The sequence below is a fragment of the Callithrix jacchus genome, chromosome 7, assembly GCF_049354715.1.
Source record: "Callithrix jacchus isolate 240 chromosome 7, calJac240_pri, whole genome shotgun sequence".
In the NCBI taxonomy this organism is placed as follows: Eukaryota; Metazoa; Chordata; class Mammalia; order Primates; family Cebidae; genus Callithrix; species Callithrix jacchus.
The window spans coordinates 62,542,677-62,668,862 of NC_133508.1; the positions used below are offsets into that span (position 1 = coordinate 62,542,677).

The 126,186-nt window shown below is 46.2% G+C and overlaps 3 protein-coding genes and 2 non-coding genes across 30 annotated transcripts; 3 read left to right on the forward strand and 2 right to left on the reverse strand.

Annotated features, from left to right (window-relative positions):
- Positions 1 to 10,167: 10,167 nt before the first annotated feature.
- Positions 10,168 to 18,612, reverse strand: STMN1 (stathmin 1). 9 transcript variants are annotated; one of them, XM_078330780.1, is made up of 6 exons: positions 16,681 to 16,711; positions 15,439 to 15,703; positions 14,970 to 15,032; positions 13,877 to 14,049; positions 11,536 to 11,727; positions 10,168 to 11,133 (listed from the first exon to the last, which is right to left on the reverse strand). In XM_078330780.1, exons 3-6 carry the CDS (start codon positions 14,980 to 14,982, stop codon positions 11,062 to 11,064), a joined length of 450 nt encoding a protein of 149 aa, XP_078186906.1. In that variant the 5' UTR covers positions 14,983 to 15,032; positions 15,439 to 15,703; positions 16,681 to 16,711; the 3' UTR covers positions 10,168 to 11,061. The 9 variants fall into 9 exon arrangements, with proteins under 9 accessions (XP_078186906.1, XP_078186907.1, XP_054114931.1 ...); XM_078330781.1 differs by having other exon boundaries at positions 15,569 to 15,703; positions 16,152 to 16,711; XM_054258956.2 differs by lacking the exons at positions 15,439 to 15,703; positions 16,681 to 16,711 and adding an exon at positions 18,375 to 18,612.
- Positions 15,914 to 32,907, forward strand: LOC144576954 (uncharacterized). 3 transcript variants are annotated; one of them, XM_078330784.1, is made up of 3 exons: positions 15,914 to 16,238; positions 32,038 to 32,228; positions 32,511 to 32,907. In XM_078330784.1, exons 1-3 carry the CDS (start codon positions 16,003 to 16,005, stop codon positions 32,567 to 32,569), a joined length of 486 nt encoding a protein of 161 aa, XP_078186910.1. In that variant the 5' UTR covers positions 15,914 to 16,002; the 3' UTR covers positions 32,570 to 32,907. The 3 variants fall into 3 exon arrangements, 2 of the variants coding, with proteins under 2 accessions (XP_078186910.1, XP_078186912.1); XM_078330786.1 differs by lacking the exons at positions 32,038 to 32,228; positions 32,511 to 32,907 and adding an exon at positions 17,370 to 17,534; XR_013519878.1 differs by lacking the exons at positions 32,038 to 32,228; positions 32,511 to 32,907 and adding an exon at positions 17,379 to 17,742 and having other exon boundaries at positions 16,051 to 16,238.
- A 13,831-nt stretch (positions 32,908 to 46,738) lies between these two features.
- PAFAH2 (platelet activating factor acetylhydrolase 2) lies at positions 46,739 to 109,598 on the reverse strand. Of its 16 annotated transcripts, none has more exons than XR_013519875.1 (12): positions 109,525 to 109,598; positions 99,906 to 100,042; positions 98,501 to 98,654; positions 97,343 to 97,439; positions 93,740 to 93,808; positions 93,226 to 93,367; positions 91,643 to 91,756; positions 86,153 to 86,244; positions 83,846 to 84,016; positions 81,942 to 82,096; positions 72,387 to 72,659; positions 68,601 to 70,904 (listed from the first exon to the last, which is right to left on the reverse strand). XR_013519875.1 is itself a non-coding variant. In XM_054258948.2 (12 exons), the coding sequence occupies exons 1-11, from the start codon at positions 109,571 to 109,573 to the stop codon at positions 72,108 to 72,110; spliced, it is 1,293 nt and encodes a 430-aa protein (XP_054114923.1). In that variant the 5' UTR covers positions 109,574 to 109,598; the 3' UTR covers positions 68,601 to 70,904; positions 72,079 to 72,107. The 16 variants fall into 16 exon arrangements, 13 of the variants coding, with proteins under 13 accessions (XP_054114929.1, XP_054114923.1, XP_035164093.1 ...); XR_013519876.1 differs by lacking the exon at positions 109,525 to 109,598 and adding an exon at positions 107,669 to 107,720; XM_054258948.2 differs by lacking the exon at positions 81,942 to 82,096 and adding an exon at positions 72,079 to 72,166 and having other exon boundaries at positions 72,387 to 72,595.
- LOC118143375 (U6 spliceosomal RNA) lies at positions 72,681 to 72,783 on the forward strand. Its single transcript, XR_004727601.1, has one exon. It is a non-coding gene; the product is annotated as a U6 spliceosomal RNA (small nuclear RNA).
- Positions 109,599 to 114,714: 5,116 nt separating the features above from the next.
- LOC118143471 (small Cajal body-specific RNA 18) lies at positions 114,715 to 114,797 on the forward strand. The gene has a single exon (XR_004727683.1).
- Positions 114,798 to 126,186: the final 11,389 nt, after the last annotated feature.

Sequence of the window (126,186 nt, forward strand, 5' to 3'; positions counted from 1 at the left end):
AAAAGAAAGAAAAGAGAGACAGGAGGGAGTGAGAAATGATGAAGCCAGGTAACATAGAAGCAGATGTCCCAGTCCCCTGGGGGCAGCCCACTCAGATGTGCTGGGAGTTTGGACCTCCTAGAAAAGACACAGAAATGCAAGGCATCTGGACTTTAGCTTCCCCTTCTCGAAATGGACTTTTGAGTTCTGGTCCAACCCCTTCAATTTTACAAATGTTCTGCATCTTGGAAAGAAAGGCCAAAGATCCAGAGAGTAAGCAGAGTCAAGTACAGAAAGAAGGCCAGTGGGGACAGTGTTGCTGAGGTGGGTGGGTGCAGCGGGCTGTGAGCCCCCCGCTCTCATTCTGGGGGAAAGAGTCTGCCTTCCTCTGCCCCCACCACCCACAATGAGGGGAAATGGCAGGCTGGGAAGACCCATGAAGCTGGCAGGAGGAATACTGGCAGGGAGGAACCAGTGTTTCATTAAACTCAGCACTGGGCTCAATACTCATGCAGCCTTCAAGGTAATTTCTGCAGTTTACAGATGAGGGTGTGGGTGCCCAAGGCCCCTGTAGAGCTCTTGGAGCCAGAACCAGAATGCCATTCTGTGTTACTCTAAAAATCTGTGCCCCTTCTTATGCTCACTGAAGTCTGAAAAAAATTTTTAAATTAAAATTAAAAATAAATTAGGCCGGGCACTGTGACTGACGCCTGTAATCCCAGCACTTTGGGAGGCCAAGGAGGAAGAATCACCTGAGGTCAGGAGTTCGAGATCAGCTTGGCCAACATGGCAAAGCCTTGTCACTACTAAAAACACAAAAATTAGCTGGGCATCATGGTGGGGTGCCTGCAATCCCAGCTACTCAGGAGGCTGAGGCAGGAGAGGTTGCCTGCAATCCCAGCTACTCAGGAGGCTGAGGCAGGAGAGGTTGCCTGCAATCCCAGCTACCCAAGAGGCTGAGGCAGCAGAGCCGAGATGGTGCCACTGCATTCTAGCCTGGGTGACAGAGCAAGGTTCCATCTCAAAAAAATAAATAAAATAAAATAAAATCTCTGCCCTGCTTCTGCCTAGGAACTACAAGGCCTGTATTTGAGACCATCACTAACTGGTTGCAACCTTGAATCAGTCCTTTCTCTCTGGCCCCAGATTCCTTCTTTAAACAAGAAGGGTAGATTCCACCACAGTGGAGCCGCTGATGGTCCTTCCAGCTGGAGCTGAGATTCCTGGGATTCTAAACAACGCTGAGTCAGAAGGAAAGCCTGCTGGGCCTCTAAACAAAACAGCCCCGGGGCCTCTCATCCAGCCTTCCTGTCCCAGGCACACAGGACAGCACTGCCCCAGGCTGTGCAGTGCCTGGCTAGCTGCCCTTCAAGGGTGGTGTCTGTCTGCCCGGTTTTCTAGCCTGGGAGGGAGCCTGGCCTCAGCCCACACCATTCTCTGGGGCCTAACTCCACTCCGTGATTTGGGGAAAAAAAGCCAAGCACTGGACTCAAGCGCCTCAATTAGGGGCCCAATTCTTCCCCACAGGTTACCATTTAGGCCAGTGCTTCTCAAATCAACTTTTAAAAAAGTTTAATCTGCTGCAAACTTATACTTCAGTAAAATTTTAAAAGTATATACTACATAATACTAGTGGTTACAAAATATTGTGAAAGCCCTTACTGCTACTAAATTGTACACTTAAAAATGGCTAAGATAGGCTGGGCACAGTGGCTCACACCTGTAATCCTTGCACTTTGGGAGACCAAGGCGGGTGGATCACCTGAGGTCGGGAGTTCAAGACCAGCCTGACCAACATACAGAAATCCCATCTCTACTAAAAATACAAAATTAGCCAGGTGTGGTGACTCATGCCGGTAATCCCAGCTACTCGGGAGGTGGAGGCAGGAGAATTGCTTGAACCTGAGAGGTGGAGGTTGCAGTGAGCCAAGATTATACCATTGCACTCCAGCCTGGGCAACAAGAGCAGAACTCTGTCACACACACACAAAAAAGGCTAAAATAGTACATTTATATTATCTATATTTTACCACAATAATTTAAATAGAAAAAAAGAAATGGAAAATGAGGCAAAATTCTACCCTTAGCTTCATTTTAATAGCATTCAACAAGACCTTGTAAAATTGTTATAAAAGTTTCTAAATGCTTACTTTCAACTTTTGTACTTATCTCGCTGCAGACTAGTAAAAGTTTGTGTACTGGCAGCAATCGAACTGCTAGTACACTTTGATAGCACCAATTTGAGCTGCTAAGAGGGACTCTGGGTTTGCAGGGCCTCTCAGGAGACCTTCCAAGGCCACAAGTTCCCTGCACTGCGACTCCCTCCTGCAGGCACTTCTGAACACCAAACCAGTTACTCTCAAACAGCCCAGGCCAGGTGAGACCTGTCATGTCAGGGTCACCACCTGAGACGTTGATCATCACCTATGGAGGTCTGTCCTGAAGACCCTGACTCAACGATGGATGAATAAAATGCACTCACATACACCAGAATACAGTGAATCTGAGTGGGCTAGGGATGGTCATCAGCTGCTCTCACAGGGCGATTGCAGCTAACCAACCAGATTCCCTGTCCTCCTCACATTTATTCAGTATAGATTTAATAAGAGAGGTTGTAAGTCAACACGCTTGTGGATAACTAACATGGTTAAAAGAGTTGTTTTATGAATGATAAAAGGTCCTGATACTGGGGCCCAGAAAAAACACCATTAATAGGAAATTCACCTTTGACCTCCCCTGAGAAGACCATTCGGCACAAAGTTTACATGAGTAAACAGAGTAGGGACAAAGGAATGTGAGGTAAACAGACTTAACTGGACAAGTTTTTATTATTCTAATCTTCACCCTATGACTTAAAGTTCTAACGTAATGAACTGGCTGCCTTCAGTTCATTCCATTAAAATCTGTCAGCTTTCCAAAAGGTTTGAGACTATAATCTTCTAACTTTCCCTAATATTTCCCTAGTATTTTGCAGCCACCCCAAGTGAATCCCAGCAGCCAGACACACTGGTCTGATGTATGGCTGATGCCTCCTTATGCCCCAGTCTGTCCCTGAGGGTCTTCTTGATGTGCACTGTTATTTTTTATTTATTTTTTTGAGACACATTCTTGCTCTTATTGTCCAGGCTGTAGTGCAATGGCATGATCTCGGCTCACTGCAATCTCTGCCTCCTGGGTTCAAGTGATTCTCCTTCCTCAGCCTCCCAAGTAGCTGGGATTACAGACAGGCACCCACCACCATGCCCAGCGTTTTGTATTTTTAGTAGAGATGGGTTTCACCATTGTTGGCCAGGCTGGTCTCAAAATTCTGACTTCCAGTGATCTGCCCACCTCAACCTCCCAAAGTGCTAGGATGACAGGTGTGAACCACTGTGCCTGGCCAATGTGCACTGTTATTAAAGTGTCCCTATCAGTGGCCAGGAGAATGGTGGTGCCCCTGATAACCACAGGGAGTCATGGGGTGGGACATGGGGTAGGGTGGCCTGCACTGGGGAGGTAAAGGGTAGAGAGGTGCCTTCTTTGCTTCTACTCCCTAAACCAAACTTGGCCCAAGCATTATCTCCTACAGAAAGTCATCCTGGGCCTGCAATCTGAGAAGCCCCTGTGTCCCACAGCAGAGGACAGGTCTCCCTGTATTTGTACTGAATGGGTGACATGGTAAATTAAGAAGTGGTGCCTGCTCCTGAGAAGATGAGGGGATGTGATGTGTGCCTTGGTTCTAGGGTATGAGTGGATTTCAGGCCCCGCAGCTCCTTGGCAAGATCCCCTGTGCAGGGTACGGTCTGCACCCTGTGAGCAGGGGCTGTGATGGGTGCAGCTGCAGGGACTGGAGAGATAGCACTGGTGTTTAGGATGTTGCATCCTGAGTAGAGAGGTCTCTGCCTAGATGAGCAGCAAGAGAAAACATTGTTGGCTTAAAAAAAATCACGGCCAGACGTGGTGACTCATGCCTGTAATCCCAGCACTCTGGGAGGTTGAGAGTGGTGGATTGCTTGAGCTCAGGAGTTCAAGACCAGCCTGGGCATCATGGTGAAACCTCAGCTCTACAAAAAATACAAAAATTAGCTGGCCATGGTGGCACACACCTGTAGTCCAAGCTACTCTGGAAACTGAGGTGGGAGGATTGCTTGAGCCAAGGAGGTTGAGGCTGCAGTGAACTGTCTTCACTGCACTCCAGCTTGGGTGACATAGAGACCCTGTCTGAAAAAATAAATTCTAGTTACTAGGGCTCCAATTTTATTTACTTTTTTTTTATTTTTTAAAGACTGGGTTTCACCATATTGGTCAGGCTAGTCTCAAACTCCTGACCTCAGGTGATCTGCCCACCTCAGTCTCCCAAAGTGCTGGGATTACAGGCGTAAACCACCACACCCGGCTATTTACCTTTTTTTTTTTTAATTATTTATTTATTTAGAGACAGAGTCTCACTATGTCTCTAAATAAATAAGGCTGGTCTCCAGCTCCTGGGCTCAAGTGATCCTCCTGCCTTGGCTTCCCAAAGTTCTGGGATTATAGGTGTGAGCCACCACACCCAGCCACAGGCTGGCTCCAGTTTTAGAAATTCTACCTCCAAAGGTCTGATGAGGGTCCCGAGTCTCATATTTGAAAAAGTACCACGTGATCGTGATCCTGATACCCCACTGGTATCTGGCCCATAGAGGTGCCAGTGAGTGTTTGGTGACTGGGTTTAAAGGTACAGCACATCTCTGGAAGAAGACACAGGCGGCAGCGAGGTGACCTGGTGTAGGGGATTGATCAGAGTGGTGAGGAAAAGCTATAGGGAAAGGATGCAAACCTTCTGAAAGTTTGGAAGGTTTTGCAGAGCCCCGGGGAAGAATAGCTGAAGGCAGCTGTTCTATAACCACGAGACAGAGGGCAAGGAGTGTAGGGGAATTTATCTTAAACAGGCTCACTTACATTGACCACAAATCGACCTTTGATCATCCCATGTGTGTAATGTTCCCTAAAAGGAGATCAGTAAATGTTAATTACCTGCAGGTTGTGTGTTAATTACCTGCAGGCTCCAGGTCTCTGGCATTGTGCCTGCACTGAATAAAAAGCAATCAGTTCCAGCTTCTTAGGGCTGCTTTCTGGCCACTAGAGCCAGGCAGTCCCGTAGCTGCTCTTATGTTGCATACCTGTCTCTGAGTACTCATTTCATCCGTTGGCCAGGGTCTGCGGGACAGATCCGGTAACCTGGGAGAGAGGGAGATTCACTTTTATTATACATCCTTTTGTGCTGATTCGACTTTTGATCTAAAAAAAGGTTTGGCTGACTTGGAGTGATGGAGTTGCTGTTCTCTGTGTCAGGGACTGCAAACGTTGGGCCTCCAGCAGGGGCAGAGCGGATCCAGCGAAAGACAGAGGTGGGTGGGCCCGAGAGGGATGGAGAGCTGCAGAGCACAAGTACTGCCTCGAGGGGGCAGCAGCTGCCGGGAGTCCGCTGAAGGCAGCTGGGTGGGGATTGCGAGCCCAGGGTTGCCAGATCTACTGGCTTTTTTCAAGATAAGCCTGAAATCAGATTTTCACATGGAATTGTCAGCTAATTCAACAATTTAAAACACGGCATGGGCCGAACACAACATGGCTATGGTTCAATGGTGGCTGCAGGCCACCAGTTTGTGTGTTCGGATCCAGGAGGATTCCATTAAGGATTGTGCACCTCAGAGCCATCTGCAAAGCTATTGCAGAGCCATCATTTGCGTCTAGAAAATCGGATTGGCTCCACATGGCGTCCGCACAGGATGAGGACAAAGCCAGTGTCCCGGGATGGACAGGGGGAGTCACCCACCCACTCATCATTATTTAATCCAACATGCATTTATTAACCTCCCACCACGAGCCAGGAGATCCAGTGGTGAATGTGACAGGTGGAGTCCCTGCTCTCCAGGACCCTAAGTTCTAGCTGGGGAGACACTTGAATTAATGAGTAACATTTGTGACACATGAGTTGCAGTACAGCATGGGGGTTAAAAGTCTGGGTTTCAGTCCTGACTCCACTGCTTGCTAGTTGTCATTTTAGGCAAATCCCCTAATCTAGGTCCAGTCGCCTCACTTTTCACCTGTGGCATGGCCATGATAACCTCATAGGGTTGTTGTGGGGATTCATTGAGACAATGCAAATCATAATTAGCTGCTGCTATTAAGTAGAGAGCTGTTAGAACAGGGAATTGGGGAGCCTAGGTTTAGCATGGGGACCCCCCGATCCCAGTGAATACTGGGGCTTTTTGCCAGTAAGGGGAACAGGAGGCTTGGAAGCTCCAGGCCCAGCAGAGGCTCAGTCTTCTTCTGCTGAGATGGCTACAATGAGGCAGCTGGCTCGTTTCCTGTCCGTCTGTTCTTCCTATGGATCCAATTTCAGCAGTCCAGTTGCCTCAGTAGGATTTGGTGCTCAAGGACTGGGAAGGTACTACTCTGCTCTTGGCCATGATGGAGGAAGGCCAGTCCTTTCCAGCTATGAACCAGATCCCCTCCATGAAGCTGCTGCATTTTGGAGCTCATGAAACCCTACAACTAAGTTTTAAAAATCTAAGTGCATGTACAAAACAAGTTAGAAACCCTTTCCTATGCCCTTAAGTACAGAATATCAGCTTCTGTTGGCAGAGGCCTAAGCCACAGGGACATTTTGGACCTTCATTTCACCTGGGCCAAAAAGGAGGCAAATGTGAAGAGACTTGGCTCATCAGCAATGTGTCTGGGGCCTTGGAGTTCAGCTCTGTGTGTATCATCTCTCTCTGATCTCAGGGGGTCCGCAATCCAATCCTGCAGAAAATCACAGTCTTGGATTTGGAAGGAAACTTCTAGGGCATCTAGTCCAACCTCCACCCAAAAGGGGGAGCTTTTCTATAAGAAACTTGGCCTTGCTTGGCACGATGGCTCACGTCTGTAATCCCAGCACTTTGGGAGGCTGAGGTAGGTGGATCACGAGGTTGAGTTTGAAACCAGCCTGGCCAACATGGTGAAACCCCATCTCCACTAATAATACAAAAATTAGCTGGGCGTAGTGGTGCATGCCTGTAATGCCAGCTACTCAGGAGGCTGACGCAGGAGAATCGCTTGAACCCAGGAGGCAGAGGTTGCAGTGACCTAAGATCCTGCCACTGCACTCCAGCCTGAGCAACAGAGCAAGACTGTCTCAAAAGAAAAAAAAAAAACAACTTGGTCTTCATCTTCTGTATTCCTAAATGAACCACATTTAACAGTGATTCAAACAACTGAATTAGCAGTAAGGTAGCCAAACTGTCATCTGGGTGCATAGGTTTAATGGAAGAGCAAAAACATCGCTGGAAATCAGAATTCTCCACTGGGAGAATGATACAGCTCCTTTTATAAAGGAGCACCTTTATAAAAGTGCTGAGGGTGGCGGATGAGACCTCACGCATGCAAGGATAACCAGAGGCCCTGACTTTCTAAGGAGGTAGGACCAGCTGAATGTAGTGCTTTCATTTGCTTGCTGAGTCTGGTGAGCAGGTCTGAGCAGAGGGGAATTGTTCCCAGCAACTAGGGAACGCTGAGCTGCAAGAGCAGCCACTCTCCCTGTGTAGGGCCTACAGCAGGACTGCCTGGGTAAGCTTCTCTTACTAGCTTAGGACGTTGGGCACATTACATTACCTTCCTAAGCCTGTTCACGTCTCTGAATGGTGGAGACAATGAACATCATGCCTGGACATTAAGTGCTTGGTAAGTAGTGGCACCACCGTTTTTCCAAGTGGAGTGGTTTTTTTCTCCTGCAGCTACCCACGTTTAGCAACACATGTCCCAGTTCCTCAGTGCAGCGTCAGTCACATGGATCACTCCAGAGCCCAGCAGCCCCTCCCACCTCATCCCTGCACGGCCTCAACAGCCACCATAAATGTGGGCAGCTATGTCTGTAGGGTAGCCACTCTCCAGTCAATGCACCCGGCCTGAACTTTCTCTTCCTTAAAGTGGCTTTGTTGCTGACCACTGTAGTCTCTACGTTTGAAAGCCTTTAAAGAGCCTCCACTGTTTAAAGAAATGGGGAGGGGGCCTGCCTGGAGAGCCTGCCACAAGCCATTAACTATGGCAGGTTCTCTCTGCATGCCACAATCACAGGCTTACCAAATGTTCAACAATGAAGTGCTTTATTGGGGTCTGGCTTGGAAGGTTCATCTGACTTCCCAAAGGACAAACTCAAGTCCTTTCTCCTCTCAAAGCTTCCCAGACCACAAAGCCCTCTGTGGTCACTCCTTTCATCAAAGTACTAGAGCACCCTGGTGAGTAAAAGTATGTGGTGGAGACACCCTCAGGTGAGCAAGTGTTCCAACAGCTCTCCTCCTCATGTAGTGTGGAGCACATTCTCTCCTCATGTAGTGTGGAGAACATTTGACAAATGAGGCTTGTCAAATGTTCAAACCTCTTTCCATGAGGCCAGTCAACCATAAGGCTCAAGTACAAAAACCGCAGGAAGGGACAAGCCTCATTTTCCATTCAAGATAAAAGGAATGTAGTCTGCTCCTTGGTGACAGCCCTGATTGCTTGTCAAACCACTCCGACCTTATGAGGCCAACATATTGGAAGTGCTCCCGGGAGAGGCTGACTCCACTGGGACAGATGCAGACTCCTGCAATGGCAGAAAGAACACCAGGCCTGGGAAATCGTGCCAAGAGACACTCCCCAAAGCTTGTAGGTACCAAAACTCCTCCTCGTCACTTCAAGCCAGACACAATGAATGTTGAAGTGGAAGTTACTTAATTGATCTCCCCTAACTGTCTCATTTTATCCAGGAGAAAATGGGGGCCCAGGACTAAGTGCTTCTCCAAAGGTCAAGGTGAAATAGAAAAGCCAGAGCTTCTGTTTCTGTGTTAAGATGTATCCCCTTCAGTTTCCTGTGACTTAAGCTAATAATACAAACATCACAAGGGAGGGGCTAAGAATTGCCCTCTGATAGAAGTCAAGGCCACCGTGGGATTGGTGGTAACTGACGGGGCATCCTTTTAGGCCTATGTTGATCCTTCCCTTGCTTTCTCCTGAGGTCAGTTTCACTCCCTAAATGTCCTAGATGAACAAAAGCTTACTGCCACTGCTAGGACACCTCATATCATTATGCCAAGTTTCTACCCTCAGGCCCTCTTTATATTCCCATCTACTCAGACCTGATATTTTAAAGATTGCAGGGAACCTACAATGTGCAAGAGATGGGAGCCAAGATGAACAGTGCTGCACCACTGCACACAAGCCTCATCCTGTCTTCTTGGTTTAGACATTGCTCAGAACCTATGTTGTACTCAACTACACATGCACTTGTTTCTATTTGCCCTACATGGCCATAACTCTTTAAACCAAGCTTTGTTCAGAATTCCTGATAGATCATTTAAGTAAATTTAGAACTGCGTAATCATTTCCAACTCAAGAATGTAAACTTAGATCACTCATTAATCTTTGGTTGAAAACATTAATCATGACTTATATGGAGTGCTAAATACATATGTTCTAAGCGTGCCCTCTCACTGCAAACTCATTTAATCCTAACAATCTCAGGAGGTAAATTGAGGTAGGATGTTATTGTTCTCTCAAGTTTGGTAAAACCCCAATCAGGGCCGGGCGCGGTGGCTCAAGCCTGTAATCCCAGCACTTTGGGAGGCCCAGGCGGGTGAATCACAAGGTCAAGAGATGGAGACCATCCTGGTCAACATGGTGAAACCCCGTCTCTACTAAAAATACAAAAAATTAGCTGGGCATGGTGGTGCGTGCCTGTAATCCCAGCTACTCAGGAGGCTGAGGCAGGAGAATTGCCTGAACCCAGGAGGCGGAGGTTGCGGTGAGCCAAGATCGCGCCATTGTACTCCAGCCTGGGTAACAACGACGAAACTCCGTCTCCAAAAAAAAAAAAAAAAAAAACCCCAATCAAAATACAGCCCAGGCTACAGAGGCACATGCATTAGCAACACGTGGACCCTACCGCAGTATTAGCAGTCATCTTTTGCTGTAAGTGCTTGGCTTCCAAGAGTTGTTATACAGACATCTAAGAGGCACAAAATATTTATAATTAGGCTATTTCCCAAATAGCATAGGAAAGCTGCCAAAGGCTTTCCCTGAATTGAGAGGCAATGCACTGACAATGGGGACCATTAGAGCCTCTGGATACAAGATGATGTTATCTGCCAACCTTAACCACCCGACTCAAATGCTACTCTAAAATGTAGCTTCCCTTTAATCATTTCACAGGAGTTACTACAGCAGCACAGAAAATTTTATTAATATTCTGATTTTTGCATCACAGCTGTTAGGGCAGGAAAGGATGAGGATACACACCACCTGTATCGAAGAGCAAGCAAACCACCAACTGGGATCTTGAAATTCTCTCTAAACTGTTCTTTAGAAACATGCTTGTGCCTTTAATCTGCCTTTTAAAAGGGACACAGAACAGAAAATGCTTGTTTGCAAATAAACATCTGAAAGAATATAGTAACAGCTGACCTGGGCTGAGGCATCCAAACAAAGCGGTCATTGTGGAAGGAGACAATGCAAACCACACTGGGGCAAGAAACTGAGGGCAGAGAACGTGCAGTCATTTGTGCGTTGGGTATTTCCACCAGCTCCAAGGCCCCGTTGGAACAAGTATCAACCAGGAGGGTCTCTACAGCTTGATAATTTATTAACCTAACTCAAAAAAAGTCACTGCCACCAACAGCACTGTGCAGTTTTATTAACCATTCAAGTCCAGTAGCATCTGGTAAGATTGGGACAGAATTGGGATTGAAAAGTGAACAGATATTTAGCATCTAACAGTTCAAAAGAAGCCACTACGTACTCTTTTCACAAATATGTTTTCACAGAGCCAATACAGTACTAGCCATTAACCCAGTACACCAAGTGTACTGAAGTAGAAAAGATGCAACAAGAAAAATAGCTACATCAGAAAGACCAACACTTTAGAAAAAAACACTTTCAGTTTCTCCCCTTTAGCCCCTAAAACAACATCTTACAGTTTGGATCTACCTATACAGTCCTACATTAGCTTCTAAAATATTTGTCAGGAGGGAAAAAATAAAATGACACTGGCCAGTACAGTCTTTGGATATTTAGGAAGGGGATGGGGAGAAAGTCAGTTCTCAGAGCAAATTAGTCAGCTTCAGTCTCGTCAGCAGGATCTTTGGATTCTTTGTTCTTCCGCACTTCTTCAATGTGCTTATCCTGTAAAGGAACGGTAAGGTGCCATCAGTCAAAAAAAAAAAAAAGCCTGTCAACTCACAACCCCCAACCCCCACCTCAAAGAGGCCCAACACAACCTTGGTGCATATATTACAGCCTGTGGGAACCACAAAATTTGAGTTCTGAGACATCATCTTCTAATCTCCTGGGTCCCTTGTAGAATTTAACAACCAAGCCGCCTACTGGTCTTCCAAGGACTGTGCAATTATGCTGGGAATTACTGAATATTCCATCTTAAAATACACCTTTCATTTAACATGCTAAGTCCCAAAATGGATGACAAAAAGACACCAAACACGTTTTATCAAGGCACTCAGTTCAATCTAACTCATTGGAGCATCAAACTCCAAGCTCTTAACCCTTTCTTTTGGGCGAGAAACCAACCTTCTCTCGCAAACGCTCCAGTTTGGCAGCCATTTGTGCCTCTCGGTTCTCTTTGTTAGCTTCCATTTTGTGGGTCAGTTTCTCTTCTGCCATTTTACTGAAGTTGTTGTTCTCTTCTATTGCCTTCTGAAGCACTTCTTTCTCATGCTCTCGTTTCTCAGCAAGCTGCTTCAAGACCTCAGCTTCATGGGACTGGAAAAAAAGTTTAACAGGCTAGGCACTCTAAAATGTATTCAGGCTGGGTACAGTGGCTCACACCTGTAATCCCAGCACTTTGGGAGGCTGAGGTAGGTGGATCATTTGAGGTCAGGAGTTCGAGACCAACCTGGCCAAACATGGTGAAACCCCACCTCTACTAAAAATATAAAAATTAGCTGGGCATGGTGGCAGGCACCTGTAGTTCCAGCTACTTGGGAGGTTGAGGCAGGAGAACTCCTTCAGCCGGGAGGTGGAGGCTGCAGTGAGCCAAGATTGCACCACTGCACTCCAGCCTGGGTGACACAGCAAGACTCTATCTCAAAAAATAAAATGTATTCAGCATTAGTTAAAATTACAATACAAATTATTTATTACAGGGACTGAAAGGTAGAAAATAAGGTCCCTTTAAATAATACTGAAGTTAGGACCTGAATTATCCCTATTATAAAATACTATGAAAATGCTATTTTTTTCTAGTATTTACTTTGGAAAACTGCTCTTATTTGTTCAGAAATCTCTTACCCAATTAGTTCTTAAGAAAATCTTTATTAAGATTTACTGTTTAATGGTATCTGGATGACTTGAGGAATATGCACTCGGGAGTGGCACTTTGATTGTAAAGAATTTGACTATTTAAGGGCCAGGCGCTGTGGCTCACGCCTGTAATCCCAGCACTTTGGGAGGCTGAGGCGGGTGGATCACTTGAGGTCAGGAGTTTGAGACCAGCCTGACCAATGTGGTGAAACCCTGTCTCAAAAACAAACAAACAAAAAAAGATTTTGACTATTTAACTTCAAAAGCTACCCAAAGAAAACCAGCTCATTGTGAAAATTTTAACCATAACTGACAAAAAAAAAAAAAAGATAGAAAATTTAAGACTAAGCCTCCACATTACTATTTAAGACAGAAGGATTTGTTTCAAGGAAAAGCCTTATTAGCTTGTCTTAGGAAACTGCATTAATTACCAGACTATACCTTGGTATGCCACCTTTAAAAGAACAGTGTTTTCTCAAAACATTCAAATGTGTTTGGAACCAATGACTTGCAGGATAACCACAGAGCATCTGCCACTGGTTCTATTGATTCTCTTCTGCCAAACCCTAGTCATGATGGGAGTTTCACTATATTTAGCCAGTTACTATGTAAAGCACAGGCCAATGACTACAGGGGCCAGGGTTATTGTCTTAAAAACTTTCCATTGTCCAACCTTTCGTTATATTGCTTCTCCCTACTCCATGAACTCAGACTATTACATAGAAGCGCAGACGACGACTCCTTAGTGTAAACACTGCTGCTCTTCGGGCAGACAGGTGTATGTGTGTGTACCACAAATCACACTATGCTGGTTTGGGGCAGGTTATTACCTTACCTTTTGTGCCTTACTTGCCCCAGCTTTAAAATCAATCCAGTCAGGGTTGTTGGGAAAGGGAGTTACATGAAAACTTATGTACAGTTCTTAAAAGAGTAAAATAATGTTGAATGGAAAGAAATACACCAAAATGGTAACGCTGGTGACTTCTGGTAAGTGGAATAATGAATGCTTTTAATTTCCATTCACAAATTTCTGTATTTTCCAAATTTTCTACAACTAGCATATTAGTATTTGTTGATTCTTCTGATTTGCCTTTAAAGATACTACTTTATAGCGTAGATAAAAGTTGCCATGATACCAGTTGAGCAACACAATCACACTAGCAATTTTCAAAGTTTTTATTGTACAGCTCTCAAAAAACAAAGCCAAAGTGCCAAAGAATCATCTGCCAATAAATCTTTTCAAAGAGGAAGCATGAAAGAAGCATGAGCTTCGGTTTAAGACAGACCAGGGCTTGAAATCTGACCCCAACACTTCCTAGTTGTATGAATTCAGAAAAACGATTTAACATTCCTGAAACTGTTTCTAATTTCCATTATCTGGGTTAACACCAACTCTGTAGGGTCAACATATTAAAGGAGAAAAATACAAGCAAAGGAGCTGGCATGTAACAGGAATTCAATAAATGATGGCTGGTATTTCCTTCCAATAACTGGCATAGGTAATAATCACAGTACAGCTACAATTCTGTTTTCTTGCTGTTATAGAAATAAAATTTATTTGCCCATCATATAAATTAATATCCTGCTTTCTGTGAATTGCTATGTTTACCTTGCGTCTTTCTTCTGCAGCTTCTAATTTCTTCTGAATTTCCTCCAGGGAAAGATCCTTCTTTTTTGGAGGGGAAAGGGGGAATTCCGGAACAGATTCCTTTGACCGAGGGCTGAGAATCAGCTCAAAAGCCTGGCCTGAGGCACGCTTCTCCAGTTCTTTCACCTGGATATCTAGAATTGATTATATTTATAATTCAGAAAACTAGGATTCTCCTATTCTAATACACTGTTCTATAATTTCCTAAAAACCAAATAAATTTTCAGCAGCCCGTGATTCTTGGCTTTAAAAAAAAAATGAACAAAAAAACAAATCAATTTAATGTATAGAACTAGGGCTACTGAGGAAAATTGTGGGTTCTTTCCCCCCTTTTTATTTCTATCAGCCTACTGACACTACAGAAGATGTGTTTGCAGGAAAGATATTATTATCTAAATACCATTTCCCGGGGCCAGGTACCATGGCTCATGCCTGTAATCCCAGCATTCTGGGAGGCCAACATGGGAAGATACTTTGAGTCCCAGCGTTTGAGACCAGTCTGGGCAACAAAGGGAGAGCCCATCTCCACAAAAAAAAAAAAAAAAATTAATTAACTGGGTCTGGTGGCCCCTGCCTATAGTCCCAGATGCTATGGGGCCTGAGGTGGGAGAATTGCTTGAGCCCACTTGAGCTCCAGAGGTCAAGGCTGCAGTGAGCTATGATTGAGCCACTGCACTCCAGCCTGGACAACAGAGTGAGACTCTTGTCTTGAAATAAATAAACAAATAAATAAAACCATCTCCCAGAAAAACAAAGCTCAAGATTTTTGGATTAATAAATACTGTTTTAAGACATCAGTATCTGACAATCGCTTTCACAAACAAAGGACTTGTGCAAACTCCACAATTTTGCTTCTGACCAAGCCAAACTGTCTAATAATGAAACAATTATGAGGTCTTGGCATATTCAAGTGATAATCATTTTTTAAAATTCTCCTATTCATAAAATAGGTTTTTGGTAAGACCAAAATATAAGTGCCAAATCAAAGGTGTAAGACCTTATGCCTAAATCATAGGCCCATCACAATTTCAGCTTTTCCAAATAAATTACCTACCAGAAGAAGCCATGGTGAATAGAAGACAAGCGAGCTGCACAATCAACTGGGATAAGGAAAGTCCTGAAAATGATTTGCAAAAAGCAATCACTTTCTTTGCCTTTCTACATGTCATCAACATAAAAGACATTTCAAATCACATCTACATACGTCGTCAGAAAAATCACTATGTGGAATAAAGACGTCATTAACCACGAAAAAAATTATCAAAATCTACAAAATAAACGTACTGGGAAATATGACCTGAATATGATATTGGTGGCAGAAAATCAACTTAACTGAGCTTGCCCGTTCATAAAACTCTTGGATTTTTAAAATCAAAAGAAGTCACAAGGCTGAAGGATTTTTCTCCCCATAAACTCTTTAAAATTCCCCGAAACTGTAAGAAGATATTCCAGATTCAACTCAACAGTGCCCCCGGAGCCATCTTAATACTGCCTACAACTCATTGTGCAAATGAAATACCCACCCCTGCTTTGTCTGTGTCTGACGTGGTGGATAACAAAACGCCCAAGCTAATATTAACCAATAATGTTGAATTCCTATTGTCCCTCAGGTTTACGCTTCTTTGCCCAACAGCAAGCAAAATGATTATGAACCTCTAGGTTTTAAGTTACAATATTTGGTGCTGTTATGTCATGAAAAATGCTGTATCTCTTGTTGATCTTTTTAAGATTGTGATTTTTGTAGACTCCAGCTAGTACCAAAAACGCAGGATGACAGGTTCCCAAAAACTAGAAATTAAAATCGGAAGCAGCGATAAGATTAAGGCAAAGCAGAGCCTTAGATGCAGCACCCGACCCAGGATGGGCGTGGCCCTGGTCCAGGCGAGGAAAAGCGGACCGGTCGCCCCCGGCCAATAAGAGCACGCCCTGCACTCCGGCCCCTGGCCCCGCCCCTTCCTCCCCGCGCCTTTTCGAATCTCCCAGAACCCTGAACACCCCAGAGCCCGCGCGCGTGGGAAGGGGAGGGGTGGGCGGGGCTAACGGTCCAATCCGGGTAACCGTGCCCCTGCCTGACTCCCCCGGCACGGATGCCCCCCCCCAACTCCCGCCAAAAGCACCTCCAAGCCGCCGCCACCACCCCCGTCACAGATGAGAAGGTGGAGCAGGCCACGGGAATGGGCCCCAGGGTGGCCGGGTCGTGGACTCGCCACCGCCTCCCGCCGTCCCCAACTCCAACCTGCCGTCACCCAAGCTGTCCGCGCGTCCGGCCGCGAAGACAGAAGAGCACCCGCCGGGCCCGGGAACGCCACCTCTCAGTCACCAGGTGCGGTCGCCAGGGGACGGTCGCCGGGAAGGTCGCGGCCCTGGCCGCCCGCAGTTTGGCTCTAAAGCCGCTGGTCCCCGGGGCCGCCGCCCCGTCCCTACAGACAATGGGGACCCCGGCGGGGCCCGCAGGGGAGGGAGAGGCAAACAGGGGCCCACGCCCCCTATTGTCTCCTCGACGGCACCCCGAAGCAGACGCCGGGAGCTCGCCCAGCCCCCTGCCCACGAACAGCCGCGCCCCCAGACAGCGGGGACAAAGGCGAGGCTCCGCCCGAGCCACACACAAAGCGGAGCGACCCCCGCCCACCAGCCCCTCCGGGGCCTGCAGCCCCGCCCGCCACCCTGTAGCAGGGGGTCGCTGCCACTGCCCGGCCCCTCCCGCCGACCGCGTCCCTCTCACCGGCCGCAGCCAGCCGCCGCCTCCTCCCGAGCCCCGCACCCACCTGCTCAGTCCGAGCCGCCTGACCACACTCTGAGCACCAACAGACCCGGGCGCGCACAAAAGCGCCAAACAGTGGCACGTGACCTCCCCGCGGGGCTCCGCATTGGCCGAGAGCAGCGGCACGTGCCGCCCCGCCCCCACAGCTCTCGTGGAGCCCCGCCCCCTGGGACCCCGAAGCACGTCGGGAAGTGTAGTCTCGGCCGGCAGGGTAGAAGGACAATGCTGAGGGTTGCGGGGCGCCTAGGGAGCATCGCCAGGTGTGAGCCTGGGGCTGGGGGGTGGTCTCGCTGTGGAGGAGGGCGTGGCAGTGGACCCCGTACTGGGTCTGAACCAGCTCTCCCATGTCCAGAACAAGGGCGTGGCTGAGCGTGGTAAGAGGGGGGTCCTTCCCTACCTTTCCGACGTTGCCTGCCTTAACTCCGCCTCGTAGAGCCACGTGCCCGCCTCGCCCCAAGGGCAGCACTCGGACAGAGCAGTGTCCCTTCTAGTGCCCCACCCACTTGGGTGCCTAAGAGGCACGAGCCCCTGTGACAGCACAATGCCACTCTACGCTCTGCAGGGCCCCCTGCCTCCCGCGCCCCTCACCGACATCGGTATGTCACCCGTATTGTGACATCATCGTAATTTCTACCCCACTCAGCCCACAGGTCGTGGGCGTGACCCTTCCCTCACTGTGTGCGTTCTTGCCAGCATCCTCAGGTTCCCGAGCCGGTGACCAGTTAACCTGTGCGAGAAAGCGTGAGGCCTTGGAATTTGATCGTCTTTGGTCTAACAAAGCCACTCAGCTTAAATGCAGACTCCATCTGTTCTGCCAAGCCTTTGGATGATAGGGGAGGAAGAGCAATAGCCGTTCTAGACTACACAGATTGCAGTTAAGTGTTGCTTTTGTTCTTAGAGCACGTGCTCCCCGGAGCAGCCCTGGGCTCTTTTTAAAAATCAAAAAAGGAGGCACAAAGTCACTGTTCCCCCTGACCTGGATAGCTCAGAACCTTAGCAAAGGCACAAAGGAAATTGGTCAAACCGTGGCTTAGAATAACTGACCCTTTCTCCCACAAGAAGAGGAAAAAAATAAATGAAATGTAAGGGTGCTTGGGTGGTGGTCAATACATCAAGGCACCTGCTTTGAGATCCCGACTAAGCAGAAGAGACATCTTTATTTTATTAACGGGCTTTGTCTTCCCAAATCAAGAAATAAATGTGCCCAACCTCCCTGAAACAACTGTCCTAATTTAGAAAGACTTCCATGCCTAGTTAGTCACTAGGGATGTGCCAGAGATAAAATACAACTAATAGGTGCCGGAGACAATGAAAACTGGATCATACAAGCAGCAGACACACTACACAAAGCAAACAATTAGCAATGCACTGTTGCCTGAAATATGCTTGTCGTGGCATTTTTTCCAACAATCGCCCTTGTGTGGGGTCAGCCTCCCGCCTCAAGCCAATCTAAGTGGTTTTCACTTAGCCTGTGAGCAGGACCAGGGATAATTCAGATACTGAGCCTTGAAAGGCTTCTCCTTCTCAGACCAAACTTAGCTTCAAAATGGCTAGGTGCTTCCATCTGTCATTTTTCTGAACAAAATCTCAGAAATCATTAGAAAAGTTGGAGAGGGACAGGGAAGAGACCCTGCGGGAAAGCAACAGATAGGCAGGCAACACAAATGAGCAAGGAACCCAAGCCCAAGAGGTCCTTACCTACTGAACAGGCTTTTTATCTTGAAGTCTTTGTATTTGATCTGGAGGTTCACAGAGGAAGGTTCCACTCATTTAATGCATTTTTTTAAATATGAGAAATTGCCACACAAAAATCTCACATTCCTATTAATGTTGTGACAGAAAAAAGAAATACATCTTTCAAAACACTGATTATTTTAAAGCACTTACGCTGTTCCCCCCCACCACCACCTTTTCTTTCTCCCTAGAGCAGATGTCTATTTCCATGGAAACCATAGCAAGGAACATAGATGTTAGAACTCATGTCGATTTTTAATCTTTTTTAGCAATGCCACTTGGCTTCTGGGTTTATTCGGAGATACCTGGTCCTGCCAGTCTGTGACGTTGACCTGAGCTCTTCACAGCTGCTTGAGGACTAAGACGGCTGGGATAAGGTTTTCCCTAGAATGAGCCTGTGAATAAAAAGATGCTTTTGAGGTGGGATGATTCCTGCCATTTTATTATTATTATTTGATTTAAAAACAAATTGAGACAGGGTCTTACTGTGTTGCCCAGGTTGGCTTCAAACTTCTGGGCTCAAGTGATCCTCTTGTCTCAGCCTCCCAAAGTGCTGGGATTACAGGCATGAGCCAACACACCCAGCGTGATCCCTGTTCTTTAGGGTGGGGCTGCCTTCCTGAGAGCCAGATCACAGCTCATTATTGTCAGCTTTTGTGGGTGTCCTATATGAGCCATGGAACAGGAAGGGCTTTCAACTGTAAGGAGAAACAACAGCTTTGCCACTTCACCTTGGAGAGGGGCAGAATCTCCCTTCTCAAAAGCTTCCTGAACAAACTTCAAGATCCACTCTCTTCTGAAGTGGCAATAAGGAGTTAATGTTCACATCTCGGAACTGTCTGTCTTTGCCCATGAGAATTATTTTTGCCTCTGCTCAGATGGTTTGGTTGGATTGTTATGGAGCTGGCTGTGACTATGGATGCACACAACGAAGTGGAGATACGGCAGGCATCCAGCTTATTTGATCTGTGTAGACAGCTAAAGGAGAACACTTCAGTCTTCAAAGCCCAGAAGGAATGTCTATACTGATCAAATGGCCAGCCTGGGTGTTGTCAGATCACCTCTCCTGCCAGAGAGCCCAGCAGCCTTTGTTCATTGTTGGGCTTGAGGCTTCGGGGTTTGTCTCCCACAAGGCGCCTCGAAGTTCCACGGCCGCTTGCAAGACCTGTCCTTGGCCAAAGGGTGTCGTGGGAGAGGTTTGCTTGTTGTCCCCAGTCTCTCTGTTCCCTTTGTCCCCTAATCCTCAAGCACTGTGCTCGAACACTTCCTTCTCTGTTCAAAACCTGTGAGTCTGCCATTTTACACGTCCATCTCCCTCACTAGACCATTAGGTCCTAGAGGGCAGGGTGCTGTCTTTGTTTTGGTATTCCTAGTGCAGTGCCCAGCCTCGGGCCTGGCCCAGGATGGTGGCACCTGATGTTTGCAGAGAACTTCGGGAAAGAACAACCTCTCTCATCCTTCTGTGATCTTCTGTCTCTTCTGTGACATTAGACACCTGCACTCTATGAGAGTGGTAAGGATTAAATGAAATAATGTAAATGAAAACACGTAGCACAATGCCTGGCACATTTAAAGTGTTGAGCACTTGTTCGGTATCATTGCTAGAGTTGTTTCCTGATTGCTACAGATTACTGAATGAATAATTATCAGACTTTCATCCTTTGATGGAAATTGTAGTCACTGGGTTAACTCATCCCATGGGGTTAAATTCAATTCATTTAACACTTTAAATAGGTAACACATTCATATGGTTTAAAAATAAAGTATAAGGGCTGGGCATGGTGGCTCACGCCTGTAATCCTAGCACTTTGGGAGGCCGAGGCAGGTGGATAATGAGGTTGGGAGTTCAAGACCAGCCTGACCAAGACAGTGAACTCCGTCTCTACTAAAAATACAAAAATTAGCTGGGCATGATGGCAGGCACCTATAATGCCAGCTACTTGGGAGGCTGAAGCAGAGAATTGCTTGAACCCGGAAGGCTGAGGTTGCAGTAAGCTGAGATCGGGCCATTGCATTCCAGCCTGGGTGACAGAGTGTGACTCTGTCTTTAAAAAAAAAAAACTAATAAAGTATAAGAAGTCTTCCTCCCTTCTCTATCCCTATCTTCCAAATTCTCTACCAACCACACCCCCACCATAATCTCTGTTAACCAGTTTCCTGTGTATCCAGGAGTTTCTTCATGTGTACACAAGCAAACTTGTAGGTATACATTAATATCCCCATCCTTTTATACAAATGATAGCCTCCTATAACTGTCTGCTTTCCAGTTTTCACTTAACAATACATGTCAGAGTCTGGGTGTGGTAGGTCACACCTGTAATCCCAGCACTTTGGGAGGTCGGGCAGATTGCCTGAGGCCAGTAGTTTGAGACCAGCCTATGCTCCATAGCAAGAACTTGTCTCTACAAATAAATTTTAAAATACAAATAAATAAATAAAATTAGCTGGGCATGGTGGCATGGACCTGTAGTCCTAGCTAAAGTGGGGGACCACCTGCAGTGAGCCATGATCACCCCACAATAATGCAGCCTGGGTGACAGAGTGAGACCTTGTCTCTTTTTTCTGTTTTTTTTTCCAGACAGAGTCTCACTCTGTCATCCAGGCTGGAGTGCAGCAGCACGATCTTAACTCACTATAGCATCGGCCACCTAGGTTCAAGCTATTCTCCTGCCTCAGCCTCATGAGTAATTCGAATTACAGACACATGCTATCGTGCCTGGCTAATGTTTTGTATTTTTAGTGGAGATGGGGTTTCACCATGTTGGCCAGGCTGACTTTGAACTCCTGACCCCAAGTGATCTGCCTTGACCTCCCAAAGTGCTGGGATTATAGATGTAAGCCACCACACCTGGCCAGAGACCCGTTCTCTCTCTCTCTCTCTCTCTCTCTCTCTCTCTCTCTCTTTTTGAGACAGTCTCGCACTGTTGCCCAGGCTGGAGTGCTGTGGCGCAATCTTGGCTCACTGCAACCTCTGCCTCCTGGGTTCAAGTGATTCTCCTGCCTCAGCCTCCTTAGTAGCTGGGATTACAGATGCCTGCCACCACGCCTGGTTAATTTTTTGCATTTTTAGTAGAAATGGTTGAAATGACTATGTTGGTCAGGCTGGTCGTAAACTCCTGACCTTGTGATCCACCCACCTCAGCCTCCCAAAGTGCCGGAATTATAGACGTGAGCCACCCCCTCCAGCCGAGACCCTGTCTTCTAAACAAACAAACAAACAAAACCATGTCAGGGATCTTTTCCCTGTTCATACACCAGGCATTTCTTTGATCTGGTGTCCATGGTATGAATATTCCAAGATGCAGTTAACCATGGCTCTATCCATGGCTCTTAGGTTACTTCCAATTATTTGGAATAGCTCACCATGCTGTAATGAATGACCTAGTTCATAGGACATTTCCCAAGGGTATGAGTATATCTGCAAAACATATTCCTAGAAATGGTATTTCAGGGCTAAAAGGCAAGCACATTTGTAATTTGGATAGCGCCAAATTGCCTTCCACGTTGTATGAATTCAACACTCACCATGTGGCGCTTTAATTCATTATCTCAACTCATTCAAAAATGATTTGAAAGGCTTTGTCCCTAGAAATTTCAGGCATTAGAGAAGAGGGGGAGGAATAGAAATCCTAAGAAAGACATGTCAATTCTCTCTATATTAATAACTTCTACAAATATTTGACAAGAAACAGGCTGATCTCAGAACAGCTCGGTGCCTGCACTGTGGCGACTGTCAGTCTTGTGACTCACATGGCTGCAGTAAGATTGGAAGTGCACTGTGAGATTGGAAGCTTTCTGAAGGTAGGGTCTTTCTCTCTGCCGTATCTCACTCCCCTCCCAATGATACCTGACAGTGCCTGGCATAGAACTTAACTAATTAACTCTAAGATGTATTTTCTCCTCACATTTTTTGATCTTTGAAATCAGTTGGTCCGCTTAGTCAATAAATAGCATGTCATAATTGTTGACACCATTTATCTTTTTTGTTGTTGTTCTTTGCTGTTTTGAGACAGGTTCTCACTCTGACACCCTGGTTGGAGTGCAGTGGTTGGAGTGCATGGCTCACTGAAGCTTCAACCTCTCAGGCTCAAGTGATCCTCCTGCCTCAGCCTTCTGAGTAACTGGGACTACAGGTACATGTCACCAGGCCTGGTTAATTTTTAAAATTTTTAGAGATGGGGGTCTCATCATGTTGCTCAGGCTGGTCTTGAGATCCTGGTCTTTTTTTTTTTTTTTGAGACGGAGTTTCGCTCTTGTTTGTTACCCAGGCTGGAGTGCAATGGCGCGATCTCGGCTCACCGCAACCTCCGCCTCCTGGGTTCAGTCAATTCTCCTGCCTCCACCTCCCGAGTAGCTGGGATTACAGGCCTGCGCCACCATGCCCAGCTAATTTTTTGTATTTTTAGTAGAGACGGGGTTTCACCATGTTGACCAGGATGGTCTTGATCTCTCGACCTCGTGATCCACCCGTCTCAGCCTCCCAAAGTGCTGGGATTACAGGCTTGAGCCACCGCGCCCGGCCGAGATCCTGGTCTTAAGTGATCTTCCTGCCTTGGCCTCCCAAGGTGTTGGGATTACCGGCATGAGCCAGTCCAGGTGCACCTGGCCGAGACTGGAATTTTTTCTTTTTTTTAAGAGAGTCTTGCTTTGTTGCCCAGGCTGGAATGCTGTGGTGCGCTCAGCTCACTGCAACCTCCACTTCCTGAGTTCAAGCAATTCTCCTGCCTCAGCCTCCTGAGTAGCTGGGATTACAGGCACCCGCCACTATGCCCAGCTGATTTTTGTATTTTTAGTAGAGATGGGTTTTCACCATGTTGGCCAGGCTTGAAATCCTGACCTCGTGATCCATCCTCCTTGGCCTCCCTAAGTGTTGGGATCACAGGTGTGAGCCACCTCCCCCGGCCTAGACTGGAATCTTTTAAAGGTCAATAGCTTGCATGAATGCTTACCATATTGTAGGCACTAGCCTAAACACTCCACATGTGCTAACTCAACTCTCCTAACATTCTTTTTTTTTTTGAGACAGAATCTTCCTCTGTTGCCCAGGCTGGAGTGCAGTGGCTCAATCTTGGCTTGCTGCATCCTCTGCCTCCCGGGTTCAAGCAATTCTCCTGCCTCAGCCTCCCAAGCAGCTGGGACTATGGGTGCCTGCCACCACATCCAGCTAATTTTTTGTAGAGATGGGGTTTCACCATATTGGCCAGGCTGGTCTCGAACTCTTGATCTTATGATCCACCGGCCTTGGCCTCCCAAAGTGCTGGGATTACAGGTGTAAGCTACTGTGCCTGGCCTCCTGACAATCTTATGAGATATTATTAGCCTAATTGTAAAGATGAAGCAATGAAGGTGACCAACTGTCCTGGTTTGCCAGGGACTGAAGGGTTTTTCCAGGATTTAAGACTGGAACAGGGAAAGTTCCAGGCAAACCCAGAGGAGTTGTCATTCTAAATAAAGAAACTGATTCAGAATGCCCTTTTTCTTGAAAGAAATAATAATAATAATAATAATAGAATAAAGGAAACTGAGGCATGGAGAGCAGTACCTTTTGTAGACATATTGAATGGGGTCCTTGTCCTAGGCCCTACTCTTTAGAGGGCTGCACCCTAACCCTCATCCAGCTGTGTCCCCCCTCACAGTTCCCTGTGGCCAAAATAGATGTGCCCACCTGGAGCCTGTGCACCCCTTCTAGACCACCCTCCCAATCCCCAGGACTCCAGAATCCCTTGCCAAAATGGCCTAAGTCCACTTTCAGCATCTATGCCTTCCCTGGTTCTATCCTCCCAAAGGCAAACTTCCTGCCAGTGAGTGCACCCCCTACACCCAGAGCTGACTATTTGCAAGGGGTGTGAACAGCCTGAGCATGTGGGCTGGGGAATGCACACAGGAATGAGAAGAGAAAGGAGCTGGCTGTGCCACATTCCCACATGGAACTCCAGGGAATCCACGAATTCTCAACTCAAAACCTGGCTTTCTAGGTTGTTACGGAGGTATATTTGTCAAGGTAGGAGGATAAAACATATATTTAAAAAAAATAGTTTGTTAGCTTGATTTATAACTCTTAAATACGTAGCCATACGGTATGTGGGCTTCCCTTCTATACTCCTGCCCTGGGTCTGGCAAACGTTAGTGCAGGTTTGCAGCAAGATTAGATCACTCGTTCAACTAGGCCACACAGAAGTGGCAGAGCTTTTGTAGTCTGGCTCTGACTCTGTGCTTTCAGCTATTACTCTGTTTTATCAGGCTACCACTATCATTTTATGAATAGGGGAGAAAAGACCAGAGAACTCTAGACATTTGCCCAAGGTCGTGTGGGTAGTTCGTGTCATGTCAGAGGGAATTTGAATCCTGTCCTTTATATGATGCAGCAGGTACTGCTCAGTTACTATTTGTATGAGTGTGGGCACGTGACTTCCCCTTTTGGGGCCTATGTTCCATCATCTGTGAAATGGGAAAAATGCCCCTACCTCATAGAGCTGTCAGGGCTAAATGAAATAATATATGTAAAGTTCCTAGCATTATGTCTATACACAATAAACCCTCAATAAGTGACAGCTAAGGTATTCGCTATCAAGCACAGCTCTGATCATGCCATTTTCTGCTTGAAAACATTTGACAAATTCAACTTTGGGATACATGACATGAGAAAATAAAAAATTTCTGAAACCTAAAAAAAAAAAAGACTCCCATCCTTGGCTTAGAGTCCAAGGATTCTTGGCAAGGCAGCTAAGACTCTCCATGAAGTCACTGCACTCTACCTCCAGGTCAGTCTTCCTCAAGGACCTCCCCCTCCTTTTCCCTGAAATTCTTTGATTCTTGATGCATTTGAAAACCTGTCTTCTCAAAAGGGGATGGTTATAGAGGAGCACAATTAAGATGAATGGAAGAGCTCTATGATCGTTGGACTTAGCCAACAATAGGATGGACCAGGACCGGGACCTCTTCATGAGTGAGATTCTTGCTATGAGACATGTGCAGGCAAAGTCAAACATCAGAAATGTTGAATCAGGATTCCTGGATTAGACGAGAGGTGGACTAAATGGCCTCTCTTCCTGCTTTAAGGTCCTTTATTAATGAGATGGGGAAAGGCTGATGATATTGCCCTAAATAGAACAAACGAAGCCTACCCAATTGCACAATGTGAGTTCAACTAGGAACAAAATATAGTGAAGAAAATGTCCCAGAATATTAGTCCTGGAAGGAAAGTAACAACTGAGTTTGCCTCGCTTCTTTATACTATTCCGGATTTTCCAAACTTCTTAAAATGAACATGTATTACCTTTATTAATGACAAAAATTATATTTAAAAAATAGAAGAGGCTTTTGTCCTCCTTACCCATCTTATGTCCTGTGTCTCTGAAACCTCTACACTCACTCCTCCCAGTCCCCCACCAAATTTCAGCTTTATTGGGCTGCTGCCAGCTTTCTGAAAGCTTACATGCCTATATGTTCCATTGTTTTGTTGACACCAACTGTCTTAATTTAGGCTGCTGTAACAGAACAATATTGACTAGGTGGCTTAACCTACAAACACTTATCTCTGACAGTCCTGGGCACTGGAAGGCTGGGAAGTCCAAGTTCAAGGCACCAGCAGATCTGATATCTGGTGAGGGCTCTTTTCCTGGTTTGCAGATAGCTATCTTATTGTATCCTCACATGGCTGAGTCCACAGAGAGATTCCAGGTCTCCTTTTTTCTTTTGAGATGGAGTCTTGTTCTGTTGTTCAGGCTTGAGTACAGTGGTTTGATCTCGGCTCACTGCAACCTCCACCTCCTGGGTTCAAGCAATTCTCCTGCCTCAGCCTCCTGAGTAGCTGGGATTACAGGTGGGCACCACCTCACCCAGCTAATTTTTATATTTTTAGTAGAGATGGGGTTTCACCATGTTGGCCAGGCTGGTCTCAAACTCCTGACCTCAGGTGATCCACCCACCTCAGCCTCCAAAAGTGCTGGGATTACAGGGATGAGCTACCACGCCCGGTGTCTCCTCTTTTTATACAGGCACTAATCCCATTTATGAAGGATCTAGCCTCATGACCTAACTAATTCCCAAAGGCTCTACCTCCAAATACCATTATAGTGGGGTGTAGGCTTCAACATATGAATGTGAGAGAGACACAACATTCAGTCTATAGCACCAGCCCTCATAAGGCCTTGAGTTCCTTGGCTTCTGCCTGTACTGAAATTCTCCCCACCTTCAAGGTCTTGACTAAACTCTCTGCCCCTCACCACTGTTCTGCTATTGCAGCTATCCATATACATGTCTCTCTCTCAGTAGTGAGTAAAGTCCTTCAGGGCAGGATGCTATGTGATTCTGTCTTGCCATGCCTACAGTGCCACAAACAGACACTCTGTAAGTGTTAAATCATTCGGCTAATGTCTTTTTGGCCATCAAACAACACTTAGGCCTTGGGGTCAGTTGGCAAATCTGAGTGTATATTCTGCAGTCTAGTCCCTTGCAAATTCAAAAAGGACCATTCCAGTGACATTACTTTCTTTTTTTCAAATGTATTTTATTTGTTTTTAAACTTCAATTTTGAAATCAACCATTTTAGATGTCCAGAGAGTTGCAAAGATGGTGCACAGGGTTCCCATATACCCTTCAGCCAGCTTCATTTGACGTTAACATCTTACATAATCAAGGTACATTTACCCAAACTAACAGATTGACATTGGCACAATGTTATTAACTGAATGGCAGACTAATTGGATTCCCCATATTTCCACTGGAGTCCCTTTTTGTGTTCCAGGATCTAATCCAGGATACCACCTTGCACATAGTAGCTTGTCACCTTAGCCAATGGAATTTATTTATTTATTTTTGAGACAGAGTTTCACTCTCGTTGCCCACGCTAGAGTGCAATGGTGCAATCTCAGCTCACCACACCTCTGCCTTCTGGGTTCAAGCTATTCTTCTGCCTCAGCCTCCTGAGTAGCTGGGATTACAGGCATGTGCCACCTGGCTAATTTTGTCTTTTTAGTAGAGATGGGCTTTCTTCATGTTGGTCATGCTGGTCTTGAACTCTCAACCCCAGGTGATCCATCCACCTTGGCCTCCCAAAATGCTGGGATTACAGGCCTGAGCCACTGGGCCAGGCCAGCCAGTGATATTTATTGTAATGAGGAGGCTGGGGTTGGGCTCTTGCCCTCTGCTGGGCTTCTGGGGCTTCTGATGGGTAGAATAACGCTTCCTCCTACATGAGACTAAAATGTTTTTCATTTTAGATCTAGTCTGTTTCTTGAACGGGCTCTCGTGGGCCTAGAAACAGGGGATAATTACTTGTTTAATTCAGTAAATTTCTGGGCCATTCTGTAGCCCATTTTTCCATGACTTGGATTGGAGCTTGCTCCCAGTTACTTAAAAAGCTTCCAAGCAGTTGGTATCTATCAGCAATCTTAGCAATTCAGTGAGAACAGAGGTTACAGCTGTCACAGGAAGTTGAAACAAAGGCTGCTGGTATCACACCCATTCTGAGACAGGTGAAAGTCTACACGTAGAAGTTGAGCTGGGAAGTTGGGGGTGGCTGGGATGTCAGGTGGCAGAGGGTGGGATGCTGTGCAAGAGAAAATACAGGAGGGGAAGAAAAGCGATGTGTCATTCATTGGAACTTTGTTGATTTTTTTTTTTTTTTTTTTGAGATGGAGTCTCACTCTGTCTCCAGGCTGGAGTACAGTGGTTCGATCTAGGTTCTCTGCAACCTCCACCTCCTGGGTTCAAGCGATTTTTCTGCCTCAGTCACATGAGTTTCTGGGATTACAGGCACATGCCATCATACCTGACTCATTTTTTCTATTTTTGGTAGAGACAGGGTTTCACCATGTTGGCTGGGCTGGTCTCAAACTCTTGAGTGTAAGTGATTTGCCTGCCTCAGCCTCCCAAAGTGCTGGGATTACAGGTGTGAATGACCTTGCCTGGCTTGGAACTCCATTGATTTATAGACCTTGGGGACTTATTGCTGTTAGATACCAAGACCTCTTTCAGCTAAACCCTTGCATGAAGGAGAAAGCAGTATTGCCCCAAGGCGGGAGCAGGCCCGGGTCACTCTACTGGATTACTAGGCAGCCTCCTAATTGGTCCTCAATCTGCCCCGCCCAGAAGGCAGCACACTGAAGAGTGCAGGCCCCACCCAAGCAGGAGGAGGAGCATGTTCTGCCAAAACGTTTTAAAAATAGTAATAATAATTTCTGGCTGGGTGTAGTAACTCATGCCTATAATCCCAACACTTTGGGAGGCCAAGACGGGCAGATTACTTAAGCCCAGGAGTTTGAGACCATCCTGGCCAACATGGCAAAACCTTGTCTCTACTAAAAATACAAAAATTAGCTGGCCATGGTGGCACACACCTGTAGTCCCAGCTACTCAGGAGGCTGAGGCAGGAGAATTGCTTGAATCTGGGAGACAGAGGTTGCAGTGAGCCGAGATAATGCTACTGCACTCCAGCCTCTGCAAGATAATGCCACTGACCTCCAGCCAGATCGAGGCTGTGTCTCAAAAAAAAGAAAAGAAAAGAAAAGAAAATCGACCGGGCACAGTGGCTCAAGCCTGTAATCCCAGCACTTTGGGAGGCCAAGGCGGGCAGATCACCAGGTCAAGAGATCGAGACCATCCTGGCCAACATGGTGAAACCCCGTCTCTACTAAAAATACAAAAATTAGCTGGGTGTGGTGGCGTGCACCTGTAGTCCCAGCTACTTGGGAGGCTGAGGCAGGAGAATTGCTTGAACCTGGGAGGTGGAGGTTGCAGTGAGCAACTCTACTGGAGTCCAATCCAGTGGAGTGGACTGTGCTACTGCACTCCAGCCTGGCGCCTGGCAACAAAGCAAGACTGTCTCAAAAAAAAAGAAACTTCTGAATAATCTGCCCTTAATTTGCATGTAAGTAAAAGTGGGTATAAATGAAAGTGCGGAACTATCCTTGAGCTGCTAGACTCCACTCTCTGCTCAGTGGGAACAGTCACAGAGCTGTAACACTGCTGCCTCGGTAGAGCTGTTTTCTTCTATCACTAGGTCACCCTTGAATTCTTTCCTGGTGTAAGCCAAGAACTTTCCATGGTGGAGCGCCAATTTTGAGACTCCCCTGCCCTGCAAAACTCGTAAGCCCTTTAGGGTAGAGTGGGGAGCTAGGACTTTAAGGATGACCATCTAGAATCACAATGTTGCAGGTTCTTTGAGCTGAGGGACTTGATGGGTCACACAGACAGTCTTGAATCCCTTTCCTGCATGTTGAAAAACTAAAAACCAAAAAAGTACAAAGAAGAAAATAACAATTATTCATATTTCCCATCACCTGGAATTAACCACTGTTTACATTCTGACATATTTGTCTCCAGTATTTCGAGAATATGCCACTTAAAATTCCTTAAGTAATATATGAATGTATTGTCGTTTGTTTTTTTTTTCTTGTGACGGAGTCTGGCTCTGTTGCCCAGGCTGGAGTGCAGTGGGGCCATCTCGGCTCACTGCAGTCTCTGCCTCCTGGTTCAAGAAATTCTCCTGCCTCAGCCTCCGGAGTGGCTGGGACTACAGGCGTGCGCCACCATGCCCAGCTAATTGTTTTGTATTTTTAGTAGAGATGGGGTTTCACCACCTTGGCCAGGATAGTCTCGATCTCCTGACCTTGTGATCCGCCCGCCTCGGCCTCCCAAAGTACTGGGATTACAGGCATGAGCCACCATGCCCAGCTATCGGCTGTCATTTTTGAAAATAAAATTAGAATATTACAAAGAAAGCTGAAGTTGCCTCTCACTTCCACTTGCTATCCCAACTCCCCACCCCTCTCCAGAGACAGCCACTTGTATGAATTAGAAGTGAACTGAAAAGAAGTGAACTGAAAAAAACTTTTCAATTAAAAAAAAATGCTTTTATGTATGTTTGAATATAACCACAGAAAATCCACAGTTCTGCTTAACAACAAAAATTGTATTATATTGTATGCATTATTCTGCAACTTTCTGCTTTTACTTAATATATTTTGAGCTCTATCCATTTCTCTGCATATATAGATCTGGCAGTGACCCGTTGTGTAGATGGAGCCCATTGTATTCATTCATTCTCTATCGACAGACAGTCCTTGAGCTCCTTTCAGTGGTTAGTTATTGGAAATGGTCCCACAAGGGACAGCCTTCCTGAGTACATGTGCAAGTATTTTTCTAGGGTAGAGACCAAGACAGAATTATCTGGCACAAGTCATGGTAATCTGGCGCAAGTATTTTTCTAGGGTAGAGACCAAGACAGGATTATGTGGCACAAGTCTTCAGTTTAAAGACAAATCCAGAGAATACATTTCCTCATAACCTAACTAGTACTTGCCATGGTCTAATTTTATTCCTTCCTTGCGTTTTTTTTTTTTTTTTTTTTTTTTTAAATTGAGACGGAGTTTCGCTCTTGTTACCCAGGCTGGAGTGCAATGGCGCAATCTCGGCTCACCGCAACCTCCGCCCCCTGGGTTCAGGCAATTCTCCTGCCTCAGCCTCCTGAGTAGCTGGGATTACAGGCACGCGCCACCGTGCCCAGCTAATTTTTTGTAATTTTTAGTAGAGACGGGGTTTCACCATGCTGACCAGGATGGTCTCGATCTGTTGACCTCGTGATCCACCCGCCTCGGCCTCCCAAAGTGCTGGGATTACAGGCTTGAGCCACCGCGCCCGGCCGGCCCTTGCGTTTTTATAGCTGAAAAGACGGAGGCCTGAGGCTGGGTCATAGAGCAGGTTAGGTTCAGGGTCAAGACTAGACCCCACATCTCTTGGGGAAAGAAAAGGCCACGATGTGAGGGAAGTTGGCGGGGAGGGAATGGCTAAAATTAAACATGGTGATTATCCCACCAGCAGTGGAGATTATCCACCCGTCACGGAAATGACTGCGAATCCTCCCAGAAAATGGCTTCGCCGCGCTCCACATATCTGCTCTCCCATCCCACCTGCGGCTTGCACAGAGACACACAAGCGTTGTGATTGGCTCTTCCTCGGCTGAGAACAGGGTGGGGACCGAAATGGCGTCTTTAGCAGCTGATTTTTCAGGGCAGCAGCTCTGTGCTAGGAGCAGGGGAGGCCCGGGCTTACTGGCGGTGCGGAGGAGCCCACGAGGGCCATCCCGCATCCGGGCGGAGGTGCAAGCCGGACCGCAGCCCTGACACGTGCTGCGATGTCCCCTCCAGTCCGCTCGCGGGGCCCTCGGAACCCGTGGGGTCTCCAGCTGGCCGGGAGCCAGAGCTGCGGGAAACCGCACGAGGTCGCGTTCGCTAGTGGCGGAGAAGCCTTGGGCCCCCCAGGCGCAAGGGGCCGCGCCCACCCAGCCCACGGGGAGGTGCCCGCCCGGAGGCGCCGGCGGCCAGTGCCTGCCTTTAGCTTCAGGAAGAACTGGGATTGAGTAAGAAACGAGTAGGAATGGAAGCACTTGGCACTCCCGGTCTCGGAGCAGGCTGGGGACGCCCGCGGTAGGAACCTGGTCCTCCACTCGGGATGCGGACCAGAGTCTGCACGGGCTTCCCCGAAGTGGATTCCGTGACCTGGGGGAAGGCCCAGTCCCCAGCTCCCAGCTCCCAGCCCCCAGCCCACAGCCCCGGTTAAAGGACCAGTCTTGGTCTGGGTGTTTCTCCCCAGGAGCTGGTGGCAGATTTCCGTTTTCCTCTCCAAGGCAGGAAAGACCAGCGAGAGAATTCGAGGGAAAGAACAAAGCCGCCGGCACCGCCCAGCCCACTTTTTGGAGCCTGAGAGGCTTCCTTCCTCTGACCGCTGGGATGACTCGGAGGACTGGCACTTTTTCCTTCACCAACATTTCTTCCCAGCGACCACCTTTTGAGCCCTCGCTGTGTGCCAAGCACCTCAGTGAGTGTCATATTTCACTTCCTCCCCACGACAGTTGTAAGACATGACAGGCTTGGAGAGGAGAAGTCATTTGCCAAGGTCAAGCGTATACAGTGGAGAAAACGAGGGTTAGGAAATTCAGATCCTTTGTTTTTAATATTTTTTTATTAGAAAGGGTCTAAAAGCTAAATATTTGCAAACCTTTGCTAATATTTCACAGATCCTCTTGAAATAATAACTATTGAGAACAAAACCTGCAGACATCTCCATACTGTTTTTTTTTTTTTTTTTCAAACATGTCAGCTTGGCAGGTCTGCGGGAGAAGGGAGCAGCAGCGCGAGAGTGAGAGTATAAACGGGTAACGAAGCTTTCATGGAGAGCAGTCGTGCCATTTCTACCGAGAGCTTTAAAAACTGTGCGTATCCTCTACTCAGGAAATGGCCACCCTCTGTGGAGATAGCAATAGTTATCTGCATGTAAAATCCCTGGGACTCAGCAATTTCATTTACGGAAATCCACTGTAGAGATGGGTGTGTTTGCACATGTACGAAATGGCATACACATGTAAGTAAGAACGTTCATGACTGCACTGTTTCAGTAGCGAAGGATGAAAAACAACCGAAAAATGCATCAATGGAGTTGATTAATCTTGCACTTCTGTTTAAAGGAATTCTATGCAGTATTTTAAGAAAATGAGGCAGTTCTCTAATATATAGAGCAATCAAGAAATATTAAGCAAAAAGAAGAAAGTGCAAAAGTATCTGATGTGCTACTGTTTCTATATGAAAAAATGAATATATATTTAAATATATATCCCCCATAAGAAATATACACATGAAGAAAACAGGCAATCATATTGCCTTTTTTTTTGAGATGGAGTTTGGCTGTTGTCACCCAGCTGGAGTGCAATGGTCTCCACGATCTTGGCTTACTGCAACCTCCGCCTCCTGGGTTCAAGTGATTCTCCTGTCTCAGCCTCCTAGTAACTGGGATAACTGGTGCCCATCACCACGCCCAGCTAATTTTTGTATTTTTAGTAGAGATGGGGTTTCACCATCTTGGCCAGGCTGATCTCAAATGCCTGACCTCGGCTTCCCAAAGTGCTGGGATTACAGAGGTGAGCCACCACACCCGGCCTACATTGTCTTTAAAAAGAAAAACCTAGGGCCAGGCGTGTGGCTCACGCCTGTAATCCCAGCACTTTGGGAGGCCACGGCGGGTGGATCACAAGGTCAAGAGATCGAGACCATCCTGGTCAATATGGTGAAACCCCGTCTCTACTAAAAATACAAAAAATTAGCTGGGCATAGTGGCGCGTGCCTGTAGTCCCAGCTACTCAGGAGGCTGAGGCAGGAGAATTGCCTGAACCCAGGAGGCGGAGGTTGCGGTGAGCCGAGATTGTGCCATTGCACTCCAGCCTGGGTAACAAGAGTGAAACTCCATCTCAGTAAAGAAAAAAAGAAAAAAAAAGAAAGAAAAATCTTACTATCACACTAGCCTTTAAGTGAAAAAGGAAGGAAGGAGGGAGGAAGGAGGGAAGGAAAGAAGGAAGGAAGGAAGGAAGGAAGGAAGGAAGGAAGGAAGGAAGGAAGGAAGGAAGGGCCATTGCTAAATGACCAAGTAGGAGAAATATTCTTTTTTTTTTTTTTTTTTTTTTGAGACTGAGTTTCACTCTTGTTACCCAGGCTGGAGTGCAATGGCGCAATCTCGGCTCACTGACAACCTCCGCCTCCTGGGTTCAGGCAATTCTCCCGCCTCAGCCTCCCGAGTAGCTGGGACTACAGGCACGCGCCACCATGCCCAGCTAATTTTTTTTGTATTTTTAGTAGAGACGGGGTTTCACCATGTTGACCAGGAAGGTCTCGACCTCTTGAGCTCGTGATCCACCCGCCTCGGCCTCCCAAAGTGCTGGGATTACAGGCTTGAGCCACCGCGCCCGGCCGAGAAATATTCTTATTGTGTAACCTTTGGTGCCTTTGGAATTGTGTGCCATGTGTACATAACGACAATTCAAAATTCAACTTAAAAAAACAAATTCCCTGCCTGTAGACCCAGTACTTCTCCTTTTTGGAATCTAGCTTAAGGAAATTACTGGATTTCAGACAAAGACTTATGCAAAAAGATATTCACTGAAGTGTTATCATACAGGAAAAAGACGTAGACAACTTAAAAGCCTAACAACAGAGGAACAGATAAGAAAGTTATGGTATGTACGTGTACCACCTACCATGAAATCATAAAAAGGATGTTTATAATAAAATTTATTGACATGGGAAAATGCTTATAACATTAAGTAATGAAATCCTAGATAGAAAATTGTTTGTGCAAGCTGGGCATGATGGCTGGAGGATCACTTGAGGTCAGGAGTTTGAGACCAGCCTGGGTGACACAGGGAGACCCGTCTGACCACTGTAACAATAGCAGGCATAAAAAATAATGGAAGAAAATGTGCCAAAAAGTAAACAACTGTGGTTGCTGAATGGAGACACTGAGTGATTTCTCCCCCCCTGTAGCTTTCTACAGTTTTCAATTTTTTTTTTTTTTTTTGTAATGGGCATCTATGGCTAAGACAATTTTTTTAACTTAAAAATAAATTTATGGGACCGGGCGAGGTGGCCTATGCCTATAATCCCAGCACTTCGGGAGGCAGAGGTGGGTGGACTGCCTGAGGTCAGGAGTTGGAGACCAGCCTGGCCAGCATGGTGAAACCCTGTCTCTACTGAAAACTAAAAAATTAGCCGGGCATGGTGGCAGGCGCCTGTAATCCCAGCTACTCAGGAAGCTGAGGCAGGAGAATTGCTTGAACCCAGGAGGTGGAGGTTTCAGTGAGCTGAGATTGTGCCACTGCACTCCAGCCTGGGTGACAGAGCCAAACTCTGTCTCAAAAAAAAGGCTGTACAAATGTTCAAAGTGTTATTATTAACAAAATATTGTAAATAACTTGTGTCTGTTAGAGAGGATTACTTGAATAAGTTACAGACCATCCAAAAAGGAGAATATGAAGCAGCAGTTAGACATAATGGGGTAGGTCTATTACTGTGGAAAAATCTAATTATTATTACGGTAGGAAAAGCAACTTGCAGAGCCATATGGATGTTATGATTGCACTTACTGCTACAGAAAGAAAACCTGAAAGTATGGATTTGTGTTTGTACATAGATGTATGGAGGACATTAAACTGTTAACCATAGCTGTCCAGGCTGGGTGTAGTGACTCATTCCTGTAATCCCAGCACTTTGGGAGGCTGAGGTGGGTGGATCACTTGAGCCAGGAGTTCAAGATCAACCTGGGTAACATGATGAAAACCCTGTCTCTTAAAAAAAAAAATACAAAAATTAGCTGGGCATGCCTGTAGTCCCAGCTACTTGGGAGGCTGAGGTGGGAGAATCACTTGAACCCAGGAGGTCAAGGCTGCAGTGAGCCATGATAGCGCCATTGCACTCCAGCCTGGGTGACGCAGGGAGACCCCGTCTCAAAAACAAAGAAACAAACAAACAAACAAAATAGCTGTCTGGTGAAAGGAATAGACTAAAAGCAGACTTTTACTATTTGCTCTATGTTTATCTGTAGTGTTTGCATCTTTTGTAGAAATGTGTTCATATCATCTGTGTAATTTAAAAGTAATAGTAATATACAGTTGGAAAGTGTAAGAATAGAGTAAGATCTGAAAAGATATACAAAAAAATTATCAGTGGTTTCCACCAGGGAAGAGGGATTGGGGCTTGGAGTGATGGGTAATTTTCTCCATTTCCTTTATATTCCTTGGCATTGACTTTTTTCTTTCATAATGCCCACACATAAACTACCTTCATAATTAAAATAGCAACATCAAAAGCCCAGGCTGGTTGGTAGCAGTCTCTGCTTTTCTCCAGTCCTCTCCTGTCTCTCCACACTAGCTCTCTGTTCTCTTATGTAAGGATACTACTCACATCCAAAGCCCAGAAACTCAAAGCCCTAGATAATACCAGCTTCGTTTCTCCTTACCAAAGAGGATGAAACTGAGATGCTGAGACACAACCTCCGGGCTGCGAAAGTGGACTCAGGTGACCTGGATCCTAGGCCCCTCCTCTCCCACCTTCAATTTCCAGAGATAACCCCTAGGAGGGGGAGTGCCAAGGGCTGTTTCCACCAGGCTAGGGAGGTTAGGACTTGAAGGATGGCCAGCCAGGCAGCATGGCCGTGAAGCCACAAATTAATGTTATCAATGTAGCATCAAATGAGGGAACAATAAACCCCATCATTTGCTGAGTTCCCTCTGGGCTCCACTTCAAGCGCCCTTCCCAGACAATGGCTGGTCACAGACCCACGCAGATGCTGCCAGGTTTTCCAGAGAGACAGCGACAGAGCACTGGGCCAAACTGGCCTCCGGTGGCCAACACACTGGGATTCACCTCTAATGACTTATCCCCTCAAGGAGGCATCTTGGGAACCCTCCCAGGGCCCAGGAGCACAGCGTGCTGGAAGATCTTTGGCTCTGAAGCTGATCAGGGGGCAACTGTGGTGTAGTAGAGGTGGGGCGCTGGCTTGGAAGCAGGAAACTGGGGTTTCAGGATCCAGTACTGCCACCATCTTGTTTTGTGACCCAGGCAACTCACCAGATCCTGTGAGTCTGAGAGTCAGGGGTCAGGGGGATAGGGGGCAGACAGGGACCTCAGTATCTGGGGGAGAAAGAGTGGTGTCAAGCCCCCTCCCCCATCATGGCTCTCTGAATTCAAGATGTTGGTGAAGCTGCTGTTTCCTCTTCCCCAGCAGCTGCTGCCTGCCTGTCTCCATGGCAACCAGGCCAAAAGACTAATTTGCCAGGGTCCAGGCTCTGGAACTCCTACCTTGTAACTGGGTTTTCAACTTGTCTTTCTGGAAGTCAGGCCATTGCCACTCCCTAGAGCCTCTGACTGCATCCCCTAGCCATTGCATGGGAGTAGCAGGTCCTGGGCCAGCCAGAAAGAACACTCCATTTATCCCTTAGAAACCTCATCCACTCAGGAAGAGAACAAACAGCCTCATACCCAGTGCTTTGTCATCACTGGTAATTTGTGTTTCAAAGACCGCTGTCCCTCCTGTAACTGCTCTGGGCTGCTAAGTAGGGATTTGCAAGAGCAGATGGCTTAGGGAACCGGTCATATGCAACAAAGTCTCCAATCTTACCCCCTTTCCATTTCCTTAGGCTTCTCCCTGCTCTCCACTGGCCTATGGCTGAGTCCAGAAGTCCTGCTGTGGCTTGTCTGGTTCTAACCAGACTAAAACAAAAAATCTTAGCTGAGTGCAGAGGCACACGCATGTAGACCCAGTGACTTGGGAAGCTGAGTTGGGAGGATCGCATGAGCCCAGGAGCTGTCATGCATCACGATTGTACCTGTCATGCATCACGATTGTACCTGTGAATAGCCACTGCACTCCAGGCTAGGCAACACAGGCTTAAAAAAAAATCACGAAAATCACCTTTCTTTTCTTTCTCTCTCTTTTTTTTTTTTTTTTTTTTTGAGATGGAGTCTCGCTTTGCTGCCCAGGCTGGAGTTCAGTGGCACAATCTTGGCTTGTCACAACCTCCACCTCCCAGGTTCAAGTGATCCTCCTGCCTCAGCCCCGCTAGTAGCTGGGATTATAGGCACGTGCCACCACGCCTGGCTAACTTTTGTATTTTTAGTAGAGATGGGGTTTCAAAATATTGGCCAGGCTGTTATCGAACTCCTGACCTCAGGTGATTCACCTGCCTTGGCCTCACAAAGTGCTGGAATTACAGGTGTGAGCCACCGCACCTGGCTGAAAATCACCTTTCTTAGAAGGTCATCGAGGGCCTGGCAGGCAGAGTCTCACAGATTTCCCCCTTGGACCTGGTGTAATTTGTCTAACTATATTGGCTTTGCCCAGGGCCACTGCAAATTGAACAGCTATCTTTTTCTTTTCTTTCTTTTGAGACAGAATTGTGCTCTGTTGCCCAGGCTGGAGTGCAGTGGCATGATTTTGGCTCACTGCAGCCTCTGCCTGCAGGGTTCAAGTGATTCTCCTGCCTCAGCCTCCTGGGTAGCTGCGATTACAGACACATACCATCACACCTGGCTAATTTTTGTATTTTCAGTAGAGACAGGGTTTCACCATGTTGACCAGGCTGGTCTTGAACTCCTGACTTCAGGTGATCCGCCCTAGGCCTCCCAAAGTGCTGGGATTATAGGTTTGAGCCACCGTGCTCGGCCACAGCTATCTTTTTCTATGTGTGCTCTCATACCCCCATTATAACCTTCTGGAGGACAGGGATTATGTGGCCTGTCCATTCGCAGGACATAGCCCACCGCCTTGTACACAGTACATGGGTTCATGAACATGTCCGTAGCACAGAAAGCACATTTATGTGCCAATCAAAAAATCTGACTGGAGTTAGGAGACCTGTTCTAGGCCTGGCCCTGCAGTGAATTTGCTGCACAGGTTTGAGCAAGTCTAATGCCTTTTCTGGGCCTTCCTATACCACTCTGTGAAGTGAGTAAATTGGACTGTGATCTCTAAAGGGTTCTCCTCAGCTCCAACTGTCTCTCCAAGAGAGAAACCTACAAAGCTCTCTATAGGATGAACCAAGTCAAAATCCGGAGTTCTCTTCATATAAGGTTGTAATGCATTATGGTTAAAACTAGTCCTGGTTGGACCTGGGACAGTGGCCTGGTATATGCTGGACCCAGTGGAAACCAACTCCTGCCATGGTGGCTAGGCTGGAGCCCTGCCTGATGTGGAGAATTACACCAGTTGGTAGCAAACCAAGGCAACTAGACCCTACTGCTCTCAGGAACCACCAACAACCAGTACCACATGCCACAGAGAAGGTGCGACCTGGAACTCAGGTCATAATCTGGACAGCACTGCACTGAGTTGGAAGCCTAAGGTCCCAGCACACGTCCAGCTAGTAGCCGAGATCATTTCCTAAAAATCTGGCTTCACATGGGGCCTCACAGCAAAGCTCCGGAGCTGAGTTCGTTTACATGGGCTTCTTCCTTGCAGCCCAGAGAGGCAAACCAGTACACATAGATGTACATGCCTAAACATGTCCCAAAAAGAACTTCAGGGTGACCAGCAGGCTCTGTTCCCACAATAAGAAATAGCCATCATGGCAGGGCACAGTGCCTCATGCTATAATCCCAGCACTTTGGGAGGCCAAGGCGGGTGGATCACCTGAGGTCAGGAGTCTGAGACCAGCCTGGCCAAACCTCATCTCTACTAAAAATACAAAAATTAGCCGGGCGTGGTGGCAGGTGTCTGTAGTCCCAGCTGCTTGGAAGGCCGAGGCAGGAGAATCACTTGAATCTGGGAGGCAGAGGTTGCAGTGAGCTGAGACCGCACCACTGCACCCCATTCTGGGCAGCAGAGCAAGACTCTGTCTCAAAAAAAAAAAAAAAAAAAAAGAAATAGTCATCAGACTTCCTTCAAGTAACCCATGCCCCAGTTATAGTAAATGACTCACATACTCTTCAAGGCCTTTGTGCGTGATGTTTCCTCTGCCCTTTCCCTCTTCCCTCCCGCTTCCATCAGCCCCCTTCTCATCCTCCTCTTGGGGGTCTTTTCTGGCTCCAACTGTTGCTCACTGCCATCCAACCTCGCATTCCACAGCATCTGTGGATACCTAAGTGAAGGGCTCCCTGACCGTGGTCATGTCTTTAAAAGGCCTCACATCAGCTGGGTGCAGTGGCTTACGCCTGCAATCCTAGCACTTCGGGAGGCCAAGGTAGGAAGATCCCTGAGGCCAGGAGTTCAGGACAAGCCTGGGCAACATAGTGAGACCCTGTTTCTATAAGATATTTAAAAATTAGCTGGATGCAGTGGTATGGGCCTGCAGTCTTGCCTACTTAGTGGCTGAGGTGGAAGGATTGCTTGAGCTCTGAGCCCAGGAGTTTGAGACCAATCTGGGCAACATAAGGAGACCCCATCTCCACAAAAAGTTAAAAATAAAAAAATAGCCAAGCGTAGTGGTAAGCACCCATGGTCCCAGCTGCTCAGGAGGGTGAGGTGGGAGGATCAGTTAAGCCTGGAAGGTCAAGGCTGCAGTGAGTTATGATTGTGCCGCTGCAATCCAGCCTGGGAGACAGAGGGAGACCTTGTCTCAAAACAAAATAAAACAGAAATAAAAGGCCTCCCATCTATGTGTCATAATTATTTGTTTGAATCTGTCTCTCTTCCTTTTGAATTCCTCAAAGTCTGGAGGTTTTCTTGCATCCCCAGTACCTAACACAGAGTCTGGTGCAGGGAAAGTATCCAACCAACATTTTTCTAGCATTGCTTGAATTAATGAAAGAAGCAACTGAGGGCCACCGGCTCTCATTTCTGTATGAAGATGTTCAGAATCATACCTTGGGTTTGTATTGTACTTTCAACATTCTCAAACTGTTTCTGACGTTGCTTGTTTCATTTGATTCTCATCATGTCCAGAAGGTAGGCAGGGAAGGGAACATGACTCCCTATAGCTAACAAGGACCCCAGACACAAAGAGGTACAGTGACCTGCTGAAGGTCATAGGAGAGATGGCAGCCGTTGGTGGAGCAGTCCTACCTCTTTATTTGAGGCTGGGGCTCATTCCACCCCCTCCATTGCTGATATGGTTTGCTTGTATCCCCACCCAAATCTCATCTGGTATTGCAGTTCCCGTAAATCTTGAATGTTTTGGGAGGGACTGAGCAGGAGGTAATTGGATCACGGGGGGCAGTTCTCCCATACTATTCTCATGATAGTGAATAAGTCTCACAAGATCTAATGGTTTTATAAGGGAGACCCTTTCACTTGGCTCTCATTTTCTCTCTTGTTCTCCACCATGTAAGATGTGTCTTTCACCTTCCACCATGATTGGGAGGCCTCCCAGCCACATGGAACTGTGAGTCCCTTGAACCTTTTACTTTATCAGTTACCCAGTCTTGGGTATGTCTTCATCAGCAGCTTGAGAATGGACTAATATGACTGCCTTCTTGATGTTCCTGTACACTTCCTGTATAAAAGTTGCATCGGGAAAAGGAAAGAAGCTTTGTCTCCAAGGATCCTTTGACCCACTTGAGGAAACCTCTCCTTAGCAAAAATCCAGATCCACAGCCCCAAGGAAGGAAGGAAGCATCTATAACAGTGGATGCACGGGTCTCAGAGCCAGCAAACTGAGCTCTGGCCTTGAGATTTCTACTTTCTCTGAGCCTTGTTTTCCTGAGAAGTGACAAGTGCCTGCATCATAGGGCTGAAAGGACGTTATGCCCTGTAAAGTATCATACACATGTGAGGGGAAAGACAAGACACGTCACACACAAAGCAAGATATCCTATCCAGGCTAGGATGTGCCCTAGATGGAGCTCAGTGTGCAGAGATCACTAGCACAGGCACAGGGCAGGCTGCCTTCTGTCCCACTCTTTCACCGCCCTATTTCCAATTAAGGGAGAGCAGAGTAGACAGTTTCACTTCCACCTAAACCTGCAAGAAGGCATTTTCCTAAATTCTTTGACTTCATAAAGATAACCTGGGTGGGGTGCAGTGTCTCACACCTGTAATGACAACACTTTGGGAGACCAAGGTAGTGGATCACAAGGTCAGGAGTTCGAGACCAGCCTGGTCAACATGGTGAAACCCCATCTCTGCTAAAAATACAAAAATTAGTGGGACATAGTGGTGGACGCCTGAAATCTTAGCTATTTGGGAGGCTGAGGCAGAATTGCTTGGACACAGAAAGTGGAAGCTGGTTGCAGTGAGCTGAGATCATGCCACTGCTCTCCAGCCTGGGCAACAGAGCAAAACTCTGTCTTGGAAAAAAAAATGATCGGCTTACTCGTAGCTTATAGATCCACCAGGCTCTGACCAGCCTCCCCACATTACCCTGTGGCCGTTTTGCTACTTAGTTTCCCCTCTGTGGGATGGGTAGGGGCATATAACACATAGCACTGACTATGATCTTTACCGGGGTAGGGAGTAGAGGCAGGGGTTAGCATGTGCAGGGCCTGAGGGACAATTAATTGTCTGAAGTCCCCAGAAAAAGTCACACTCCCCTCTTCAGTTACTCTTCATCAAATCTTGTAAGGCTTTGAGGAGGATAGAATGAAATCACTGGTTGTGTGACAATTTACACCCTCTCTCTGGAAATGGCCAGTTGCTAGACCACAATTATTTTTTATTATGTTCCCATCATTTCAGGTCATGAGTTCAGTTTCTGTTCTTTTTTTTTTCTTTTTGGAGTCTAATTTTTGTAGTTTTAGTAGAGATGGGTTTTCTGACCATGTTGGCCAGGATGGTCCCGATCTCCTGACCTCACGTGATCCTCCTGCCACCGCCTCCTAACGTGCTGGGATCACAGGCTTGAGCCACTGTGGCCGGCCTAGTCTCTGTTCTTAATGCAGTTAACTTCATCCAGAGGTGGGAAAATCTATTCCAAAACTGTAGACAAACAGCATCACTCCCAAAGTGCTATGTGGTAAATATCTGTTCGCTTGTCCTATTGATAAGCAAATGAACTCCTCCAAGGCGAGGAATCTACCTTACTCATATAACTATTTCCTGTAACTGGCATAATGCTGGCATATTGTAGACATTTAATAATTAGAGCTACTGTGTATTGCATAGTGTGCTAAGTATGTTTTATATATCATCTTTTTTTTTTTTTGAGATGGAGTCTCACTCTGTTGCCCAGGCTGGAGTGCAGTGGCAAGATCTCGGCTTACTGCAACCTCCACCTCCTGGGTTCAAGTGGTTCTCTTGCATCAGCCTCCTGAGTAGCTGGAATTACAGGCGCATGCCACCACATCCGGTTAATTTTTTGTATTTTTAGTAGAGACAGGGTTTCACCATGTTAGTCAGGATGGTCTCGATCTCCTGACCTCATGATCTGCCTGCCTTGGCCTCCCAAAGTGCTGGGATTACAGGTGTGAGCCACTGCGCCCAGCCTATATATCATCTTGTTTAATCCTTACAATAATGCTGCTGAGTAGAAATACTATTATTATTCTTATTTTACAGATGAGGAAACCGAGACTCAGAAAGGCAAAGTAACTTGTCTAGGGTAATACAGCTAACACAGTTCTGAAACTGACTAGACTAGTTTCAGAATCTCTTTTCTTGCCATTTCATGTAGTTGGCTCAATGCCACCCACTTCCACTGCTGGAAACCAAAAATTTTTTGCTTTGGCTGGGTGCAGTCGCTCATGTAATCCCAACATCCTGGCCAACATGGTGGAACTCTGTCTCTACTAAAAATACAAAAATTAACCAGGTGTGGTGGTGGGCACCTGTAATCTCAGCTACTTGGGAGGCTGAGGCAGGAGAATTGCTTGAACTCGGGAGGCAGAGGTTGCAGTGAGCTGAGATCACACCACAGCACTCCAGCCTGGGTGACAGAGTGAGACTTCATCTAGAAAAAAAAAAAAATCCTTTGCTTCACAGTGCCATTTCTGAATGGCTGCACCTGAGAGGCAGAGGCCAGCTCTGATTCTCTATCCTGTATTCCTGACCCTGTCTGAGGCTGCTACCCTTTCTTTTTTCCCAGTTAACCTCAGTTATTCTCCTGTTTTCCTAACAGCAGAATAGAGTATTTATGTTTTTCCCCTGGTGCCTTTCCTTACACTTGATATCTGCAACGGTGGTGGCAAGGATTTCTTATCAGGTGCACAGGGGCTAACTGAAAAGGAAATATTCATATGGATGAAAATAATGAAGCAGTTGAGGGACACCTCAGGCTCCAGCCTGTCCTCCGGGGAGCCTCACATCCTAATCTGGACTGTGCCACTGGCTCCCTCCCCAGCGGGGCTCATTTGACTCTCTGTAAAACGATGATAATAATGTTGACCTTTCTCATGGGAAGGAGAAGGAGAGGAGACACGTGGGAGGAGTTAAGGCTTTGGACAGGAGAAGATTAAAGATGAAAAGCATGAGTTTCAGGCTGGTTTCTGAGCGTGGCATCATTCCTTTCAGGAGTCGAGTCTCTTAATTCATGTTTATGAGGCTGCTTTTTGGAGTTCCTTGAATTCCCTGTTTTGCTAATTTTCCACTTCCTATAATGAGTCAAAGAAGGGGAGACTGAAGTCCAGAGGGTGCTGAGATTCAAGCCTTTCCCAGGAGACATGAGAGACCCAAAGGCTCACAAAGCCTCCCTATGCCTCACCAAGCAACGAAGAGTGGGGAAAACAAAAGCAGGAATTGTGGTGACAGCCTGAAAGGTGGCTTCTGCTAGCTCCTGGGTAGGAGAATGCCCTGTTGGAAGACAAACAGGTCATAGGGAGGGAGGCTCTCTGGAAGCTCAGGAGGGGTCTTTTGTCACCTGACTATCCCTCCAGGTCCAGGGGGAAACTGCTAAAGCAAACACTCTCAACTCAGGATGTGTGGGCTTGGCGAAGATAAAAATGGTATTTAGCAGAAGAGAGAAAAATGTATTCAATTCGCAGTTCAGTTATGATTTAGATGCAGCCGTGGGCAGCATAGCAATGAGCTTCTTATTTTAAGCAAGTGGCGGAGAGATTAAAATAGATCAAGTGTGTTGAATCAAGCCAGGTTTTTGCAATCAGTGAACTAGATTTAAGACCACACCTTCATCAAACTATGTGAGGAGTCTTTCTTAAAAATGAAAACCCTCTGTTTTCAGAGAGGGGTGTTCACAAAGAGATGAAATTGCAGAGTGAATTTCATCTAAATCATCACTAGAGAAGTTCAGATTTCACCTTGGGGCTTGACTCAGGAAGGGAAGGAGAGCTCCAGTCCCTCCAATTGGGCCTCTGGATCCAAGTAAGACCCTCCAAGAATGTGGGAACCCTGGACTGGATGGGCCCTCATGATTATCTAGCAAAAGCTATGTCAGTGGTTCCCATTTATATATTTGACACTAGTGTGTGTGTGTGTGTATAATTTCATTCAAACCTTATAATAACTTTTTTTTTTTTTTTTTTTTTAGACAGAGTCTTGCTCTGTTGCCCAGGCTGGAGTGCAATGGCATAATCTTGGCTCACTGCAACCTCTGCCTCCCGGGTTTAAGCAATTCTCCTGCCTCAGCCTCCCAAGTAGCTGTGATTACAGGCACCCACCATCATGCCCAGCTAATTTTTGTATTTTTGTAGAGACGGGATTTCACCATGTTGGCCAGGCTGGTCTTGAACTCCTGACCTCAGGTGATCTGTCTAACTCAGCTTCCTAAAGTGCTGGGGTTACAGGTGTGAGCCACCGCACCTGGCCTCAGGGTTTTCTTTACTATACCACAGAGGCCTTTGCTCAGTTGCACTTCTCAGTGAGGATTCCCTGGCTTCCTCATTTCACCATGTGATGCCCTATCCCTGGCACTCCTTATGCCCCACTACTGTTTTATTTATCTTAACAGCATCTGAAGGCTGGGAGCAGTGGCTCACACCTGCAATCTCAGAACTTTGGGAGGCCAAGGCAGGCAGATTGCTTGAGCTGAGGCGTTCAAGACCAGTCTGGGCAATATGGCGAGACCCCATCTCTATAAAAAAAAATAAACAAAAAAATTAGCCAGGCATTGTGGCATGTACCTTTAGGCCCAGCTACTCCAGAAGCTGAGGTGGGGGGATCGCTTGAGCCCTGGAGGTCAAGCTGCAGGGAGCCATGTTTGCCCCACTGCACTCCAGCTTAGGAGAGACCCTGTCACACAAAAAAATAAAAACAAAAAAAAAGCATCAGACCTACTGGATTTACTTTTTTACTCTCTCTTTCACGCATCAAACTCTAGAACTTGCATGTTTTCTTTTCTTTCTCTTTTTTTTTGATGGAGTCTTGTACTGTCACCAGGGCTGAAGTATAGTGGTGTGATCTCAGCTCACTGCAACCTCCACCTCCTAGGTTCAAGTGATTCTCCTGCCTCAGCCTCCCAGAAGCTGGGATTACAGGCAGCTGCCACCATGCCCGGCCAATTTTTAAAATATTTAGTAGAGATGAGTTTTCACTATGTTGACCAGGCTGGTCTTAAACTCCTGACCTTGTGATCTGCCCCCGCTTGGCTTCCCAAAGTGCTGGGATTACACGCGTGAGCCACTGTGCCCGGGTAAACTGCAGATTTTCTAAGGGATCATCATGTTACTTTTTGTCAAAGGCCGCATGTATATCTGTCAGCTTTACAACAGAAAATCAGGAAAGAGGTTCTTCATCATTCACTCATTCACTGAATATTCATTTATTTGTTTATTTGTTTATGTCTGTTTTCATCCCCTAGAAGCCAGGCTCCATGAGGGTAAATATTTTTTACTGGCATCCCTGGTACCTAGAAGAATGTCTGGAAAATTAATGAATATTCAGTGAATAAATGAATGTTGAATAAGCTCTCGCCTGATTTTCTGTTGGAAAGCTGATGGAAATGCATGCTGCTTTGGATAAAAAGCAACACAATGCTCTTTCAGAAAGCCTGCAGGTTCTAGGCTCTGATACAGTGAGAGAGAGAATGAACAGGCAGCAGACCTGCTTTTTGGAGAAAAGGGCATTTACAGGTGAAGACGGCATCCAAGCTGCCAAAGTCAGGGAGATGCAGACACGGGGTGCCAGTTCACAGGTTAGTCTGAGTGCATACAAAGACCTGTGAGCAAGAAGAGAAGCAAGTAACTAGAGATGCTGGCACAGGCAGTGGAGTTTAGCCTCTGGGAAGCAGCAACAAAGCCGTTCCACAGCTCCATTTGGCATGGATTGTGTGCTTGCCACCAATAATTCTTTTTCTTCACCTAGGAAAATAAAACGGAAATAAGACTCCCCTTAGTACAAACATCGACCATAACAGAGAACAGATTTCCAAGTCGCTTTATGTATTCATTTATTTTGAGGCAGGGTCTCATTCCATTGCCCAGGCTGGAGTGCAGTGGCATGATCACAGCACACTACAGCCTCAACCTCCCAGGCTCCAGCAATCCTCCCACCTCAGCTTCCCAAGTTGCTGGGACTATAGTCATGTCACCATGCCTGGCTAATTTTTTAGATTTTTTGTAGAGACAGGGTTTTGCCCTGTTGCCCAGGCTTGTCTCAAACTCCTGAGCTCAAGCGATCCTCCTGTCTCAGCCTTTTTTTTTGAGACAAGAGTCTTGCTTTGTTGCCTAGGCTGGTGTACAGTGGTGTGATCACTGCAACCTCCACCTACTGGGGTCAAGTGATTCTCCTGCCTCAGCACCCCAAGCAGCTAAGACTACAGGCATGCGTCACCACACCCAGCTAATTTTTGTATTTTTAGTAGAGACAGGGTTTCGCCATATTGGCCAGGCTGGTCTGGAACTCCTGACCTCGTGATCCACCCACCTTGGCCTCCCAAAGTTCTAAAATTACAGGCATGAGCCACCGTGCCCAGCCTGCCTCAGCCTCTTTAAAGTTCTGGGATTATAAACATGAGCCACTGTGCCAGGCTCAAAGCCACTTAAAAGCAGTATTCTTTAACTTGTCCAAAATGGTAAATTGGGACAAGATTATTGACCTCAGTGGGGATTAAATGAGGTAATTGATGCATGCAAAGCCCCCCTCAGTATAATGCCTGGAACGTGGGCCCACATGATGTTCACTAGTAAACGGAGACTCTTTTCTTTTCTATTTTTTTTCTTTTGAGATGGAGTCTCACTCTGTTGCCCAGACTGGAGTGCAATGGCATGATTTCGGCTCACTGCAGCCTCTACCTCCCGGGTTCAAGCAATTCTCCTGCTTCATACTCCTGAGTAGCTGGGATTACAGGCACGTGCCATCACTCCTGGCTAATTTTTGTATTTTTAGTAAAGACAGGATTTCACTATGTTGGTCAGGCTGATTTCAAACTTCTGACTTCGTGATCCACCTGCCTTGGCCTCCCAAAGTGCTGAGATTACAGGCATGAGCCACTGCGCCCAGCCTGACTCTTTTCTGAAAATATAGTAAACACTATGAACTGTCTCTCCAGAAAATACACATTTGATCACACACTCAAAATTTTACATACAATATAAGAGGAAAAGAGCCCTGCAGAGGTCTGCTGAACTAGGTGTTAAGAATAAGTGCTGAGCTGGGCACAGTGGCTCCCCGCTGTAATCCCAGCACTTGGGGAGGCCAAGGTGTGGTGTGGATCACTTGAGGTCAGGAGTTCGAGACCAGTCTGGCCAATGTGGAGAGACTCCCGTCTCTACAAAAATACAAAAATTAGCCAGGTGTGGTGGCACATGCCTGTAATCCCAGCTACTTGGGAGGCTGAAGCAGGAGAATCACTTGAACCTGGGAGGTGGAGGTTTCAGTGAGCCAAGATTGTGCCACTGCACTCCAGCCTGGGCAACAGAGGGAGACTCCATCTCAAAAAAAGAAGAACAAGTGCCATGAGACAGATCAACTTCCAGGCCAACAAGATTGATCTGGAACTCATTGGAACATCTTCACACACCTAAAGGAACAATGCACTCCAGAACAGGGGTTAGCAAACCTTGGAAGCCCAGAAATAGTGTCACAGAGGCAAATATAGGCTGTCCCCATTCAAGCACTGCTAAGAAAGGGTACCCTGCCCGAGAACCCATGTGCTTGTCTCTGGTGGCAGTGGATAAAGCCCTGCTATGGAGATGTGCACAGCAGGGTTTAGCCTGGGATCATATCACTTAATTTCCCTTGCTTCACATCGCAAGTCAATCTTCCAATTAGAATGTGGCTTTGCCCATGAAGAGCTGTAGGGAGAGGAAACTCAGGCTATGGGCAGTGGTCCTGGATCCTCTGCTCACATTTCTCATTGTAAATTAGTTGGCCGGCACTCCAGGTTTGTGGAAAGCTCTGTGAGTGTGGCCAAGCCCTCTTCCTCAGCAGGCATGATTATCAGTTTTCTATGCCTGCAAAGCTCTTTGGGTGATGGCAGGAAACCCTAATGTGCTGAGATTGAGAGCTCTTACTTCTTGTTGAATTTTCTTATGAGTAATTTCTCTCATAGGAATCTACCCAAAGGAAAAACTAGATGTTCAGAAGTACACATGTATTTACAAAGATATCCAGTGTAGTGGATTTTAAGCACTTATTATTATTTGAGACAGGGTCTCGCTCTGTCACCCAGGCTGGAGTGCAATGGCATGATCTCAGCTCACTGCAACCTCTGCCTCCTGGATTCAAGCAATTCTCTTGCCTCAGCCTCCTGAGTAGTTGGGATTACAGGTGTGCTCCACCATGCCTGGCTAATTTTTGTATTTTTAGTAGAGACGGGGTTTCACCATGTTGTCCAGGCTGGTCTTCAACTCCTGACCCCAAGGGATCTGCGTGTCTCGGCCTCCCAAAGTGCTGGTATTACAAGCATGAGCCACCATGCCAGGCCTATTATTATTTTTGAGACAAAGGGTCTCACTTTGTTGTCCAGGCCAGAGCTCAGTGGCATGATTACAGCTCACTGCAGCCTCAACCTCCTGGGCTCAAGCACTCATCCATTCAGCCCCCTGAGTAGATGGGACCTGGCTGGGACCACAGGCACATGCCACCATGCCCAGCTAATTTTTAAATTTTTTGTAGAGATGGGTCTTACTGTGTTGCCCAGGCTGGTCTCGAACTCCTGGGCTTAAGCAATCCTCCTGCCTTGGTATCACAAAGTGCTCAAATTATAGGTATGAGCCACAGCACATGGCCAACACTTTTTATTTTGAATTAATTTGTAGATTAATGTGCAGTTGTAAGAAATAATATTGGGAGATCCCATATACCCTTCACCCAGTTTTCCCCAAATGTAACATCTTGCATAATAACAATCAGAGAATTAACATTCATATAATCCACCCACCTTTTTCAGATTTCACCACTGTAGAAGTACACATTTGTGTGTGTGTGTTTAGTTCAACCAAATTTTATCACATGTAGATTTGTGGAACCACCCCACCATTGTCATGACACAGAACAGTTCCATTACAAAGAATAATGTTAACTTTTACAGGAAAAAAAAAAAAAAACCTCAGCATCCAACATTGGGAAGTTGGTTACATAAATTATGCTACAGTTATAGCGTAAGGTATTTAGTCATATAAATGGTGAATATATCAACATTAAAATTGTTCATAGGCCAGGTGCGGTGGCTCATGCCTGTAATCCCAGCACTTTGGGAGGCCGAGGCAGGCGGAGCAGAAGTTCAAGAGATTGAGCCCATCCTGGCCAACATGGTGAAACCCCGTCTCTACTAAATATACAAAAATTAGTCGGGTTTTGGGGCATGCGCCTGTAATTCCAGCTACCGGGGAGGCTGAGGCAGGAGAGTCGCTTGAAACCAGGGGGTGGAGGCTGCAGTGAGCCAAGATTGCACCACTGCACTCCAGTCTGGGCAACAGAGCAAGACTCAGTCTCAAAAAAGAAGAGGAAGAAAGACAAGAGCTCACATACACTCTGCTGTATGAAGACATAGGAAGAAGGCAGTCATCTGCAAGCCATTGAGGGCAACTCACCAGAAGCCTCATCAGCTGACACCTTGATTATGAACTTCTCAGTCTCCAGAACTGGGAGAAATAAAAGTCCATTGTTTAAGCCACCCCTTCTACGGCATTATGTTATGGCAGCCCAAACGGACTAAGACAGCCTGTTCCCCAAAGAGCAAGGAAATTGGGAGTGTGAATGTAAACAGAAGTAGGGGAAAGCCCACGATAAATCAAAACAAAAACCAACAATAAAAAGTAAAAATAAAAACCAAATAAAAGTATTGACTCAAGAAAGTGCTAAGTGACAGTGCCCGGGGGGAGGTAATCTCCTTGTTTACATGAAGGGTCCAGGGATCCCGGGCCTGTGGCCTAGCTCTCTTCCCAGCCGCCCTGAACAGCTCCGAGGTCTTCTTATAGGCTCTGCAGCTCCTGAATTTTGAACTGGGTGGGGCAAGAAGGTGAGGGTACCTCTTGGACCTCACCTTTATTTATCAAAGACAAGGAGGCAAGGCAGTGGCAAGGCCTGGGGCTGGGGACTGGGGAAACAGGCAGTCAGGTTACCCTTGCCACTTCCAGCCTCACTTTCCAGATCTGCAATGCAGAAGGGAGAGGAAGCGGTGTGAAGAGTGAGACAAAGGCTGGGTAGGGCATTCTTCCATCTAACAGCTGCTCAGGCAGCCACCCATGGGAGAAAATAAGGCAGAATCTGGACCTGGAATCTGCCTGCCTGTGCCAGGGACCCCTCTGCCAGGAGACTATGTCCTATCTGATAAGAGTAGTGGCCTAGGAATCAGCTATTTGAATCTTAGTCCACCTATGCCTCAAAGAAGCGGAATCTGGCAAACCCAATTTGATAAAAGGAACATTTGATATGGGAAACATTTTGTTAGAATTGAGTCAAAATATAAAATCACTGTTTTTTAAAAAAATTACCAGGCAAGTTGTGAAAGACATACGCAATGCTTACTTTCTCTGATGCTCACCCTACCCCTGAGTTTCCTTCCACTGTTGACTGTGACTCCATTCCTAGTTTAAACCATACCTCGGATTCCCTCTCCACTGCAAATCATTCCTGATGGGGCTTGGAGGGGAAGGGAAAATGTCTGCTTTGCATATACCACTTGATGATTAAAAAACGTTAACAATTTAATAATTTGGCTTTTAGGGCAAATGTCCTTCTGAATAGCGTTCTGTTAATGCATTCATAATTAAATGGTTTCTTTAAAATCTACTAAAAGTGCCGGGCGCAGTGGCTCATGCCTGTAATCTCAGCACTTTGGGAGGCTGAGGAGGGCGGATCACCTGAGGCTGGGAGTTTGAGACCAGCCTGACCAACGTGGAGAAACCCTGTCACTATTAAAAACACAAAATTAGGGCGTGGTGGCACATGCTACTCAGGACGCCAAGGCAGGAGGATCGATTGAACCCAGAAGATGGAGGTTGCAGTGAGCTGAGATCGTGCTATTGCACTCCAGCCTGGGCAACAACAGCAAAAAACTTTGTCAAAAAAAAAAAAAAAAATCTGCTAAAGGTATTCCAAGTGCTTTCTAAACAAGTGAGAGATCTTAGGGAAGGATCCCAGTTTAGAAAAAAGAAAAAAGAGGTCCCAGAGGGGAAAGAAAAAGGCAACTTTATCCCAGAAGAAATACTCTAGAGTTTTTATGAGGCTATGGGTAGTCTGTCTGCCTGGAATTCTGCCCTTTGGGGTACTTCTGCCATCCCCTGTGGTTGTGGTAAACAGTCACAGCACCATGCCTGCCTTGGGTGTAACATGTAGGCCACGGCACAAGCATCTCAGTATCTCTCTCCTGTCCACATGATCCTACAAGCAGACTGACCCCACAAGCAGTTTGGGGCTGTGTTAGTCTGTTTTCTTTTGCTATAACTGAATACCTGAGACTGGGTAATAAGTGTTGGGAAGTCCAACGTTTAGGGGCTGCATCCGGTGAGGACCTTCTTGCTAGTGGGGACCCTCTGCAGAGTCCCAAGGTGTTGCAGGGTATCATATGGTGAGGGGGCTCACTAGAAATGGCCACACTGGCTTTTCTAACTGACCCACTCTTGTGATAACCAGCCCACTCCCTCAAGAATCCGTTAATCCATTAATCCATGAGTGGGTTAATCCATTCATGAGAGCAGAGCCCTTCTGACCCAATCACCTCCTAAAGGTTCCACATGTCAGTACTGCTGCATAGGGGGCAGTTTCCAACACATGAACTTTTGGGAGACACATTCAAACCAGAGCATGGCCTCCTTCCATGGGGTCTAATAATACGGTCCCTGGGAGAGAATGTCTCTGGGTCTTCTTCTGGGACCGTGGACTGCAGGATGTTGGGAGCCTGGAGCTGCTGGTGGCCATCTTGCCACCGTGTTGACAGTCAGCAAGCCCACTTCAAACTTCCTAAGCCAATAAGTTCCCTTTTAACTTAACTTGGATCAAGTCTGTTTTCTGGCAGTCACAACTAACAGACCCCAAACATTGTTTTCACACGCATGGGGATCCCAAGACTGCTTAAAGGGAAGTCTGCTTATTGACAGCCCCTGCCCACTTACCCAGAGCCCACAGTCAGACATTCCACTCAGGAAAGAGATCCTATGTGTAAAGAAAAATTCTCTCACTTCAGAGAAAACCTGTACCAGCTATCCTTTTCTACTAATCAACCAAATCCTCTATTTCTAAAAGTCTCTCGATGAAAAAGAGATGCATATCTAGGCACCCATATTGGTGAAGTATCTGACCCAAAGTTTCCAGAAATAAAGGACTGAGATACAGACTGCATATCAGATCTTTAACCAACAGAACTGCATGCTGGAAGACAAAGGAGTGAGGTCTTCAATATTCTGAGGGGAAAAAAATGAATTTGTACCTAGAATTCTCTACTCAGCCAAATTAGCATGTACAAGCCACATTGATGGAATTGAATTGTCCAGGGAGGTGTGTTCCTCAAGAATTCTTCTATGTTAAGTGGGAACCAGGGTGCACAATGAAGCCTGATAGGTGATGCACAGAAGAGAAGTAAAACTAACAAATCTGAGGAATAGACGTAGCTGCTTCAGGCAGGAGGGAGAGGATGCTGGAGGAGTTCGCACAAGCGTGCAGGGAAGGTTCATTAGAGGAGAGTCAGCAGCAATGCTGGAACAGTGGGGAAGAACAGACTTGGTGGAGAGAAGAGGTGAGAGGGTATTTAAGAGACTGTAGGCAGGGCATGGAGGCTCACACCTGTAATCCCAGCACTTGTGGAGGCTGAGGCTGAAGGATTGCTTGAGGCCAGGAGTTCCAGGCCAGCCTGGGCAGCATAGCCAGACCCCATCTCTAACGAATAAGACAAAGAAAACGCTGGATGTGGTGGTGCATGCCTATAGTCTTAGCTACTTGAGAGGTTGAGGTGGGAAGATCACTTGAGCCCAGAAGTTCAAGGCTTCAGTGAGCTCCAATTGCACCACTGCACTCCAGCCTGGGCGACAGAGCAAAACCCTGTCCCTAAGAAAAAGAAAATAAATAAAAAATAAGCCAGGTGTGGTTGCTCATGCCTGTAATCCCAGCACTTTGGGAGGCTGATGCAGGATCACTTGAGCCCAGGAGTTCGAGACCAGCCTGAGCAACATGGCAAAATCCTGTCTCTACTAACTAACTAACTAAATAAATAAATAAATAAAATTTGGCTGGGCATGAGCAACATGGCAAAATCCTGTCTCTACTAAATAAATAAATAAAAATAAATTTGGCCGGGTGTGGTGGCATGCCCCTATAGTTCCAGCTACTCAGGGGGCTGAGATGGGAGGATCGCTTGAGCCCAAGAGGCTGAGGCTGCAGTGAGCTGTGATCTTGCCACTGCACTGCAGGCTGGGTGACAGACGTGTTTCAAAGAGAGAGAGAAAGAGAGAGACACTATGGCCTATCCCAGAGCTCAAAAGCGGAAGGGAATCCTCAAGCACTGGGAGGAAAAGATGGGTGTGCATGGCAGAAAAGAATGCAAGCTCACGCCTGTAATCCCAGCACTTTGGGAGGTTGAGGCAGGCAAATCACGAGGTCAGGAGTTCAAGACCAGTCTGGCCAACATGGTGAAAGCCTGTTTCTACTAAAAATACAAAAAAATTAGTTGGGCATGGTGGTGGGCACCTGTAATCCCAGCTCAGGAGACTGAGGGAGGAGAATCTCTTGAACCTGGGAGGCGGAGGTTGCAGGGAGCCGAGACCATGCCATTGCACTCCAGCCTGGGCAATACAGCAAGACTCTGACTCAAAAAAAAAAAAAAAAAGTGCAAGCTAGAGGATAATCAGAAAAAAATAGGCTGCTGAAGTGAAACTGACTCATGCCTCAGTATTTTCAATCCTAAAATCAGGATACTGGTAGTACCTACCTCAGAAAACTGTTAGGATAATTACGTGAAATAATATATCTAAGATACTTAGCTTAATGCTGGGAACAAGTAAAATTCAGTAAGTATCAGCTCTTATTACATAAGTTGTCCCAGATCACACAGCTAGTAAGTGGGTAACTAGGATTTGAATAGAATAACTTTTCTGACTCCAAAGCCCAGCTGGCCTCTTTACGACTGTGCTCTAGTGAGTAATAGCTATCGTTTACTGAGCACAGTGCTCCACGCTCTACAATAGTCATCTCATTTAATGCTTATCACCTCCCTGAGCTGAGCAAGACTATCTTACACAACAGGAAATCCAGCATCATTTCGCTCCCTTGCCCAGGTTCACCTGCCCAGCTCCAATGCCCTCTTCCCAACAGCACAGTGGAGTCAGGAGGTTTGGGTCCCAGCCCACATCTGCCACAGATCAATCTGCATTGCTGAGCCTCAGTTTTCTCATTTTTTAAATAACAGGGGCTGGAACAGAGAATGATCTCTGAAGGGTCTTTTTTTTTTTTTTTTTTTTTTTTTTGAGATGGAGTCTCATTCTGTTGCCCAGGCTGTAGTGTAGTGGCATGATCTAGGCTCACTGCAAAGTTTGCCTCCCGAGTTCAAGTGATTCTCCTGCCTCAGCCTCCTCAGTAGCTGGGATTACAGATATGCATCACCACACTTGGCTAATCTTGATATTTTTAGTAGAGAGATGGGGTTTCGCCATGTTGGGCAGACTGGTCTTGAGCTCCTGACCTCAAGTGATCCACCTTGAGGTGGATCCACCTGTGTTGGCTTTCCAAAGTTCTGGGATTACAGGCATAAACCACTGTGCCCAGCCAATCTCTAAGCTCCCTTTCAGCTCTAATGTTCTAGGAGGGTGTATTTGTTTAAATCAGACAGTGCTTCAGGTAGGAGAGAGGGATCCTGAGTCAGACAGGATCCCTATCCCCATCTGACTGCAAAACATCCAACAACAGAGATCCAGAGGCGCCGCGGGTGGAGTCCAGGTCTCTAAAGTGTTAGTCATCGTCTGCTCCCACTCCCCAGGGACCAGCAGGGATATGATCCAATTATACTGAATTGATGAGGGACCTCCAGGGTGATGAAAGGGAGAGGAGATATCAGAGGACACAATGGGAGACCTAAATCATTCAGCCTGGTGAAGAGAAGCCAAGAAGGACCTGCCTTCAAGTCTCCAGTGAGTGTGGTAACTGGTAGGGTGATAACAAGAGGCCAAAGCTCAGGGTACTGGGCCCTGGTTTCTGGGCCTGGCTCTGCCACTAAAAGCAGTATGATCTTTGGTTGACAAGTTATTTCTCACATGAGCACAAGAAGAAGAAGGAGAAGGAGGAGAAGGAGGAAGAAGAAAGAAGAAAGAAGAAAGGAAGAAGAAGAAGAAGGAGAAGAAGAAGGAGGAGAAGAAGAAGGAGAAGAAGGAGAAGGAGAAAGAAGAAGAAGAAAGAAGAAGAGGAAGAAAGAAGAAGAAGAAGAGAAGAAGAAAGAAGAAGAAGCAAGAAGGAAAGAAAGAAAGAAAGAAAGAAAGAAAGAAAGAAAGAAAGAAAGAAAGAAAGAAAGAAAGAAAGAAAGAAACAAGTTATTTCCCTTCTCCAGTCTTGATTTCCACATCTGAAAAATCAGGGAAGGCTGGATGCAGTGGCTCACGTTTGTAATTCCAGCTCTTTGGGAGGCAGAGGTGGCCAGATTACTTGAGGTCAGGAGTTCAAGACCAGCCTGGCCAACATGGTGAAACACTGTCTTTACTAAATATATAAAAATTAGCCAGGCATGGTGGCAGGCACCTGTAATTCTAGCTACTTGGGAGGCTGAGGTAGGAGAATCACTTGAACCCGGGAGGTAGAGGTTGCAGTGAGCTGAGATGGTGTCACTGCACTCCAGCCTGGGCAGCAGAGTGAGACTCCATCTCAAAAAAAAAAAAAAAAAAAAAATCAGGGAAAATTTAAAAAACCCACCAATTTATATAAAGACATGTATAATATTATAGCTAAAAACTAGAAATGGGAAGAACTGCTCAGTGGACTGGGAAGCACGGAGCTGATGCAACAGAATCTTGAAATGCGATTTGGAAAGTGGAATAACTAACATTTATTAAGCACTAACGACATGTCAGGCACTTGGCAGAGAGGTCTTTAAATGCAAAATCTCATTTAATATCCTCAAGGGTCTTCTGAAGTAGGTATTATCACCATTCTTCCTTTTTTTGAGATGGAGTCTTGCTCTGTTGCCCAGGCTGGAGTGCAGTGGTGAGATCTCAGCTCACTGCAACCTCTGCCTCCTGAGTTCAAGCAATTCTCCTGTCTCAGCCTCCTGAGTAGTTGGGACTACAGGAGCATGCCACTACACTTGTCTGATTTTTCTATTTTCAGTAGAGACTGGGTTTCACCATGTTGGCCAGCCTGGTCTTGAATTTCTGGCCTCAGGTGATCTACCCGCCTTGGCCTCCCAAAATGCTGGGATTACAGGCGTGAGCAACTGTGCCTGGCTACAACCATTTTTTTCAGATGAGTTCACTGAGGCCATGAGATGTTAAGTCATCTAACTAGTTTACACTGATGATGAAATCAGGACTCAAATTCAAAGGTTCATCTGACTCCAGAGGTTTGTGCTACAAACCTTTACTCATACACTGCTGTTGCACTGTTGGATGTAAGAAGTGTAAGAAATAGAGAAGTAGGCCAGGCATGGTGGTTCACACCTATAACCCCAGCACTTTGGGAGGCTAAATCCGGTGAATTGCTTGAGTTGGGGAGTTCGAGACCAGCCTGCACACCATGGTGAAACCCTATCTCTTACAAAAAATACAAAAATTGGCTGGGTGTGGTGGTAAGCCCAGTACTTTGGGAGGCTGAGATGGGAGGATTGCCTGAGCCCAGGAGTTCAAGACCAGCTGGGGCAACATGGCAAGATCCTGTCTTAAACACACACACACAAAATTAGCAGGGTATAGTGTCATATGCCTATAGTCCCAGCTACTAGGGAGGCAGAAGCAGAAGGATTGATTAAGCCCATGATCTTGAGGCTGCAGTGAGCTGAGATTGTGTACCACTACACTGCACTCCAGCCTGGGCAACAGAACAAGACCCTGTCTCAAAAAAAAAAAAAAAAAAAAAGGAAATAGAGAAATGCATATACGTAACAGTATTAAGTGGGAAATAAACCTCAAGAGTGATTGTGGGTCAAGTGCGGTGGCTCATATCACCAGCGGTTTGGGAGGTTGAGGGAGGCAAATCACTTGAGGCCACAAGTTTGAGACCAGCCTGGCCAACACGGTAAAACCCTGTCTCTACCAAAAATATAAAAATTAGCTCGGTGTGGTGGTGGGTGCCTTAATCCAGCTACTCGGGAGGCTGAGGCAGGTGAATCGCTTGAACCTAGGAGGCAGAAGTTGGAGTGAATTGAGACTGTGCCACTGCACTCCAGCCTGCGTGACAGAGTGAGGTCCTGCCTAAAAAAATAAGAGTGATTGTGATAACATAAGAATGTTGATGTCAACATTAGATTTGGAAATTTGTAAATAATACACAGTTTAGGATGCTGGGAACTTTTGGGGTCACTACAACTCAGATATTTATGCTTAACCTTTTTTTTTAAATTTATAAGCTAACCTTTAAAATTTTTTTTTCTGAGACAAAGTTTCCCTCTTGTTGCCCAGGCTGGACTGCAATGGCGCGATCTCGGCTCACTGCGACCTCCGCTGCCCCGGATTCTAGCGATTCTCCTGCCTCAGCCTCCTGAGTAGCTGGGATTACGGGCATGCACCACAATGCCCAACTAATTTTGTATTTTTAGTAGAGATGAGGTTTCACCACGTTGGTCAGGCTGGTCTCGAACTCCTAACCTCAGGTGATCCTCCCGCCTCAGCCTCCCAAAGTGCTGGGATTACAGACATGAGCCACCGTGCCTGACCCTATGCTTAACTTTTTGGTAGTAGAGATGATGATAATATCTGAGTGAGCACAGATGATAGGGCCTTTCTAGTCCTAATACGGAACTTTTAAGATAAGCAGACGAGGAACAGCTGCCCTTCTTCACCACTGGAAAGATTGGAAATCTGACCACACAGCTCCTGCCTCAAGCTTTTCAGTTACTTTGTATTGCCTTCAGCATCAGTTCTCAACCTTGACTGTAGACTGGATCACTTGAGAAACTTTTAACATAGACAATGTCTAAGTTTATTCCCAGAAATTCTTATTTAATTGCTATGGCTGTAGCTTTGGCATGGGGAGTTCTGAAATCTCCTCAGGAAATTCCAATGTGTAGAAACATTTGAAAACCACTGGCCTAGGGGATAAAGCCACAACTCCTTCACTTGGCATTGAAAGCCCCTTCTGATTTCTTAGTATGCTCTCCTATAGGTTTTATTCTCCAATCCAGTTACAATGTCCTGAACACGTGGAACCTTGTTTTTTACATGCCTTTACCTTATTTCCTCTGCCTAGAATGCCTTTCTTCCCCCTCCATCCATCTGGAAAGCTCCATTCATCTTCAATACTGTGGCAAGCCAGCCTCCAACATGGCCACAGTCATCCTTACCTCCTGGTTTTCATGTTCCTATACATGATTGTCATATTCCTGTATAGTCCTCTAACTACACTGAATAGGGCTGGCTTGTCTAATAACATAATATTGTAGAAATGATGATGAAGTGTGACTTCTGAGGATGGGCTATAAAAGAAACTAGCTTCCATCTTACTCTCTCTTGGATCTTCTGCTTTGGGAGAAGCTATCTGCCAAGTCTTGAGCATCAGTCCTGTGGAAAGCACTACATGGTAAGAAACTGAGGCCTTCTGCCAACAGCCATGTGAGTGCACCATCTTGGAAATGGATCCTCCAGCCCCACTCAAGCCCTCAGATGATAATAATCCTGGCTGATGTCTTGGCTGCAGCCTCAAAAGAGACCTTCAGGCAGAACCACCGAACTATGCCACTCCAGAATTCCTGAGCCATAGAAAATGTGAGATGTGTGTTGTTCTAAGCTGTTAAAATTTTGGAATAATTTCTTATGCGGTAATACCACACTCAAGTATGTGACATTCTGTGAGGCCTTAGCCTTCTCCCTTGCTGAGGTGAACTAACCACCCTGTGCCACTTCTGAGCCATATATATCCCCTATTATAGCATTCATCACATGAGCCCTAATGTTGACCAGCCCTTCTTGCCCTTAGGTTCAATTCCACGAGGACAGGGCTGGCCATAGTGCGGGCATCAGTAAGTGCTTGTTGAATATAGGAACATGCATGAGAACTGCCCTCTGAGTCATTTCTCATAGGTCTTCTAGCCCAGTCTTCTTCTTATACAAAAACTTCAAAAGCTGTGTGTGGAGCCCATTTCTTCTTATACAAAAACTTCAAAAGCTGAATGTGGTGGCACACACCTGTAGTCCCAGCTACTTGGGTGGCTGAGGCAGGAGGATCGCTTGAGCACAGGAGTTTGAGGCTGCAGTAAGCTATGACTGTGCTCTTGCACTCCAGCCTGGGCAACATAATGAGACCCCATCTCTCTCTCTCTATTTTTTTTTTTTTTTTTTTTTGAGAGGCAGTCTTGTTCTGTTGCCCAGGCTGAAGAACAATGGCATGGTCTTAGCTCACTGCAACTTCTACCTTCTGGGTTCAAGTGATTTTCCTGCCTCAGCCTCCCAAGCAGCTGGGATTACAGGCACCCATCACCATGCCTGGCTAATTTTTGTATTTTTAGTAGAGATGGGGTTTCACCATGTTGACCAGGCTGGTCTCAAACTCCTGACCTTGTGATCTGCCCGCCTTGGCCTCCCAAAGTGCTAGGATTACAGGCATGAGCCACCACACCCGGCCTGAGACCCTATCTCTTAAAAAAAAAAAAGACCCCAAACTCCATGATACAGTTGCCAGAAATCATGGCTGTCTTGGCGAAAGGGTGGGTCCTGAGGATTTTCTTAATAATCCAACAAAATTGGCCAGGGGTGGTGGCTCAAGCCTGTAATCCCAGCACTTTGGGAGGCTGAGGTGGGTGGACGTATCACGAGGTCAGGAGGTTGAGACCATCCTGGCTAACACAGTGAAACCCCATCTCTACTAAAAATACAAAAAATTAGCCAAGTGTGCTGATGGGCCTCTGTAATTCCAGCTACTAGGGAGGCTGAGGCAGGAGAATCGCTTGAATCCGGGAGGCAGAGGTTGCAGTGAGCCAAGATTGCGCCACTGCGCTCCAGTCTGGGTGACAGAGCAAGACTCTGTGTCGAAAAAAAAAATAATAATCCCACAAAATCCTGGCATCCACAGATGTATCTAGAACACTGGACTACAAGTCAGAAGACCTGGTTTTTAATTCAAGTCTGCCAACTACCTGCTGAACTTTTTTGAGCTCTGGTTTCCTCATGGACCAAATAACTTAAGGCCTCTTCCAATTCTAAAGTTTAATAATTCTGTATTTTCAGCTAGCAATTGCTCTTATTTCATAAAAGAAAATAGACTAATAGGCTTATACCATAGCAAGGATTCTCAAACTTCACTGCATATCAGGAAGTAATATTCCTCGAACTTACACACACATACACACTTGGGTCCTCCCTCCAAACCTTCTGAATCAGCATCTCTGGATTCAGAAGGCCAAGACGGACCTATCACTTGAGGCCAGGAGTTTGAGACCAGCCTGGCCAATGTGGTGAAATCCCATCTCTACTAAAAATACAAGAATTAGCTGGGCATGGTGGCAGGTGCCTGTAGTCCCAGCTACTTGGGAGGCTGAGGCAGGAGAATTGCTTGAACCTGGGAGGCGGAGTTTGCAGTGAGCCAAAATCATGCTATTGTACTCCAGCCTGGGCGACAAAGCGAGACTCTGTCTCAAAACAAAACAAAACAAAACAAAAAACCAAAAAAACCCCCACTGACTTTGGAGCCCAACGATTTAGGTTCAAATCCTGGTTCTATCACTTACATGCTGGGTGACTTGGTTGGGCTAGCAAATCTTTCTGAATCTCACTTTCCTGATCTAGAAAATGAGGCTAACATGCACCACCTTACTGGAATGTTGCTAGGATTAAATGATGCAATGTATGTAAAACACTTAGCAGAATATCTGGCCAGAGTAAGTGTTCATTAAGTAGTAGCACATTAGGACAGAACCAAAATATAGCACTTTTTATAATTAACAGCAACATAAATGTACCCAATGCTTTGACATCTTACATTAAGCCCATCCCTAATCCCACCCAAAAAATTCTGAGATGGGAAGGCAGATGCCAGTGACCCTATTTTGCAGAAAAAGAAACAAAGGCTCAGAAAGATTCACTGGCTCCAGATCAAACAAAAGAAAAATGTCAGAGTCTGGATTCAAACCTGGGTGTGATTCCATGAAGATGAATAATTATATATACACACTTGGCAGGCTGAGCATCTCGGGGCCATCTGGCTTAACAGGCTGAAGAGGACTATATTTCTGAGGAGCTTCTTTTTTTAGATGAAAGCAAGATGGGAAAAATAAGCTGGCAAACTGCTTTCCTTCATTTTCAACAGTGGTGTGATTTGTGCTCAGTTTTGCCCTCCTTCTAACTCCCAAATGCTACTTGTCCATGCGACTTATAAGTTTGCTCCAGCTGTCTTGGCTGTGCTGCTGCTGGCTCTGCCCTGGCCCCACAGCTGGGACTGGGAAAACCAAAAGAAAAGGAAGCAGAGACAGCTGGAGAGGTCAGAGGGCTGGGTGAGCTCCAGCTGTTCCCAAGTTTGGCTGGGGAATGAGAGCTGATGGGGGGCCAGGGCCAGGGGTCCCTGTCCCCCATGTCAATCAACAGGAGGATGCTCTTTCCTGTCCAACAGATGGGCCCTGCTCCTGGAATAATGTGATAAAGGGCAATACTAAATGTGGCACAGACTGGATTTCTCTTGGGGAACAGGAGGCCAAGAGATCAAATGTTGGTCTAATTTAATCAAGAAGGCTTTCACGGAAGAGGTGGGATTAGAACTGAGCCTAAAGCATTAGCAAGATTTAGATGTACAGAAAGGAGGTGGGGAAGCCCTGCAGGCAAGAAAAACCTCAGGAGAGCTGGACGCAGTGGCTCAGGCCTGTAATCCCAGCACTTTGGGAGGCCAAGGTGGGCAGATCACAAGGTCAGGAGTTTGAGACCAGCCTGGCCAACATGGTAAATCTCCATCTCTACTAAAAATACAAAACTCAGCCAGGTGTGGTGGTGCATGCCTGTAATCTCAGCTACTTGGGATGTTGAGGCAGGACCATTGCTTGAACTTGGAAGGTCGAGGTTGCAGTAGACCAAGATCATGCCATTGCACTCCAGCCTGAGTGACAGAGCAAGACTCCATCTCAAAAAAAGAAAAGAAAAAAGAAAAAAAGGAAAGGGAAGTCCTGGAAATCCGTGACAACTCAATGACAGAGACGTGAAATGCCAGAACTGACAGGGCCTTAAGAGACTGGCTAATTCAATAACCACCAACCCATGTCCCAATTTACAGATAAGGAAGTTAAAGTCGAGAGAGGAAAACTACACACACACACACTCGTCACAGAGGGTGCAGGTGACAGAGGCAAGAACCCAGGGCTCCAGACAACCAGTTTGGTCCTCTTACCATCAGATCATCTTGCCAGGCTGGTATTTTCATGCAAAAGTGGTGTTTCAGGTAGATCTGGCAGCAGAATGCAGTGGGGAAAGAGAGAGGACAGTCCAGAAGACTGCAAAACGAGCCCAGGGGTAAGCTGAGAGGACAGCAGGCTCAAACAAGATGGAAAGGATGGGCTGTGTGGGAGAACTACCAAGAGTGAAGAAACAGGAGGACTTGGCAGGAAATCATGAGGGAGGGAGCTGTGCAGAGCCAGTTCACCGGCCATCTGCAGGCCTGGGTGTTTCTCCCGAGGAGGTCACAAGGCATTCTGACCCCCTCACCTGGTGTCAAAGGCAGCAGACAAAAATTAAAACAACTAGCCTCTGCTCCAAAGCCCCTGTCCCCAGCTCCTCCCTCTGGCCAACGTCTCCACAGATCTCTGCTTCTCCTTTTTGATATTTTAGGATCTTCAGTTTGCAGCTGATGCATAGATGTATGTGTTTGGATGATCTGGTGTGAAATTAAAACTCAACCAGAACCGAAGAGTGTATACTCTTCCAGGTGGAAAAGAAAGCAAGGCTAGAACTACGGTGGAGACTTTGATTTTTCATGTGAGGAGCAGGGATAGCAGAACAAAGAGAATGGGAAACTGCCTCTCCACCTAGTTCCATCCAGACATGAGGACACAATGGTAGTAGGTGGGTGGCAGTTAGGAGGGTCCACTTGAAGAAGGTAACCATGAGACTATCGAAGCTGGAATAAAAATTTAGACCAATGGTCACGCATGGTGGCTCATGCCTATAATCCTAGCACTTTGGGAGGCTGTGGCTGTGGCAGGAGGATCACTAATCCCGAAAGTTTCAGACCAGATTGGGGAACATAAAGAGACTCAGTGTTTATAAAAAAAAAAATTTTTTTTTAATTAGCCAAGCATGGTGGTGCATGCCTGTAATCTCAGGTACTTGGGAAACTGAGATTCCCAAGGAGGATAGCTTGAGTCTGAGAATTCAAGGTTGCAGTGAGCTATGAACGCACTACTGCACTCCAGCCTGGGTGACAGACCAAAAAACAAAGCAAGAAAAAGAAAGCAAGAAAGCAAGAAAGCAAGAAAGGAAGGAGGGAAGGGAGAGAAAAAGAAAAAAGAAAAAAAGAACTTAGACCAAGACCATTGGGGCCATTTAGTGCAAGGGCCTCTTATACCTAACCTTATAGCTATGTAAGGAGGCCCAAACTAAACAAGAGTGTTAATAGCTAATGTTTATTAAGCCCTTAATATAGCCACCCTGCTAAGTGCTTCACATGTATTATTTCATTTAATTATCACAACCAGGCTGGGCATGGTGGCTCATGCCTGTAATCCCAGCACTTTGGGAGGCTGAGGTGGGCAGATCATGAGGTCAGGAGTTCGAGACTAGCCTGGCCAACATGGTGAACTCGTCTCTACTAAAGATAGAAAAAATTAGCCAGGTGTGGTGGTGTGTGCCTATAATTCCAGCTACTCAGGAGGCTGAGGCAGGAGAATCACTTGAAATGGGGAGGCGGAGGTTGCAGTGAGCCAAGATCACGCCATTGCACTCCAGCCTGGGCGACAGGTCCAGACTCTCGAAAGAAAAAGAAAAAATAAAAGAAAGGAAAAATTATTACAACTGCTTTATGAGTTAAATATGATTAGAATTCCCATTTTACAAATAAGAACATTAAAGGCCATAAAAGTGAATGGATTAGCATAAACACAGGGCTAATAGTGTTGGAGCTGTCTGATTTCAGAGTGTGTTCTTAGTTCCTGAACTGCTTACATCTGTAATCCCAGCACTTTGGGAGGCTGAGGCAGGAGGATCACTGGAGCCTAGGAGCTCAAGACCAACGCTGGCAACATGGACAGAACACTGTCTCTACAAAAAATAAACAAAAAATTAGCCAGGTGTGGTGGTACGCACCTGTAGTCCCAGCTACTTGAGAGGCCTAGGTGGGAGGATGGCTTAAGTCTGGGAGGTTGAGGCTACAATGAGCAGTGATCATGCCACTGTACTCCAGCCTGAGCAACAGAGTGAGACTGTCTCAAAAAGAAACGAACAAAAACCCCATCAACCAAGTACCTGACCCACAGTTTCTGGTGAAGCTGTTTTCCCCCGATCCATTTCTCAAGAGTGTTGAGGATATCACTGAAACTCAACACAGGTCATATAGAAGTTGCTGAAGATTTTGATATTTTTTAGTTAATTGATTATGAGATTAATACATTCCCTATATTCTGAGAGTTTGAAGAAATGGGAGAAACTGCAAAGCCAAGTATGTATATTAGGGATGATAGCACAGCAATTAAGAGCTCAGATTTTACAGCCTGGCATGGTGGCGTGAGCCTGTGGTCCCAGCTACTTAGGAGGCTGAGGCTGGCAGACGGATTGAGGCTGGGAGGTCAAGGCTGCAGTGAGCTGTGATTGTGCCACTGCACTCCAGCCTGGGTGACAGGAGACCATCTCAAAACAAAACAAAACAAAACAAAAACGCTTGGCTGGGCGCGGTGGCTCATGCTTGTAATCCCAGCATTTTGGGAGGCTAAGGCGGGTGAATCACCTGAGGTCAGGAGTTCGAGACCAGTCTGACCAACATGATAAAACCCCTTCTCCATTAAAAGTACAAAAATTAGCCTGGCGTGCTGGCATGTGCCTATAATCCCAGCTACTCTGGAGCTGAGGCAGGAGAATTGCTTGAACCTGTAAGGTAGAGGTTGCAGTGAGCTGAGATCACACCACTACAGCCTGGGAAACAAGAGCGAAACTCTATCTCAAAAAAAAAAAAAAAAAAAACCTGAACTTTGATGCCTACGTCCCAGCTTTGCCAAAATCTTGCTGAGAGCCTGATGAAATCAATTCTCGAAGCCTCTGTTTCCCCCTACATAAGACCAATGCCACCTGACCTGGTGTGGTTACTGTGAACAGTAAGTTAAATGATGCATGTCAGCCCAGAGCACAGTCCTGACACACAGTGACAATCATCTTCGGCATCCTCATTGTCACTGTGCCCTGCAGCTATGGCCAGGGACAGCTGCCCTCTGTACCTGGCTTTGAGGGGAAAGTGACCTTCCTAGTGAGGATGAATCCCAAGCATACAGTATGGCCTCTCCTGTCCCTCTGTGACTTTGTGGGCCTAGGGATAAGTGTTGCTCCAGAAAAAAGGGGCATAGGATGAAGGTCCCCACAAGGTTAAGACATGGAGTTGGAATCCATCATTTGACACTTCAAGAGTCCAACAGAATTTTTGAGGAAGGGCAAGATGGGGAGCTGTGTCAGAAGGCACAGTGGAAAGGGTTTGGGGATTACATTAGGGACACAGCAAGAATCCAACCAGCCTTAGTCTCATAAGTGCAGGAATTGAAAGGGATATTTACTTATCTTCCTTCCTATCTGGCTTACCATCTCATGCAAAGAAACTTCACATTATACCACTAGGAAGCCTCCTTGGAAACAGAGTCCTGCAGTGGGATGGGGAACAGGAAGATGCCAAAGAAACCCAAGACATCCTCTTTCTGGAAAAGATTCACCAGGATGCAATTTATCAGCACATGTCAGTTACCATCAGGATTTCCTTGCTTATCTAAAGGCCATTTATCAGGTGTCCTAGTCCCCTGGAAGCTAACCAAAAACCAGAACGAGGGACCAAAGGCCTTGTGATACCCCTTCTGGAGCAGTCAGAGGATTACAAAGCCCATGCACTAAAGGTGAAGTACTTTAGCTGCAAGAGAGTCCCTAAAACCCTCTCTCAGTGACTACCTTGTTTTCCTTTAGACTCAGTTTTAAATAATGTGGCTGATTTATCAGTCCATTGCAGAGCGAAAGTCATAAACTTGAAGTGGCCAAGGGCTAGGGGCTGGCTCACTGAGGAGCAATGGTTGCAGCCTGACCACAAGCGAGACAACACCAACTCTGAAGAGCAACATAGCACAAGGGGCAACTCCATGTAGGTCAAACAGCTACACCCACCTTCCTAGATCTGAGGGTGCCACTTCTCTGACATGAGACCTGGCCACAATATTTTGACTCTCTTGGGATGGCATGGGATGTTAGGAATGGCCACATGGCATGCTTTGGCTTATGACACGTGAACAGAAATAATGAGAGTCACTCCCAGGCAGAAACTCTCAGAGCTAGCAGGTGATTCATCAGGCTTTGTTCCTGCTCCACTATGGTGAACAGCAACACTTCCAGATAATGGCAGCTCTACCAGCCTGGATCCTAGAGTGAGGATAAAAATCATGCAGAGCTGAGCCTGCAGCCAACCAAAGAGGACAAGTGGCATGGGCAAGAAACAAATTTTGTTGCTTTTGGGGTTGCCTGTTACCACCATACAACTTAGTCTATCCTGACTGGAACATCCTAAAAGTTGAATGAAGTCAGCTCACTTTGTTTAAAAAGTGTGTGTTACTTTTTTGGTAGATTATCATTCAAAATAATATTATATTTTGCTGCCTGTAGGATAATTTTCAATTATATGGAAATTCACCTACTTTAGTGTTTGCTGGATAAATGAGGGATTACCAGAACATGAATCAAATGAAGGAAAGGATCTAGTTTCTGAACCACTCCCGTCACTAGGGAGGCTCCAGGTCTCTTGTTCACGGTTTTGTAAAATCCACCTGCATTACTTATGGAGCTAAGGTGGGAGCTGGGTCTCACGTGCTACTACTGCCAGAACTGGCCTCCCAGCATTTGCGGAACCAGCATAAGGGTGGCGTATACTCGGGATTGGTCTACGGCTGGTTGTGCAAATGCTGAGGGGCTCTGGTGCCCAAGTGGTAGTTGAAAGGCCCCATTATATATCTGTGATCTCATAGAAGGAAATCTATGGGCTGGGTGTGGCAGCTCACACCTGTAATCCCAGCACTTTGGGAGGCTGAAGCGGGTGGATCACCTGAGGTCAGGAGTTTACCACCAGCCTGACCAATATGGTGAAACCCCATCTCTACTAAAAAAAAATACAAAAATTAGCCAGGCATGGTGGTGTGTACCTGTAGTCCCAGCTACTCAGGAGGCTGAGACAGGAGAATTGCTTGAAACTGGGAGGCAGAGGTTGCAGTAAACCAAGATCACGCCACTGCACTCCAGCCTGGGCGACAGCGTGAGACTGCATCTCAAAAAAAAGAAAAAAAAAAGGAAATCTATGATGTGTTCTTGAGTAAAAGAGCAAGCCAACAACTTCTTGGGAATATATAGTCATTTTAAGCATACATGGCACATTTACAACACTGATCTCACACTAGGCCAACAACCAAGTTTCAACACATTTTGAAGGATGGAAACCATATGGGTCATTTTCTCTGACCACAAAGTAATTAAGCTAGAAAAGAAAAACGGTAACTAGAAAAATCTCATGTTTGGAAGGTAGGAAATACACTTTTAAGTAACCCATGGGTTACACATCCTCTCACTTAATACTTCTAACTATTCATAATGCAGACCCTCATTTTAGAAACGCAGGAGCTGAGATACCATTTGCTCAAATTTACCCATTAGTGGTGGAGCCAGGACTCAAGACCAGGCTCCATAACTCTAGAGCCCAGGGCTTTAATGATACCCTTCTTACAGTATGTCTCATGGGAATTCACAGATCCTCCCACACAGCCTCAACAATCTGCTGTTTCACCTCTTAGAAAGGCCAGCCGTTGAGAGGTGGAGACATAGGCCCAGCTTGCTCTTGTGGCCCTGACCATGGGCCATTGTGTAGAGATACATTTCCTTTTTGCTCGTGCCTACTTGGACTGAGGCACGAAGTCTTGAGCAGTGGAGAGGGGAGTTTCAGTTTGATGCCCCCCAAACAGCTTTGAACTAGATCCCTAGGACAACTTCCTTCCTTTAAAAGTTTTTTTCCCACATGGGTCCAAGTGGTAAGTGAACACAGAAGAAAGACAGAAGGAAGCCAATTCCAGATGGCTCTCCATCTTGCTCTAATGCAGATTAAACAGAAAATTCCAACATAACATTAGGCAAACATGAGTATTAATATCATTCACATTATAAATGGAACAGAATGGAAATTCAGTCTGTATCTGACTTAAATTTGGGGCAAGGGCCTCAGAGCCAGAAAACAGACAATAAAAGCACCCTGATTCTGAGCGAGTTGGAGGTTTGTAATGTTTGAGGTAAGAAACACAACTAAGGTATTCCTAGGCCTCTCTGGGAGTGGCCTTCTGAGTTTTTAAATTTTATGTAACCCTCTCTCTCTCTCTTTCTTTCTTTTTAAGTTGGAGTCTTGCTCTGTCACCCAGGCTGGAGTGCATTGGCATGATCTTGACTCACTGCAACCTCCACCTTCTGGGTTCAAGCAATTCTCCTGCTTCAGCCTCCTGAGTAGCTAGGACTACAGGCATGTGCCACCATGCCTGGCTAATTTTTTTGTATGTTTAGTAGAGATGGGGTTTCACCATTGGCCAGGCTGGCCTTGAACTCCTGGCCTTAAGTGATCCATCTGCCTTAGCCTCCCAAAGTGCTGGGATTACAGGTGTGAGCCACCACGCCCGGCCTTCAGTTTATTTTTAAGATGGGGTCTTGCTCCACTGCCCAGGCTGTAGCTGAGTTTTAACTGACCAAACTACTTGCCTGTTGTGGCAAGGGCCTGCAAATGGCCATTTAACACTGTTGTTCTGTCATCTTCCCCATCTCAACCTGCTTGTGTTGTTTCCTATTAAGGTACATTTTTAGCAAAGTGCCCAAAGACATCCAGAGCTTCTGAGGTACCTCTTTGTACCTCAGTTTCTCTCCCTGTACTGTGAGAGCCATGCTGTCTGCCCCTCTGTGGGCTCACAAATACAACTTACTACTGTAAGTATAAGTAGTACTATGTTTCATGCAATGAGAAGACTTGGAAATAAATAGAAAGTGGGATCACAGCCCATACCCTAGAAATTTACCTAAAGTGCTCAGACTTCACCAAGTGGCCCTGGGGAAGGAAAAGGCTAAGAGATAGGGAGAGATAGTGTTGGGTTGGACTAGAGTTTCTGATGGTAGGAATTTTCACTCCATCCTTTGGCTTCATCTCTTCCACTGAAGCAGCACTGGCCATGGGTGAGGGAATGAGCTCGCTGGGCTAAGTCTTTACACCCAGGCCTCACAGTGCTCAGCTCGGGGCTTGCATTTCCCCCAGTCCCACTCTACTGCTTATTCCCCACTCCATCAGGACTAAGGCCCCAGAAAGTCTGTTGGTCAATAAGTAAGTGATCCCAGTCCCAAAGTGATTTGAAGATCAAGTCTAAGATCAAAGCACCCAGTTATCCAAGTAGCAGTGTAATTACACCTTTCAAGCTGTGAAAAGGGTCATGTTGACCACTTCCTGATAGGAGCTCATGGCTGCCCCTGGGTAGCTCCCAAATGGAAACTTGGTTCAAGTGACCTTTACAAATGGCCAGTTGTGCCTACAGGCTGGACAGATAGTGGGGGGCCCCAGGGGTGAGCGACGGTCCAATGCCTTCAATAAGGTTGTTCCATTGATCATAGTCTTCTTTCAGGTCTGAATGGGAAAAAAACAAGAAGGTTAGGCAAATCATTGTGATGTTTTGTCAAAGAGAAGCTGTCAAGGATTGAGGGGGTCATCCTAGAGACAGGAGCACCTGGGATGCCAAAAGGACTGGTTATGGTGGGGTTGTATGGTGGTGGCGGTAATGATAACTATGATTTATTCAGTGCCTTTATAAATAACTTATGTAATCCATAACAATTCAATAACAATAATAATAACAGGGGGTAAGATTTATTGATGGAGAATTCATTCTAGGGGTTGTATTAAATGTTTTACATTCGTGGTTTCATTTAATTTTCACCATATCCCTATGAGCTAAGTATTACTATTAGTCTTATTATATATTTCAGGAAACTGAGGCTCAGGGAAGCTACCTGATTTGCCTAAGGTCATTACAGCTGTTAAATGGTAGAGACAGAATTCAAACCCAGGTCAGAAAGTTAGAGAAGGCTGGGCATGGTAGCTCATGCCTGTAACCCTTGTGCTTTGGGAGGCTGAGGCAGGAGGATCACTTGAGGCTAGGAGTTCCTAGACCAGCCTGGGCCACATAGCAAGACCTCAACTCTATAAAAAAATAAAGAAATTAGCTAGGTATGGTTGTGTGTGCCTGAAGTTCTAGTTACTCAGGAGGCCAAGATGGGAGGATTGCTTGAGGCAAGGAGTTGGAGGCAGCAGTGAGGTGTAATAATGCCACTGCCCTCCATCCTGGGCAACAGGACCCTTTTTCAAAAAAAAAAAAAAAAGCAGAGAAAATAAAAAGTCTAGTTCCAGGATCAAGGAGGTTACTAGGCAAAAAGCAGTCTCTGACAGCCCAGTCTGTGGGTGCAAATCCAGGGTCACTTCAGTGAAGGCCAAGAGCAACAGGACAGCAACATCATGGAGCAGCATAACCCCGGGAATGACTCGAGAGGGGGTTCCGAGCTCACAGCTGGTAGGGCTAACTACCCGGCAAGAACAGGCACAAAGAGTCCAAGCCCTTGGGCTGAGGAAACAGGGGAGGCTGAGCAGATCTCCTTCCTCAAAACAAACAGACTCTCTGGGGCAGAAGGCAGGGACCACTCTCATGCATTTTTGGATTCCCAGTGCCCTGCCAGGAACCTGGCACAGAATAGGCCCTTGACGTATAGTGCTACATAGTCATTAATTCAAAAAACAATGAGCATACCCACTATGTGCCACACTCTGTTCTTGGAGCTAAAAATATATCCACAAACAAAACAAATGGCAACTGCTGTTCTCACGGAGCTCATCGTCTAGTGGGCAGAGACAAACAATACACATAGTAAATTACACAGGATGTAAAAAGGGAAGAGGTGCCCGCCGAGGGAAGCACTGGTGGTGGCTGGAGGTTGGGTTCGTGAAGGGAGGGAGGAAGGGCCCAGTGTTTTAAAAAGGGTGGTCAGGGTGGGTCTCACTGAGAAGGTGAGATTTGAGGCAAGGCTTGAAGGAAGTAGGAGTATACCACGAGACTACCTGGGAGGAATGTTCCAGGCAGAGGGAGCAGCAGTGCAAAGTCCCTGAAGCAGCAGCATTCCCGGAGTGTTTGAGACTCATGTGGTGAGAGTGAAGTGAACCAAGGGAAGAACAGCAGGGGAGGATGCCAGGAGGGACTGGAGGTCACATTCCATAGACTTGGCAGGAAAATGGAGTCTGGGTTTGACTCTTGGAGAGACTGGGAGCCACTGGAGAATTCGGAGCAGAAGAGTGAGGTCTCACTAAATTCCTTAAAGGCTCACTGTGTCTGCTCTGTGAAGAAAAGATTCTTCAGTGCTTGCTTGGCAGCACATACACTAAAACTGGAACAATACAGAGATGAGCACAGCCCTTGCACAAGGATGACATGCAAATTCCTTAAGCATTCCATATTTTTAAAGAGAAATAAACAAATAAATACCATGATTTGAGGGAGCCAAAATAATAATTAAATAAAGAAATAAGGCTGGGCACAGTGGGCTAACACTTGTAATCCCAGCACTTTGGGAGGCCGAGGTGGGTGGATCATGAGGTCAGGAGTTCCAGACCAGCCTGACCAACATGGAGAAACCCCGTCTCTACTAAAAATACAAAATTAGCTGGGTGTGGTGGCGCGTGACTGTAATCCCAGCTACTCAGGATGCTGAGGCAGGAGAATCGCTTGAACTTGGGAGGCAGAGGTTGCAGTGAGCCGAGATTGTGCCACTGCACTCCTGCCTGGATGCCAGAGCAAGATTCCATCAATAAATAAATAAATACATACATAAAATAAAAAAATAAAATGACTCTTCAGTAAAGTTTCAGGACACAAAATTGGTATACAAAAATCAGTAGTGGTGATTTTTCTGGGTGCACTGGCTCATACCTGTAATCCCAGCAGTTTGGGAGGCTAAGGCAGGAGGATCACCTGAGCCCAGGAGTTTGAGACCAGGCCAGGCAATAAAGTGAGACAAAGAAACAAACAAAAATATCAGTGGCATTTCTATACACCAATAACAAGCTGAGAATCCAATCGTGAACTCAATCCCATTTAGAATGGCTACCAAAAAAATCTCAAAACAAAACCTAGGAATACATTTAACCAAGGAGGTAAAAGATCTCTACAAAGAGAGCTACAAAATACTGATGAAAGAAATTGTAGATGACACAAATAAAAGCAAAAAACATCCCACATTCATGGAATGGAAGAATCAATGTTTTAAAAATGACCATAATGCTCAAAGCAATTTACAGATTCAATGGAATTCTTATCAAACTACCAACGTCATTTTTTACAGAATTAGAAAAAAAAGTCCTCAAATTCATGCGGAACCAAAAAAGAGCCTGAATAGTCAAAGCAATCCTAAGCAAAAAGAACAAAGCAGGAGGCATCACATTACCCAACTTCCAATTATATTACAAGGTTATAGTAACCCAAACAGCATGGTACTGGTATAAACACAGAAAAATAGATCAATGAAACAGAATAGAGAACCCAGAAATAAAGTCCACATACCTACAACCAACTGATCTTTGTCAAAATCAACAAAAATATAAACATGGGGAAAAGATGCCCTATTCAGTAAATGGTGTTGGAAAAATTGGACAGCCATATGAAGAAGAATCAAACAGGACCCATATCTCTCAGCATATGTAAAAATTAACTCAAGATGGATTAAAGATTAAACATGAGACTTGAAACTAGGGCCGGGCATGGTGGCTTACACCTGTAATCCAAGGACTTTGGAGGCCAAGGAGGGTGGATCACCTGAGGTCGGGAGTTCAAGACCAGTCTGACCAACATGGTGAAATCCCATCTTAAAAAAAAAAAAAAAAAAAAGACTTGAAACTATAAAAATCATAGAAGAAAACCTAAGAAAAACTCTTCTGGACATTGGCTTAGGCAAAGGATTTGTCCTTAAAAACAAATGCAACAACAAAAAATAGACAAATGAGACTCAAACTAAAAAGCTTCTGCACCACAAAAGAAACAGTCAACAGAGTAAATAGACAACCTATAGAATGGGAGAAAATATTTCCAAACTATGTATCCAATAAAGGGCTAATATCCAAAATCTATTAGGAAAGGCTGGGCACAGTGGCTCATGCCTGTAATCCCAGCAATTTGGGAGGCCGAGGGTGGTGAATCACTTGAGGTCAGGAGTTTGAGACATGGTGAAACCCTGTCTCTACTAAAAATACAAAAAATTAGCCAGATGTGGTGGCACGCGCCTGTAATTCCAGCTACTCAGGAGGCTGAGGTAGGAGAATTGCTTGAACCTGGAGGGTAGAGGTCACAGTGAGTTGAGATCACATCACTTCATTCCAGCCTGGGCGACAGAGCAACAAAATAATAAGAACAACAAAATAATAATCTACAAGGAACTCAATTAACTCAAGAAGGAAAAAATATATAATCCCATTAAAAAGTAGGCATTCTGCAGAAACTGGGCTCAAAAAAAGAAAAAAGTGGACAAAGGACATGAATATTTTTTTGAAAGAAGACATATGAGTGTCCCACAAACATATATATATAAAAGCTCAACTTCACTAATCATCAGAGAAATGCAAATTAAAACTACAATGAGACAGTATCTTATACTAGTCAGAATGGCCATTATTAAAAAGTCCAGAAACAATACATGTTGGCGAGGGTGCGGAGAAAAGGGAACACTTATGCACTGTTGGTAGAAATGTGAATCAGTACAACCTCCATGGAAAATGGTATGGAGATCCCTCAAAGAACTAAAAATAGAACTACCATTTGATCCAGCAATCCCACTACTGGGTATCTACCCAAAGGGAAACAAATCATTATACCAAAAAGACACCTGCACTCATGTGCTTATCACAGCACTAGTCACATAGCAAAGATAGGAATCAACTTAAGTGCCCATCAACAGAAGATCTGATAGAGAAAATCTGGTGTGTAGATATACCATGGGATACTACTCAGTTATAAACATAGAATGAAATCACGTTTTACAGAATCGCAGGCCATTATCCTAGGTGAAATAAGTCCGAAACAGAAAGTCAGATACTGAATGTTGTCACTTATAAGTGGGAGCTCTAAGAGGACATACAGGGTAGAAAAACAAGACACTAGAGACTCCAAAAGGTGGGAGGGTAGGAGAGGGGTGAGAGTTGAAAAATTACCTACTGAGTACAATGTTCACTATTTGGGTAATGGGTACACCAAAAGCCCTGATTTCACCACGTGCAATATATCCATGTAATAAAATTGCACTTCTACCCTCTAAATCTATACAAAGAGAAAAAAGAACAAGACTCTGATGGGGAGGGACTGGCAAGGGTGACAGTGAGGAGACCAGTTAGGAAACTACTACACTAATTTGGATGAGAGATGATTTGGACAGGATAGTGCTGTGGGGTGGTGACAAGTGATTTGATACCATGTGTAGTTTGAAGGTAGAGCTAATAGGATTCTGTGAGGGACTGGATGGGAGACATGAGAGAAGAGATAAGGATGAAGACTTTGACCTGAGTAACTAGAAGGATGGAACTATGATTAACTAATAAGGGAAAAAGTGCAGGTGAAGTTAGTTTTGTTTGTTGCGTCTATTAGATGACCAAGTAGAGATGTGGAGCAGTGACAGAGGAAGTCGCCAGCAAGGAGGTGACACATAAAGCCATGAGAAGAGGTCCAGACACTGGGCCCTGCAAGCAGCAAAGTAGATGGAAGAGGACCAAACATGGAGATAAGAGAAAGTCCACAGTGTGGATCTCAGAAGCGAAGACGGGAGTTTCCCAGAGGAAGGAGCCATCAGCTCCATCAGAAGCTGCAGAGACTTCCAGAAGATGGGAAATGAGAACTACTGAAGTTAGTGTTGTGAAGGTCACTGGGGACCCTGACAATAGCAGTTCTGATGAAGTACTGTGATGCAAAAGCCTGGAGTGGGTTAAGAGGGAATGGGAAGAGAGAAATTAGAAAAATCGAGGGCAGACATCCTTTTGAGTTTTGCTGCGATGGGGAACAGGAGATGGGTGGCAACTGCAGGGGATATTGAAATCAAGAGAAAATTTCTTTTTTCTATGGGAAACTTCAGCATTGAACCAGTAGAGAGGGAAAAATTGATGATCTAAAGTAAAGAGGGGCTGGGTGCGGTGGCTCACACCTGTAATCCCAGTACTTTGGGTGGCCGAGGTAGGCAGATGACTTGAGATTAAGAGTTTTGAGTCCAGCCTTGGCCAAAATGGCAGCCAATGCATTCCAGCCTGGGTGACAGAGCAAGACTCTGTCTCAAAAATAAATACATACATACATAAAATAAAAAGGGAAAAAAATCACTGGCACAGTCATGTTGAGCAGGCAAAAGAGGATGGAATCTTGTGTTGGGGGTTGGCCTTAATTAGGCAATTGAGGCAGGAACTCTGGAAACTGTAGGGAAAGCTGATTCTACACAGGAAGGTAGGGAGAGGTGGTATTGGGAGTCTGAGGAGAGCTGGTTGCTTCCATTTTCTCAGTGAAGTGGGAGGCAAAGTTAGCCGAGAGTCAGGATAAAGGAAGAGATGTGAGAGGTTTGAGGAGAAACAAAATGTGAAATAGTCTTCCAGGAGAGTGGGAGAGGAGAGGAGGTGGAGCCAGGAGCTGCATGCAGTTAATATGAAGGAAGCACCAGTCTTCATAGATCATATCCCCAGAGCAGCCAAACAAGGGCTCTCAGAAGTATTTTTTGCCAGAGTGAGAGGTTCAGCTGAGCCACTTACAGCCTATTTTAGTTTTCCATGTGACAATGTACTGTGTGGCTACTAAAAGCTTTTGCAAAGAGTGCAAAGATAATTAGTCTGAGCCCAGACCCTTGGCCCTGTTCTTTTCTTTTGAGACAGGGTCTTGCTGTGTTACCCAGGGTGGAGTGCAATGGCGTAATCACAGCTCACCACAGCTTCAACCTCCAGGGCTCAAGCAATCCTCCTGCCTCAGCCTCCCAAAGTGCTGGGATTACAGATATGAGCCACTGTGCCTGGCCAACTTTTTCAAACTGTCTTATCTCTCTCTCTCTTTTCTTTTTTTTTTTTTTTGAGAGGGAGTTTCGCTCTCCTTGCCCAGGCAGAAGTGCAATGGCGCAATCCCAGCTCACTGAAACTTCCACCTCCGGGGTTCAAGCAATTTTCCTGACTCAGCCTCCCAACTAGCAGGGATTACGGGCATGCACCACCATGCCCGGCTAATTTTATATTTTTACTAGAAATGGGGTTTCTCCATGTTGGTCAGGGTGGTCTCAAACTCCTGATCTCAGGCGATCTACCCTCCTCCCAAAGTGCTGGGATTACAAGCGTGAGCCACCTCACCTGGCCCAGACTGTCTTATCTCTTATCGCCTGGATTACTTACTGCAAGAGCCTCCCATCAGAGCTCCCTGCCTCTCACCTTGCCCCATCCTATACAATGCACCAGACTGTGAGCACAAGTCTAATCATGACAGTCACTTGCTCAGAACCCAACAGGGGCTCTTGATGGCCTGTGGAATAAAATTCAAACTCACTTCAGCAAATCCATGGGCTTCTACATCTGGCTTCTGCCCACTTCTCTTTGTCTTTCCACAATTCACTCTCCTGAGCTCCAGATACACTAGACACAGTTAGTTTCCCAATCCCAACCAGGCCCGCTCAAGCATTTGTGCCTTCTGTCCAAAAGACCCTCACCCTTTCCTGCCTGTGAAGCCTCTGCTAAGATTAAAGGCAAACACTGAGTAGTCCAGGAAGCCTCCATTGCTAGCTGTTCTTCCTCTCCTTCAAAGTTAGGTGACTGTCTTCCATGTGGACAGTCTAAAGACTGAGTGCCGGCCGGGTGTGGTGGCTCATGCCTGTAATTCCAGCACCCTGGGAGGCTGAGGCAGGCAGATCACCTGAGGTCAGGAGTTCAAGACCAGCCTGATCAACACAGAGAAACCCATCTCTACTAAAAATACAAAATACAAAATTAGCTGGGCATGGTGGCGCATGCCTATAATCCCAGCTACTCGGGAGACTGAGGCAGGAGAATCACTTGAACCCAGGAAGCAGAGGTTGCGGTGCACTGAGGTCACGCCACTGCACTCCAGCCTGGGCAACAAAAGCGAAACTCTGTTTCAAAAAAAAAAAAAAAAAAAAAGACCAAACTCCTACAGTGCTGTGGCCATGGAACTACCAGAGTCATCACCAATACAGTGCAGTGACTAAGGGCATGGGCCTTGGAACTGGACAGCCTAGGATGCATATTGGCTTTGCCACTTAATAACCGGATAACCTTGAACAAATTACTTAAATTTCCTATGCTTCAGGATTCTCCTCTGTAAAATGTGGTTAATAATAAAAGTATCAACTGGAAAGGGCTATCTCTAGAATTATACACGATAAAGTGCGAGCAGAAGGCCTGGCATAAATTAAGTCCTCAACAATCTTCCTTCAGTCTAAGTCTCTCCTGCCTCCCATTTCCTTGTCTGCTGGTCTCTAACAATGAGTATCTTAGCTCAACAGGTATTACTTTTAAAGGGAGCTCAATTGTGCCATGGTGGGCTTCCTATCATCTTTAATCTTAAGCTTTTACAATGACATGGTGCCTATGAGGAAACAGGGAAAGGGTGCTGAGGGAGGACCAGGCAGTCAGGCACCATTAAAGTCTTGAGACATGGGTTCATTTGCTGCTTGCCAGGTGATAAGAATGATGCCCTGAGGTCTCTTATTGACCCTAAGGTCTCCAGACACAGGATGGAATCATGGCTTATGATGTGCAAGATGAAATGATCAGGCAGAAATAGAAAAACGAAAATTTACTTCTGGGCCGGGCGTCGTAGCTCATGCCTGTAATCCCAGCACTTTGGGAGACTGAGGAGGACAGATCACCTGAGGTCAGGAATTCGAGACCAGCCTGACCAACGTAGAGAAAACCCATCTCTACTAAAAATACAAAATTAGCCAGGCATGGTGGTGCATTTCTATAGTCCCAGCTACTCGAGAGGCTGAGGCAGGAGAATCACTTGAACTCAGGAGGTGGAGGTTGCTGTGAGCCTAGATTGCACCACTGCATTCCAGCGTGGGCAACAAGACTGAAACTCCGTCGCCAAAAAAAAAGAAGAAAATTTACTTCCAAAACATCAATAAATGCATAAGACAGGTGTGTTTAAAATGCAGACTCAATCCAGGCTAAGTTTGTTGTGCACTTGTGATAATGTGTTTCTCTGCATTGATTGATTTAAAAGAAAAAAAACAAGAGAGAAAATGTGAATTTACTCAGGTTATCCAACTAAAAGGCTAGTGTCCAGAGCACACAGGTGGCCAGGTGTGATGGCTCATGCCTGTAACCCCAGCACTTTGGGAGGTGGAGGCAGGTGGATCGCCTGAGGTCAGGAGTTTGAGACCAGTCTGGCCAACATGGCAAAACCCCATCTCTACTAAAAATACAAAAAAGTAGCTGGGCGTGGTGGTGCATACCTGTAGTCCCAGCTACTTAGGAGGCTGTGGCAGGAGAACTGCCAGAGAATTGCTTGAACCCAGGAGGTTGAGGCTGCAGTAAGCTGAGATCACACCACTGCACTCCAGCCTGAGTGACAGTGAGACTGTCTTAAAAACAGAAAGCACAGAGATGACTGTCTAGCTGTCCCAAGCACTGGTCAGACCACACCTAACACATTATAGTCAAGTCAGGGCACCACAGTTTATCTATTTATTTTATTTTTTGGAGACAGGGTATCATTCTGTTGCCCAGGCATGAGTGCAATGGCATGATCTTGGCTCACTGAAGTCTTGACCTCCTGGGCTCAAGCGATCCTTCCACCCCAATCTCCCAAGTAGCTGGAACTATAGGCACATGCCCCTATACCTGGTTAATTTTTCTTTATTCTTTTTGTGGAGATGGGGCCTCACTATGTTGCCCAGGCTGGTCTCAAACCCCTAGCCTCAAGTGATACTCCTGTCTTAGCCTCTCAAAGTTGCTGGGATTCCAGATGTGAGCTACCAAGCCCGGCCAGGGCACCACACTTTAGAAGGGGCACCAAAAAATAGTGACTCCAAAGGAACAAATAACAAAAAGCAACACAGGGAACTGAATGGGGACAGGTGGAGGTACCACAAACATTTAGCTTAGTAAACAGAAAACTCAGAGAGAACCAGCATAGTTTACTTCAAATATCTAGGGAACTGCCAGGTGCTGTCTGAGGCTTCTCTGGGTAGCTCTTGAGAGGTTAACCTGGGCAAATCGAGGGGGGTTACAAAGTTTGCTCTTAATTAGAGTTAAGTCAAACCTTCGAAATTCAGGCAAGCTCGGCTCCTTTCTCATGGAAGCTGCCTGGCATACAGCACCTGCTGAGGGATCAGAAAGGGACATCGGGTGAAGAGAGCTCAGGGCCCAGCTGGGCCAGAGCTACAATGTTCTGGTGGGCAAAGAGGAGTTGATACAATCAAATTGCCTCCCTTGGGAATCTGTTCTAAGAAATCAAAAAAATATGGCAGTGAGCAGTGGGAGCTGAAGATGAAAGGATGCCACAAACCTAGAGGGAACAGACTCTGAGTGGTTCAAGCCAAGTGAAGTTAGGAGGAAGCAGAAACTGAATAAACAGTAGCTATCAGTGGGAGAAAAACCATAGAGGAGAAAGAAAAAAAATGTATAATGGAACAAAGAAAATGAGATATCATGAGAAGAAGACACAGAGAGCCTGAAGCCATGAGACAGTCCCGCAAGCCACCCCGATTTCCGTAACCGCATTTCCCACCGGTTAAGGTGCACACTCATAAACAAACTCCCCTTTTTTTCTCAAGTTAAGTTTGTAAACCTTTAGTCATTGTAACCAATAAAGCTTAGTAAGAGGATGCCTCCTCTGGGTGGAAGCTGGACCAGGGACCTCTGGAGGCCTTGTCCTTTAGCTGCTCTGTGACTGATGACATTAGTCATAGTACTTCATGCTTTGTTTCTCTAAAATACTTCCATAAATTTAGCCCGTTATCCTCATACACTCCCCTAAAATGCAGATAAGGTGGGTAATAATGAGTTTGGGTAAGGAGAGAGGTGGTGGAGTAGAGAGGTGAATACTCCATCTACAGTCAGGAAGCCAAGGTTCAGAGAGGTTAAATGACTAGGCCAAGGTCATTCTGCAAGTAAGACAGTTAGGGTCTCCCAACTTTCAGTTTAGTGTTTTTTCTTATTTATTTGTTTAATTATGTATTTATTTAGAGACAGGGTCTTGCTCTGTTGCTCAGGCTGGAATTCAGTGGTATAATCACGGCTCACTGCAGCCTCGACCTCCTGGGCTTAACTGATCCTCCCGCTGCAGCCACCACATCTGGCTAATTTTTTATTTTTTCTGGTAGAGACAGAGTCTTATGTTGCTCACGCTGGTTTTGAACTCCTGGCCTCAAGCCATCCTCCCACCTCAACCCCCCAAAGTGCTGGGATTACAGGCACGAGCCACTGTACCCGGCCTTGTTTTTCCCTATAATTCTATGTAAGTCTCTCCTTCACTCAGGTTTTCCATTTGCCATAAATCTCCTTCCCCAAATCCCAGACATGTCAGAGATTTCACTGTGCTGCAGGGAAATCTAAGGGACCCCACAGCTGCCCCAAGAACTCCAGTTTTCTCCTTACCAAGGTGCTTCTGCAGGAAGGCCAACATGGCCCGCACCATAACCTCCTGCCCTTCATAGGGGTCCAGACTCCCACGGGTTTGAGTGGAGAAGAATTTACCAATCAAGTTGCCAGTTATAAAAGCAAAGTCAGTTTGACTCCGATGAACAGAACCGCTAGGGGAAAAGAAAAATAACTGGTAGGGGTCTGGAGGCTAAGGCATATGTGTTAAGCACCTACTATGTGCAAGGTGTTTTTCATCCATTATCACACTTCATTTTCATAGCAACCTTGTAAGGGAAGTATTTTCCCCATTGACAGAATCCAAGGAGAGAAACAATCTGCTTAGGATCAGGTCACACAAGTAATTGGGGATGGAGTTAGGACTTGAAGCCAGATGTGCCTGGCTTCAAAGGTAGCTCAGCCCCTAACTGCAACACCTGACAGTGCAGGGAAAAGGCTGAGCTAGCTGGAGCAGGGACAGGAGCAAGGAGGTAGAGTCTGTGGCATGTGACATTTCTGTTACTACAATCTATTAGTTATGGCTTTTGCCCAGTGAATTTCAAACATTCACAAAACAAATTAAGACCTTCTTTAGAACTGTACCTCAGAGTGAAGAGGAAAAAGGAATTACTTGCCTTTATTTAAATAATCAGAAAAGTAAGAGTGAGTGCTTTGTAAGAGGGGGTTTCTGGGTTAGAACTTCAGTCCTTTGACACTAAATACATTTAGTGAAATCCTCACTGGGTTAATTTTGGGCTAAATTATTCATAACTAAATTTACCAGTCAATTCAGTGAGAGAAAGCAAATTTAAATGCTAAAGTATTTGTCTGATATCACAGAAAGACTAAGTTTAAAAAATGCCTTAGTTAAGGCACACAAAAAGGTACATATATATAACATATGGGATACTTGAGTATCCAGCACTCAGTTGAATAAGTGACACATTGCCGGGAGTTAAGTCCCCTGTGTATATCCCTTCCTAACTGGCCTCACCTCCCTTCCCTCCTGGTCACAGTTATCTTGAATCTGACCTGGGGGAGCATTCAGGGAGTGTCTACTGCCATGAAACCAAACTGAAGGAGGAGGGTTGACAAGGCAGCCAGGACCAAGATGAACAAGGGAAGAAGCCACTGGCCATCTGCTGACCCCAGTGCTCAGGGCTCTGGATTTGGCATTTCAACTACCCAAGTGACTCCAGAGGTTCATGGCATGTAGTCACTTGTCATTTGCCGAAACAGGAACCGGATCCCAGAAGCCTGTGTGCTGCTGGGCTCGACTGCAGGGTAGGAGCAGTCCGTGAGATCTCAGCCCGACATATGCAGCTCAATATCACCTCCCACATGTGGAACATTTCTTAAAGTCACTAGAAATGATTTTTTCCCTATGAAAAATGGCTCCCAAAAGAAAACCAACTGATAGTGCTGATGATAAAAGTGAAGAAAATATGGCTTCTCTTGACCAGAATATAGACGGTTTATAGAAGACAACATATGTTACAGTGACCTGTGATTTTAATATTCACAAAGGTGTCTAAAATGTGTCTGGTGAATATCAAAGGTCCACCTATTCACAGTCTTCAAAGACCCAATAAAATTCCCAAATGAGGCTAGCAATCTCTGGAACTCACCCAGACCCACACCACTTCCTTTCCAACACACAATCCCATAATGCCCCTTTTCAGAAAGCACGAGGTAAATCCTGTCATAAAATCAGATAAACTATGGAAGAAATCACTATAGATGGAGCTTAGTGGAAAGAGAGACAGACAGAAAATTCTGAAAGAATTTAGACTTTGAAATTCGGTAAGTATTCAGGTATTCTACTAATGGGTAGAAAGTTCTAGGTAATCCAGAAATTAAGGGTGCCATAGCAAGTAGTGAATGGCGAGGGCACTGGGATCATGACCTTGTGGTTTACTCACAGAACGGTTATGATCCTAGATTGTTCATGCTGGGCACATATCTTCTTCATCAAATTGACACTCTCCATTGTCTGGAATTTCTCAGCATTGATAAAGAACACAGGGCCTCGGGCCTTGGGGTAAAAGTCATGTTCAAGAGGAAACATCCAAGCATCCAGAGCCACCGCACACCTGGAATAGGACCAGACATCTGGAATTGCCAGTGAAATCTCAGGCAAAAATAGGGTGGAAGGGGGAAGGGTGGAGTTCCTCCCTTTGTTGGGTAAAGGCTCAGAAAGCCAGGAAGGGGGTACCACGGCCCACGGCCTTCAGTTAGGATCTTATATAGGAATCACTTTTACTTTTCACCCAAGATCCTTCTAGATTTCAAACTCCCTGAAAGCAAGGATCAGATCTCCTTCTCCTGGATCTACTCTCAGGTGACTGACCTGAGTTCCACAGAATGGCACTTCACTCATTCATTTAGTTATTCATTCATTCAACATTCATTGAGTGCCTACTGTGTGCTGTGGATACAGACATAAGTGAGGGTTCTTGCTCACAAGGAGCTCCCAGTCCAGTAGGGAAGACAGAACAGACAAGGTGACAAAACAATATAGCTTAGTGCCCTGATTGCACAAGGTGCTATGTGAGGTTAGGAAAAGCCTCCTTGGTGCCAACAGTAAAAACATGTCACCAAGGGCAATATTATGGCCTTAAGATTTAGCCATTTCCCTCCTCGGACCCCTAAAATGCTCCTCCATTCCTCTCCATCTCAATAAGGGACAATTGTCTTCCACTCACATAATAGATACACAAATGAAAAACCCTGGGCTCGTCATGGTAGCTCATCCCTATAATTCCAGCACTTGGGGAGGCTGAGGCAGGAGGATCACTTGAGCCCAGGAGTTCAAGACCAGCCTGGGCAACATAGTAAGACACTATCTCTAACAAAAAAAAATTTTTTTTTTTAAATTAGCAGGGTGTGGTAGCATGTACCTGTAGTTCTAGCTATTTGAAAGGTTGGGACATAAGGATCACTTGAGCCCAGGAGGTTGAGGCTGCAGTGAGCTGATTGCACCACTGCACTCCAGCATGGGCAACAGAGTAAGACCTCTGTTGTTCTTTTTTTTTTTTTTTTTTTTTTTTTGCTTTTTTCTTTTTCTTTCTTTCTTTTTTAATCTCAAAAGGTATCAAGACCTCTGTTGTCTCAAAGGGAAAAAAATAAAAATAAAAACCTGCGTTTCCTCTCTTTCCTTCACCTCCCATATGACCAAGTCCTGAAAACTCCAAAACATATCCTGACTCCAATCACTTCTCTCCATCCCACTATCTCAATTCTGATGTAAATTCGTCATCATCTCTCACCTTGACTCTGAAACAGGCTCTCTCTAATGAGCCTCTAGGCTTTTGGTCTTGTCCTGCTACAGTCCATTCTTCACGAAGTAGCCAGAAGGATCTTATAAATGTAAGACTGATTTTTCTCTGTCGAAAATTTTCAACAGTTTCCCATCATACTTAGAATAAAATCTACACCTCCTTACCCTGGCCAAACAACCCTGTGCTCTCGTCCCTACTTCTCTCTCTGATCACAGCTTGAACTGCCTCCCCGTCACTCCCTATGCTCCTCCCACCCTAACACAGTAAGCTTCTTTCCACTGCAGGGCCTTTGCATTAGCTATTCCTGCTGGCTGGAAAGATCTTCCTCTAGATCTTCATACCACTGACTTCTTTGCCTTTCCAGTCTTGGTTTCACTTTTTCAGAGACATATCAGCCTGTTTTCTTTTTTGTTTTTTTTTTGAGACAGGGTCTTGCTCTATTGCCCAGGCTGAAGTGGTGCAATCATAGCTCACTGTAACCTCGAACTCCTGGGCTCAAGGGATCCTCCTGCCTCATCCTTCAAAGTAGCTGGAACTACAGGCATGCACTATAACACTTAGCTAAGTTTTTTGGTTTTGTTTTTTAATTTTTTTGTAGAGACAGCGTCTTGTGATGTTTCCCAGGCTGATCTCAAACTCCTGGTTCAAGCAATCCTCCTGCCTCAGCCTCCCAAAGAGCTGAGGTTATAGTAGTTAGCCAACACGCTCAGTCTTATTTTTCTTCATAGCACTTGGTCATGGGGATTTTATTATCTGTTGGCTTTTTCACTCGTCTGTCTCCTCCCACAATAACATAATTCTATGAAATCAGAGATCTTGTTTTCTTGTTTACCACTGAATCCTCAGCCCCAAAACAGTGCCAAGAACATAGTACTTGTGTAACAAATACTTGCTGAGTGAATATATGGTGTATGGAGCTAAGCACAGCAACACTACTAGGAAACTCACCGAAACTGGGTCTCCTTCGCCAAAGCCAGAATAGCTGTGGCCCCTCCAAATGAATGTCCCATCACAGCCACACGGCTCAGGTCAATGTTGCCCTGAGGAAAGCAGAGAACTTAGCCAAGTCAGAAACTCAGGACTGCTCTTTAGCAATTCATCAGGAGCAAGAGGAAGAAATAGTGAGGCGATAAGGCCAAAGGCACAACAGCGAGTGAGCCCACCAACATCACACTATCAAGAATCTCTTGCCTATGGAAGGCGCACCAGTCAAGCAGTCCTTGGACTGAACAGCTTTGTGTAGGCAGGAATTGTGAAAACTGTACTTTTCATGCTTACTTTTATAATCTCACTACTTAACAATAGCGGACCAGGGTAGACATTCAAATATCTATGAATAGGCTGGGCACGGTGGCTCACGCCTGTAATCTCAACACTCTGGGAGGCTGAGGCAGGTGGACTGCTTGAACTTAGGAATTTGAGACCAGCCAGGGCTCAAACATGACAAAACCTTGTCTCTACAAAAAAATACAAAAATTAGCCATATGTGGTGGTATGCACGCACAGTCGCAGTTACTGAGGAGGCTGAGGTGAGAGGATCGCTTGAGCCCAGGAGGTTGAGGCTGCAGTGAGTAATGATTGCACCACTGCATTCCAGCCTGGGTGACAGAGCGAGACCCTGTCTCCAAAAAAAAAAAAAAAAGAAAAATCTATGAAGAAATACTGACCGATTGGTCTATGAGCATGCTAACAATAAGAGCTGTCTCCATCTTCTAGAATCCCCACCTTATACACTGGTCCAAGGTCCATGACAAATGGACTGAGCTGAGGGTGGAACAGGGATGCTCCTGCTGCCTGTCCATTGTGCTCTGGAGCAAAGACCGCTTGTGCAGAAACCAGTGCAGGTTCTACTTTCTCTTTGGATATCTGTTGTGATTTTTATCCAAAGCCAAGGGGAAGAGTGAGTCTGTGCACTCTAACATGCTCCGCATGTATCTATTTCTGGTTGTACTCAGAAGCCTTCAGGGTATGGTTATATAAAAATCCATTGCAGCTGCCTGCTAAGGGGCTCAGGAGGCCTCTCCAGGCTCTGCGGCCCAGCCTCTGCTCTGAACTTCTGCTCTGCTCTCCCCACTGTCTATTCCAAGGCTTTGTACCTAAATCTTCCCCCTTCACTCGGTACCCTTAGATCAACAACTTGGTTGGATGGCCTCTTCGGCATTTAAAAAAAACAGGTAAATATATTCATATACCTCTAAAATCAGAGGTATAAAAAAAGTCTCCTACCTACTCCGTTTTTTCCACATGATTGCCCACCACCTACCTCCAAACAGGTAATTTCTTATGTGTCCCTGAAGAGATTGCTTATATTCATAAGTTAACATGAATATATACTTTCCCTCTTTTCATACACATGGCGCCGTATCTTTTTGTACATAACATTAGTACATAAAGAGCTTCCTCATGCTTGTTCACAGCTGCATTTGACTTGGCCATGGTATAGACAGCTAGCTGATCACCAAATCTTTTCCTTTTCTTCCTGGTCTCACAGCTAAACTATTTCCCAGCAGTTAGATAAGAACTTGTAAATGTTCTAGCCAACAGAATGTGAGCAAAAGTGGTATCTCTATTTCCACACCTGGTCCATAAACGGTCTCATACAAACCTCTATCGCCTTTCCCATTCTGTTGGCTTAATGCAAACAACAAATTTGGGATTCACAAATTTTGTGAGGTTAGAGACATAAAAGAGATTATAAAAGAACCTTGGATCCCTGAGTTGCCTCTTATATAGGAGCACCCATATTAAACTTCATGTAGGAGAGAAATACATTTAATACATTTCTACTGTGTTAAGCCACTGAAATATGGGGTTTACACACTAGCAATTACCATTCGCCAAGCAAATACATCCACTGTCCCATAATTAAACCAGTTCCCTCATTGGTGAGTGTTTAGGTTACTATCAAACTTTTGCTATAACAAACAACACTGGAATGAATAACACTGTCCCTCTATCATGCTGCATGTGTGCAGGTATTTATTTGTAGGATAAATTCCCAAAACTGGAAATTACTGGGTCAAAGAAACATATGCATCTGTAGTGTTGATGATTCCAATTGCCCAATGCCCGCCATGGGACGATTTGTATTCTTACCAGCAATGTAGAGAATATCTATTTCCCCACAACTTTGTTAACAGAGTAATCAGTGTTTAGATCTTACTCAATTTGATAGATGAAAATGTATTTAGCTTTTTTTAATGCTGTATTTCCCCTAAAAGGCTGCCCTCTTAACTAATCTAACTGTACTGTAGCCTGGCATTTCCCAATGCCTTTTTTTATTTTGAGATGTAGCCTCCCTTTGTCACCCAAGCTGGAATGCAGCAGCACAATCTTGGCTCACTGCAACCTCTGCCTCCTAGGCTCAAGCTCAAGCAATTCTGCTTCAGCTTCTGAGTAGCTGAACTATAGGCGCATGTCATTACGCCCAGCTAAATTTTTTATTTTTAGTAGAGATGGGTTTTGCCATGTTGGCCAGACTGGTATCAAACTCCTGGGCTCAAACGATCCGCCCCACTCAGCCTCCCAAAATGCTGAAATTACAAGCATGAGCCTGGCTTCCCAATGCCTTTCTCAGGCTCACTCACAGGCATGCAGGGCTAGACCTCAGTGCCCAGGGCCCCCCGACTCTCACTTTACCAACACTGTAGCTGGCAAAGCACTCTAGATTCCAGGGTCTGCCTTACCTATTGGTCATGTAGGCAGATGCTTCTCCTGGAGAATATTACCAAAACCTTTAAAATATACGTTCTGAAGAGGCTTTCGGGCACACAGCACAGGCTGTGGAATCAAAATGCCCCAATTTCATGTGTGACTCTACTACTTACTTAGCTAGGTATCTGGGGTACTTAGTCTTTTTGATCCTTGATTTCTTTCTTTCTTTCTTTTCTTTTTTTTTTTTTTTAAATAAACAAGGTTTCACCATGTTGGTCAGGCTGGTCTTGAACTCCCGACCTCAGGTGATCCGCCCGCCTTGGCCTCCAAAGTCCTTGGATTATAGGCATGAGCCACTGTGCCCGGCAGATCCTTGGTTTCTTTCTATGTAAAGAGATAAGAATGCTTACTGCATAAATTTGTGGGAGGAGCTCTTAAAATAGCAAGTCTCGCTTGTAATCCCAGCACTTTGAGAGGCCAAGGTGGGCAGATCACCGGAGGTCAGGAGTTCAAGACCAGCCTGACCAACATGGAGAAACCCTGTCTCTACTAAAAATACAAAATTAGCTGGGTGTGGAGATGCATGCCTGTAATCCCAGCTACTTGGGAGGCTGAGGCAGGAGAACCACTTGCACCGGGGATGTGGAGGTTGCAGTGAGCTGAGATCATGCCATTGCTCTCCGGCCTGGACAACAAGAGTGAAACTTGGTCTCAAAAAAAAAAAAAAACCAAAAAACCAAGTCTCATAAAGCAGTAATTGTAAATATACATGTATGTATTATATATGTATTATATACACACACACCATTCTTAATACAATATAATATGGCATAGCTATTAAAAGTGATGCAGTTGGGTGCAGTGGCTCATACCTGTAATCCCAACACTTTGAGAGGCCAAGGCGGGTGGATTGCCTGAGCCCAGGAGTTTGAGACCAGCCTGGGCAACATGGTAAAACCCCATCTCTACAAAATACAAAAAATTAGCTGGCATGGTTGCACACACCTGGAGTCCTAGCTACTTGGGAGGGTGTGGTGGCTACAGTGAGTGGTGATGGCACCACTGTATTCCAGCCTGGCTGACAGAGTCAGGCCCTGTCTCACAAAAATAAACAAAAATAAATAATAAAAGTCATGCTATACAGGAGGATTGCTTAAGCCTAAGAGTGTGAGTCTAGCCTGGGCAGACAACAAGACCCTGTCTCTAAAAACTTTTTTTTTAAATCATACCATAGAAAAATATTAATTGGGTGGGGGTGGTAGCTCACGCCTGTAATCACAACACTTTGGGAGGCCAAGGTGGGTGGATCATGAGGTCAAGAGATCGAGACAATCCTGGCCAACTTGGTGATATCCCGTCTCTACTAAAAATGCAAAATATTAGCTGGGCGTGGTGGTGCGCACCTATAGTCCTAGCTACTCGGGAGGCTGAGGTACGAGAATCACTTGAACCTGGGAGGCAGAGGTTGCAGTGAGCTCAGATCATGCCACGGCACTCCAGCCTGGCAACAGAGTGAGACTCCATCTCAAAAAAAAAAGAAAAATATTAATTGGCATAAGAAGATACTCATACTGTTTTGCTAAATGAAAATAAGGGCACAAAACAGCTTGTATTAAATGATAACATAGGCCGGGCGCGGTGGCTCAGGCCTGTAATCCCAGCACTTTGGGAAGCCGAGGTGGGTGGATCACGAGGTCAAGAGGTCGAGATCATCCTGGTCAACATGGTGAAACCCGTCTCTACTAAAAATACAAAAAATTAGCTGGGCTTGGTAGTGCGTGCCTGTAATCCCAGCTACTTGGGAGGCTGAGGCAGGAGAATTGCCTGAACCCAGGAGGCGGAGGTTGCGGTGAGCCAAGATCATGCCATTGTACTCCAGCCTAGGTAATAAGAGTGAAACTCCGTCTCAAAAAATAAAATAAAATAAAATAAAAAAATAAAATAAATGATAACATAATTGTGTAAAAAAATACACACATTAATACATTTTTTAAAAATTGGAAGGACAAATATAAAAATATTGAAAAAGGTTGTTTCATTTTTCTTCATACTTTTGTGTGATTCTTGGTTCTCTGAATACAGCCTGAATGACTTTTGAAATTATGGAGAAAAAAGATTGGGTGGGGGTGGGGCATGAAGAATGTACCTTCATAAGCACCAAATTCCATGTCCAGGATGGTTTCATACCCTCCTGGGACGGTTCGTGGGATTCCCTCAAAGGGAGGACTCAGCCTGCAGTGGACACCGGTTGTTTGCTGCTCAGTAGCCTGAACCCTCTCCCTGCTATCCACCTGGTCCTGTGGTGGTCAATCACCTGACCCAGAAGTGGGACTGTAACTTAGGCAGGCCAATCTGAACACCCTCTCCCTCTGACGCAGGGACTGGCGTAGAGGGGCATGAGACCCGTAGTGTCACAGCTTTCCCAGATTAGTGGAAGCTAAGACAGTCTCTATTCTTTTTAAACCTGGAGCTATAAATTGATACACAGGCTTCAATTGCTAGCAACCATCTTTTTTGCCTAAAGAACAGAGTCTGGTGAGAAACCCATATATATATACAGAGAAACTGAGGCAGGAGAGGGGAGAGAAGAGTGCCAAGGCTTTGATGATAATGTCCGAGACACTGGGTCTAACTACACCGGCGTCGAGTTGGCCTTTGGTCTTCTTGGTAGTTTTATGAGCCAATCAGTTCTCTTTTGTTTACACTACTTAGTTAAGTTTCTGTTACTTGTAACCAAGAAAGCCCTGAATACTGGGCTCTAGGACATACCAATTGTTTCCATACCTTCAAAGTCATCAGATCCAAGCCACCAGGCAAGATGTTAAAGACGGCCTGGCCAGCAGTGACCTCTTGCAGGATCTTCAACACCCGTAAACACTCCCTTACCCGCTGATGCACCTGCAACAGAGACAGTCCCAATGGGAACTGGAACACTCCACAACTGTCCAGCGAAAATCTCACTCATGTACAGAGCCAAGGAAGAATGCATAGGAGTTTGCCCACCCATGCCTCAGCAAGTACCTTGGGTGCCACGTCCCGAGAAAGGCTCAGCTACCTTGCAGCTCACTTAAGCACTGCCTAACAACATAACATACTCAGCCCTGCTGTTCTGACTCCACCTACCTAACTATAGGGCTGTCAGAGGGATCCAATGAGATGATATATATGAATGCATTTTAAAAACAAAAGGAATTAGGAGTGCTGTTATTAGCAATCCAGTACTGGATTCCACTTGTCCATTCACATCACACATCTATTGTTTTTGTCTCCCAAGCACTTACCCCCCTTCCTTCTTCTGTTAACCCTGCCCTTTGATGATGCCTTTCCCACTCCCATTCTAATAATGTATTTCTGATGGGAAGGTCTCATTTTGTTACTTCTCCCCAGGCCTGGAATCCCTCTCCAGGATTTTTCAAACTGTAGTTTTGCACCAAGGCAGGGGACTGAGGGAGCAACTCAAACACAGCCCTCTTCTCATAGATGACATGAACACACACAAGCTCAGAACTGTCAAGAGCTGTGGTTCTGATGGGGTGCCGTGGCTCACACCTGTAACCCCAGCATTTTGGGAGGCCACAGTGAGAGGATTGCTTGAACTCAGGAGTCTGAGACCAGCCTGTGCAACACAGCAAGACCCCATCTCTACTAAAAAAAAAAATTGTGTAGTGGTGTGTGCCTGTAGTCCCAGCTACTCAGGAGGCTGAGGTGGGAGAATCACTTGAGCATAGGAGGTTGAGGTTGCTGTGAGTCATGTTGGTGCCGCCGCATTTTAGCCTGGGTGACAGAGTGAGACTCTGTCTCAAAAAAATAAAAATAAAAAAAAGTAGCTGGGCATAGTGGTGCATGCCTGTAGTCTCAGCTACTCGGGACGTTGAGGTAGGAAGATCTCGTGAGCCCAGGAGATTGAGACTGCAGTGAGCCGTGATCATGCCACTGCACTCCAGCAGCTTGGGTGACAGAGCCAGACTTGTCTCAGAAAAAGAAAAACAAACAAAAAAACCCCTATGGTTCTAACCTTAGAAAGTAAGTCAGTTTGAAGATGAGACCCACTAACCAAGAAACAGACAGAAATGAGGATGAAGAACAAACCCTGATGGCATTTGAATCTGGTTCCAATTGTTCTGCTCTTATAGTCTACCTATATGAGCTATCAATTTCCTTTTTTGCCTAAGTAAGTCTAAGTTAGATTTCTGTCACAGCAGTTGCAGGAGTCCTGATTAATATCCTATGTATTTCCATTGATGTGGCAAACTCAGATCCACTATGACTGAGATTTCAAGAGAGGGTTAACTAAAAGTCTTGCTATCAGATATAGTAGACAGAGGACAGGCTCACTAACTCTCCCTCCCCAACTGGCACAAACTTACCTGGGGATTCCGAATATGAAATTCCTTCTCCCCTTCCTCAACCCGACGGAAAGGGATCCATTCCTCCTCCAGCGATTCATTGGTGGACTGGTTCTCTTCTGGGGCCGGCTTGCAGAAATAGGTAGTTGCTGCTGACCGGTCCCTGAAATACACACATCATCAGAAAGAAACCAGAAAATATTCTTGAGCTTATTTTCCCCTTTACCAACTCCTCCCTTTCATCCAAGAGCCTCTATATATCACCCTTTGGCTAGGAGGGGAGGAAATCTGGGACATAAATAGGAAAGTGGAAAAAATATAGATTTTAGAGACAGAATTGGGTTTGAATTTCAACTCGCTGTGTCGTTTTTGGGAAATTACTTAACATCTTTGAACCTTGGTTTTCTCTTCTTTAAAAGGTGTATAATCCTGGCTTGCATGGTTGTCAAGAGGATTAGAAGTAGTACATTGATAAGGGACTAGTCTATATCTTAGCTCACTGTAGGTACCCAATCCATGGTGGCTCATCCCTCACCTGTGCTCTGGCACAGCAACCACAAAGCCATGTGAGGCCAGCTCCATGCAGAAGGCTGAATACAAAGTCCTGGAGATTCAAAAAGGAAGAAGGAAAAGGGATCAAAAGAACAGCCCAGCCTTCACCCTCATTCCAATCATGCTCTGCTAGCAGTCATATTGTGGAACTACCTTAACCTTATCAACCTTACCATATCAACCTTAACTATCTATCTACCTCTGGCTACCTTTCACTTGGGAGAAAAATAAACATTACTATATTGAAGTCACTATTATTGGGGGGGGGAGTTTCTGTTAAATACAACTTGCACAATTTCTAACTGATACAGGGAGGTCAGGTTCTTAAGTTCCTTTTCACCTTCTCCCACTTTTCCAGGGAAGGCAGTGAACTGGACTTTAGAGCCAGAGAGATTTCTGATCCCTTCCTAGTTCAAACTGTGTAACTTTGGGCAAGTCTGCCTTCCAGAGTCTGTTTGCCTACCTGAAAAATGGGCATCCCTGCCTGTTGACCTCACAGGGCTATGTGGGAACCAAATAAGACGATAGCACACTGAGAATGGTTAGGTATTTAACAGCACATATTCCTCCCTAGGATAGGAAACCATAGGGCCATGACCCATGGGAAGGATTTCAGAGCCCGAATTAACCACAGATGCAATGAGGTTAAACAATGTCCTTTATCCTCCCTTCCTTGGAATTTCATTCTGGTTAATGAAAAATATTTATAACTGACTTGCCCAAGTCTAATGAAGTGTGAAGTCTCAATACAGACTCTTAGACCAAAAGGACCACCTCCAAAGTCATGTGCTCACCTGCTCTCTCCATAAATACCTGTTGGCCTAGGAGGAAAATGTTTCTTTGCTTCTTTTCCCTGCTAGACTATAATATTCCTGAAGGCAGGAACTCTCTCTTCTTCACTACTGAATGCCCAGCCCTGGCACACAGCAGGTACTCAATCGAACAAGAAGCAGCATCAGGCCAGGCGCAGTGGCTCACGCCTATAATCCCAGCACTTTGGGAGGTCGAGGTGGGAGGATCACCTGAGGTCGGGAGTTTGAGACCAGCCTGACCAACATGGAGAAACCCTGTCTGTACTAAAAATACAAAAGTAGCAGGGTGTGGCGGCTCATGCTACCCAGCTACTCGGGAGGCTAAGGCGGGGAATAGCCTGAACTCAGGAGGTGGAGGTTGCAGTGAGCCGAGATCACGCCATTACACTCCAGCCTGGGCATTAAGAGCGAAACTCCGTCTCAAAAAAAAAAAAAAGGCCAGGTGTGGTGGCTCACACTTATAATCCCAGCACTTTGGGAGGCCGAGGCAGGTGGATCACGAGGTCAAGAGATTGAGACCATCCTGGTCAACAAGGTGAAACCCTGTCTCTACTAAAAATACAAAAATTAGCTGGGCATGGTGGTATGTGCCTGTAGTCCCAGCTACTCGGGAGGCTGAGGCAGGAGAATTGCTTGAACCCAGAAAGCGGAGGTTGCGTTGAGCCGAGATCGTGCCATTGCACTCCAGTCTGGGTAACAACAGCGAAACTCCATCTCAAAAAAAAAAAAAGAAAACAGCATCAAAAACCATCTAACTGCCTTTCTAACCTTATCTCCATTCTTACTTTCCACTTCCTGCTGTTGGCTACAGTTACGGGAGTTTATGTTCCTGCTCCTCTAGCAGATGCGACTTCCCTGATTTGTTAATCTTGGTATGTCCCACCTTCCTCTCATGCCAAGGGGCTGGCACAGCACAGATGCTCCACAGATGTCTGCTGAATGAATGAGAACCTAGCACACACACAGCCCTTGTATTCATTCAATAAATACTTATTGGTAAACAACTACTTTCCAGGCACTGTCCTAGGTACTGGAGCAATAGAAGATAGATGTGGTCTCTGCCTTCAAGAGCTTACAATCCAGTGAAGAAGACAGGCATTAAAGAATAATTACATGAGTAATTTATTTATTAGAATTATGTTAAATGCTGAGAAGTATAGATTGTCCTATGAAAGCACATTCTGGGAAAATTAATATAATAGGTTAATTGTCAGGATGGGTGTCCCTAGGACAATGACATCCAAACTAAGATCTTGAAGGTAATCTGAAATTAGGAAGAAAAGAGGAAGAGGGGGAAGAGGAAGAGAAGAGCAGAATGGTGAATAATCCAGGCAAAAAGTCCAATTTGTCTGGAGAGCTACGGTGGGGCAAATAGCAAGGAATGAGCCTGGAAACTTTGTCTTGGACCTGAATCAAGGTTAAGACCATGAGAAGAACAGAATTAAGTTCAAAGACCTATTAAAAACTTTAAGAAGAGACATTCATTCATTCACTCAACAAATACTTACTGAGTACCCATTATATGCTGGGTACTGCTTCAGGTGCTGGAATGACAGGAACATATTTCATTTTAAAATGGATCTCTCTGGCTACAGTGTGGACAATGGTTTGGGGGCTGGGCAGCAAAAACAGATGCCTTTGAGATGTGTAACATTCTGGGACATAAACTAGACATACATGTTGATAGATGAACAGAGAGAACATTCACAAGCTTAAATAGGAACACATGTACTACCGTTATTTATATAACATATCAAGGTGCAGAAATCAGAATTTATGGAAGAATTATAAATGAATAATGAAATTTGGGCCAAAGTTTCCCAAGTCTGATAAAGGAGATCTTACAATTCACCTCACCATATCACTCCATGTAGAGAACATGAGAGGAGAACCGACATGGGTGTGCACCTAGTAGGTGTCAACTGAACGGAATTCTCACAAACCACCCTGTGGGAGTGGCATTCGTCTTTGACAGATGATGGAATCTAAGTTCAGAGAATTAAACAACCTTCCCAGGCTCACACAGAGCACAAGGGATATGGCTGAGATTTGCAGGTTAGGCTGCTGGCTCCACAAGTGCAGGGAGCAAGTCTATCTTATTTGCTACTATGCCAGTGCCACACGCAGAATGGACCCTCATGTTGAATAAATGACTCTTGGCAGGGCACGATGGCTCAAACCTATAATAGCACTTTTGGAAGGCTGAGGCGGGAGGATGACTTAAGCTCAGGAATTTGAGATCAGTGTGGGCAACACATTGAGACCTCATCTCTGCAAAAAAATAGCCAGGCGTGGTGGTACATGCCAGCTACTTGGTGGCTGAGGCAGGAGAATCGATTGAGACCAGGAGATTGAGGCTGCAGTGAGCTGTGATCACAACACTGCACTCCAGCCTGGGCAATAGAGCAAAACCCTGTCTGAAAAAAATTAAATTAAAATAAATAAATAAATGACACGCTGATCACAAAGCTCATGCTCCTTCTAGCATTTCTGGGTTGTTACACAGGAAGAAAGCTGAAAGTGTATATTTACATAAATGCTGGACCATGAGAAGTAAAGCATATGAAGGCTGCTGAAAGGCTCCACAAAGTTAAAAGGACTTTGAAAAAAGCCTTCCGGAGAAGGTGAACCCAATGCTACGGGAGGAAGCAGATGGGAGATAAGAGAGCTAGCAGATGGAAATGTCTGTTTTTTGCCCTTTGAGAATAAGCTAAGACTCAGTAGCTGTCACCAGGCAAGGAGTATGGCAAGGTCCAAGGGAAAGAAGCTCTTACCTGAAGGCTCCCAGGCCATGGGAGAAGATGATCAAGGGGTATCCAGAGTCCTTTGTCTTAAAGGGGCCATTCCAGCTAACAGGCAGGCGACAAGATCCTAGCAGAGACATGGGCTATAGAATCTCTGGCTGCCCCAAAGCTGTTATCCCAAGGGCAGCCCGAGTACAGGTATGGGTGGGGACATGTGTTTCTCCCTTCTGGAGAACCACCATGGGCCCCTGAACAACTCAGAGCAGTCAATCACCTATTTTTTTCTCCCTTTCTTACCTATGAAGAGTGAGTACAATAGAAAACGGGAAGCTAGGCTGGGCACGGTGACTCACACCTGTATTCCCAGCACTTTGGGAGGCTGAGGTGGATCACGAACGGGTGGATCACGAGGTCAGGAGTTTGAGACCAGCCTAGCGAACATGGTGAAACCCCATCTCTACTAAAAATACAAAAATTAGCTGGGCGTGGTGGCAGACGCCTATAATCCCAGCTACTCGGGAGGCTGAGGCAGAACTGCTTAAACCACGGAGGTAGAGGTTGCAGTGAGCCGAGATCGTGCCATTGCACTCCAGCCTGGGTGACAAGAGCAAGACTCTGTCTCCAAGGGAAAAAAAAAAAAAAAAAATTGAAAGCTAAGTCCGAAGGGGCAGTACTGAACAACTCTGGGGTAACTCAATGTTACCCTGCTCAGAAGAGGGGTGACTGGAGGGAAAACTGCAGGAGACTGTATGCTCCTTGATAGTTAAGGACCTTTCTTTGATAAACACAATAGCTGGCATAGAGTAGGAATTAAAACATGCTGAATAAACGAGCAATCAGTGCCATTTATGGAACACATTCTATGTCCCAAGCACTGCACTAAAGGCTTTACATACATCCTGTACTACAAACCTGCAAAGGCAGGTATGCAGACAGGTTTAGTAACTTGTCCAAAACCCAGGGCTAGTAAATTATAAACTCTGGATTTGAATCCAGGAAAGTCTAACTTAATCACCAAAACTCTTACATATGTAATTCTCTCCCAACTCTCCACACTGCACTGCCTAATGGATACCCCTTACAAAAGGCTGGACACTGCAAGCTGTAAGGTACTGTGTCCACCTGGGGATCTCCCAGGAACATAACCAAACAACTGGGAAAGCATGCAGAGGTCAGGCCAGCCCTTACCCACAGCCAGGTTGAATAGCAAGCCGCCCCAGCGCTTATTAACCTTCAGGTACTCGGCCAGGCCAGAGCAGTACTCATAGCGGGGAATCCACAGAGGCTGCTCCATGGTTTCCTCCGCCTCTTGGCTGGGGTAGAAGAGTCGAAAGAAGCTCCCCTGTAGGAAAGAAGAGAGCAGCTGCTCAGAGCAAGGAGCCCGGGCTAGATTTCTTAACAGACACACTCAGCAGGTGTTTGGGGCACCAGCAAAACAGGGAAACTTGAGGTTCAATTAGCATACCTGAATTTTACATTCAGAAATTCGGAAAGAAGCAATTTGATTTTTAGCATACATGTAAAGCTTATGTTATTTCAAATAGACAACTGTATCTTGAATTACATTGCGGGAGGGGGCACCAAAAATATTTGAGTGCTTGGGACAATTAAGATTTAAATCTGGCTCTAAGCCTAGGCCTGGAGGAGCCCCAGTAGTTAAAGATTAGTCCTCAAACTAAGCCTAGGCCTGAAGGAGCCCCAGGAGTTAGAGATTAGTCCTCCAACTGAGCCTAGGCCTGGAGGAGCCCCAGGAGTTAGAGATTAGTCCTTGGGCTGAACAGGGTGGCACTGGTAGCTCATCCAGGCCACTGCTAGAATGGCCTTTGGGAAGCAACAGCACTCATTTTACATGGGAGTAGGTGAGGGATTACTAGGAAGTGTGCGCCTCTCAAGGGAGACAGGAAGTCCAAAGGCTAGCAGAGAAAGACCTAGGAACTGAGCCAGGCACAGTGGCTCATGCCTGTAATCCCAGCACTTTAGGAAGACGAGGTAGCAGGGTTGCTTGAGGCCAGGAGTTAGACATCAGCCTGGGCAACATAGCAAGATCCTGTTTCTATTATATATACATAAGTATATATGTTGTTATATATCATATATATATGTTAGTTAATTGAAAGAGTCCGAGGATCTGATAGAGGACAAGTCCAGAAGTCAAAGATGGAGGGGAAAACAGATCAAGGCAGGAGAGAGAAAAGGAAGTTGTCCTACCCAGGTCAGGGATCCAAGGCCAAAGGCACATGCCCATGGCTCTTCCTCTCATACACTCAGATTATGAAAAGATCAAAACTTTCAAGATCAGGCATCTGCCTTCAAGAAAGGTGAGACTGCGAGCTGTCTTTGAAGCTAGAGCCACTCCCCCTGTCCTCCTAGATGGAAAATGAACCCATTATCTCTGTCTATTGGGATATTTCTAATGTTTGGAAAGGGGAAGAAAAAGCTCAGAGAACACAGTGCTGGAGGCTTAATAACCAAATCCAGACCCACTCTAACTCGGTTTCCCCCCCATGGGAGTGCAGAATGAGAGTTGTAATCAGTAAGTCACAGTGCCAGCCGAAGCAGTGCAGACAGAAGGAAGGGAGCTGGGGACACTTACCTGGAGATTCTGACCCTCCATCACATCCCCACAGCCTACGAGATGGGGTCCTGTGACAGGTGGAAAGTCCACAGACTGGTTGACCCCCATTTCATCACCGGGTGAATCAAATGACTTGGCGGAGCTAAACTTGCTGGCTGGATGGGGGAACACAGAACAGCCTCTTGCTGGTTTCCTCTTGGCTTCCTGTTGCTGATAAGTGTCATCTGCCACCCTGTCCACCCTTCCTTAGCACCCCATCCCCCCTGCCAGTCACTCATTAAATCTTGCACCTTCTACTTTGCTACATTGCCTTTTCCAAGGTTACAGGGTTTTATTTATTTTGCTGGGGTGAGGAGATGGCTGTAAAGAGGACAGAGAGCCATCCATACTCCTCCCAGCCCATTAACAAATGTTTATCCAGCAGCTATGTGCGCAGCATAGCAGCAGTGCCGCAGAGACTGTCACACTTGCCTCTCCTGAGGCTAACAGTAACCACAAAGACCCATTATTTATGGTCAGCACTGTACTGCCCTCTTTATAGACATTATATACATTACATCATTTCATTCTGTTAACAACTCTCTGAGGTAGGTACTTTTTTTTTTTTTTTTTTTGAGATGGAGTCTCACTCTGTCGCCAGGCTGGAGTGCAGTGGCATGATCTCAGCTCACTGTAACCTTGGCCTCTTGGGTTCAACTGATTCTCCTGCCTCAGCCTCCCAAGTAGCTGGGATTACAGGCACATGCCACCATGCCCAGCTAATTTTTTTATTTTTTATTTTTAGTAGAGATGGGGTTTCACCATGTTGGTCAGGATGGTCTCGATCTCCTGACCTTGTGATCTGCCCACCTCGGCCTCCTGAAGTGCTGGGATTACAGGCATGAGCCACCACGCTTGGCCTGAGGTAAATACTATTAAGACACTGTTTTGGCTGGGTGGGGTGGCTCAGGCCTGTATTTTGGGAGGCCAAGGCAGGCAGATCACCTGATGTCAGGAGTTCAAGACAGGCCTGGCCAACATGGCAAAACCCTGTCTCTACTAAATATACAAAAATTAGCTGGGCACAGTGGTGGGCGCCAATAGTCCTAAACTACTTGGGAGGCTGAGGCAGGAGAATCACTTGAACCTGGGAAGTGGAGGTTGCAGTGCACTGCACTCCAGCCTGGGTGACAAGACCCTGTTTTAAAAACAAAAACAAAAACAGAAAAAACCCTGTTTTACAGATGAGAAAACTAAGGCATAGAGAGGTTCAGTAACTTCCCCAAGTTACCTAGTGGCAAACCCAGTTCTGCCTAATCCAGAAACTGAGTTCTTAACCATTACTAGTCCTGTTCACGGGGAGAGTCAGTTATACATATGCAAAGTCAATGACCTAAGCTTTTTCTTAAAACTGTTTTATTTTTTGAGAGACAGGGTCCGGCTATGTTGTCTAGGCTGGTGTCAAACTCCTGGGTTCACACAATCCTACCTCAGCCTCCCAAGTAACTGGGATTACAGGTAAGAGCCACCACACCCAGCTTTAAACTATGGAATATAGTATGGCACTTGTGCTGGGCCTTTAAAGATGGGGAAATTGAGAGGCAGAGGAGGAAGAAAGCACTTATAGAAAAAAAACCTCAGAGGAAAAAAAGCAGAGAGATGGAAAAGTAAGATGTGGGCAGTAGATCAAATAGAAGCTTTCAGCGTGACAGCTGTGCATGCTCCTGACTAGAAAACATTCCTACAGCTCAGCTGCTTCCTAAATTGGGGCCAGTGCTCCCCTATCCCTCTTCAATTTCACCACGTCCAACACCATCATCATCATCACACTTACTGTGTGCCAGGAACTATGTTTAGTGCTTTTCATATATTATTTAATTTAATTCTTACAATAGTCCTCTGAGACATGTATTATTATCTCATTTCACAGACAATGAAACAGATGCTTGACAAAGGCAATTTACCCAAGAACATAAGCAAGCAGAGCCAGAATTTGATCATGGGCAATGTGGCTGTAACATGAGGATGTCAAACTTCCCAGTATCCCTTGCCTTATAATTTATGTGGGGCTGACCCTTCCTTAACCTCCAGGGTTGAGCCTTCATTAACTGGAGTCAATCAGTCCTTATTCTCTGGTCAGTATTTGAATGAAGAGTGGGCATATGGCATTAGGTTGGTCCATCAGGAGTAAAGCCTGGGACTTTGGTTTGATGGTTGAATGGAGAAAGGTTCTTCCTTGTTTTAAACTATCTGCGATGTGCAGCTGTCATCTGTCAAGTGGCTTTGAACCACTGCAGCCATTTTTGCTACCTTGAGGATGAAGATACCCACGGTGGATGGCAAAACTGGGAGAATCACAGAGAAACAGAGTCCTATTTGTGAAGACATTAAGAATCCACAGATTAGACCATACTTGAAACCTAACCCACTCCTAGACTTTCTAGTTACATGAGTCGATGAATCTAGTTACAAAGAAGCTCCCTTTCTTATTTAAACCAACCGAAGTTAGATTTCTATTGGTTGCAACCAAAAGAAATGCATACACTGAGTCTGGGGTCCACATGTTAATGATTAAATTATTCTACTTTCTTTAAGATGCTCTGGGAGAGATTCGGGAGTTCCAGTCAAAGCATGTCTGAATAAGAAGAGACCTAAGAGAGCATTTCTGTCAATCCTCCCCGCAATTGTCTTCCCCTTCTCCCAGTACATACACCTGCTTTACCAGGGAGGACACCAAAGTCCAGAGAGATTAAGTGAGCTGCTCAGAGTCACAAGTGGAACAATTATTACAGCACACAATCATTGTCAGCTGCCACTGTCTGGTCTCAATAATCCTAACATCATTCTATTTAACTTTGAAAGATAATACATTATTTTCTTTCTACTACAGATAATGTCTTTGTTTCTCTTTAGCAAATTTAAAAAACAAACCCAATTCTTTTGAAAAACAAGCTAAGCTCCTGATGTCAGTGGGTTGTTCAGCCAGAGTGAAGGGGGATGAGCTCTGCTTAGCCTTGGACCCTGACCTTCCCCACCGCTTGTTGTTGAGGTATACACATGAAAGACCTACTGCTGGAGCCACAAGACACATGTCACTCACATGACAATGAAGCAGCTGCAAGTTCAACTGTCTTATAAAAGAGAGGCAGATAAAAGACCACAGGAGTTCTGAGAAGAAACAGTGCTCCTTTAGCTTGAAAGTAGAGAGCAGGGGAAGATGGAAAAGGCTCTCTCAAGCAGGAGAGAGTGAGCAAAGGTGCAGTAAGAAGGAAGCTTGTGTAAGAAACGGGCAAGGCCGAGAAAAGAAAGTTGTGATCAGATCTGGGGAATAGCAGTCCCTCAAGGGCTAAGCGAAAAAGCTGGAATCTACTCTGGAAATGAGGTCATGTCCATGAGAGACAGTCTGAAAGAACCACATTGGAGGCACAGCATCTTTGATGCCTAGTTTTTGGGTTTTTTTTTTGTTTGTCTGTTTTTTAGACAGGGTCTCGCTCCATCTTCCAGGCGGGAGTGCAGTGGCTCACTGTGGCCTCACCCTTCCAGCTCAAGCGATCCTCCCACCTTGGCCTCCTGGGTGGCTGGGACTACAGGTGCTTGCCACCATGCCCAGCAAACTTTTGTATCTTTTGTAGAGACAGAGTTTCATCATATTGTCCAGGCTGGTCTCAAACTCTTGGGCTCAAGTGATCCTCCCACCTTAGCCTCCCAAAGTGCTTGGGATTACAGGAGTGAGCCACCATCCCAGCCCTGCCTAGCTTTCTTATCTTACACAAGTAATCTGATCTCTCTAAGCTTGATTCTCCATCTGTACAATGGGAACACTATCCATCCTCATAGGGTTGCGATGGAAATAAAATGAAATAATGCATTCAAAGCAGCTGGTGTGGTACCTGACTCTTAGGAGGAAGCCAAGAAACGTGTTGATGAGTGAAAAGCAGAAACACTAGGATTTGTCCACTGAGTCAATCTGGGGAGTCAAGAGCCAAAAAAGTCAGCCGGGCTCAGTGGCTCACACCTGTAATCCCAGCACTTTGGGAGGCCGAGGTGGGTGGATCACGAGGTCAAGGGATCAAGACCATCTTGGTCAGCATGGTGAAACCTCGTCTCTACTAAAAATACAAGAAAAATTAGCTGGGCATGGTGGCGTGTGCCTGTAATCCCAGCTACTCAGGAGGCTGAAGCAGGAGAACTGCCTGAACCCAGGAGACGGAGATTGCAATGAGCCGAGATCATGCCATTGCACTCCAGCCTGGGTAACAAGAGTGAAACTCCATCTCAAAAAAAAAAAAAAGAGCCAAAAAGTCAGGTTTTAAGATTGGGGAACCAGGACACTAGTCCTTAAGCCTCTTATGGGAACAGATTTTTGTCTCATCCTGCATAGTGAACAGTACTTAAGACAAGAATCAGGATAAGGAGACTCAGAAATGGCCAGAGGAGAGCAGAACCCTCTGGTGCTCCTGGAAAGCTTCTGGGAGTATCATCAACTAAATTGTTTGGAAATAAAAACTAGAGAAGCTAGTTGGCCAGAGTGAAGCTAAGATGAAAATGAATCTTTGTTTCCTAGGCTCACATTGATTGATGTCCAAATAGGATGGAGAGATGGAAAAATCCAATCTGACTTGCAAATTTTGCCAAAAAGACATTCACACAAAGCATCTAGAGTCATTTCTAATAAAAGTCATGGAATTTTCCAAGGAAATCGGTCTGTCTCTACCTTCTTTTGCTCATTGTGTAAATGGTTCATGACGGTGCCTGTCCAGAAGCCTCTCCATCCAGCAAGGCCCAGTGAAATCTCTGGTCCTCTAAGAAGCTTTCCCAGGTCCTTCCAATCTTTCCTCCTCTCATCTCTGATCAGGGTCCACATCCGTTATCTGGTAACCAATCTCAGGTTACCTTAGCGCAGCTCTTGGATTAATACCTATTCTAGTGACTTGCCTGCAACAGTGGTCCATGTAGAATCTAGATCTTAGGTTCCTGAACCCATCATCACAATCACCTAAGAAGCTTTTCAAAAATGTGTATTCTGGGGCCACTATTTCCAGGGGTCAATTCATTTGTAAAAGCTTCCCAGGTGTTTCTAATCAGCAAAGTTTGAGAACCTCTGTTCTAGACTTTGATTAGGAGTGTCTCTGGATGAATTTTTCTTTTATTCAGACACGTGTGCATGCAGCAGACATTTACTGAGTATATACTCTGTTCCAACTACGGATACACTGAGTCATTTTCACAACGATTTCACTGGGTATAATCTCCATGGCCACCCAGAATCATGTTCCTATCACTAGACTTAATGCAGTGCCCTGCTTACAGCTAGTCTCAGTAATTAACTTACCCAATGAATACTATTTAATTTTTGGCACACTTATGCTTTATCTCTTCAGATCCACTACAGGGGTAAAGGCTGGGTTTTATAGGCCGGGTGTGGTGGCTTACACCTGTAATCCCAGCACTTTGGGAGGCTGAGGCAGGTAGATCATGGGGTCAGGAGTTCAAGACCAGCCTGGCCAACATGGTAAAACCCCATCTCTACTAAAAATACAAAAATTAGCTGGGCATGGTGGCAGGTGCCTGTAGTCCCAGCTACTCCGGAGGCTGAGGCAGGAGAATCGCTTGAACCCGGGAGGCGGAAGTTGCAGTGAGCCGAGCCAAGTCTACGCCATTGCACTCCAGCCTGGGTGACAGAGTGAGACTCCCTTTAAAAAAAAAAATCCCCAAAAAAACCCTGGGTTTTATACTTTTTTGTAGGCCAAACCATCTATTTGCATGCTTTCCCCACAGAGTTGGGATTCAATAAATGTTCCTTTATTTGGCTTTGATTTAAACCCATCTCAAGCCTTCTTTAATCTTTGTGTTTTTGATCTAAAAATAAGGCTATATGGTATAATGGGTAAGAAAAGGTTTTGATGACTCTGAATTCTACCCCTGCCACTTATTAGCTGTGTGATCTTGAACAATTTCTCAAACTCTAAACCTCTGATAATTTATTCTCACAACAGAAATAATAACTACGCCAGGCACAGTGGCTCACACCTATAATCCCAGCACTTTGGGAGGCCAAGTGGGAAGGATTGCTTGAGCGCAGGAGTTCAAGACCAGCCCAGGCAACATGGCAAAATTCTGTCTCTACAAAAAATTAAAAAACAAAAAATTAGCTGGGTGTGGTAGTTTGCAACTGTATTTCTAGTTACTCAAAAAGCTGAGGTAGGAGGATTGCTGGAGCTTGGGAGCCAGAGACCGCAATGAGCCAAGATGGTGCCACTGCACTTCAGCCTGGTTGACAGAGCAAGGCCCGGTCTCAAAAAGAAATAGTAACTATTCATGAGATTGTTGATGAGGATTAAATACTGCCTGTAAAGCCCTCGATGCATAGAAGGTACTATATAACCATAGGAGGCAGCTATAATTATTTTAACTACGCGGCCTCTCTAAGTTCTTTATATGTAAAATGAATACTTCATAAGTGAAAATATTGCCTAGGGCCTGGGGCATTTTGAGTGCTTATAAAATGTTAGGAACTAATTAACAATGCTATGTCTCTCTTTCCTAGCCAAGGTCTCTATTTTTTCCTGGATTAAGCCCTTTGGCAAAACGGATTCTTTCCCACCAGCCTTTTCAGGCCTGAGGCAGCCCTATCATATCAAAGCCAGTGTCTACTGAACAGGTCTAGAAGAGCCCAGAGGGAATGGATGGGGCTTAGGTTGCAGCTGTCCTCTCCTGCTGGGGCCCTGTTTCTGGTGAGGAGAGGACTGCTGCTCTGCCAGCTGTGTGGCCCTTTCATCACTGGATATTTCAGGATACAGTCCAAAATACACACTTCACTGGTGCTTCCTTTCAGACAAAGCTCTCTGGAGACTAAAAGCTCATTGGCCTGACCTTTGGTCTCTGGAAGAAGTGAAGGAATATCATCCAGAATATTGTCTAAGAAGACAATGAAGACACCAAGCGCTCAAGCGATGGGTTTGAGCAACAAGGTGGCAGAGCTAGGAAACAGCCGTGATAAGAGTGTTCCAGAGCCGTGATAAGAGTGTTCCGGAGCATTAACAATTGTGATAAAAATAATCTCTGTCTCTCGTGAGGGTCTTACAGTTTAAAAGACATCTATACACATACTAACTTGTTGGCTCCACAACACTCCTCACCCCGAGACTGATGGAGCAGCAGTCATACTCCGTTTTAGAAAGGAAGAAACTGAGTCCGGAGTTGTATGATTTGCCCAAGGTCACAGAGGGCGAGAGGCAGAGCTGGCCTAGGAGCCGGTCTGCTGACTTCAAATCCAGGGTAATCGCGGATTGGGAAGAAGGAATGGAGACCCTCCTTCCACCGGCGTGAAAAACAGAAAATTGAGAGTAAGAGCAAAGTCCACCAAAGGTGGAGGAGCATAAAGAAGCCGGGGTTCAGGGCGGGTGAAGCTGCAGGTTCAGGGTGGAGCCGAGAAATCAGGATAGGGCTGTGGGGTCCAAGGTAGGGCTGCGGGGGCTGAGTCCTGGGACGGGAGCTCAGGGGGGAATTCCAGGGGCGCCGGCCGTGAAAGCGCGAGGCGACCGTGGGAGGGTCAAGGGAGTGGGTGGCTACAAGTGTCTGAATAGAAAACGGAAAGGATGCCCTTCTCTTCCCGGTTCTTCCCGAAGTCGGGAAAAGCTGGGTTGAGAGGGCGAAAAAAAGAAAAAAGAAAAGAAAACGGAAAGGACAAAGATTAATGTGCAATTCCTCCGACTGAGACTCCGAGGCCCCAAACCAGGACAGATAGGAAAGTCTGTAGGGAGCTCAATTGACATATAGAGGCTTTCTCCAACCAAACTTACCGATCGAGCTAATCCCTCAGAAGCAGCCCCAGACTTTTGACTCGACGGAAACGAGAAACCGCCCAGGAGCCCGTGGCCTTTTGGTCGTTGTAGTTTCCAGGGCTCAACAGGGACGCTTAGAAGCACGTCCTGTTCCTCACTCTGGAACTACAACTCTCGATATGCAGAAAGTGAGATTGCGCATTACAATGTAGGACTACAACTCCCAGATATCAACGCGACCCCCCCCCCCATCGTTGTCGTGCGAAACCGCCCAAGGCTCGGGATGCAGTGCGATTCCTCCCCCTGGTGGCCTGAAGAGGAGCCGCCGCTATTTCTGCTCTCGAGCGGAGGGGTTTTTTGTAATCCCATGTGTAACCCTCCGCCTCAACCTCCTCAAATAGTCCTCAGGCGTGCCTAGAAATGGCCCCCGCTTCGCTTTATTGTCAGGGAGATAGGAGGAGATCGGAGTTTGTCTTGTGACTTTTGCACACTTTGCTTCCTGTAAGAATAACAGACTGTTCATTCAATTAACGGGACATTCCCTCCCAGCCTAGACCTGCTGACACCTGTGATTTTCCATTGTCCTCAAAAGACTTCCTGGCCGAGAAAGGGGAGGAACCCGAGCGATCTGCGGGACTGCATCCACCCCGACATCACTGCCTTATGCTGGCTCTTGGCGACGCGATACCCACTAGCCTCCACAGAATCACAGCCTAGCAGAGAATTCAGACAAATGAATAATGACAGCACAGAGCTGTGATCTCATGGGGAGACACGGCCAGCGTGGGAGCCCGTGCCCAGGCTTGGGGGAAAAGGGCGGTGTCCGCAGGGCTCCTTAGAGGGAGCGGTGTTGACTTTGAGACCGGAAGGAAAGAATGTAGCCAGGAGTACAGAGACTGTGCAGAACATTTCAGACTATGGCAATCAGTCCAGTGCTGGCTGCAGCAGAGTGTGAGGGATGGAAGGAGATATTCTTGGGGGGAGGGGGAGGAGTGGGGGGTAGGCAGAGCCCATCCCTCAGGAGTCCTGGATTAAGTAAACTTCCACAGGAAATTTGAATCGTTCCGGCAGCTCAAAAACGTTCGATGGCTCCCTACTATCTACGAAATGAAGCCCCAACTGCTTAGCCTGACATTCAAGATCTTCCTTACCCAACCTTCACGCCCCCACGCCCCCTTTCCCCACCCTCCTCCTCTAGGAGCTTTGTTCACACCGCCAAAGTTTCCACGACACGTGGAAATTGACTCACACTGCCTTGGGCTATCTCCTGGATTAGAGGTTTTAACTCGACACATTGTGAGCTCTTTGAGGTCAGGTATTGAGTCTGCAGTCGCCCCCTCCACCCACTCTTGCAGCCCACATTCCCTCGAATCACCAGGGTCCAGGGTCCCTGCTTTAGGCTCTCCTCTCCTGCCGACACACTTGTTGTCACCCCCATCCTTCCAGGAGCCAAGATAAAGCATCCGGAGAGAGTTTTGGCAGCGTTGCACTGTGGTAATTAAGCCCCGGCTTTCATTAAATCTGTGGCTGATGGCGGCGACTGCAGAACCTGAAAAGCTCAGTACGGATCAGAGAGCGGCTCCCTTTGGCCCATTAATCCGTGCTGCGCAGCTGGCCAGAACTCTCATGACAAGCCGGAGGTCCTGGTCATGAGAGGGACAGCTGGAGGTCACTTAAGTCTCCTACTCCCAGACCTGAGTTTAAAATTCCCCAGGGACAGGCATGCCACTGCCTCCTTTACCTCCTTTGTCCCTGTTAGGAAGATATTCCTTGGGCACAAACTCTTCCCTGTTGCAAAATAAAACAGTTGAGTTTAACCACACTTCCTTCCAAGCCAGCCTTTTCTGGGATAAACAACCCAAATGCTTTTTTACCTTTTTTAGCAAATGGTTGATTTTCCAGCATTTTCATCATAGATCTCATCCTCCAACAGCCTGAAGTTCCCTTCAAAGTCCGCTGCCACCTACTGTCCCAAGTCTGGCCTTTCCTTTGTCGCTAAATTGCTTCAAGTTGGTATTTGGGTGACCAACTTTGGATTTTCTATTCTCCCACTACCTGCTGAAGTTTGGTGGACAAAACTTTTTCTGTGGTTGTGGGGAGGACAGTCTTGCTCTGTGCTCACTGCAGCCTCTGCCTCCTGGGTTCAAGCAATTCTCCTAACTCAGCCTCCCTTATAGCAGGGATTGCAGGCACATTACCACACCTGGCTAATTTTTGTATTTTTAATAGAGATGGGTTTTTACCATGTTGGCCAGGCTGATCTTGAACTCCTGACCTCAAGTGATCTGCCCACCTTGCCCTTCCAAAGTGCTGGGATTACTGGTGTGAGCCACCACGCCCCACCAGTGGACAAAACTTTTTAAATAAAGGTATAATAGGTATACAATAAAATGTGTAATGTGCACTAATCTTTTTTTTTCTTTTTGAGATGGAGTCTCACTCTATTGCCCAGGCTGGAATGCAGTGGCTTGCGCCATCTCAGCTCATTGCAACCTCTACTGCCCAAGTTCAAGTGATTCTCCTGCCTCGGCCTCCCGAGTAGCTGTGATTACAGGTGCCTGCCACTGCACCCAGCTAATTTTTGTATTTTTAGTAGAGACAGGGTTTCACCGTTTCACCATCTTGGCCTGGCTGGCCTTGAACTCCTGACCTCATGATCCATCCTCCTCAGCCTCCCAAAGTGCTGGGATTACAGGCGTGAGCCCCAGGCCTGGCCGTAATGTGCACTAATCTTAAGTATACAGCTTAACTTCTTAGAAACATTAGCTGTAACTACCATTTACTTCAAAATGGAGAACGTTTCCAATATCCTGAAAGGTTGGTTTCTCAGTTTATAATCCATCAACCCCACCCATTTTCCAGAAGGAACAACTACTTTTCCTTCTCTTATCATCAACTAGTTTTGAGAAGCAATATTTTTTAACTTTGACAATAATATTTCATGCTCAACGATAGGTGATAATTATGAAAACGGCATTCTAGTCAAAAACCACCAGAAACGCACCTGTAATTAAACAAGTTGTATTAGTTACTCATTGCAACAAGGGAGAGTGCAGGCAATGGGGAAATGGTACTGGGGCGGTGCGGGTGGGGGGCATCTCAGCAGGAGGGTGGAAGAAAGGACTTACAGAATCTGAGCTTTTGTTAGATAATTTGGGAGAGTTTAAGGAAGCAGGGCTTGGCTTTAGATTGGACGCTGTCAAGAGCAGGGGTATTTCTATAACTGGGGTCTTGATAAAATGTACCTAGAAGGAGGGGAGGCTAGACCCAGGCTAAAGCTGTCATAGGCAAGAAGCAGCAGTCTCTCATTTTGGCAGCGATAGGGGGATGGTTGGTCTTTTTCGTGGTTTGGACAATATGTATTTTTTGTTTGTGTTCAGACACGATTACGAGTTGTCCTGTTTGTGTTTTGATTATCATAGTCACAGAGTGGCCATGTCTGCTATTGATGTTCTATGAAGTTGTTTATGTCCAACAGGCCAAGGCCAAGGCCTGGCTGTGTCAGACTGGCCCCTGGACTTCAGGGGCTGCCTTCCTCTTTCTTACATCCCAGCATATGGTGATGTTTATTCTGGGCTGCATGCTGGGCATGTAGAAATGATTTGTAGAAAGAAAGAGAGAGAGAAAGAGAAACAGGAGAGAAAGGGAAAGAGAGAGAGAGAGAAAAGAAAAGAAAGAAATGGTTTGTCTTGGTTGGATATCGTGGCTCACGCCTGTAATTCCAACACTTTGGGAGGCCAAGGCAAAGTGGATCAAGAGGTCAAGAGATCGAGACCATCCTGGCCAACATGGTGAAACCCCATCTCTACTAAAAATACAAAAAAAAAAAATTAGCTGGGCGTGGTGGCATGTGCCTGTAATCCCAGCTACTCAGAAGGCTGAGGCAGGAAAATTGCTTGAACCAGGGAGTCAGAGGTTGCAATGAGCCAAGATTGCACCACAGCACTCCAGTCTGGCGACAGAGGGAGACTGTCTCAAAAACAAACAAACAAAAAAAAAAAATTAAAAAAAATATCTGGGCATGGTAGTGCGTGCCTGTAATCCTATCTACTACAAGGCTGAAGTGGGAGGATGATTTGAACCTAGAAGTCTGAGGCTGCAATGAGCTATGATTGCGACACTGCATTGCAGCCTGGGTGACAGAGTGAGACCTTGTCTCTAAAACAAAAACAAAAACAAAACCTCAAACAAATACGTAACTGAGATAATTATATACTATGTTAAAATGCTTCACAGGAAATAGGATGCTGCTTTGTTGGAGAATGAAGGGAGTGAGCTACTCACAACGGAGCGGGAGGGAAGGATTCTCTGAGGAACTGGCATCTGAGCTGACCCTAAGCATACCTACCATTTATTGATCCCCTATGTGTCAGCCATGTCCTTAGGTAACTTTCAAATACTTTACATTTAATATTCATGTGAACTATCTCATATCCTTTCCATTTGCCAGACGAGAGAACAGAGGCTCAAGGAGGTAACAGCAGACAGTGTTGACACCTACCTCATAGCCCCCATCCCTTCTCTGAGTCCCTTCCCAGTGTGGTAGTTCTCAGCATGCTCAGGGCCCCACCACACAAGAGCCTGCTTCTCTTGGCTTCCTTGCCTGAGAGCTTTCTTAGGTATCTATGAACCAGGAGGAACAGGTGCGTTACGTACTTCAGAGGCAACCTTCAACCATCAAGAGAGTTGGTGCCTAAATGCCCAACTTCCCCGTCTTCAGATAACATAGTATTTCTCCTTTTTCTCTCTTTCTTGCTTTCTCTTTCTCTCTCCTTTCTTTCTTTCCTTTTCTCTCTCTTTCTCTTCCTTCTTTCTCCTTTCCTTCCTTCCCCTTCCTTCCATCCTTTTTCCTTCCCTCCCTCCCTCCCTTTTCTTTCTTTCTCTTTTCTTCCTTCCTTCCTCTTTCCTTCTTTTCTCTTTTTTCTCCTTCCTTCCTTCTTTCCTTCCCTTCCCTTCCTTCCTTTCTCGCTTCCCTTCTTCCCTTTCCTTCCTTCCTTTTTTCTCCTTTCCTCTCTTTTTTCTCTTTTCTTCCTTCCTTCCTCCCTCCCTCTCTCCTTCTCTCCCTCTTTCTTTCTTTCTCTCTCTCTCTCTTTCTTTTCTTTTTTTTTGAGATGGCGTCTCACACTGTTGCCCAGGCTGTAGTACAGTGGCGTGATCTTGGCTCATGGTCACCTCCTGGGTTCAAGCAATTTTCCTGCCTCAGCGTCCTGAGTAGCTGGGACTACAGGCATGTGCCACCATGCCCAGCTAATTTTGTTGTATTTTTAGTAGAGACAGGGTTTCACCCTGTTGACTAGGATGGTCTCTATCTCCTGACCTCATGATCTGCCTGCCTCAGCCTCCAAAGTGCTGGGATTACAGGTGTGAGCCACTGTGCCTGGCCTATTCTTTTTTTTTTTTTCTTTAAATTAAGAGACAGGATCTGGCTCTGCCACCCAGGCTGGAGTGCAGTGGCACAAATAGAGCTCACTGCAGCCTCCCAGCACTAGGCTAAATGAAATGAACTGAAATGTGCAACCGGGTCTGCCTGGTTCACATTCCACAGTCCTCACTCCTGCACCCCGTGACGGGGAGCCTGAAATGGAGCCCAAGCCTTTTACTTATTTTATATATATATATATATATATATATATATATATATATATTTGTTTTTTCTTTCCAACTTTTAAGTTTAAGGGGTACATGTGGAGCCTAAGCTTTTTAGTCTGGCTCAAGGCCCTTCGCATCCTGACCCTAGCTGGTCTTTTTTGTCTCATCTCCCATCTCCTCATTCTTGGTCACCCCTCGCTTCAGGGACAGCAAACTGCTTGGGAACACAACATTCTCCAACCTTGCCATGCCCTGTCACCCCTGCATACCTTTGTCTTCTCTGCCAAAATATGAGTTGAATCTGTGTGGTCCAGCTAATGCCCACCCTGGCCCCACTCCACCTAAAGAATGCCAAATGCCAGCGTCTAACCTTGAGAAGGAACATGTTTGTGCCAAGTGCTTGGTACACCTGAGCTCATTCAGTTGCCACAGTGATTCCGAGAGGTCAGTAGCTCCACCCCCAGTTTGCAGGTTGGGAAACCAAGGTATGCAGAGGCCAGGTGACTTACCCAGGGTCTTATGGTTAATGGCTGGCCAAACCAGGATTGAACTCAGATTTCCCTGTTCTGCTACCATACCTTGATGCCTGGCTGTTGGGAAGGGACGGGAACTGGGTTCTTGAGGCTGCTCTCATATTCCCTGTCTGCCAAGCCTAAGTGTAGAGATGGGGGACATCCCCCAAGTCAGCTGCCAAGCTCTAGCTGAGAGAAGCAGGGGCTATGGAACCCAGAAGGAGGCCAGGCTGAGGGGACTTCCCACAAGGAAAGGAGCTGGACTTCCTGCTCACTCCCACCTGAGATGGGGAGGCATTACCCTTTCTGCTTTCTGGCTCCTTCCGGGCCTTTGGGAGTTTACTTGGCCTCAACAATGTCCTGCTTCCCAGAATCTCTCATCAAAATGATTCTTGGAAACTGGGCCAGTTCGGGGATACCTAGAGGCCAAGGCAGGGCTGAATTCCTGCTCTTAATGTTCTCTTCCTGGCTTCCAGTCTTGTTATTATCAAGCCTATCAGATGCCTGGTAAAGGCTTGCCGGCCTGCAGAACATGAGCTGATTTGGTGAGCACCAAGTTCTCAGTAGTTTTGGAGAAATTGGATGGGGTTGGAATGGGAGAGGGGGTGGAAACCTTGCCAGCAATATCGTGCCAATCCCTGCTTAAAATGTCTAGGAAGATTGCCTAGCCTGACACAGCACTGGTTTTGGGCACAGGGGCAGGGCAGAGAGGTTGGCAGCAGATGGGGCGCAGCACATGAAGTAGAGTAGGGCATTCTGGGGTCCCCAGGGCACTGTTTTCCTTTCATGATCAGATCCCACTGTAGGCATCAATGCCAGCTGGGAGCCTGAGAAAGTTATACAAACATGGCAGGTAAAGTGGGGTCAGGGGACCCGGGTGGGGGGAGGAAGGGAGAGTGGCAGTGGGCGAGGCTGGAGGGGAGGGAGGTATAGAGAGGCCTTTGCTGTGGTAACTGTGAACCCTGGCCAATGATGAAGTAACCATTGTGCAGTCTGAGTTCTGGGAACCAGGTGATGGAGTGTGTTCCAAGAACGGACTGAGGGCCGGGTGCAGTGGCTCACGCCTGTAATCCCAGCACTTTGGGAGGCCAAGGCGGGCAGATCACCTGAGATCAGGAGTTGGAGACCAGCCTGGCCAACATGCTGAAACCCCGTCTCTACTAAAAACACAAAAAAAGTAGCTGAGCGTGTTGGTACTTGCCTATAATTCCAGCTACTCAGGAGGCTGAGGCCGGAAAATCGCTGGAACCCAGGAGGTGGAGGTTGCAGTGAGCCGAGATTGCACCACTGCACTCTAGCCTGGTGACACAGTGACACTCTGTCTCAAAAAAAAAAAAAAAAGGATTGAGGCCAGGAAAAATAAAATAAAATAAAATAAAATCCCTCTGGGATTGCTTGCAGCCTCCACAACAGAAGTTGCAGTCGTTACAGAAGCCCTTCAAGATCTGGATCGATTTCCCTCAGCCAGGCAGATTCATGCCTGCTTTGCATCCAACGTGACCAGCCAGTCCCTAGACACGCCTGCGCTCAGCCACCTTCGTGCATTTCACACCCAACATGACCAGCAGGTCCCTAGACATGCGTGCACTCAGCCACCTTCATGCATTTCACACCCAACGTGACCAGCAGGTCCCTGGACACGTGTGCACTCAGCCACCTTCATGCATTTCACACCCAATGTGACCAGCAGGTCCCTGGACACGTGTGCACTCAGCCACCTTCATGCATTTGTTTGTGCTGCACTTCTCCCATCTGCTTCCTGTCTAGTCCTTCAAACCCAGTAGAGACGTCACTTTCTCTGGGATGTTCTCCTTAGCTGATTGCTCTGTGCTCCCAGTTGCTTCTCTGACACTTGTTGGCATCCCCAGGACAGTACATGTAACCCTGCAGTGAAGTGACCCAGTGCAGGTCTGCCTCCGCATGTGACTGTGGGCTCCGGGAGGGTGAGGGTAACTTATTCATTTTTGTGGGCCTCGCACAGCACCTGGCATGGTGGGTATTGGTTAAAAGAATGAGGGGCCAGCCCAGGTAACATGGCGAGACCATGTCTATACACATTTGTTTTTGATTCTCCTGCCTCAGCCTCTTGAGTAGCTGGGATTACAGGCATGTACCACCATACCACAGCTGGCTGATTTTTGTGTTTTTAGTGGAGACAGGATTTCATCATGTTTGCCAGGCTGGTCTCAAACTCCTGACCTCAAGTGATCCGCCTGCCTCAGCCTCCCAAGCACTGGGCTTACAGGTGTGAGCCACTGAGCCCAGCTCTACAAAACTGGAAAAAAAAAATTAGCCAGGTGCAGTGGTGTGCACCTGTATTCCCAACTACTCAGGAAGCTGAGGTGGGAGGATCGCTTGAGTCCAGGAGGCAGAGGCCGCAGTGAGCCATGATTGCTCCATTACATGCTAGCCTTGGTGACAGAGTAAAAGTCTGTCTCAAAAACAACAACAAAAAAAATGAGGGGCTGAGTAAGAGGCATGAATGACTTCAGGGTTCAACCAAGTTAGTTTAAATTGGGCTAAGACAACAGCGAGCAAGAGGGACAAACTGGGCAGTGAATGACTTGTGTGAAGGAATCCAAACTTAATGAAAGAAAATCAGGGAGAGGGTGGCAGCCCATGCCTCTAATCCTGGCTACTCAGGAGGCTGAGGCTGGAGGATTGCTTCAGCCCAGGAGGTCGAGGATGCAGTGAGCTATGATCACACCTATGAATAGCTATGGTACTCCCAGCCTGGGCAACCAAGCGAGACCTAGCCTCACATTAAACAATAATGTGAGTCACAGGCTGGTGGCTCACACCTGTAATCCCAGTACTTTTGGAGTCCAAGGGGGTGGATCACCTGAGGTCAGGAGTTCAAGACCAGCCTCGCCAACCTGGTGAAACCCCGTCTCTACTAAAAATACAAAATCAGCTGAGCGTGGTGGTGCATTCCTGTAATCCCAGCTGCTTGAGAGGCTGAGGCGGGAGAATCACTTGAACCTGGAAGGTGGAGGTTGCAGTGAGCCAAAATCATGCCACTGCATTTCAGCCTGGGCAACAAGAGTGAAACTCTGTCTCTAAATAAATAAAAAAATAAATAACTCATCAGGCTTCTGCCTGCACAGATCTATAGTCAAGGTATTATTTTTTTAAAAAAAAGAGGAAGAAAACTGGTGGGTGAAACATAGGCTCTGATAAAACAACAATATGCTAGTATTTATTGTGCCCTTACTCTGTGTTAAGAAATACAGCTCCGTGGTTCCAAGCGTGGACTCAGGATTTGAGGCTGCTGGGTTCGAGTTCTGGCTTTCCTAATTGTTAGCTGTAAAACTTCAGTCATGTCATTTAACCTCTCTAAGCCTCAGTTTCCTTATCTGCAAAATAGAAAGAGTCACAGTATCTGCCTTAGAGAGTTGTGAGGATTCCAGGAATGAATAGTAAATAGAAAGCACATAGAATAGTGTCTGGGCCATGGAAAATTTCCAGGAAGTGTTGGCTGTTATTGTTCCTTGATGGTGAGTGTTCCTGGCTGAGAAGGTGACCGTAAACTGAGCCCTGGACATGGAAAAGAAGCCATCCCTGCTGAGTTCTGGACAAAGATGTTCTAGGCAGAGGGAATAGCAAAGGAAGGCCCTCAAGGCTCTGCTGGGTGTGAGGGCAGAAAGAAAGCAGTGGGGCTGGAGCCCGGGGCAAGGGAGGGCAGAGACCAGGGCTTGGAGGGCAGGGAGAGGCCAGAGCTCAGCGGGCCTTCTAGGCCATGGAAAGAAGTCTGGATTTTATTCTAAATATGATGGAAGCCAGGAGGGACTGGCTTACTATTGTTTAGATATGGTGAAGCCAGCAGATCAGGAGATGACCGCCACTGAAAAGAAGTTTGTTAGGTCGAGCGTGGTAGCTCATGCCTGTAATCCCAGCACTTTGGGAGGCCGAGGTAGATGGATCACCTGAGGTCAGGAGTTCGAGAGCAGACTGGCCAATGTAGTGGAAGCCCATCTCTTTTTTTTTTTTTTAAAGAAAAAGAAAGAAGTTTGTTATATTCACAGAAGTTTGTTATACTCTCTTGGGAGAGGAGGGGGCATGCTATGCTGTGGGAGACACAGGGGCCTGCCAGGTGGCAGAGGGGAAAAGGTGGGCAAGAACCTTTAGTGTGGTTTGGATCCCAAGGTTGGGTTCTTGGGCTGTCAATGCAATAGAAATTGACATGAGGCCAAAAGAGTTTAACCAGACAAGGCTTCATTGGAGCTTGTGCCTGGGCATAAGGGAGGCAGCACAAGACAGCGAGAGAATTCCCTAGCTGACTCTCTGAAAAGAGCTGGCTGGAAATTTTTATTAGGCAAAGCATGGGAATTGATAGTGGGTAGGTTATGCAGTCTGGGCCAGGCAAAGCACGTGAGGTGGGCTCTGCAGGTCCTCACATCTGATTGGCTGGTTTTCTTGAGTAATGGGCCACCTGGTGGTGGTCTGACCAGCAGCAACAAGCCTGTAAATCAGTTCTTCTACAACCATTGGATCTCCTAAAGCCAGTTCCTGGATTCCTTGAAGTAAAAGGCATGGTTACACATTATGAGCGCCCAGAACAATACAGAATGGTGATTTTCTTTGTTTGGCTAAACCTTTGGGGTTAGCCGGTGTGGTGTCAGCAAGATGTGTAGTGGGTTTTATGAATCAATGTGAATGTGTGAAAGAATGCTCCAGTGGGGGCGAGTGAAGCCAAACCCCATTTCCCGCTCTGTCTAGTTTCAGGAAAGGAACAGGCAAGGCAGTAAGAAAGCTTAGCATTTTCTACTTTGAATACAATGGTTGGTGACCCTACACGAATAATTTCGTTTTTGTTTTTTTTTTTTGAGAAATCACTTGTCTAGGGTCACCCAACCAGTGTGGAGGAAATCCCGTACTTGAACCACGGTCTATCTGGCACCAGATCTGCTGGATTTTTTTTTACTTTCCCTTATGGAAGAAAAAGCAGTGGATTTATTCAGTACCTACTATGTGCTAAATGCTATGTTGAACACTTTATGTTTACATCTAATCCTGGAGGCGTCATTTCCTTAAATTGCTGTAATAAGGCATTAGCAACAAAAGAATGAGATATTCACTTGAGCCCAGGAGTCCAAGACCAACCTGGGCAACATAGTGAAACTCATCTCTTTAAAAAAAAACAAACTAGCCTGACATGGTGGCACATGCCTGTGGTCCCAGCTACTTAGGAGGCTGAGGTGGGAGGATCACTTGAGCCTGGGAGGTTGAGGCTGCAGTGAGCTGTGACTGTACCACTGCACTCCAGCCTGGGAGACAGAGCAAGACTCTGTCTCAAAAAAAAGAAAGGAAAAAAAAAAAAAGAAGAATGGCGATAATATCTACCTCAGAAGACTCTTGAGGATACTAAATGAGATTTTTGCATGTAAAGACCTCTCTCTCTGCCAAGTGCCTGACATGTCGTTAGTGCTTAGTAAATGTTAGTTATTCCACTTTCCAAATAGCATTTCAAGATTCTGTTCCATCAACTCTTTGCTCCCAAGTCCACTGAGCAGTTCTTCCCATTCCTAGTTTTTAGCTATAATATTACACGTCTTTATATAAATTGGTGAGTTTAAAAACATTTCCCTGACTTTTTTTTTTTTTTGAGGTGGAGTCTCACTCTTGTTGCCTAGGCTAGAGTGCAGTGGCTTGATCCTGACTCGCTGCAACGTCCACCTCACGGGTTCAAGTGATTCTCCTGCCTCAGCCTCCTCAGTAGCCAGGATTACAGGGGCGCACCACCACACCTGGCTAATTTTTTTTGTTTTGGTCTTTTTAGTAGAGACTGAGTTTCACCATGTTGGCCAGGCTGGTCTCGAACTCCTAACCTCAGGTGATCTGTCTGCCTCAGCCTCCCAAAGTTCTGGGATTACAGGCGTGAGCCACCGGGCCCAGCCTAGACAAGTGATTTCATTGCCCTGCATCACCTTTCCCTAATCGGAAAGCAGAGATAAGAGGACCTTGCTCTTCTAGTAGTTGTGAAAGTTAAGTGAGGCAAAGTACATAAGGGTCCCAGCCCTTGCAGGGGCTCCACCAATTATACCAGTAATTATCACATATTCAAGAATGGCAGTCTGGGGGCATGCACCCAAGATGGGGCTAAGACTCAGAGAGAAACGGGACAAAGCCCCCTTCATCTCCTCCTTGATGCCCACCGCTGGGCCTGCTTCGCTCCAGGCCTGATCCCTGCCCTCAGCTCCCAAACTCTGCTGTGCATCTTCTCAAAGAGCCCACAGAAAGCTGTGTTCACAAGAGGCATCCCTGGGAAAGGAGAAAAGGAGAAATAAATCTTTCTGCCTGGGCTTTGGAAAGTAGACTGTTAATTACCTGGGAATCGAAGCAGGCTTCGGGTTAGGTAAGCATTTGCTAAACTAGCTCCATGCATTAACCCCTTCGTACCCAGAGCTGAGGTGTTCAGAGGTGGGCTGCTCCAGAAAGGTCCAGAAACTAACTTGAGGGAGGTTGGGCATGGCTTCTGTAGCCTTCAAAGGGGTCCAATTCAGGTGAGACATTCAGGAAGATGGCACAGAACGACTTCAGGATCAGGGTCTGAAATTTATTTCCCTTGGTGTGTCCCCAGACCCCTACCCCAGGAATATGGGATGTTCCCCAAACCTGGAATACAGGAATACAGCCCCCAAAGGAGTGGCCAGGACTAAAAGCTCATCCTGCAGCATGAGGCATGAACAAGGTCCTGTAGGTGAGGGGATGGACCAGAGATGCCTGTTACCTTAATCCCCTCTGGCTTTCTCTGGATAACAGAAACTCACTCTAGAGGAAGCAGAGACCCACCTCCCAGAGGGAGAGCCCCTGGGTGGTGTTTAGGGTGGCTGGTATATGGTAGATGCACCTGACAGAAATAACTGAAGAAATGAGCGTTGCCATGTGAAGGATGCTGGGGAGGGTGCTGAGTGAGGATGCTATGTCTTTTTAGTAGAGACGGGGTTTCGTCATGCTGGCCAGGCAGGTCGAACTCTGGACTTCAGGTGATCCACCCACCTTGGCCTCCCAAAGTGCTGGGATTACAGGCATGAGCTACCCTGCCCGACTGAGGGTGCAATATAAACTGAATGCTTTTTGCAAGCAGTTGTGGTTCTCCCGTCCAGCTTGCCACCACTGGACCACCCTGTATGTAAGTCTCCTCAGATAAATCCTATGTCTCATTTTCTGGCTTCAGTTCTCTTCTTTAGCCTCTTGAAGCTGGTGCCATCCCAACTGAAGTCCATATGGGTCTGGGGCAAAATCAGTTAGAGTTAGACTTAGCCTTAGGCAAGGTGGCATGAGGGGAAAGGAAAGGTAAGGCAAGGTAGACTCAGGTTGACTATAATGATCACTTGTGTATCTACCTGTAAGTTTGCCAAGCACTTTCCCACCTGTTATCTCATCCAACGAGCCCCTCAGTAAGCCTGTGAGGAGGGGATTAGTCCCCTGTGATGCAGTGACTCAAATCCAGGCTGTTACTGCATGGCTGTGTGGCCTTGGGGCAATCACTTCACCTTGATGACTCTCATCTGTAAAACTGGGGGAATAGCCATCGGCCCTGGCAGTTTTGCTGTGAGGCTTAAAGGAAAATCTGGATTTAAAGAGCTCAGTAGTGCCTGGCACATGTTCAACCTGTCCCTTGAATTCCCTATTTTACAGAAGAGGAAAATGAGGCTCAGTGAGCTCCAAAGTTATAATCCTCTAAATGTAAAAAAAAAAAAAAATCATACAAATACACAGTGAGCACATCTCTGTTAATTTCACTCATTCACGAGGCAGCTCTCAGGATGACAGAGCTGGTTCAGAGAACTCATTGATGGGAGTGGAGGAAGCACAGGGAATACTGGAACAAGATTGCCAGTTAGATCTCAAACTGGGAAATACCCTACAGTTCATGAACCATAACCTTTAGGGGTGATCCCTACCGATCAGAAGTCATCTGTTTCACTGTTGGACAAAAATTGTTTGTAGCTTATCTGTTTTCTACATATTAGCACCTTAGTTCTCAGAATTATTAAATGTTTGGGTCCCAATACATAGGGAGTAAAAAGTCAAACAAGGCCAGGCACAGTGGTTCACGCTGGTAATCCCAACATTTTGAGAGGGTGAGGCAGGAGAATGGCTTGAGCTCAGGAGTTAGAGACCAGCCTGGGCAACAGAGAGAGAACTTGTCTCTAAAAAAAATAAATAAATAAAAGCCAGGGGTGGTGGTGCACGCCTGTAGTCCTGGAGGCTGAGGTAGGAGGATCACTTGAGCCTGGGAGGTCAAGGCTGCAGTGAGCCATGATTATGTCACTGCACTCCAACCTGGGCAACAGAGCGAGACCCTGTCTAAAAAAAAAAAAGGCAAACAAAGTTACTCCCCTTTAGGGAGTCCCACAACACTTGAGAGCTTGTTATGTAATGCCCCAGTGGGAGGATTAAGACCACACAGGCTCCTCATTGCTTCACTTCTAAGTTTTACAAAATTTTCCTTAACAAAGTCGTGTTGACAGGCTGGGAAATGGAAGGAGTGACCTTCTGACCTGTGTCGGGATTACTTCTGAGCAAGAATTTCTGATCTTTTTGCTCTGAAAAGCCAAGTTCTGCTACCATTTTAGGCTAATGATAAGAAAATGAAAGCCTGAGGCTGGGCATGGTGGCTCACACTGTAATCCCAGTGCTTTGAGAGGCTGAGGCGGGTGGATCACCTGAGGTCAGGAGTTTGAGACCAGCCTGGCCAACATGGCAAAATCCCATCTCTACTAAAAATAGAAAAATTAGAAATTAGTCATGAGTGGTGGTGGGTACCTGTAATCCCAGCTACTCAGGAAGCTAGGGTGGGAGAATCGTTTGAACCCGGGAGGCAGAGGTTGCAGTGAGTGGAGATCGCACCACTGCACCACAGCCTGGGTGACAGAGCGAGACTCCGTCTCAAAAAAAAAAAAAAAAAAAAAAAGAAGGCTGGGCTCGATGGCTCACGCCTGTAATCCCAGCACTTTGGGAGGCCGAGGCTGGCAGATCACTGAGGTCAGGGGTTCGAGAGCGGCCTGGCCAACATGGAGAACCCTGCCTTTACTAAAAATACAAAAATTAGCCAGGCGTGGTGGTGGGTGCCTGTAATCCCAGGTACTCAGGAGGCTGAGGCAGAGAATTGCTTGAAGGCAGAGGCTATAGTGAGCTGAGATCGTGCCACTGCACTCCAGCCTGGGTGACAGAGCAAGACTCTGTCTCAAAAACAAGAAAAAAAGAAAAGAAAAGCCCAAGGCCAGGTGTGGTGGCTCACGTCTGTAGTCCCAGTGTGTTAAGAGGCCGAGGTGAGAGGATCACTTGAGCCCAGGAGTTTGAGGCTACCGTGAGCTGTGGTTGCACCTCTGCCTTCCAGCCTGGGTGACAGAGTAAGACTCTGTTTCTAAAACAAATTTTAAAATAAAAAATAAATTTAAAAAATACGTAAAAAAGAAAATGAAGGCCCAGGGAAAGGGTGTGACTTGTCCAAGGTCACATAGCCATGCCTAGAAGAGGCGTAGAGGCTGGAACCTGCTTCCCCATCCCCAATCCCCAGGTCCGCCGGATGGTTTCCCTGACCCTGTACCCTATGGGGTTCAGGTGTGGTTACTCGCTATGACCAGGAATGGCTCTGCATCCTGTGTGTATGTGGGGGGCATCTACAGGGGCAGACACTCATCTGGAGTTGATTGATATTGCAGAGTTTGGGATTCACCATGGCTTGTGGTTATCTCTGTGCTCAGGCAAGAGAGAACTGCGACCCCAGAGCCTCCGGAAACCTCCAGCCTCCACACTTGCTAATTCTGCAGTGAGACACTCAGGCAGCCCAGAGCTGGAGGAGCAAACAGCCATAGACAAGAAGCAGCAGATGGGTTTCCACGGTGATCATTTCCTGGATTCCAAGTATCTTCCCTCTTCCTGAATGGAGGTGGAGGTGCAGCAAGAGGAACAGGGAGGGGGAGGCCCAAGTCTTGGTCCCAATCCAGCCAGATGGATACCTCAGCGCCCCTTGGGTGAGTCTCACCTCCCTGGGTCTGAGGAGGGACAGAAGGATGCCATTTGTTAGGGGCCTGCTTCACACCAGGCATGGTGTGCTGAATGTTATACACTCACTGTCTCATGTATTTAATCTCCTTCCCAGCAAGCCTTTAAGGAAAGAGCTATTATTAGCATCCCCATTTTACTGATAGGAAATAGAAGCACAGAGAGGTGAAGTAACTTGCACAGGAACACCCGGCTTGTTAAAGAGCTCAAGTGCTCTTAACCACAGGACTCTACTGCTGGGTCCCTTCCTCTGAGGACCAGGGCCATTCCTTCTGGAGATTTCAGGCCCAGCCTGAAGCAGGAGGGAGGGAAGGAAGGCCAAGCAGGGTGCAGAGAGTAAACACTTCAGGTGAAACATGGTATTATTAGGCCCCATTTTCTGCCTGGGTGTCCTGGCCAGTGCTTCAGGCAGGAAGCACCCCCATGCCCAGGCAGCACCCAGGCAGCTGTGACACCACCACAGCTATGACACACACTGCAGTGCTCAGAGATCTCAAATTCACACAAAGGCCTACTTCAACCTTGTCCTGTAAGAAACAAGTCTTCTGCCTCCTCCAGGAAGCCACCTACTTTGCCCCAGAGGCTAGGCCCTCTCCTCGGTGCTGTCCTCTCCTTGCTGCTCTGGTTCATTCCCATCCCCCGAAGGGTTTGCTTCTGTCCCATTGACCAGAGCCCAGGTATAGGATGGGGGCTCCTGGGGGCTTTACTGAGCACTGAAAAGCCGGATGGAGGCCTCTGACAAATCCCTGATCCCAGTTCTGCCTGCCAGGATGCCCCTGCCTTCTCTTCCTCCACCCAAGCCCCAGGGCAACCCTGTGAATTGCAGTCCAGACAAGGCCAGGTTCCAGCTGGCCTGAGAGCCTCCCCTACCAGGATGAAGGTAGGAGAAGCCTTCTGTGTGCCAAATATGGGCATGGGCAGGATCCAGCCAGGGTGCTCAGGGCTGGGATGGGGGATGCACAGAGCTATTAATAGAACAGGATTAGGTATTTCCCCAAACCCCAAACCAGCTGGCCTTGGCCTTCTAGCCATCTTAACTTTGTCCACCCACCCATTCCTTTACTCATTCAACAAATATTTGTTGAATGCATATATATATATATATATATATATATATATATATATATATGTCTTTTAAAAAAAACAATAAAGACAGCCTTGCTATGTTGCCTAGGCTGATCTCAAACTCCTGGGCTTAAGACATCCTCCCGCCTGAGCCTCCTGAGTTGCTGGGATTATAGGTGTGTGCCACCTTGCCTGGCTTATTTATTTATATTTGATTTACATTTTTAAAAGATGGGGTCTTCCTCTTGTGCCTGGGCTAGAATACAGTGGCACCATCATAGCACACTGCAGCCTAAAATTCCTGGAATCAAGCAATCCTCCTACCTCACCCTCCCGAGTAGCTGGGATTACAGGCTTACACCACCACACCCAACTAATTTTTGTATTTTTAGTAGAGATAGGGTCTTGCTTTGTTGGACAGGCTGGTCTTGAACTCCTGGCCTCAAGTGATCTGCCCACTTCAGCCTCCCAAAGTGCTGGGATTACAGATGTGAGCCATCGCACCAGGCCACAAATGCCAGCTTTTTGATGAGGCCTCCCGTAACTCTGTTTAACATTGTAACTCATCCCATCTCTCCAGTGGTTATTGCCAAATAGCATGAGATATTTACTCATTCTCTTCTTGCCTGTTTTCCCTCCCTGGAAGGCAAGTTCCAGGAGGGCAAGATTTTTTTCTGCTTTGCTCACTGGCTGGGTGCGGTGGCTCAAGCCTGTAATCCAGGCACTTTGGGAAGCCAAGGCGGGTGGATCATGAGGTCAAGAGATCGAGATCATCCTGGTCAACATGGTGAAACCTCGTCTCTACTAAAAATACAAAAAATTAGCTGGGCATGGTGGCGCATGCCTGCAATCCCAGCTACTCAGGAGGCTGAGGCAGGAGAATTGCCTGAACCCAGGAGGCGGGGGTTGCGGTGAGCCAAGATGGCGCCATTGCACTCCAGCCTGGGTAGCAAGAGCAAAACTCCATCTAAAAAAAAGACCTGCCTGGCCTCACAGTAGGGGTTCATTAAATAGCTGTTGAATGAATGAGAGACTTGTGGGGTGACAGACCCATCAAAAAGCTGTCCTTGCCTCCAGTCCTGCCATTTCCTGTCTCTCCCCACACAGAAAGCCACAGTGATTTTTCTAAAAACCACATTGCTCTCTTTCAGGTCTTAGGGTAGGTATCATTTCCTCGGAAGCCTTCTCTGGCTCCCTGGGCTATGGAGCCCTTCTGTGTACTCTCAGGGTCCCCTCCCCTCATTCTGGAATTGCCTGCAATTGCCTAGTTCTGTCATTGTCTTCTCCAGGATATCAAGCTCACCTGTCTCCCTCCCTGTTGGGAGCTGTAATGGTGCAGTGGTTATAGGAGTGACT

Coding starts and splice junctions, on each gene's coding strand:
- LOC144576954 (XM_078330784.1), top strand. CDS start 16,003: ATGCCCCCCCCCAACTCCCGCCAAAAGCACCTCCAAGCCGCCGCCACC. Junction 16,239..32,037: donor CGCCACCTCTCAGTCACCAG/GTGCGGTCGCCA, acceptor TTCCTCTCCAAG/GCAGGAAAGACCAGCGAGAG. Junction 32,229..32,510: donor GCTGTGTGCCAAGCACCTCA/GTGAGTGTCATA, acceptor CAAACATGTCAG/CTTGGCAGGTCTGCGGGAGA.
- STMN1 (XM_009000683.5), bottom strand. CDS start 17,022: ATGGGAGAGCTGGTTCAGACCCAGTACGGGGTCCACTGCCACGCCCTC. Junction 15,033..16,637: donor GCGGCGGCTGGCTGCGGCCG/GTGAGAGGGACG, acceptor AATCATTTTCAG/GACTTTCCTTATCCCAGTTG. Junction 11,134..11,535: donor TGGAGCGTTTGCGAGAGAAG/GTTGGTTTCTCG, acceptor GTTCCTTTACAG/GATAAGCACATTGAAGAAGT.
- PAFAH2 (XM_054258947.2), bottom strand. CDS start 109,573: ATGAGATCTATGATGAAAATGCTGGAAAATCAACCATTTGCTAAAAAA. Junction 98,655..99,905: donor TGGAGGGTCAGAATCTCCAG/GTAAGTGTCCCC, acceptor TCTTTCCTACAG/GGGAGCTTCTTTCGACTCTT. Junction 93,809..97,342: donor CATGGCCTGGGAGCCTTCAG/GTAAGAGCTTCT, acceptor TTGAATCTCCAG/GACTTTGTATTCAGCCTTCT.